The following is a 115,668-nucleotide window of genomic DNA, read 5'->3' as shown; positions in this document are numbered from 1 at the left end:
CTCTCTCATCAAAGTGAGATGATATAAAAAAAAAGCAACACTTCATGACCAAACAGGAGGGAGTGGAAATATAAACTTCCTATAATATATGAGAAAACGGTTCCTACACTAGCTTAAAATACAGTGGGGGCCCACATTGTTTGGGTGATCCAAGCCATCCATTTTAAAGGCCCTCACATAGATAGGGTGTCTACAAAAAATCAGATCCATAGGATCATCCCAACCCTACGATTTGTGGAGGTAAAATGGATGTCTTTAAACCTTTACAAATTAGTCCATTTTTTGCCTCCACGGTTCGAATGGTTAGGATGATCCTATGGATCTGATTTTTTGTGGACACCCTATCTATGTGAGGGCCTTAAAAATGAATGGTTTGGATCACCCAAATAATGTGGCCCCCACTATATTTTAAGCTAGTGTGTAGATAAGTTTTCATCATTGTCTGAAAAAAGAATGCTATGTGTAGAATCCCACCACTTGGACGAATACCCTTTCACACTCAATTCATATATTCTAAACTTGTGTGGCTAAAAGATAAAAGGTTGTTCCTCCTTTTCCACCCCACAAAACAGTAAAGGGCTAAGCAGAAAATAAGGTAACAGTTGCATATGCCACATGTGGATGCAACCTTCATTTAACTTTCTCCTTCCTTTTCCTCGCAAAAGTAATAATTGTTATTTGGGATTTACTAGGGACCATCGCAGAAAGGCATTTCGCACCCGGCTGTTGCATGTGAGAGCAGCCACACAGGCTCAATTTTCAGCAGATTTTGAACCTACATACCTCAAGGTTGAGATACAAAGCTTCAATTAATTGAGCTATAGGCCCAACCCCAATTATTAATAGTAGTAGTAATAATAATAATAATAATTAATTGATTACGGATTTGCTAAGGACCATCACAGAAAGACAATTTGCAGCTGGCTGTTGCATGTGAGAGAAGCCACACGGGCTCACTTTTCAGCAGATTTTGTCTTATTTAATTCATCTGAGATGGCTGCTCTCACATGCAACAGCCAGCCGCAAAATGCGTTTCTGCGATGGCCTTTAGCAAATCCCATAGAGATTTGCTTGGCCATTTCATTTTCTTCTTTATTTTCAGAACGGGTTCTGTTTTGGAAGTGTTCCTCAATCTCACAATTACCAAGATGTTCTTAGAAGCCAATAAGAAAAGATTTATGGGTGATTGAATGGCCACTGGTGTAGGTAGGGAAGCCTCTAGCTGTGCACCCTACACATTGGCTTGAGCCCACAACTTAAAATTGAATATTTTCAAGATTTTATTCATTCTTTTATATTCATGCTCAGTTTCACTGGCATTTTGGTAATTGAATGGGCTAAATATGAGTACATGAATAACCAGCTCCATTTAATTTGATACTCTTGAACATGGGTTTAACGAGGGTACCTGATTATGTTCTTTTCTTGGGTTGGGTTGGATACCTAAATGATTTATAAATATGGGTTTGGGTGGAAGCTTCAGCCTACTATTGTGTTTGTGGGATAAAGAAAAGACAACAAGAGCAACAAGGAAGCAAGGAAGTAGAGTTCTTCTTGTAAAGATATTTGCTTTTTCAATTGAGATTGGATGATTCTTCGATTATGATCAATAAAGAAGGACAAGTAAAGTTCTTCTTGAAAAGATATTTACCTTTTCAATTGAGACGGGACAATTCTTTGAATCAAAGAATGATCAATAGTATTTAGGTATATTGTCTCTTGCATAGACAGATAAATCCAAGGGTAATTGCTATCAAGGTTTAAAATTTCGGTTTCGGTGCCAGTTTCGGGCCCTAGAATTTCAAAATTTCGACAGAAATTTTGAAATTTCGGTCGAAATCCGGTACACAACCCGAAACCAATATTTTATTTAATATTAAATTTCGTTCGAAATTTCGGTAAAATATTAAATTAATATAAAAAAACAGTTTTTTTTACCGAAATTTCGACTGAAATTCCGAAATTTCGGCCGAAATAAATGACCGTTTCGGTTTTGGTCGATTTCGGTGTCGGTCTCCACCGAAATTTCAGATTTCGGTCGAAATTTAAAACCAATGTTGCTATATCCTCTAGTCGGATAGGAGAAATACACAATGTAATGTTTATTAAGAAGGATCTAACTCTCATCGAGTAAGCCCAGTTTTTACCTCTAAATATACCCTTATTTATGTACACATGACAATATTAGGAGGGCTGTTTGGGACTACCCTCAGATAAGCATGTCGTCATATGGTTTCCTTTTCAATAATGACAAGTCTATGTTATCTTACACTTCCCCGGTTAGCTATTTAAACGTTGTTACAGCACAGGAATTGGGATAATTTGATTAGTTTCACTGTCAAAAACAAACTCTATCAGAAAGTGATCACATACAAGGGAACATATACCATGTTCTCTCTATATACATAAGAAGACTTTTACTAACCAAAACAAAATTATCAGACCACAGCATTAGAGAAGAAGCTGATTCTTATCATAAAACATAATAGCAGAACGTGATAAACGCGGCAATGCCACTTAAGATACATAGTCTGTCCAAACGGGTTTCATTTCTCATCTTCTCCTCCTTCAATTCACTCTGGGCTTTTGAATACAAATGACAACACTCTAAAACCTTACTGTAATTTTTGCTCCTATGGCAGCTCAGAGCTTCTTTCAGAACAAGCAAACTGTTTCTCCCATTAACATGAGCACCTCCCATATCTTCCAATTGCATGCTTAGCTCTGTTAACTTTAGACTTGTCTGAGTACCAGTATGGATGACTCTAAACTTCATAACAATGATGCATTCTACTACTTGACATGGAAGGATATCTTTCGCGGGAAGAACAGACCCAAATCGTATCAAGAAATCCTTATCAGTTGGCCAATGCCTTTGGCCTCCAAGAGGACTCCAACTAGCAAGATTAGCCGCTTGTTTCATTTTTCTGTTCACTACAATCCAACTAAGCCTAATGCCTTCGCGAAGCTCCCTCCAAAGTTTCCCATCTTTCCTTTCCCTCTCTATAGACATGATTGGTGGTAGCCCATCGGCGACTGAGAGGGTAACGTTGGCTTCATGTTCATCGTCCCTCTCTGAATAGCCTAGTAGATCAATTCGAAATGGGCAGTTGTAGAACCACCCATGAAAGCCATCTGAACAAGGAATGCCCCAAATGACTTTTGAGTAAATTGCTTTATCATTGTACCTTACATCCACGATAGAAACAAAATCCGAAGGAGAAACACTGTCAAATTCACCAATGTCGCCATAGTATTCTGCCTCGGCCCATTCTTCGCAGTATTCAAGATCCGAGTCCCATTGAACTATCGGAACATCCTTGTTTACAATAAGTGGAAAGCAGTCTGCATAGAACTTCCGAAACCCGCCGATCGACGAGATCAAGTTGTTAACATCTTCCCTATTGGTTGAAGGCCATAAAGAATGGCAAACATTTTCCCATATTCTCTCTTCTCTTGATATAGAACAAAAATCGGCACAAGCACATCCAGCACTAGCCAGAGTTGAGCCATCGAGACGCCCTAATATATCATAGAAGATGTCGCTGCTCAATGATGTCATCCTCTCCACATGTGCCACTGACATTGCCATGGGCCTCTGGTCATCAATAGAACACCAAATCACGGAATTCAAAACACGAAATCAGTTAACATTAAGGCCCTGTTCGTTTAAGATTATTACAACCGATTGTGAGCCCAAAACCAATTGTTGGACTCAAAATTACGTTTGATTTTCAGTCCATTAATTGGTTTTGGACTCACAATAGGTTGTCATAATCTTAAACGAACAGGGCCTAAGAAACCAGTGGCTATGGATAGTAGATCCATTAGTTCTGGTAAATATGTCAAATTGAAGAACATCTACTTTGAAAATCACTAGAGAGATTTTCTCTAAATAAATCTCAGAAACTGAAGACTAGGAATATGTACTTACTGAGAATTATCAAGGATTCTCTATGGGAGTTGCTGGGCTATTTTTTGGTACAATAAATCACACCATTAATGTTTAGCACAACAGAGCATTTACTTCCATGTTTATCTGACATGTTAAGACATTAGGGAGTAAATGATCTTAGCTATTGGACCATGGAATCTGGTTATGTTTGATACTGGAATTTCTTTTGTAATCAGTTTGTATGCTTCTTAAGTTCTTAGTTTATTCTCTTGGGAGAATTTTATTCACAATAAACAGCTTAAGTCTAAACCTGATGCAGATTGTAGGCCCAATAAGCGGCATATTTGCCCATTAAAAGTTTTAGGATTTTATTTCCATGTCATTTAGTTTCTAGGATTATTATTTACATAGTTTAGTTTTCAAGGCTTTTATTTTCCATGAAATTTTTACTTTCATTGCTTATATATAGGCCACATGTATTAAAGATTTTCAGGTTTTGATGATGAATTAATGAATTGAGATAGAGTTTCTCCCCTATCCCTCTTCTTCTTCCCTTTCTCTTCTTCTCTTATTCTTCTTCTCATAATTCTCCCCTCTAATTTCTTGTCTTCCCTCTTCTTTCTTCGAATCTCTTCCCCTCCCCTTTTTCTATTCTTCTTCTCATCCTCTTATTCTTCTCTTTTCCCCTCTTTCTCCTCCTTTGGGCCACATCAAAACCATAAAGAGGTTTTAAACTCCCGAATCTACTCAAGACTGATGAGCGGTAGAGATGACATAACATCAAATTTTATGTGTTCTATGGTCTTTAGGCATTTACTTCTGTAGAAAATGTAGAACTGTCATTTCATGCATATTTTTTTAATTGGATAAAAGGGGAAGTTGACTGTGAACGCATCCCATTATCAATAAATTTGTTTCTTCTTTTTTCTTTTTCCCTATGATTTGGGCGACACTTTGAAGTGATTGCCGACACACGTATCGTGTCGTGTCCGACACGACACCCGTGCCCACACTCCTTTAGACACTTTAAGTGTACTGCTAGAAGTGTCAGTAACTTTATATGTATGTATGTGTATGGGTGTGACACTATTTCTAGATTTTTAGGGTTTGCCATGTTAGAGACCTCATATCCGTGTCGAAACTCGGAGCATGAATCCATGTCCACATATCATGATCATATGTACTTTCTATTTAGATGTGTCCCTGTTTCTAAATTTTGGGAGTTCACCGTGTCTGACACTCCGTGTCCGTGTCGACACGCGACACTCGTGCCCGTGTCCACAAATCAAGCTTTTTCTATTACTTGGTGTCAGAGATTTGATCCAAGATCTGCTCGTTGTTCTTCGAAATCCATAAGATCAAGACCAGCATTCTCCTTGTCAAGACTATCAATAGAGGATACTGATTGAAGAAAGATCTTGATTACGCAAGAAGGTCATAAGACTGAAATTAGCAGTGTATGGTAGATTCTTCCTCAATCAAAGGGAAACATGCCATTAAAAAGATCTTGATTCGTGAATATTTATCATCAATTTTTGCATAATTTTTAGGGATCATTCGAAAGGCATTCACAAAGGCTTTTTAAGATTTGAAAATCTGAAACTCGAGTCTAGATCTTGACATTTCTTTCCTATTCTCATCATGGAGTTTTTTCACAAGGGAATAAGGTTATGCTTGGTTGTTTTCTATGAGGGAAGTATTGGATGTGGCTTTACATCATGTAGATGGGATTGAGAGCTCAAAGCCCTTCTTTCTGCCGTCAAGTTTGCCTATTTTTGCAGTAATTTCTTAAGTAGTGACATAAGGATGTTCTAGAATGTTGAGTCCTTTTTGGAGTGTTGTGATGCATTTTAAGCGCACGCATATGGAAGCTAATTTAACTTCGAATTTGTGTTTGAGATTTTTTTTTTTTGGTGTGTGTGTGGAGGTTAATGTCTGAAGAAACGTCATCCAACAGCTCCATGACAACACAAAATACATACTAGACCCAAGAAAGTAGTCAAACTTCAGATGGACCACCTTGGAGTCCATATCACAACGGTCAAATTGGATGATCAAATCATCTTGAGTGGTCTCAGGCTGCCAAAATGATTTATCAGGGAGAGATCCAAGATGGAGTGAATAAACAGGAGAATAAAGGAACCTAAGAAGATGATCGCACTATCAAAGATGGGAACAGAAAAACCTTATTGTAATATGTAATCACTTTTCCCTTTCAAACAACAAAATCCTGGAAAAACCTCTCAAACCCACAATTTGTTTTTGAATGGTGGAAATTTATTATTATTTTTTTAAAAAGGTGAAAGCCAATGATGTCAAACCCATTTTCAAAACCCAAATCTTCTCTTGTGATCAAATCACTCTATTTTAACCTTGTGTGCCCTTTTCTTTCGATTCCTCTCCTAGCTCATCCTCTTCGTTTCCTATGTTTTCTAATCTCGTCGCCATTGAACTTTTCCATTACAACTTCCTCTTGTGGAATGGGGTCAAATCTCTCTCGTCCATGCCCAACGACTCCTTGATTTTATTTTTTTTAAATTGACAAATATATTCATACCAGCAAAATTACAATGGGGACCAGTAGTCCCACTAGATTTACATAGTATGAATTGCCCAGGAGCATTCTCCTTGGCCCAAAAGAAAAACCCATTACCCCTTACATTACCCAATAGCCTCAATTTAATCGAATCCAGCAAAAAGTGCCAAATTTGTGGGACCCCCAAGTCAAGATCGTGACCTGCCACGTCACACCGATTTCTCCACTGCAATCTGCTGGCAAACTCAATTTTCAAAAATCCCGCTCGAAGGCTCAGAGCTATTGTGCGCCACTAACCGTGCACGGTAGCCAACCACCCAGCATCATCATCCAATCTCCGGCAGCCTCCACCTCGAACCACCACCAAACACCGACGGCTCCCCATTAAAAATATATCAAATTCTTCTACCATCTTCTCTAAAAACCTACTTCCCCATTAAAAATATATCAAGTTCTTCCACCATCTTCTCTAAAACCTACTTCCACTAGCCCAAAAATCATCCCATCCAAAAGTATACTCATAACCCTAATCCTAAACCGTAACCCTAAAGACTATACTACTCCCCCACCTCCTTCCCCAATCAACCCTAACCCTAACAACCCTAAAACTCCCCTCATCTTCCTCCTCCTTCAAACGTTAACCCTACAAGGTTCATTGCCGCTATCCACAACCTCCCTCACCTCCATATCCAACCTCCTCATTTTCCCCTGAATTCAAACACCATTTTCCTTACATCGGCCCCTTCCACAGCCTCCCAACAACTCCCCCATCCATTTTCTCCATCAACCCTAACTAGATCCGGCCCTTTCACCATTAAATACGGCCTTCTCGAGCCTAGCTCCGACCATTCCGCCCTATATATGGCCCCCGGCTTTCCATGACCCCCGGATCCGATAATCCATGGCTGCTACGGCCTCACACCGCCTATAGCTGGCCTTCCACTGCTCCAGATCTAGCACCCCACGGTCTTTCACGGCCACCGGCAACCTTCGCGGTTTTTCCCGGCTCCAGGTCCAGCTTCACGGCCTCCATGGCTTCAGATCCGGCCTCCACGGCCCTAGATCTAGCCACCACGAAAAAGCTATGTTCCAGATCTGGCCTCCACGGTTCCCGATTCGGCCTCCGCGGCTATCTTTTGCCAACCATGGGAGAGACGGTAAAAAGAGGGTTAGCAATGAGGAGAGAGGGGGCAAACGAGCGAGAGAGAGGGAGAACGAGCAAGAGACAGAGGGAGAGAGAGCGAGAGAGAAAGGAAGAGAGAGCGAGACGAGAGAGATGAAGATGTGGGAGAGAGAGGGGACGAGAGAGAAGAAGACGAGAGGGAGAAACCGCCTCCCTCCCTAGGCCGACGCCTTAGCGAGGGAGATTTTTTATCGCCCTTTTTTTCAGATTGTAGTTGTGTATGCAATAAGAACATTAACGACTCCTCGATTGTCTAGAAGGTTTAGATTTTTCTCCCGATAAATTCATAAAGGTGGGCATTTGAAGGAAAGACTGGGGGAGTCTATAAACTTACAAAGTCTAATGATGATATGTGGGAGCGCAACCGAGCATATGATTCATGTTATGCAAAGGATCCATTTTTTATAGTATAGATTAGACTCCCTTTCAAATATTTGCCAAGCTTCGAGCATTTACTGTTTCAGCATGATAGCATGTTGTCTGTGACTAAACATCTAGGAGTTCATCGAAGCCTCCCACGTCTCCCCACAACCCTTCGAAAAAAAATTCTTTATTCATCTCACAATAATGGATAGGTATGTGGTCGAGGTCATGGTCGTAGTAATGGCGTAAAACAAGGTTATCCCCCTTATCACCAGTAGCAGTACTTTTATTATCCACAAACACCTCATGGCGATAATTAGAGTCCTTGTCTAGGACATGGTGCACATCCACAAGCTTGGAGTGGTCTTCCCCGACACCTCAGTCATCTATTGCTCACGCACAACATTATTCGTGTGTCGCTGGGTCCATTGCCTCCTACCACGCTGCACATCCCCAACCTCATCTTATGGTTGCTAGATCTATGGAAAATGGCAACCGCAACCATACATCTGTGGACTGCTACTATAATGGTCTTCTAATGTCTCTCATTCTGCCTCGACACATCACGTGGAAGACTTAGCACTCAACTCACCATCCAAAGCTTCGCTAGCTGGGGATATGAGTGCCACTCACTATAGATGATACAGGTAACATGAGTTCTTCGATTTCATATTGTGATTCTTCTCACATTATCATGGATGATGGATCCTCCTTTCCCACTACTCATTGGTAGGGTTTATATCTTGTATCTATTGGCTCGTTTCATATTACCTAACGTCTATGGTGTACCAAGTATTCAGTGTAAATTAGAATTGGTTTATCAGTTCAGTGTATTTTATCTTTACACTTACTTTTGTTCTTGTGAGGGAATTGTGGAGTGTGAACAAGGAAGCAACTCGCTAGAGGTATACTGTAAATGGCAACCTCTACTTTTTAATGGACCCCCTTACTTCGATGCCTTCAGAGTCTAGTTTAGGGGTTGAGATCTAGATTGCATCCACATCATCACCTTTGCTGTCCACATCATCAACTTATCTTTCGTGTAGGTGCCCAAGTGAGGATAGCAAGCACAGCCAAGGTCTGTAAGACAAATGTAATCCAGTTTTTCCCCAAACAATATTTCATGTGGTGAGACATTATTCAAGACCAGCAACCGGTTAATGAGAAAAATGACAGCCAGAAAGGCATCCATCTAGTATCACCGTGGGGTACTGCTAGTAAAAGAAGTGCCATGCAAGTCTCTCGAATATGATGGTGCTTACGCTTGGGAACTCTGTTTTGCTAAGGAGTATGCATACATAACACATGAGGAGCGATGCGTTTTTTTTTTTTAAAAGTAGTGATGCGATGAACAGTATTGATGAACCCGAGATAAGTTTGGAATGGAGTAGAGAATTCACCACCATTTCTCTGCACGAACATAATAGTGTGACCAAATTGGTGTTCAACCATGTTTTTGAAGTGAAATAAAACAAGTTAAACTTTCAAATTTTGTTCTTCACTAGATAAATCCACGAGTATCTACTGAAATCATCCACAAACAAGATGTAGTGTCAATAGACACAAAAAAAATGCAATAGGTGAAGGTCCTTGTAAATCAGTATGAATCAACTGTAGTTGACGTGGTGAACTAAAATCGATTAAAAAGCAATTTCTTACTCTTTCCTGACTGACATGCCTCACAAATAGAGAGGTTATTCTACTTATCTGAAATATCAAAGAAATATCTATTCATAAGAGAAAATATATGAGTTTATTGATGACCAAGATGTTTGTGACAAATGCTCGCAGGGGCCCGCTATCCAAAGAAATTTTGCACCTTATTCTCATTCACATTTTCCGTCGAGATGGGGTAGATAGCTCCTTTAATTGGTTCACCGAAGAGCACCCTTCCCCTTCGTAGATCCTTCACTTTAAACCCCATGGAGAGAATTGAAACATGCAATTGTTATCACGTTTGAAATTCCCAACCGATAGTATATTCTTCTGGATAATTGGAACATGCAAAACCATTGTTGTTTAAAAATAGGAGTGCATGATAGGGAGTTTCCAACTTGGGAGATGGGGGTATTATTATCATTTCCAACCATAACTTGGTCACAACCATAGTTACCAGGGTGGGAAATGAATTCGGGAAGCGAAACGTAAAACGGAAATGGGAAACGCCGAGAAAAAATAGAGGGGAAACGAGAAGCGGGAAAACGATAGAAAGTCGCATGAGAAATGCATTGAGAAATGTCTAAAGAAACACATTAGAAACAGTTCAGAAACAATAGAAAAAAGCAAATGAAATCACATGAAACACTCGGAAAACACGAAATATATGGTTTTGTATATTTAAAATTTGTTAATTTCAAATTTCTATCTGAATATTTCGTATTTTTATTTTTTATGACAATATATGCTATTGTTCAAGGAAGCAAGATTCTTACCTGGGAGTGGGAACCGTGATTCCCCGGTTCGCGAATCCGAAGCGAGAATCTTCTCGAATCTCCCGGTTCGGATTCGCCGGAAACCCGATTCCCACTTTTGGGAATCGCGATTTATGATTTGGTATGTTTTTTCCAAAACAATTTTTGTAAGTTTCCCACATGTTTCACATACATTTTCTACGAGTTTTCTATACGTTTCTCAAGGTTTTACACATGTTTCTCATGTGTTTCCCATTCGTTTTGAAAATGTTTCTCCAATTTTTTATATCATATTTTGGAAACGTATCCAAAAAGCGGTTTAGGGGAAACAAGTTTCCCACCTGCCCAAGAAGTTTGCTACTATGGTCACAACCACGATACTCAAATGTTTGATGCAAAACTAATGGATCATATGTCATATGACTGGTTGCTCCTATATTTGGATACCAATTGGAGTCGACGTGGTTTCCATCATGCATAATTGCAATGGGGTAATTACTCGTGGTTGAATGCTTAGAAGCACCAAGAGGGTGCAGGAGCGTCGGGTCGGGGGGGTCTAGAAGAGACTAAAGTTGGGAGCGCCATGGGAGCATTTATGGAATATTTCTTTATATGTCTTTCAAAATTAAAGTAAATGAAAAAAATAGTAATTTCCAACCATCTTCATTCTTCATATATATCTTTCAAACTTTAAGTACATCAAAAGTGGTAATTTCTATAATTATAAAAACTCCCACGCGTCATTATGGACTCTCCCGAGTCGACTCCCTTTTACCTTGGCCGCATTCTGCGTTTTGTTATGAATGATCTCGACTCCATTATTTCCTCGAGATTGAAGCTTCAAGGAATTCAACAGGTCTTTCTCTCACTCAGTCCAAGCATACGCTAGATTTATTATATCACACTTATTACCAGAGCTGAGCCTTGCTCTAAACCAGTTGATTATGGTTCCAAGGTCAATGCCAAGGATGGAGCTTTACTCTCGGACCCCACCGAATATTGTACCATTGTGGGGGCTATTCAATATCTCAAATGACACAACTAGATATTGTCAATGTCGTCAATCAGGTGCTCCAGCATATGCATGCCCTGACTTTTATCCATCTTGTTTCTGTAATGCAAATTCTTCGTTATCTCAAAGGCACATTGGGAGTGGGCATTCGATTCACTCCTAACTCCATTCATGATCTCTCAACATTTTTAAATGTCGTTTGCAAGGGATGCCCACCGGCCACGGCTCAACAAACAGCTTTTGTACCTACCTTGGTCCCAATCTCATTTCTTGGTCACATATCTTCTTAAAGATGTTGGCATCACTTACACTCGGCCATCACGGAACTAGAGTCTAGACAATATCAATTCCATGTACCTCAAGGTAAATCCAATCTATCATGCCCATACAAAACACAGTGCCATTGATTTCCACTTTGTGCGAGAACATGTTGGTGCGGGTGATATTCACATACAATATGTCTTGATTCATGATTGGTTTGCTGACATCTTCACAAAGGAATTGCCAACTCTAAAATTCAGTCTTCATTGCAAACTTTTGCCGTTAACATAGTTGAGGGGGATTATTAGGAGATGTAAATAGTTAATGTCATCAGTTTGAGAGGGATAATTACATGAAAATATTTGTATTTCTATCTACATACCCAAAGGGTTATATCTGTAAATTGTAAAATAGCCTGTATATAATACATCGATGCTACCCTAATGGTCAAGCAGCAACCATTCCAGATCATGGTTTAAAATTTCGACCGAAATCCGAAATTTCAACCATTCGGTCCGAAATTTCATTAAAATAGCCTTTATTTTCTTTATATGTATTTCAACCATTCGGTCCGAAATTTCGAAATTTAAGTCCGGAATTTGGAACCAAATTACCAAATTTCGGACCGAAATTTTAAACCTTATTCCAGATACCGTCTTCTATTGCGAGAATAGGAAGTTACAAATTAAGGCTCTTGAGAATTCAAAGTGTGTGTGAGCAGATAATTTGCAAACATTATTTGAAGTCAAAGGTGTTCGTAATCGAGCCGGAACAGTCAGCAATTTTACAAAAACTTCTTTCAAGACTCATTTGAAAGCAAATTGCAGGAATCTACTGGACAGTTTGGATACATGGATTTTATAATCCCGGATTGTAAAATCCTGAATTTTTAAGCTAAAATCTGGATTCTATATGCTAAAACCTAGATTTTACAACCCTGAAAATGCACAATCTAGGTTTTAGCTGATAAAATTCAGATTTGAGCGTATAAAATTCCGGTTTTAGAATGTAAAATCCAGGATTTTGCAGTTCTGGATTATAAAATTCTATAAGCTAAAACCGAGATTTTACAATCCTGAAAATGTAAAATCCAGGTTTTAGCTTATAAAATTCAGATTTGAGCGTATAAAATTCAGATTTTAGCCAGTAAAATCCAGGATTTTGCAGTTCCGGATTATAAGATTCTATAAGCTAAAACCTAGATTTTACAATCCTGAAAATGCACAATCTAGGTTTTAGCTGATAAAATTCAGATTTGAGCGTTTAAAATTCCGGTTTTAGAATGTAAAATCCACGATTTTGCAGTTCTGGATTATAAAATTCTATAAGCTAAAACCTAGATTTTACAATCCTGAAAATGTAAAATCCAGGTTTACCTTACAAAATTCAGATTTGAGCTTATAAAATTCAGGTTTTAGCCAGTAAAATCCAGAATTTTGCAGTTCTGGATTATAAGATTCTATAAGCTAAAACCTAGATTTTACAATCCTGAAAATGTAAAATCCAGGTTTACCTTATAAAATTCAGATTTGAGCTTATAAAATTCAGGTTTTAGCCAGTAAAATCCAGAATTTTGCAGTTCTGGATTATAAGATTCTATAAGCTAAAACCTAGATTTTACAATCCTGGAAATGTAAAATCCAGGTTTTAGCTTATAAAATCCAGATTTTAGCATATATAATTCAGGTTTTAGCATGTAAAATCCAGAATTTTGCAATTCTGGATTATAAAATCCTTGTATCCTTAGATCTAGTATGAAGAGAAACAACCTAAAAATCTTTCAGATTCGTTTAAATCCAAACGCATCCGAACACAAATTGAGCCATAAAAAACGAAAAATCAAACACTCATAGGTTAAAAAAAAAAGAAAAAGAAGAAGAAATCTAAATTTCAGACAATTAAAAACACGGAATTTTAAGAAAATTTCTCACCTCCTCCTTTGCCGTACGATCGTCTGTTCCCAAATCAGTCTCAGATCAGATAAAAACTGAGTAATGAAATTTCGAATTTAATGGAATTAGGGTTCAAGGGGTAGAAAACAAGGAAAAGAAGATTCGAGAAAATAAAATTCATCTGATTTTTATGAATGAAAGTAGAGAAAGGGATTGAAGAGGGATTTGAGGGGTTTTGATTTTGCCTTTTTCTCATTTCATCTCGTGACCCACATTAATTTTTTAATTATTTCTTCCTCTTTGTAAGGGATTTGCTAGGGAATTTCGCGGCTGAAAGCCAGAATGGCTTAATTTGCAGTAGGTTTTGTCTTATTGAATTGTTTTATCTGAGGTGGCTTTTTTCGATGCAAAGTCGTTCGTGAAATGAGTTTCAGCGAAATTTTATAACAGATCCTTAATTATCAACTCGTATAATGTGAAATGACTAAATTGCCCTCTTCCTTGTATTATCAATGTATTGTTTTTTCTTTGAGTTCTGCTAGAAAGAAGCTGATGAGTAAAATGCTCCCATTTTGTGCAATTATTAAAACACGGTTGTGCTGCTATCATTTCCCTATCATTATCTATTTTCTGTTTAATTTCTCTATTATTTTCTCTACAGTTTCCTGGGAACTAAACACGGATAATTTCTCTATGGTTTCCTGATCATGGTTTTAAATTTCGGTTTCGGTCTCAATTTCGGCCTTGGCCGAAATCCCGTAATAGAAAAAAAACCTGAAATTTAGACCGAAATTTGGTAAATCCGAAATCTCGGATTACATAAGTTTCAGTTTCGGTTTCAATCTCAGACGAAATTTAAAACCATGTTCCTGATAACGTTTCCATTTCCTATCTATTTACCACATCATTTCCATTTCTTTTCCCAATCAAAAGAACCACATGAACAGTAGCCATGTAGTGAATCTTAGGGAGGATGTTGAAGTTTGGAGAATGATAAGACTGAAGGGCATCCTTGCAAAAAACAAGTTACAAGGGCGTTCCCATTGGTCTATCTACGGAAAATGGCATTGACTCATATACAATTAGAGTAACTTTCATGAGATAGGCCAGTGGGGGTGCCCTTGTGGGCACCTTTCAGTCTATCATTCCTCTTCTGTTTCCGACGTGTGCTTAAACAAAAATAATAATTTTCTATCAATTCAACGGTTGACAAAAATTGTCTACAATTGGATCAATCAAATCTTGATATGGATACGGAATGGTTCGGGCTGATGAATCCATCCGTTTATATCAATGCGCAATAATGATAAAGAAAATGAAGAGAAAAGTTTACAAACAAATAGGTAAGAATTTTAGATATTTTTTTTCTACCACCGGTGTGTACACTTTTAGCTATGCTTCACCATTTATCGTTGAGATAGAGATCATTGTCATTGTAGAACAACTTTGGCACTTTTTGCTATGCTTAGCATTTATCGTTGATGTAGAGATCATTGTCATTAGAGTAAGTGTTTGAATTCTCCTCCCCTAAGACAAAAATGGGCATAGTTTTATTTTCTTTCCATGAGCTTCTATATTATTTTCATGGGTTTTTTAATAGTTAATTAGAGCGAGTTATTCAAATGACTAAACAATGATTTTTTAAAATATTACCATTTGAGGTCATTGTACCTGAAAAAGACGATAGTCCCTTTAAAAATTCCCTACCTGTTCCTCTCTCTTTCTCTGTATATTTTTTTTCTTTGCCTTAATGTCGTTGTCTACAACCCTCCATTTGTTTGCCTCTCTCTCTCTCTCTCTCTCTCTCTCTCTCTCTCTCTCTCCCTCTCCTTTCTTTGTTTTTCTCATTGACTTAACCATGGGAGAGTGAGGGTGAGCATGGGTGTAGGTAAATATGAGAGGGGTGAGGGTGCCCATTATTAGGTACCTAACCAATACGCCAAAAGCACTAGAGTTGATGGAATGTATTAGGCTAGCATGTTAAACCCATCCCATACCAGGCTGGGTCCCACCTTGTCCCCTACCTAGGTAGGGCCCCACTCAAGACCGTAACATTTCACCACGCTTCTGCATTTGCCATCCTCGGCAGCCCACTCTGTGACGGCTTCCACTCTTGCCTTTTTTCACAGGTAGCCCCTTCCGTGGCAGGCTACTCTGTGGCAACTTCACTCTAACGACTTTCACTCTGGCTTTTTACCAAGTAACCCTTTATAGGTAGTCCTCTCCCACAGCTGACCCCTTTCGTGACTTGAACATAGGACGTGATGGCTGCTTTGATACCAAATGTTAGGCACCTAACCAACACGCCAAAAGCTCCAGAGCTAATGGAAGGGCTAATGGAACGTGTTAGAGTGTGAGAGATCTCACCGTTGGATCATCTTGGTGGTAGATTAAGTTGGTTAGATGGGGCAACTAGATGGATTAGGCAAGTGGAGAAGAGGTAACCAAGAGAAATTAGAAAAGTAGATTGAATTAGGATTTTCACTCATTTTGGATGATTATAATTAGTCTCAAGGTCTGCTTATATAGAGCACATACATGATAAAAAAAATACTTTCCTAATCTCCCTTGGTTACCTGTTCTAGTCCACTTGCCAAATCTATCTAGTTGCCCCATCTAACCAACTTACTAAATCTTCCACCAAGATGATCCAACCGTGAATCTCAACTGAATCCAATGGTGAGATCTCTCACACTCTAACAAAACGCATTAGGCTAGGCACTTTTAACCTGTCCCATATCATGTTGGGTTCCACCTAGTCCCATAACTATTCAGGCCCTACTCAAGACCATGACACTTAACACCCACATGCATGCAACAAGAGGCTGTCCCAACCTGGTGCCTTCAAACCACTTTTCAAGGAATTAATAGCTAGTAATCAATAATAATTTCTTGGGATTTGCTAGGCCATTTCTTGGAAAACAATTTCGCGGCTGGCTTTTGCATGTGAGAAATGCCACACAGGTTGGTTTTGGCCGATTTTGTCTTATTCACAAAAGCCAGCCGCGAAATGGCTTTCCGCAAAATTGCCTAGGAAGTTCTTAATTTCTTATTAAATAAAAAATTAGTTATTTAATGTATAAAATCTCTTGCTAATTAAGTCAAGGAGATTTTATTAAATGTAAATTTGAGTCCAAAAATAAATTTTGGACTCACAATGGGTTGGTTCTCAATATCCTAAACAAACTGAGCCCTTAAGCATTTATTACTAGAATAGGCCTAGTGTACTAGCATTGTTGGAGTAGGGATTAGGGGTGTAAACGAGCTGAGCCGAGCCGAGCTTGGCCTAGCTCGGCTTGGCTAGTTAAGCTCAAGAGCTCGGCTCGGGCTCGAAGCAGGCTCGAGCTCGGCTCGGCTCGGCCAGGCTCGCAAGCCTTACCGAGCTCAGGTTATATTAACTATTAAGGGCAATGATATATTCACACCCCTCATCTTCCCTGGACAACCTATCTAGTGTAATTTGACTACTCTTTTTACACCACGGGGGGTGGTCCAAGTAACAAATGGGGTTCCAAAAAAGAAGTGACATATTTTGCCTCCCCCTTTCACTCTATGGACAACCCTTTTAGTGTATATTAATATAATAGATATATATTTAAATATATTAAATCCTTAACGAGCCGAGCTTGGGCTCAGCTCGTTAAGCTTAACGAGCCTGGCAAGCCGGCTCGGCTCTGCTCGTTAAGGATTCGAGCTGAGCTTTTACCGAGCCGAGCTCGAGTGAGCTTCCAAGCCCGAGCCAAAATTGACACCCTTTGTAGGGAAGATATTGATATCTATGCTTACACTGTAGTTACACAGCATTGTGGTTTGAGGAGTCAATGTCAGACCTCAAATTAGAGATGCATAATACCATAAGAAAGCAAGAGATGCAGGCCTCCATTTTAACGTCTACACAAACAACACTTAGTGCAAGATAATAGACCAACCACAACCAAATTTGTTTTGTGGCTTTCTTAATTTGATTGAACAGAGAAAACTGGATTTAAGTCTATCAACACAAAAACCATGTCATCATGATAGAGACCTATATATATACTATGCACTCTCTAATCTATACTATGCACAATAGGAAACTTGGGTGGCCATGAACAAGCCTCAAGATAATTTAAAATCTTAAAATAAAGAGAAGCCTTAATTTAAAATCTTAAAATAAAGAGAAGCCTTGACTGAAAGGGCATCTTTAGGATCGATTGATTTTTTTTTATCTGACAGATAGGACAGACATGGGACGTGGGACTAAGATCGTGTAGGTCACCTCACCAAATCGATGGCCTTGATTCCAATGGAAATGTCCACCCTACTAGAGCTGTGGAATTTAATTTTATGTGAGATTTTTCCCTTTGGTTGCACAATTTCTTGGGTTTACTAGGTGTTTTGGTTGGCTTTGTGGTTCCACCTCATCTATTAGTGGTGTTGGTTGAATGTTTTGACTCAAACTTCCAGGAGACAACGTTCCATGTTTCTTCCTTGTCTTCTCATGTGGCATGACTTTTGTCCCCCATCATTCCACTTTATAAAAGAAGTTCGCTATTAGAGTCTCAAGTTCATTCCTTACCGGACCTGACCGGAATAGGGTTATGTACATTCTCATTATGAGAAGGGGTCATTCGAATGTATGTAAATAGATACTATGTTTACATATGGATCCATACGTTGTTGTGTAAACTATAAAAAGGGGTAAGAGCAGATTGACCCACACTAGCACTTTCACCTAATAACTCTACCAAAGGCGATCCTATTACAAGAATAGTGTCTGGTACGCAATTTAAATCTATTCTCTCTTTCTTCTTTTCTCTCTCTTCTTTCTATATATTTGTAATAACACCCTTTGTTGTCCCTCATTTTAGAATTGATATTCGGCATTAGGAAACTAAGTACGTGTCACTACTCTACAAGGAGACTACTTCACTACTATTACACACGTTGACTACTTCAGTTCTACTTCACCAGTGCTCCCCAAGCCAACTAAGTGCAACTAAACAGCGCCTTAGGACATGCTTGGTTGTACCAAAATAGGGAAAATCAGGAAAATCAAAGTAATAGGACATATTTTCCTTTTCCTAATAGGGTTTGGTTTCCATTTACTATTCACATGTGGTGGTATTTCCAAATGCAAGCCATTTTTAACCGTTTGAGATTCCTCTCAGATCAAGAGGAAAAGGAAAGTAAAAAAAATTGGAATTTGTTCTCCTTTCCTTCTTCTTTAATATTACTTACATCCAAACACACCATTAAGGAACTATTAGGTTGTTTTCTTAGGAGTTGAAGTGAAGTGGATCCCACGTGGACGGACTGGTTTGGAAAAATGAGACTTTGGTCATAAAAAATCAAAGGAAAGTAGCGTGAACTTGGAGTGTCACGATTAAAACAACATGATATTTTCATGGAAGGAGTGTCTTTATCAGTAAAAAACATGGGAGTTTGCATGTTCCACTCTGCTGAGTTAACGGGCCGGTCTTTGGGACCTCCGAAAATCCGGGTCGTTACATCTGATACCAAATGTTAGGCACCTAACCAATACGCCAAAAGCTTCAAAGCTGATGGAACATGTTAGAGTGAGAGAGATCACACCGTTGGAATTAGTTGAGATTCACTGTTGGATCATCTTCGTGGTAGGTTAATTGGTTAGATGGGGCAACTAGATAGATTAGGCAAGTGGATTATAAGAGGTAACCAAGAGTGATTAGGATAGTAGATTGAATTAGGATTTTCACTAATTTTGAATGATTACAATCAATCTCAAGGTGTGCTTATATAGAGCACAGACATGATAAAAAATACTTTCCTAACCTTTCTTGGTTACCTCTTCTAATCCACTTGCGTAATCTATCTAGTTGGTACATCTAACCAACTTATTGAGTCTACCAACAAGATAATCCAACGATGAATCTCAACTCAATCCAACAGTGAGATCTCTCACACTCTAACAAAACGCATTAGGCTAGGCTCTTTCAACCTGTCCCATACCATGTTGGGACCCACCTAGTCCCATAAATATGCAGGCCCCAACTCAAGACCGTAACATTTAACACCCACATGCGCACAACCAGAGGCTGTCCCAACCTAGTGTCTTCAAACCACTTTTCAAGGAATTAGTAGCTTATGATCAATAATGATTTCTTGGGATTTGCTAGGCTATTTCTTGGAAAACAATTTCGCGGCTGGCTTTTAGATGTGAGAACAGCCAGGATTGACTTTTTGGCAGATTTTGTCTTATTCACAAAAGCCAGCCGCGAAATTGCCTAGCAAGTCCATAATTTCTTATTACATAACAAAATTAGTTAGTTATTGTATAAAATCTCTTGCTAATTAAGTCAAGGAGATTTTATTAAATGTAAATTTGAGTCCAAAAATCAATTTTGGACTCACAATGTGTTGGTTCTCAATATCCAAAACAAACTGAGCCCTTAAGTATTTATTATTAGAATAGGCCTAGTGTAGTAGCATTGTTGGAGTAGGGAATTTATATTGATATTTCTGTCTTCACAGCATTGTGGTTTGAGCAGTCAATGTCAGACCTCAAATTAGAGATGCATATTACCAGAAGAAAGCAAGAGATGCAGACCTCCATTTAAACGTGCATGCAACACTTAGAGCAAGATAATAGGCCAACCACAACCAATTTGTTTTGAGGCTTTCTTAATTTGATTGAATAGAGATAACTGGTTTTAAGTCTCTATCAAAAGAGAGACCTATATATATTTTTTAAAATGATGTTGGCACTCCCTAGTCTGTACTATGCATAATAGGAAACGTGGGTGGCCCGTGGCCATGAACAAGCGTCAAGGTTCTTTAAAACCTTATGAATATAAATAGAAACCTTGACTAAAGGTGAATCTTTAGAAGCCAACCAAAAGATTGATATTTTGATCTGAGATGGGATGTGGGACTAAAATCATGTAGTCCTTACCATGGTTTTAAATTTCGACCGAAATCCAAAATTTCCCTACCATGATTTTCCTTTCATAGCCCCTTTCTCAGATGACTTCTTTCCTTCCCGAGCTCCTTCATTTAGGCATGGTTCCATCTTGCCTTCATCTGATTGATTCTCTCCAATTGTTAGGCTTCTTGAAATTCTTGGAGATGGACATCAAAGGCAACTCTTTTCTTGGTAGCATTTCTAACATGTCTCTTTCACCGAGCGTTAAATCGGATGGGCCAACCGCTGAAGAAAGCTTTCCCATGGGGGCAGATGTAGATGCCGGGACGCCGCCTATGGAACGGATGTGGTCCCCGGCGTAGGCACGGATGTGTTGCCTAGAAGCCCCCCACAGAGTATTAGGGAATGCTTGGTTGTACCAAAATAGGGAAAATCAAAGTAAAAGGACATATTTTCCTTTTCCTAATATTGTTTGGTGTCTGGTTTCCATTTACTATTCACATGACACTCCTTCTTAACTGTATAATTTCCAAATAAAAGCCAATTTCAATCATTTGAGTTTCCTCCCAAATCAAGAGGAAAAGGAAAGTAAAAAAATGGGAATTTGTTTTCCTTTCCTCCTACTTTTATATTACGTTTATCCAAACGGAGCTTAAGGAACCATTTGGTTGTTTTCTATGTGAAGTGGACCCCATGTGGAGTGGAACAATTTAATAACCTTGTCTAGTTGTCTGTTTGTGAATGCACACTAGCTTCAGCCAATTGCAAGCACTTATGATGAATAGCTATGAATACACATAGTAATAATCTAGATCTAGAGGACAATTTGGTTAGTTGCTTAATTATATGCTGAGAGTTTGGAATTTTCAGCTTCAAATCGAAAATATATACTAAATGCACAACCAAATTTAAGATTATCCACTAAGTAAAACTTGGAAAAGTATTAACAGCTGATAGGCACGTATGGGACGACTATGTGACGGTATAATATCCTTACTGTAAAACTTAGAAGTATTTTTTTATGATATACATAATGACAGTATAGTTGATATTTATATAATTTCATATTTTTTGCAAGCTCATCCAGAGGCAAAATTTTCAGGAGAATTAGTGTCCCTAATTTTGACGAGATGTGTATAATTGTTGGTGATGATTTAGCTGAAGGTAGAAGGGCTAGAACTGCTGGGGAAGCGAATACAAAGGAAAATATGCAAGGTTTAGAAGACATCGACACTAATATGTATTTTATGAACGAAGGAAATGATGTTTTAGAAGATGATGGTGAGATGGAAGATATATAATCTTCACTGAGGGGTTGTTGTCGATCGTCTAGGGAGAGAAGAGCGCGTGATATATTGACAGTTCCCTCGACACAAGTAAAGAAGAAGAAGAAAAAGAACACTGATGATGTTATGGCTGAAACGTTAGTCGATCTGACCAATACCCTTGATAAGATAAACTCCTCTAATGATGAAAGCTTATTAGTAAAGAAGGTCGTGGAGGAGCTTCAAAAGATTGAGAATGACGTGGAGCCTTCATTTTATGTTAAAGCTTGACGATTATTGATGGCGAATAATAAGGATGTGTGATGGTTCAAACGAGTTCAATACATTTCCAGGAAAAAAGCTTTCTATTTTGGGTTTGTTGTACCAAACAACGGAAAGGATTTCATTGGAAAGGAAGGGAAAGGAAAAGGCTTTCCTTGAAAAGCCTTTCTAGGGTGGAAAGACCTTTTCATCAAACCAAACAGGCCCTTTATGGCAGTCCAGCAATGAATGATTTAGAACTTTGAAGGTGGACACCCCAAAGTGCATATAAAAAAAATCACTTGGATCCACCTGGTTTGAAGATCCAGACCGTTCATTTGCTGGGCCTCAACGTAAATAGCCCTTGCCCATAAAATCATCTCCATAGGATGATCCAAACCCTTCAATCAACCTCTATAGATCGAGTGTTAGGATCAGATCATCATTTGGATATGATTTTTGGCGAAAGGCCTATTTTCATTGATGCCCATCAAATGAACGGTTTAGATATTGGAATAACGTGGGCCGCAATGAATTTTCTAATAAATATTCGTTATTTGGTGTCTATACTGTGTCTATACAGCCCATCAGCAAAATTTATTATGCATTCAAACCTGCAACCTCAAGGATCAACAACAATAAGTTGATAGCTCTGAGACAGTATTTTCCTTTGGAGTCACTTACTTGGTGTAGCCTAATATGAACTTTCTAATCTCTTTGTTATGCTATATGTATAACTTTGCGAGGCGGAAACACATTGAACCTGCTGGTCACGCTAAATGAATGCTTTTGTGGTTATACAATCACTAAAGAAGCATGGTTCATGCACAATCATATATATTATATGCATTATGATGTGTGGAGTGTGGACATAATGCATGGAATAGCTGTGTGTGTGCCTAATTCATGGCAAGCTCTCTCTCTCTCTCTCTCTCTCTCTCTCTCTCTCATCTACTATATTTTTTGGTTTTGGGATTTTTTAAGCTTTACAGGTAAATGCTGTCAACACCAGCACCAGCCCATGGGAAACACAACAAAAGCATTGAATAAACAATAATAAAATGGATAGAATTCAAACCTAATATGAGCGGTCACAGAATGGATACATGATTTCATGCAAGTGAGGCTGCTAGATTTTCCATTTCCTTTCTTCATTTTTTATAAATTTATTGCAGGAATTAAGGACCCATTGGGCTACACCTTGGATTTGGAGTTTATTTTGGATTTTTAAATTCAAATCTGGCAATGGCAAGCGTTTTTTTAACGTTTGGATTGGATTTGGATTTGAGCCAAATCCACATTAATTCCAAATTATTCAAGTTAGTGTATTTAATATAAAAAAATTTATCTGTAAATTTTGTAAGAAATTATTTATAAATCTAAGTCAGACCTAGAAGGAGTGAAAATGACCAGAGTACCCCTAAATCATGAAAAAAATTACTAAAAGACTCATACGACATAAAAATATGAAAATATGTATATCGGGTAAAAATGACTAGAATATCTCTGTGTCGTAAAATTGACTAGAATACCCTAATGTAGGGTGAAAATGACTAGAATACTCTAATGTAGGGTGAAAATGACCAAAATAAGCGTAAGTCAAGGAAAATGACTAAACTACCCTAATGACATAAACAATGATCAAAATATCCCCATGTAGGGTAAAATGACTAGAATACTCGAGTCAAGTAAATAACTGAAATACCCCTAATAGAGTAAAAAATGACCAGAATACCACAGTCATGAAAATAACCAAAATACCCCTAAGTCGTACAAAATGACTAAAACACCTTTATGACTAAAAAGTGATCAAAATACCTCAAATAAGGGGAAATGACTAGAATACCCCTGAGTCATAAAATAACTGAAATACCCTTATATCAAGTAAAATGACCAGATTACCCATAAGTCGTGAAAAATGACCAAAATATGCTCCATTTTGAACATGCTTGATCTGAAAAATATATTCTATTATCATAGGGTGAAGGAATGAAATAAGAAAATAGGGTTTTTGGATATGATCAGTCTTTGCATAGAATTTTCCAAAATCGGTAGAAATTATAGGCTTAAAATTTCCGAGCAAGGAGGATAGTGCCTAACACCTTCCACCCTCTTAATTGGGCAACGTATCCAATCCTTTGGGAATGTAAGCCATGGTCATAGTCATCATAAGGTCTTAGGCCATTATCCTAGATGGAAATCCCAATAGTTTCAAGGTTAATCAACCTATGCTTTTGGATTGCCGACATTTGCCTACAATTATAAACATGAAAATTTGGGAAGGTGTTGAGAATAAGATATGCATTAGAGTACTAATGTCTACTATGCACCTTAATATACATATGGTAATTAATGTTTATCTGTTTCCCAAAATAAGTCATTTATGGATATTATTAGGGTCCGTATGGTATAATACATTTTTCGCTCCTAAGGATCAAGATCAAATAAATATTCATTCTCTTTCTGGAGAGAGAGAGAGAGAGAGAGAGAGAGAGAGAGAGTTCTGACCTCACAATGACTAATTATCGAGTGCGACTTAATTTGTTTTTTGCCTTTCAAAGGGAAACGAGATGAAGAGAAGAAGAATACTAAACTGAAGGGAGCCATAGCAAAATCCAAGGCGAAAGGGCATCCCATCATATCCACATCACCCAATTATATTTATGACGACAACGAAAAAATCAAAATTAAAAGTCATATAACTGCAGTTGGTTGACACGTATCCAATGTGGTGCACTTAGTTTTTGCTAGTGGGCTCTTCAATTTAGCATTCCTCCTCTTCTTGTCTTGTTTTTGTCTTCCCTTCTTCATGTAAGAGGTGTCAAACCTACAAATGAAAGATGATATAAATGCAGTTGGTTGACACGGATCCAATGGGGTCCCCTTATTGCAAGGGATCCCTTCAGCCTAACATTTTTTTTATGGCGTAGGGTGTCCCCACCCCACTTTGTAGAGTGGGACTAAATCACCCATAAACCGCGCGCAATCACCCGTAAACCACGCGCATCCGGCAAGCCCAGGGGGATTCGAACTCTCGTCTCTGGGTAGCATACCCAAGACTTAAGCCAAAGAGCCACACCTGTACGGCTGTACGAGTTGAATAAGAAAGAGGAATACGAAATTGTATGTGAGGGTTCGTAGACCATTTCCCAAAAAATATGTATTCTAAAGGCTCCGTTTCACATAAAGTGGGCATAAAATAAATTTTATGCCTATTTTAAACTATGATTTATGCCCATTTTACTTAGACGGAAACAGAGCCAAATTCTAAATTTCATGCCTATTTTAAAGTATGATTTATGTCCATCGTGGGTCCTAGTCCCGCCCCGCACACTATGGGGAAAAATCCCCACCCCATCCCCGCCATACTATAATAGTGACGTAGGGAGCGTGAGAGCGGCAACACCAAGATGGAGATCAACACAAGAAGCAACTAAAATAATCTCGTGGGAATTTGAAAAACCATGCTACGGTTTGGAGAAAAGCTCCAATATAAGAGATGACATGAGCGAAGCTCTTTCACCCACGTGAACAAGCCAATGCTCTTCACAAAAGATATCCTAAAAATAAATTTATTCACTCTATCTTTCTTTCCTCATGCCATGTTCATAGGGGAGCACCTCTTTAAACAGAACATTAGATATTGAATCGGGGAGGTGTGGGACGGGGTGGGGCGGGGCCAAAGCCATCCTCATCCTCGCCCTGTTCCTGCTTCGGGGAATTTTTTTAATCCCCGTCCCGGCTTAAATCGGGGAATTCCCACACCGCGCGGTTCGGATCCCCATTTTCGTGGGTTTAATTGTTGATTAAGCATCCCTAAGCATCCTCAATATAAAGGTCTCATTTAGAAGGTATGTAATGAAACATCCAGCAAATGATATTCTATAGATCTTTGGCCCACATGAGACCTTGGACCAGGTGTACAACATGTCACATTAGTCAAAACCAATAGCATGAAAGGATAAATGTTCCAAAGTATTGACCTCATTTTGACGTGGCATAGGTCTATAAAAGGAAAAAAAGTGATATTTTTTTTATATCGGAGAGATTTTTCCGGCACGCCTCTTCCCCCCTTTCATGGCTCACCTTGCCTATTTACAAGCCAAAAAATGGCTGAAACCCTCACAAGACAAAGAGCAAGCTCCATTCTCCCCCACAAGAGGTATATCATCATATGCTATATGTTGTTCATTCCAGTTCTTTGCCTTTGATTCTTAATATGAAGTTGATGAAGAAAAATGTTCATTTGTGTTTGTGGGTTAGGGTTTGCATTGTATGATTCTTTTGTATGCATGGAAGATTAGGTTAAAGTTACAAAACACATAATACTTGTTCCCTTTTTCTTATTCTTACTATTGGTGTTTTTATGGGCTAGCTATGGTTCTTGGACAAATTAACTAGTTTGTTGAATATTTTTCATGTGTTTTTTCTTTTTCTTTTAAGAAATGGGATTTGTTGATTTTTCTGGCTTAAGCCTGTCACTAGTAACACTGTTTAAAATCAAGTTCTTTTCCTATATATTCTCCCTTATTCAAGATTTATTGATTTTATAATAACTTTCTACGATGGTCCCTAGCAAATCCCTAATAAAAATGATAGTAACAAATTAACTAGTTTTTTTAGTATTTTTTTTTTCTTTTAAGAAATGGGTTTTGTTGATTTTGCTGGCTTAAGCTTGTCACTAGTAGCACTGTTTAAAATCAGGTTATTTTCCTATATATTCTCCCTTATTAAAGATTTGTTGATTTTATAATAACTTTCTACGATGGTCCCTAGCAAATCCCTAATAAAAATGATAGTAACAAATTAACTAGTTTTTTTAATATTTTTCATGTATTTTTTTTCTTTTAAGAAATGGGTTTTGTTGATTTTGCTGGCTTAATCTTGTCACTACTAGTAGAGTTTAAAATCAGGTTCTTTTCCTATATATTCTCCCTTATTCAAGATTTGTTGATTTTATAATAACTTTCTACGATGGTCCCTAGCAAATCCCTAATAAAAAATGATAGTAAGAATGATAATCATAGTAATATTAGTAAAAGTAGTTATCATAATAATGATTGTTTTCTCCCTAGATGTTTACCATTGTTAATATCATTCCCCTCACCACCCTCATTTGATTCATTATCTCTTTCCCCCTTTTTTATTTTTTATTTCCGTTATTTTTATTTGTGTCTTTGATGCAACAGTATTCCAACCCTATAGCTTTTATTTATTTATCTTAAATTTTCTGTGTTTTTAAATTGGTTCAGGCTAAGAAAACCCTTGATCAAATCAGTGAATAAATTGAAGTAAATGATCTCAATGTTTAGCATACTTATCTAGGATCATTAGGAGCTCAGCAACCATCTAATGTTCTAGACTCTCGATGGCAGCCGTTGTTTTAGGTTTTTATGGAATGTTTATCATGAATTTTAAGTTTCTGGAAATAATGGAAAAAAAAACACTTAAAGCAATTATTGCTAATCACATGTGTTTTCGATGTTCTGGCTGTGGGTTGTTGGATACAAATTAACTGGTTTGTTGAGTATGTTTCATGTATTCTTTTCTTTTAAGAATTGGGTTTCGTTGATTTCGGTGGCTTAAGCCTGTCACTATTTACAGAGCTTAAAATTAGGTTGGTTTGACGTATGGGATCAGAATAGCTGTTAGTTCTTTTCGTATATATTCCTTTTTTTTTTTCAGTATTTGTTAATAATAATCAGAGTACTAGTAATAGTAGTAGTAGTAGTAGTAGTAGTAGTAATCATAATAATGACAGTTGATTGCTTCCGTACCATTGTTACTATTGTTCCCCTTACCACTCTCCTCTGCTTCATTGCCTTTTTTTTCCCTTGCTGATTTTTTTATTTGCATTATTTCTATTTGTTTCAAGATGCAATAGTATTCCAACCCTATAGTTTTATTTTCTTGTATTTGTTTATTTTAAATTTTATGTATTTTAAATGGTTGATTAAGAGAACCCTTGACCAAATCAGTGAATAAGTTGAAGTGAATGGTCTCAATGTTGAGCATACTTATTTAGGAACATTAGGAGCTCAACTACTTCATAATGTTCTAGATGCTCTCGACAGTAGCTGTTTTTTCTAGGTTTTTATGAAATGTTTGTAATGATTTTTTACTTTTTTTTTGTAGATAATGGTAAAAATATTTAAGAAACTATTAATAGGTATGGCCCTATAATAACACAGAACATGTGATCTGTATTGCTCATCACAAGTCCCTTGATCTCCAGGGGCATTTCCTCCATGAGAATTTTTATCTCTGTTATCTCTCACACGCATTGCACACGTCTTCTTCTAGTTTGTTTGCACCCCATCTCTTCAAAAAAGTATGTTTTTACCAGCGCACTTTTACGGACGGTCTTAAATGAATGCCACTATATGTGTGTTTTCACTGGCGGTCCTAAACCAACCATCGGTATATGCTTAAAGAGATATGCCTGGCTAGGAAGACACTATTTTTTTCGGAGGTCTGGTAAAAACCGCCCCTAAAAATTTGTTTACACCGGCGGTCTTTTTGTGTGTTTGCACCCCATAGCAATTAAAAGCGGCATGCATTTAAACCGGTTCATTTTTGGAAACAAATCCTATTAACCATCTTCTCGCTCTCCATCTTACATCGCTGCGCTGCAGACATCCTTACATATCTAATATCTGGTAATTACTAGATATCCAATTGAACTCATAGGCCTTGCTAATTCATTTATTCAGATGTCAAGGTTTTGAATAACAATGCTAAAAAAACTATTATTAACATTGGCTGGTGTCGGAATGAAAATCATTTATTGAAAATTTTCTCTCTTTTACAGTTTTACTTTACCTTCTGAATTCACAACCTCATGTGTTTTGGTTTATACAGGGGATTTTACATGCATCATATTTTTCTTGTGTTTATTTAGAATTTTTTCCAATTTCAGTTTGATTTAATTTGTTCTTCTGTGAATTTTTATATGTCATGGGGATCTTCGCTAGTTGTGAATTTTGGAACATGAGTCGTGTTTATCTGTTTCGGTTGGTCTGGAATGTGTTGGGTTTTTCCTGAGTCTTTAGCCTTCTTTTGGAGGAATGTAATTGTTTTGTCTTTAGCCTTCTTTTGGAGGAATGTAATTGTTTTTATCTCCGGATATAGGGCAAGTTCTTTGGACTATAATTCTTCCATTGTTCTTTGGAAATAAAGAAATCAGTCTCTTATACGGAAAGAGTCATGGTTAAATAAGGACAATAGTGAGCGATGAGTTTCGTGGATTTATGATTCAAGATTTCTATAGCCAAAGTATATATAATAAGGTATACCTTGCTGCTATCTCCTGCCATTAAATTGAATTTTGATAGTTTTTCTTTAGGAATTCCCAGTCCAGTCAGGCAAGTTTAATTGAAGGAGATTGTAATACAACAGTATATGGTAATTAAATGGGAACTAAAATGGAACCACAACTTTCATTCATTTGATTTCATCATATTGCTGAAATTTCGTTTGATTTCATTATTTTGCTTGACTTTCAGTAATTATATTCTCATAATATTGACTGTTCAGTCCGTTTAAAACGGTAATTAAATTTTACTAAGAATGAAGCAGTAATGGACCGAGAACAAAGATTTCTATTTTTTTTCAATGGTGAAGAAATTCATTAAAAGGGGAATGCTTTTCACCACTATCATTATAATCTCCGTCTCATGTTTACTATGAATTATTTCCTAAATGTGCAACTAAAAAGTTCTTTTCTGCACTGAGCAGTTTAAATGCCTTTTATTGTTTTGCCATTAAAAAATGCCTTTTGTTGCCCTTCATCTACTAAAAATCTTGCTGCATTTTGCAGTTTAAAGAGCATATATTCAAATACAACATAGAAAACTCCAGGCTACAATCACGCACTAATGGCATCAGAGAAAGTTGAGTCTGCTATGCTCTTTTTTCATGAATCCCCTACAGTTGATGAGTGGAGTACCATTACAACTGTAGGCAACAAGAAAGCGATTTCACTAACTGGAACTGCAGTGAGGCCAACTGGTCCGCTAATAGGGTTGGTCGACATAGGTGTTTCTCAGAAGGCCTACTTATTCCGTATGTACTTGCCAGGAGTAAAAAGGGGTGAAGGTAAGTTTAATTCATTTTATAAAAATAGGTAGATTATTGAGCTTCTTTATTTTTCATGCGAACAACTATAATGCATTTTGTCTACTGAGACAAAAAATAGTATCTAAGTTCGTAAATGTTCTTTCACACTAGGAAATGTAAGGTCTTTTGAAATCTTAATTATACCTTTTATGAGAATTAAGAATCAATATGTTTTTGTTTCTTTTTTATTTGGAAATATCCAAAACAAAAAAAAGGTTTGGATTAGTATTCATGATGTTTCCATCGGTGAAGAGTTTTTATACTTAGAAACAGAAAACTTTCTCAAAGAATCTATTATGGTGATGCATCAGAGTGCCATTTGCGTAAGTAAAATTCTTAGCAAACGGATCATTTTTGACTGACCGATCCAGATGTTTTTCTTCTCTTTATTAACACATCCTTATGTATTTTGTAGTGGGCCTCTATAAGTTTTAGTTTTTGTTAATTTTCTGTAGTCTTGATCAATCCCATCCTTATATTTAGAAACAGAAAACTTCTGAAAGAATCTATTATGGTGATGCTTCAAAGTGCCATCTGTGTAATTCAAATTCTTAGCAAACGGGTCATTTTTGACTGAACGATCCAGATGTTTTTCTTCTCTTTATTGACACATCCTTATATATTTTGAAGTGGGCCTCTATAAGTTTTAGTTTTTGTTAATTTTCTGGAGTCTTGATCAATCCCATCTCATAAGACCACGTTCTTCTTATGATTATTATCTGCCTCTGGATTGTTGTTTGATCTCTTACAATTGTCACTGAGCTTCTGTGTTTTCTTATGGCAGATGAGTTCAGTATTGAAGTCGAGTCCAGTGGGCGAGTGACAATAAAAGGGGAATCGACGACTGGTGAAAAATTGGTAGTAAGAAACAATCAAGTGTTTGAGATGCAAACACAGACTCTTTGCCCTTCAGGGGAGTTCTCTGTATCATTTCAGCTACCAGGGCGGGTGGAATATCAAGAATTCCAAGGTAGTTTCGGGTTTGATGGGATTTTCGAGGGGATCGTGTTGAAGGAGCGTATGAAGGAAAAATGACCTTTTTTTTATATAGTAAAAGTGGATTTTTTTAGACCAAAACACAATCAGTAAGTTTTGGAATATTCACAGCACAGAACTCAGATATAACATCCTGAGCAAATGTAATAGGTTAAATTCTTTTACAGTTTTCCATCTTTATATACAAGCTCTTTATGCAATTGAATTTATATTTCAAGTTGGTATCTTTGCTTTCAGAGGAATGACATGTTCACATTTGTCAGGTTGGACAAAACTAAATAGTGATAGCAATTTTTGCAAATCCCACGAACCCTTCCACCTGATGTTAGCTGTTTTGATTGCATTCATGCAGGATCTGCTTGACATGGTAAAAAAGAGCTATCTTTTATGGGGGTTGGGCACATGATAGAGGCCATTTTTGGTAATTTTTCCTGCATTAAACATCACTTAATACAAAAATCTGGATTGAATCTTGCACCAAAGACCCCCCATAAAAGCGACATTTCTAGCATATAATATACTACAACAAAAAGGAAGGCTATCTTTATGTTTAAATGATGGGTTGTTCCAGCTAATGAGCTTGGTTTTTAAAAATACTGTTAGCATGTTGTAACTTGCAAGGATCTAAGATATACATATATGAGAGATTGAGAAAAAGAGATTGCAATTTTCTTTACGAGTAAAATCTTAGAGGTGGAGGGTGAATACCATTTTCATTAAATTTCTTTTCAAATTTAGCACCATTGAACATATATTGGGCAGAAAATGTTCTATCCAGACTCTGTAGGCTGTATTTGCTTATCATTTTTGAAGCGATTCTCTAATTCTAGTCCTAAAGAATGAAATATTAAAAAATGGCATTTAGTTAAACACTATTTTCTGGAGGCATTATTTGACCCGGAGTTCTTCAAGCACATTTCAATTTACATTTTTTGAGTGAAATGGAGTCGCTTTTGCTTCTTTTCTTTCAAATGATCCTGAACTTCGAATATGTAAGTTATCAAATGTGATTATGTTTTCAAAATCATTCAGAAAGAATGCCAAATGAAAATGGTTCTAAAGTTCCAAAATAGAAGCATGAAAAATGATTAACAAAATTAGTCAAAGAGTTCCGTAACATAGTTGCCAGAGTGGGAAGCAAATGCGGCGAAAGTGGAATGTGAGGGGTTTAGAAAAGAGAGAATGTGCGAAGCGAAAAACTCTAAGGCCACATTTGTATACCTCATGTTTTTGTATTCGGATTTAGATTTGAGTTTTGAAAAAAAATACATCAATCATTCCCAAGCTCATGCTGTGAGGGAGAGAGAGAGAGATGGAGAGACGTCTCGCTGCTTCTGCAGCAAGGGCGTTCCCATTGGTCTATCTACGGAAAATGGCATTGACTCATATACAATTAGAGTAACTTTCATAAGATAGGCCAGTGGGGGCGCCCTTGTAACTGTTTTTTTGCAAGGGCACCTTTAAGTCTATCATTCTTCTTCCGTTTCCGACGTGTGCCTAAAAAAAAAACGATGTTCTATCAATTCAACGGTTGAAAAAAAGTGTCTGCAATTGGATCAATCAAATCTTGATATGGATATGGAATGGTTCGGGCTGATGAATCCATCCGTTTATATTAATGCGCAATAATGATAAAGAAAACGAAGAAAAAAGTTTACAAACAAATAAGATTCAGGAAAAAGGTAGGAATTTTAGATATTTTTTTCTACCACTGGTGTGTACACCTTTTGCTATGCTTCACCATTTATCGTTGAGATAGAGATCATTGTCATTGTAGTACAACTTTGGCACTTTTTGCTATGCTTAGCATTTATCGTTGATGTAGAGATCATTGTCATTGGAGTAAGTGTTTGACTTCTTTGCCTTAATGTCGTTGTCTACAACCCTCCATTTGTTTGCCTCTCTCTCTCTCTCTCTCTCTCTCTCTCTCTCTCTCTCTCTCTCTCCCTCCTTTCTTTGTTTTTCTCATTGACTTAACCACGGGAGAGTGAGGGCGAGCATGGGCGTAGGTAAATATGAGAGGGGTGAGGGTGCCCAGGGGTGAGGGTGCCCACTGTTAGGTACCTAACCAATACGCCAAAAGCACTAGAGCTGATGGAATGTATTAGGCTAGCACGTTAAACCCATCCCATACCAGGATGGGTCCCACCTTGTCCCATACGTAGGTAGGCCCCCACTCAAGACCGTAACATTTCACCACGCTTACGCATTTGCCATCCTCAGCAGCCCACTCTGTGACGGCTTCCACTCTTGCCTTTTTTCACAAGTAGTCATTTCCAATTGTCGCCCCTTCCGTGGCAGGCTACTCTGTGGCAACTTCACTCTAACGACTTTCACTTTGGCTTTTTACCAAGTAACCCTTTATAGGTAGTCCTCTCCCACAGTTCACCCCTTTCGTGACTTGAACATAGGACGTGATGGCTGCTCTGATACCAAATGCTATGCTTAGCATTTATCGTTGATGTAGAGATCATTGTCATTGGAGTACGTGTTTGACTTCTCCTCCCCTAAGACAAAAATGGGCATAGTTTTATTTTCTTTGGATGAGCTTCTATATTATTTTCATGGGTTTTTTAATAAGTAATTAGAGCAAGTTATTCAAATGACTAAACAATGATTTTTTAAAATATTAATCATTTGGGGTCATTGTACCTGAAAAAGACGAAAGTCCCTCTAAAAAATCCCTATTCTATCCATTTCTCTCTTCCTCTCTCTCTATATTTTTTTCTTTGCCTTAATGTCGTTGTCTACAACCCTCCATTTGCTTCCCTCTCTCTCTCTCTCTCTCTCTCTCTCTCTCTCTCTCTCATTTCTTTGTTTTTCTCATTGAATTAACCATGGGAGAGTGAGGGTGAGCATGGGCGTAGGTAAATATGAGAGGGGTGAGGGTGCCCACTGTTAGGTACCTAACCAATACGCCAAAAGCACTAGAGCTGATGGAATATATTAGGCTAGCACGTTAAACCCATCCCATACCAGGCTGGGTCCCACCTTGTCCCCTACCTAGGTAGGCCCCCACTCACAATTCTTTCAAATGATCCTGAATTTTGAATATGTAAGTTATCAAATGTGATTATGTTTTCAAATTCATTTGGAAAGAATGCTAAACTCTTGAAAATGATTCTGAAGTTCCAAAATAGAAACAGGAAAAATGATTACCAAAATTAGCCAATGTGTTTCGTAGCATAGTTGCCAGAGTGGGAAGCAAATGAGGGGAAAGTGGAATGTGAGGGGTTTAGAAACGAGAGAATGTGCGAAGCGAAAAACTCTAAGGTCACATTTGTATACCTCATGTTTTTGTATTCGGATTTAGATTTGAGTTTTGGATAAAAAAATACATCAATCATTCCCATGCTCATGCATAGAGAGAGAGAGAGAGAGAGAGAGAGAGAGAGAGAGAGAGGGACGTCTCGCTGCTTCTGCAGCAAGGTCCAGCAGCAACGAGGATGAAGGTAATTGCCACAAATATTGATTTCCAAATAAAATTATGCAGAACAGATTTGAAAATCGGATTTTTCACTGTTTTAGCTGATTTGGAAATCTAAGGATCTGGATTCAGTTCCAAATCTCAACTGCAAATGTGAGAAATCCAAATCTAAATCTTGTGGTCATCCAAACGTGGCCTTAAGTAAAGAGAAAATGCGTGGAAAGCGTCATTAAAAGTCAATATGAAGCATGGAAGAACTAAGAAGCCACATTGGAAGTGAATAAGTACATAGAAAAAGTAGGTTTATCGTAGGTTAGGGAGGAAGGGTTCATATAGGTAAGGATTACTTGTAGAAAAGAAGATTAAAAATTTTATGAATTTACAATTTCATATGTTTTAAAAATCTGCGGGGCAATCCGATCTGATCGTGCACAAATATAACGGAAAAGTAAAATAAACAAGCAAATCAAGTCACAAGATGAACACCAAGATTTTACATGGTTCGGCAAAGCCTACTCCACGGGCGAGAAACACGATCTTCCACTATGAGAAAAAACAATATACAAGGATTACAATGGATTAATCACAAACCCACAAACCCGCAACCCTTTTCTTGCTCATGCTGTAAGAGAGAGAGAGAGAGAGAGAGAGAGAGAGAGAGAGAGAGAGAGAGAGAGAGAGAGAGATGTCTCGCTGCTTCTGCAGCAAGGGCGTTCCCATTGGTCTATCTACGGAAAATGGCATTGACTCATATACAATTTTTTTCTTTAAAAAAACCCTATCTGTTCCTCTCTATCCATTTCTCTCTTCCTCTCTCTCTCTCTCTCTCTCTCTCTCTCTCTCTCTATATATATATATATATATATATATATATATATATATATATATATATATATATATATATTTTTTTTTTCTTTGCATTAATGTCATTGTCTACAACCCTCCATTTGTTTGCCTCTCTCTCTCTCTCTCTCTCTCTCTCTCTCTCTCTCTCCTTTCTTTGTTTTTCTCATTGACTTAACCATGGGAGAGTGAGGGTGAACATGGGCGTAGGTAAATATGAGAGGGGTGAGGGTGCCCACTGTTAGGTACCTAACCAATACGCCAAAATCACTAGAGCTGATGGAATGTATTAGGTTAGCACGTTAAACCCATCCCATACCATGCTGGGTCCCACCTTGTCCCCTACCTAGGTAGGCCCCCACTCAAGACCGTAACATTTCACCAAGCTTCCGCATTTGCCATCCTTGGCAGCCCACTCTGTGACGGCTTCCACTCTTGCCTTTTTTCACAAGTAGTCCTTTCCAATTGTCGCCCCTTCCATGGCAGGCTACTCTGTGGCAACTTCACTCTAACGACTTTCACTCTGGCTTTTTACCAAGTAACCCTTTATAGGTAGTCCTCTCCCACATCTCACCCCTTTCGTGACTTGAACATAGGACGTGATGGCTGCTCTGATACCAAATGCTATGCTTAGCATTTATCGTTGATGTAGAGATCATTGTCAGTAGAGTAAGTGTTTGACTTCTCCTCCCCTAAGACAAAAATGGGCATAGTTTTATTTTCTTTGGATGAGCTTCTATATTATTTTCATGGGTTTTTTAATAAGTAATTAGAGCAAGTTATTCAAATGACTAAACAATGATTTTTTTTTAAATATTAATCATTTGGGGTCATTGTACCTGAAAAAGACAAAAGTCCCTCTAAAAAATCCCTATCTGTTCCTCTCTATCCATTTCTCTCTTCCTCTCTCTCCGAATATTTTTTTCTTTGCCTAATGTCGTTGTCTACATTTGTTTGCCTCTCTCTCTCTCTCTCTCTCTCTCTCTCTCTCTCTCTCCTTTCATTGAATTAACCATGGGAGAGTGAGGGTGAGCATGGGCGTAGGTAAATATGAGAGGGGTGAGGGTGCCCACTGTTAGGTACCTAACCAATACGCCAAAAGCACTAGAGCTGATGGAATGTATTAGGCTAGCACGTTAAACCCATCCCATACCAGGCTGGGTCCCACCTTGTCCCCTACCTAGGTAGGCCCCCACTCACAATTCTTTCAAATGATCCTGAACTTCGAATATGTAAGTTATCAAATGTGATTATGTTTTCAAATTCATTCAGAAAGAATGCTAAACTCTTGAAAATGATTCTGAAGTTCCAAAATAGAAACATGAAAAATGATTGCCAAAATTAGCCAAAGTGTTTCGTAACATAGTTGCCAGAGTGGGAAGCAAATGATGCGAAAGTGAAATGTGAGGGGTTTAGAAATGAGAGAATGTGCGAAGCGAAAAACTCTAAGGCCACATTTGTATACCTCATGTTTTTGTAATCGGATTTAGATTTGAGTTTTGGATAAAAAATACATCAATCATTCCCATGCTCATGCTGAGAGAGAGAGAGAGAGAGAGAGAGAGAGAGAGAGAGAGAGAGAGAGAGAGAGAGACATCTCGCTGCTTTTGCAGCAAGGTCGAGCAGTAGCGAGGGTGAAGGTAATTGCCACAAATATTGATTTCCAAATAATATTTTGCAGAACAGATTTGAAAATCGGATTTTTCACTGTTGTAGCTGATTTGGAAATCTAAGGATCTGATTCAGTTCCAAATCTCAACTGCAAATGTGAGAAATCCAAATTTAAATTTTGTGGTCATCCAAACGTGGCCTTAAGTAAAGAGAAAATGCGTGAAAAGCGTCATTAAAAGTCAATATGAAGCATGAAAGAACTAAGAAGCCACATTGGAAGTGAATAAGTACATAGAAAAAGTAGGTTTATCATAGGTTAGGGAGGAAGGGTTCATATAGGTAAGGATTACTTGTAGAAAAGAAGATTATAAATTTTATGAATTTACAATTTCATATGTTTTAAAAATCCGCGGGGCAATCTGATCCGATCGTGCACAAATATAACGGAAAAGTAAAATAAACAAACAAATCAAGTCACAAGATGAACACCAAGATTTTACGTGGTTCGGCAAAGCCTACTCCACGGGCGAGAAACACGATCTTCCATTATGAGAAAAAACAATATACAAGGATTACACTGGATTAATCACAAACCCACAAGCCCGCAACCATTTCCTTGCTTCTCAAACCTAAGATCATATCCAAGAGAAAACCCGAGAGAAAACCCCAAGAGAAACCCAAGAGAATACCCCAAATAGAAAACCCTCTATTCTTCTTCTCCTTCCTTTGTCTCTCTCTCTCTTCACTTTTCTTTTTCTTTTTCTCTCTTTCCCTCTCTTGATTTTTTCCACACCAGAAAACCCACTCTCCTTTTAGTATTTAGGTTTTCCCCCAAAACCTAAAAAGATGGCTTTCCTTTTTGCCTCAAACGAATCCTTCTCAAGGCTGGAATAAGGCAACTTTCCAACATTATTCATGTATATTTAATGTTTAGTTTTTGAAAACGATCTACATAATTTCATTAGAAACTCAAGTTTTCAAGTTGAAAATGCACTCCATCATATCAAAAAGAGAATACATTCTTTCATGTATAAATAATTGTGAGATGATTTTTTCACCCCTATAGGATAAGACACCCCCTTTTAACGTGAATTGTGGAACGCCTTTTGACGTCAAATCATGTTAACAGGGGTAAAATCATGTTAACAGGGGGCGCATTATACTAAAGGGGTGAAAATTTCATAGTCCAATCTCAATAGGAAATATACTCTTAATTAAGAGAAAACACGTAGGAAGGGTACTTGGAGTGAGCTTTCCCTAAACTTGGTAAACAGGAAGAACTTAGCTTCATAAGCGAGTTCTGGGGCTTCACATCTAAGTTTCTTGTAACTATGTTCCCTAGAATTCTCCAGCAAAAGAAAAAAAAAATAATGTAAAGCAAAAGGTACACAACAAAGCTTTCATAGTAAAACCACAAAGTTGACAGTGATATTACCACATTGCTCTCTCAAAGTCTTTTCAACTTCCCTATTCATCCATTGTGCTCTCATACTCCCGTCCTTTCAACAAATGAACGGGGGCAAAATGTCCTTATGCACACCCTTATGTTGATATTACCAGCCCTCTCTTTATCCTCCTCTCTTAATAGCCGTTCAAGTAGCAGTAGTAAGATAGAGAGGAATGGGTGAGAAAGGGGAGATGGGAAGAAAGGATTTCGGAGCATTCATTCAAAAGTTGATATTGCCACCTCTATCAGACTCTCCCCAACTCCCCTTACACGCTCTCACTTTTGCCGTTAAAGACATGTAAGTTTCTCCTTCTCATTTACTTACAATTCAATGCCCTTTCATTTTTTTTTCTCTTGTTTTCTGAATTTGAATTCACTATCCACTCTCATATCTCGTTTCCTTTTAAAGAGAAAATACCCATTTGATCAAATGGCTGGATGAGTTCAATCCAGTCTTCATCATCCTCATGATCCAATGAAACAAGTCTAACTACTTGAGACTTTTAAAATTATACCCTTTAGAATATTCCCATTTTAGGGTTTTTTGTATGGATAAATTTGGATTTTATGAACTCACTATCCACTCTCATATCTTATTTCCTTTAAATAGAAAATACCCATTTGATCAAATGGCTGGATGAGTTCAATCCAGTCTTCATCATCTTCATCTTCCAATGAAACAAGTCTAACTACTTGAGACTTTTAAAATTATACCCTTTAGGCCTTTAGAATATTCCCATTTTAGGGTTTTTTGTATGGATAAATTTGGATTTTATGAACTCACTATCCACTCTCATATCTTATTTCCTTTAAATAGAAAATACCCATTTGATCAAATGGCTGGATGAGTTCAATCCAGTCTTCATCATCTTCATGTTCCAATGAAACAAGTCTAACTACTTGAGACTTTTAAAATTATACCCTTTAGATCTTTACATAATATGCATATTGTATTTCTTGAATACATTCTCAAAAGCATAGTTTTCAGGGTTTTTTTTCTGGATAGATAAATTTGGATTTTATCGCGAAAAGATAGAAATACTAGGCTTCCCTAATATCATTTCTTATGATGTAACTCTATTAGAAAAAACCCTAATGGAACTTCCTATGATGGAAGCTCTGCTCTCCTATTAGAAAAATCATAATGGCATTTCCTATGATGGAAACTCAGCTCTGCTGTTAGACATACTGTCTTTTGGTAGAATTTGCTTCCCTAGAGGTGTCAATGACACAAACCTCCTTAAGTCTTCATTTTAGTTCAAGGTTTAGGCAGAATATTCCTCCATACACCTAGCTTTGTTATTCGCCATGTTATCCCAATCAATGATACTGAGAGAGTCTCTCTTCATTCCCACCAATTTATCCTTACAGTCAATGAACTAAGATCATTGCAGTCCCAAGCTAAGTTTCTTGGCATCAGAAACATTTAATCCGCATCTATAAGAAAACAACATACGTTAGGCTGAGGTTTGCTCTGTTGGGTGCCGTTAAAGTTCGTGTTAATTACTTTAACCAAGGGCAGAACCAAACGTGTCTGAGACTTTTGGGTTGACAGGGAACTCCGTGCACAATTAGCTATGTAGGATAGTCAAAGAGAAGCACAAAACTTTTTAGAATCACAGAAAAACAGAGTTCTAGATCTAACACAATCAAATGGAAGAACACAAGAACTAAGCAGAAAGTAGCATATCTAAATACCTGTAACCAGATAATTAAAAAAGACATGCTAGTCACACAAGCAAGTCCTAGGCATCTCACTTTGGTACAAGGCGCCTCACCTTGGAGAAGAAGGCATCACACCCCACATTTGCAAACATTTTTCAGAAAAGTCATTTTTTCATTCATTCAATCAGCATTCCATTTCGATGGTGCTAAGGCCTTACATAAATATACATCTCCCCAACACCTTAACATAAACTCCATTTCAAATTAAATGATTTGAAATCCATTTTGAAATAGTTCTAGTGAAACTAAACAACTATGACTCTCCTAACACCAGTCACTTATTCTTGGATGAGTGTGGACTTGGGCACTTAAAGGTGCAATCTAAGTGCGCATTTATAAGCAAAAATTCGCAAATAAAACTACTACCAACCCTTCATTTTGTCCTCTATGTTAGATTTCATATAATCTGTATTGACATCAGCAGTGTGGTCATACAATGCCTACAAAGGGCTATTCAACAATGAATCCACCAGCAGAAAGCTTTTGACATCTAGAATCTATAGTTTGATTGTGGAGAATGTAGAAGGCGAAAGCAAGATCGAGAAAAATGTTTTAATACCAAGTATATAATGAGGAGTGTGTGAAAGGAGGAGAAAAGGATGCACATCTTAGTGTAATAGGTTAATGAGGTTAATTATATCTCTCATTAACTTAGTCTTTATTAAGAACATCAAATGTACAAATTATGATAATACCCTACCAGTGAAAATTCAAATTACTTAATTAAATGCATCTTCTTTATCATTTGTTTTGATACTCCAAAATCCAAATACCTATTCCTATGAATCGACAACTCCTACTTTGATAGCATAAGGTTGTAATCTTGTTTTCTGCTCTAATTGATATTATGCAGAAAAATTGACAGGCTGATAGAGCTATCTGCTCAATAATGTTGAACATTTTTAGTGGCTTAGTTAATGCATGATTACTTCTGAGGTAAATTTGACATTAGGAAAAGTAAATTTATTGTTGGGAAAATAAATAAGACTATAAGAGTGCATAAATTGTTTTTTTTTTTTTTTAAATGATTAGAAGAGTGCGTAATTTTTTTTTTTTTTTTTTTGAATTATAAGAGTGCATAAATTGTTATGAGGAAATTTTGGCCTTCTATTTATGAAGTCTCATGCGCTGCTAACTGTTGTGTCTAGCCTGGTTTTACTTGAGCTGGTACAGTGGTTTAATTTCAATAATAAACATTGGACTTCTAATTTTGGTTTCATTTAAGGGAAATTTTCTATTTGTCTACATCCTAAATGTTGCTAATTTTGTTTTTGCAGATTTGACATCAAGGGGTATGTGACCGGATTTGGTAATCCAGACTGGGCAAGGACTCATGGAGCTGCCATGTCGACATCTCCCGCTGTTTTAGCCATCTTAGGAGGTGGAGCCACATGTGTTGGTAAAACTGTCATGGATGAGATGGCCTACAGGTTTGGATTAGAAACATTAGTAACTTAAAATTTCATTTATAGATGCTCTTGAGTGTTTCGCATCATATGTCTGAATCTATATAACGCTAAAGACTTTTTGTTTTCAGTATAAATGGGGAAAACAAGCATTATGGAACCCCTACTAATCCATCCGCTCCGGATCGGATACCTGGAGGATCATCTAGTGGTTCTGCTGTGGCAGTTTCTGCAAAGCTTGTAGATTTCTCTTTAGGTGAGATTTTTGTGCAGGTTGGTGATTGTTTCATATGTAGATGAGTTGGCAAATACTTTCTATAGAAACATAAAAACATAAAATATTTTCCATGGAACACGATAAGAAAGTATTGTCTAACTTGCCATGTCTACAACTTCCATATCAAAGTGATTGTTTTTTATGCGGATGCTTTGTCAAATACTTCCTATAGTAACATAAAAGATTTTCCATGGTATTATGTAACTTGCCATGTCTACAACTTTCATATCAAATTGACTACATTCTGTACCACTACATATTAATCTGGTCAGGTACTGACTCCACCTCCACACTATATCATCTCTATTTCCTGTCCTTTCTTTGCTTTTTCTTCCTATGTTGTCGCTAAATTGGCTGGTTTAGAAACATTGGAGTTGTGAAGTTAAGTGGTCAAATAAATAGTCTTTAAACACAATATTTTACTTGTTGAAGTCCAAAGAAATCATTCAAGAACACTTTGAATTGAAGAAGAGTAAGAATAGGAGAGAAACAGGAGAAGAAAAGAAGAAGAGAAGCCAAAGGAGTGAGGAGAGAAAAGAAAATTCATATAGGAGAGCCATCTCAAAAAAATTCCAAGTGGTCCAGGAAATCTGACCTTTTATAAAAAATTTGCTTGGAATTGACCTTTTTCCTAGATTGGAAAGTTTTGGCTGAAAATGCAGTTATTTTTTTTTCTAGATAAAGAAATGGTCCAGAAAGATTTTCCTTTCCAAGTGCTACCAAACACCAGAAAAGGAGGGGAAGTTGGAAACAATTTTCTTTTCCCAACTTTTCGCAACTTTTCTTGCCAACCCAAATAGGCCATTAGAGATCAAAATGCTTACGCTGTGTAATTTTGTACCTTTGTTTAGTGTTAATGTGTGCTATTGATATCTATGATGGAATGTGCTCATAAGATGACATTATATACGGACAGGGTGTTGGTGGAGGGAGACTCCCTCAATGTTTTTCGGTGGCTTAGAGGCTCTATCGTCCCCCCTTGGAGATTTGTTCACCTTTTTTATGAGATCCAAGATAGAGTGGAATGGTCGTCATTCATATTCGAGCATATAACAAGATCTGCCGATAATGAGGCGCGTAGACTAGCTGGGGATGGGGTGGGGAGGTTGGAGTTGGACTTGTTTGATTTCCTCCCTCCATGAGATGTTGTTTTACTGCTTGTATCTTTTTTCTTGTCTTCCTTTTAATTCTCTTTGTATGTTTTGGGTTGACTACCTTGGTCTTCCCTTTGTTTTTTAATGAAATATGCTACCATTAAAAAAAAAAATTGTCATTATATATTAGAAACTTTGAGGTTGTGAAATTCTGTGTTCAAATAAATATTGTGTCTTTAAGCACAATATTATACTTGTTGAAGTTCAAATAAAACATTCAAGAACACTCTGTATTGAAGAAAAGTAAGAATAGGAGAGAAAGTGAAGAGAACAAAGGAGAAAACTCACATAGGTTACCCCCAAACACACGAATTTTTATATTTGCAATAATCTGTTAAGCATAATTACAAAGAGTGCCACTGGGTATATTATAGTAATTATGTTAGCATAATTACGAAAAGTGCAACTATGTTCATCCTAATGATTAACCCTATCAAATATAAAACAAATAGTAATTTGCATGAAATACTAACTAATAAACATAATACACATCGCAAGAGTAGTGGGTTGGTATTCTTAAGTTCTTCAACAATACTTAAGTTTTTTCTCTTTTTTAAGCTCTTCACTTTGACTTCTAAATTATCTTTGATCCAGTTTGCACACTTATCTTTTCAAAGCCATAGTTGATGCATATTTGATATTCTTAAGTTCTATAAGAATACTAATGAGATTTCTCTCTTTTAAGCTCTTCACTTTGACTTCCAAATTATCTTTGATCCAGTTTGTACACATATCTTTTCAAAGCCGTAGTTGATGCATATCTGATATGCCACATTACCCATTCCTCTGTTTCGCAGCAACCTTAGGGGAGATTCTACCTTTTGTTGCTCTGTCCCTGTTTTTCGACCTTTCCTAGTTCTAAATCTGTCCTTGAATAAGCATTACTAGGGCGTTTAGTGCATTGTGTGTCTTGGAGAAAGTTATCAGTAAGGAGTTTGATAGTTGATCTGATGAGCTCTGGATTATATCTGCTCATCACCCCATAGTACCATTCATCCTTATAAGAGCAAGGGAAAATGAAGTCGAAAAAAAGAAGTTGGACAATGCACTTTTTTTTTTGAATGGCAAAGTCGGACAATGCACTTACATCGAACAATTTCTTACATTCTATACTACCATTAGAAAAAAAAATCTTACATTCTATACCGAGTTTTGGAGATTAGTTTGGATTATGAAATGTTCTTTTCTCTATTATATCTTTGTTCTTCTCCTATACTCTTGCATTAAGGCAGTGATAATTATCTACAAGGAAACATTGACATTATAGTTTTATTTGCTGCCTAATGATCCTTCCCAGTTATTGCTAAGAATCTACTCTTAATAAATACAAGGAATAGTCGTAATGTGATGGTTCATGTTTGTTCTTGACGCTATGTTATAGGTACTGATACGGGAGGAAGTGTACGGGTGCCTGGAGCTTTCTGTGGAATTTTTGGCTTTCGGCCTTCACATGCAGTTGTTTCTGCCAGTGGTGTTATTCCTATGGCTCAGAGCTTTGATACTGTTGGTAAGGAACTAGTATGAGTCTTCAATTCAATTAGTTTTGGGTGGATAACCTAGGAATAAAGCTTTTCTGTTACTTTACACCTTGACTTGTTGCGCTCCTGCATTTCAAACATACTCAAATTTATTGAATTAATGATCCAGTATGGCCACATTTTCTAGTTCAATAATTATTGTGGACAGTCTTATTGTATTATACTTTCCTTGTGTCAGATGCAGAAACAAAATTTTCAATTCCTTCAGCATATAAATAGCATTCCTTTTTTTTATACAATCTGAAACAACTTATTAATCACTGAAGCTTGTGTCTACATTTGTTGATTGGACTTAAATTGACTGTTCAATAATTAGCATGTATCTATTACCTATTAAGAAACCGAACTCTTCGATTTATTCATTGCTTCGAGATAGTAAATACTAAATTCCACTTGGTGAGTGTTAATTTCAGAAAATATTGCTAAAATTGCAGTGTGTGTGTGTGTGTGTGTGGAGAGAGAGAGAGAGAGAGAGAGAGAGAGAGAGAGAGAGAGAGAGAGAGAGAGAGAGAGAGATGTTCCTACTCGATTTAGTAGATACGTCATCTACTCGATCGGCCAAAAATACAGTGAGGGCCCACATTGTTTGGGTGATGCAAACCATTCATTTGATGGGCCATGACATAGATTTGGTGTGCCCAAAAAATCAGCTCCATAGGATCATCCCAACCCTTCAATTTGTGGAGGTTAAAATGGACGGGTATAAACCTCCACAAATCTGTCCATTTTTAACCTCCACAAATCGAAGGGTTAGGATGATCCTATGGAGCTGATTTTTTGGGCACACCCTATCTATGTCAGGACCCACCAAATGAATGCTTTGGATCATCCAAACAATGTGGGCCCACTGCGTTTCTACCTACGGAGTAGATAACTTTATCTACTACATCGAGTAGGAAATGTAAGCCCATTTTTACTTGTAGAAATTGTACTTTTTTTCATGATGAAAAGGAATCAATCGTCATCAACATTCACCAAATCTTGGTTAGAAAAGGTTAAAATTGCCTCATTATGGGCATTTTTGTAATTTGTACATGAGTATGTTTGTCATTGTAAACCCTCATATTTGATTCATTTTGAATGGAGCACATTACATCCTATCCTCCACTGTTTGTTTCGTATCTTCCTCTCCGTTTCATATATTCATACTTCACCTTGTATCATAGCATGTCAGCATCAAGATCTCACACTAACGGCTAGTATGTAATATTTCAAAGAGTTATTTAATCTCAATTTTTTTTTTATTCTTGCATCTCCGAAGCGGAGATGAGGTTGAGTGCACCTCTCAAGAGTTTTGATTTATTTTTTCCTCTCACATGGCATTCGTCAACAATTTTCATGTCCCCACACACCGTCGTGGAATGGTGTAGCCGAATGAAGGCATATGCATGCATATTTCAAGGCTATGTTGTTTATGCTATTTCACGTCGGGGCTCTCAAGCACCTTTGGACCTGATTTGAATTTTTTTTAAAGGTAATTCTTGAGGCCTTAGCTTATGCATAACCGAATATTCATTTATTTCATTTGTCACCATGGTTTTAAATTCCCCTGAAACGACCGAAATGTTTATGTTTTCATCCCTACCAAAACAAAATCTCAATGAATTCCTTCCACTTCATTATTTCCGACCAAAATTCTCGAAATTCGAACGAAATTCAACGGGAATTTCCGAAATTCAATCGAAATTCCTGAAATTGCCAAAATTCGACCAAAATGGTTGGGACGATAAAAAATGGAAAGGTGTTATGATTTACATCGTATAAAGCTATTTGCATCATATTAACATAGAGTTGGTGTCCTTAGAGGGGAGCCTGTTCATTGTACTTCTTATACTTCATTACATTGTACTTCTATATTGACTTTACAGTTCCAGACATGTGCAATGCAATACCACATGTCACTAGGTGTTCTATGTTATTAAGCCATTATGGATGGCTTTCTTTCTTATGTGATGCTTTCTAAGTATGGATTCTTGAAGGCCTTTGCTTATGCATAACCGAATATCACCATGGTTTTAAATTCCCCCAAAACAACCGAAATGTTTCTGTTTTCATCCCTACCGAAACCAAATCTCAATGAATTCCTTCCACGTCATTATTTCCGACCAAAATTCTCGAAATTCGACCGAAATTCAACAGGAATTTCCGAAATTCGATCGAAATTCCTGAAATTCCCAAAATTCGACCGAAATGGTTGGGACGACAAAAAATGGAAAGGTGTTATGATTTACCTCGTAGAAAGCTATTTGCATCATATTAACATAGAGTCGGTGTCCTTAAAGGGGAGCCTGTTCATTGTACTTTCTTATACTTCATTACAGTTCCAGCCATGTGCAATGCAATGCCGTCACTTGGTGTTCTATGTTATTAAGCCATTATGGATGGCTTTCTTTCTTATGTGATGCTTTCTAAGTATGGAATTATGCTTACTAGCATTTCCCAAAGTTTCATCTTAAAATTTCAACATTTGAATATGTTTCCACATGTTTCCGTGATTTTACAAGATTTCTAACAAAATTTCAACCGAAATCGAAATATTTCTATTTCAGTGCCAAACGAACCCGAACCCAAAATTTAAAACCTTATTTTTCGCCTTTGAACCTACATTATATGCCTTCCTTTATCTGCATTTCTTAGTATGGTTGTACTGCCCTTGGAGCTTGTCATGCATAAATTTAATTTGAAAAATATCAGCCTAGACTAGGGGTGCGTCTCGGGCGGGCTCAACCCGAAAAAAAGTCGGGTTGGGTTGAGTTCATGTCGGGTTCGGGTCGAGGGCTTGGGCAACCCGACCTGAGTGAAGCCCGACATTTTTAATAATTTTTTTTTAAGCTTAAAATCTTAGATTGGGTCGCGTCGAACCTCGTCGGTTGGAACTTGGGTCGGGTCAGGTTCGGGTTGAGTAAATGGTTGCTCGGGTGGGGTTCGGGTTGGCCTCAACCCGACCAGACCCGAGTTGCACCCCTAGCCTAGACAACATGTGTATCTTACTTATATGTCGCTCGAGGATCAAATGCCATACTTGCACTAGACTCTGTATCTTAGGAATTTTCTTATGCTCATGCTGAATTTTTATGCTAATGTAGGATTATCATGTCATAGCTTCCTACCCCCAATATTATTTCACATCTCCTTTGCCTTTTTTGACACATTTTCCATCTAGGATGGTTTGCTAGGGATCCCGTGATCTTGAATCGAGTAGGTCATGTGCTGTTACCAATACCTGATGTGGATCCTGTGCCACCTAGTCATATTATTATTGCAGATGACTGTTTCCAACTTCTGAGTATTCCAAGTGACCGAGTTGCTCAAGTTCTTATTAAGTCTGTAGAAAAGTTGTTTGGAAGTAAGTTCTCTCTCTTCCATTATTTATCTTTTATTATCATGTCACTATTGAAGCGTTTCAGTACATGATGATCTTTGTTATTGACGAAGTGATTGTAGTTTCTTATGATCTCCTATATTGCAGGTGAAATTGTTAACCATACAAACCTTGGGGACTATGTTAGTGATAAAGTTCCGAGTTTAAAGTATTTTATGGCGAAATGTGGTGAAAATCAAGAGTTTGCAGTGCCATCCTTGATGGCTCTCTCATCTGCCTTGCGATTGCTTCAAAGGTGGGAAGTGACAAAATTGACGGGCTTTTAAATGTTTAACTATTACTGTTTATTACTGTTTTTGTATTTGCGTATTCATGAGTAGTTTTTATCATTTAAGATTGAGTTGTTTGTTCCTGCTTAATTATGCTTTGACCCATTCTTTCCTCCATGGGTTTTTCTTTCTTCTTTCTTATATTTCTGTTTTTGTCATCGTCTTTTTCTTTTCTATTCTTTTCCATAAACTCTTCATTCAATTCTTTACGTCTTCTTCCCTTCTTGATCCTACCTTCATCATTATCTAGAATCCTAATACTCTTTTATCTTTCCACTTCTATTTCCCCTTTTCACTTGGGAGAAAACCGTTATATTTCACTCTTTTTCTTCTTTTTCTTCTTTTTGCCACTTTGTTTTGAAACCTTAGGTTCCCTCTTGTTGCTGTACAACCCTTTGAATTCCCTTTAATTTTTTAACTGGAAGTTCAAATTTTGACCTCTTTTCATTTTCTAACATGTAACTCCCTTTAAGGAGTTTTTTATATGGTGGATGGCCATGCAGGGAACGTGTAGCCAAAAAAGGTACAGTGGGGCCCACTGGAATGGATAATAAAACCCATTAGTTTTTTTGGTCCCTGCTGAATGTGCCCACCTGCACATAAACTCCACGTAAGGTCCCAATTTCTATTTCCCTTTCTCTCTTTCTTGCCCTTAACCTTATGTAGCCTCTACCTGCCTACTTCTCACTTTTTTTTTTTTTTTTCCTTTTTACTTCATTTTCACATTTTCTTTCTAGCTTACCGTTGTATCTTCTTTCCCATCTTATCACCTTCAAATTGTACCAAAACAATTTTCTTCTCTTGAAAATGGCATATTCTTCCATTACTCGTGATCAAGGCATCTCAGATCATCTTGATGATGGTTCACTGATTTTTCTGGTCTTGAGTTTATCAGTACTCACTAGTTTACAGTGTGAAGTTTGTCAGATAGCTAAACTTCATTGGGTTTTCTTTTCTCCTAGACTTGAGAAGAAGCAGTTCCTTTTTTCTATTTTTGATTATGATATTTGGGGTCCAGCATGAGTCTTTACTGTGTCACGTCATAAATATTTTGCTGTCTTTATTGATGATTATTCACATATGACTTGGTTATTATTTCCCACATTACCTTTCTTACTATGAGATTCTTCATCAAACCTATTGTTCACATATTCCACAGCAAAATGGAGTAGCTGAGCGTAAACATTAGCATCTTCTGGAAGTGGCTCAAACCTTATTACTTAATATGAACATAGCAAAACTTTCTTGGGTTGTTGCTGTCCTAACTACTTGCTTCTTAATCAATCAAATGCCATCCTCTATCTTGGGTGACCAATCATCCCACCCCACCCCCCCACAACACCCACCCACCCCCACACACAACACGCGCGCGAGCGCACAAACAGAACAGTGTTGCTTTGTTGCCCTTCAGAATATTTATCATCACTCCTTACTATACGAGTTTTATGGTTTTGATGCTGAGACGGCCTCTATTATGTAACGTAGGTATGAATTCAAAAAGAACCATGGGGAATGGGTTACGACTGTCAAACCTGATTTAGGTCCTGGAATATCAGAACGAGTTTGGGATGCCCTTAGGGCAACAGATGAAAACATTGACATCTGTGGCACAGCAAGGACTGAACTTCATGCTGCTCTAAGTGCTCTTCTGGAGGTATTTGTGAATCTCTTCTTCTTCTTTTTTGAATGAGGTATTTGTGAATCTTTCTTTAAATGTCTTCAAATCTAACATGTTTCTGTAATGTGGATGTGTTCCCATGAATTGAGATTATCTAAAATTTGAACATATCAACTATCTGATTAGTTGTAGTTGGCACAAATTGCAGAGGCTGTTGAGTTCCAACACCAACTACACCATATACAAGTGTTCCCTTACATACATTAGTTGTTAAACCAGACTATGGAACTTTAACCTAACTGTTGTTTATATGAAAGTCACATTTTGCTCGTAAGTCTTCTTAAGTGTAGAAGGAAAACCTGATACAAACCATGATATTTATCTGACACTTAAAACCATGATATTTTGAATAATGCTGGAGATCTTGAGCTCCTTGTAGGATTGTCATACAAATATGTCCCACATATAGGGAATTAATTATCTAGTGTGTTATCACATTGTTTCGCGAACTTATTCCCTATGCACGCTTACCATCTTATTTTATTAATGTCACACTCTGCGCAACCAGCAGCCCATGAATCGACTTTTCATAATACTAATATTGTCTGATGCTTCTTTTGAAGATGTTTTCATAATTCATGTAGGACTATGGTGTCCTTGCAATCCCTACAGTTCCTGGACCTCCGCCAAAACTACTGACAGAGGCGTCTATGTTGGAAACCTTCCGTGCCAGAGCCTTTAGTTTACTTGCGATAGCTGGAATGTCTGGATTTTGCCAGGTACTCTATTTGTTTATTGATTTCAGATCAAAGTAACCTAACTTACAAAATTAAAGAATCTTGATTGGCTCATTTGTCTAAATCACAGGTTACTATACCACTCGGAATGTATGATAACCTTCCAGTGGCAGTGTCTCTCTTAGCAAAACATGGGAAGGATCGGTTTCTACTTAATCTTGTACAGACCCTTTATGGCACCCTCAAAGAACAGGCCGACATTCCTGAGAAATCAAGCACTTGAAGTTGCCAAGCTGAAGGTAGTCTTTAATCGTTTCACTTGTTTCTCCTTTTCCTGTGTTTTTTTCTCTCTCTTGATACACAGTTACAAAGTTCTCTAAATTATTGAAACGTTATTGAAGAAATCCCAAATTTTTATCCCCTGTTTTAAATTTTGAAAATACTAAATAGTTCATAAATTCTCTTATTTTTCAAATTACATGCAATTTTCTGAATTAAAGTGAATTAGACAAATAATACATCAATTTCTCATAAATTATTTGTAGCTATTGCAAGAAATCCGAAATGAAAACTGAACTCATCCTAATCTATTAAACAATTGCACTTACCAATCCTTCCGTGCCTTTTGTTGTCTTTTTTAGAAGAATAAGCAAGGTATATAGTAGATACGCATATAGTAAATAGAAAGAAGAAGAAGAATGGGTTCGTTCTCCGAAGTATTCCAAACATTTCCCGAATTTAACTTTGTAACTATGCTTTGATAGGTGGTGATCATTGTCCTGATGGCGTGTCCAAACTATATGCACAATCAACTTTTGCTGAAGCATGTACTTCGCGGTATATTGTGTGGAATATTTTATCTGACTGTAAGATATGAGAATAGTACATCAATTTCTCATAAATTATTTGTAAATATAGCGAGATTCTAATCTATTAAACACGTGCACTTAACAATCCTTCAATGCTTATTACTGTCATTTTTAGAAGAGTAAGATATATATTATTACCATTAAAAAAAAAAAGATATATAAGATACGTGTATGGTAAATAGAAAAAAGAAAAATGGATTCGTTCTCCGAAGTTTTCCAAACATTTTCCGATTTTATTTTTTGAACATTTTCCTCGCCAATTTATTCCTGAAACCAAACTTTGGAAATTATTTGCATGATGATTTTGCAGTATATTATGTAGAATGATTTTAGCTGAAGGTGTGTTTCCTTCGACGTAGAATGGGCATAAAAACAAATTTTACATCCATTTTTACACTAAAATGAGCATAAAATTTGTTTTACGTCCATTTTATATTGAAAGAAACGGAGCCGACTGTAAAATATGTTTTGCCCAAATCAGTCCACTAAATTTTGGTCTTACGTCAGTCCTTTTTTTATAACAATTTTAGAATCATAATAAGCTACAATTACAAGCTCTAAGCTCTAAGCCCAATTCAGTAATGATCCACATTCAATTGGTAAAAAGTCTCTATTAGATTGTTGCTAGTTTCCAGCCATTGTCTGCTATGGTCCATCTGCATATCAACTATATGAAATCCTTATAATTAAAAAATTCTCATATTTTTCAAATCAATTTTGAATTAAATAAGAAGTTGACAAATAATTTGCCATTTTTTTTTAAATTTTGTTGTTTATTTAGAAAAATAAGTAATACATATAGTAAGGGAAGTGATATATCCGCCCTACGTGGCAATCAGCCCCATTGAATCCTTCTGACCTGAAGTACATCAGCCCCTCCGGTAGTCATTGATACACTGCTGTTGGGTGTCCCAAGTAATCAAAAGGGGCGGATATATCACTTCCCTATAGTAAAAGGCATAAGAAGATTCTGCCGTATAGGTTGCTTCAATAACAATTTGGTTTTCATATCATAAAAATCATTTTATCCATGATTCATTGTAACAAAAGGAATGGTTTGGCTAGGTACTGTGGTAGCCAGGCCGGGGGAATAAAAGAACCTTTTGGACGAAATCAAAGAAATCTGTTTCCAATTGTTATCCAAATAGAATTGCGGATAAAATTAGTCTATATATATATATATATATATATATATATATATATATATATATACTTACATGAGATTTGCTAGGGTCCATCGCCAAAGGCATTTAGCGGCTGGTCTGTCGCATGTCAGACCAGCCGCCTCATGGATGGAGACAAGCTGTTGTCTTCATCCACAAGGTGGCTGGTCTGTCGCATGTCAGACCAGCCCGCTCATGGATGGAGACAAGCTGTTGTCTTCATCAACAAGGTGGCTGGTCTGACATGCAACATATCAGCCTTGAAATGCATTTTGCGATGGACGCTAGCAATTCCCTACTTACTTACAGTATAAATAAATTATAAATAAATAAAGATAAAGAAAGACTTTGATCAATCTTTATGTTAGGCATCGCATATGAATTATCTTTTTGTTGTAAGTCGGAGAGGCGGCTGAGTGGACTAAAGTTACAGATTGCTAATCAGTAATGAAATAATGCTCCTGTTTCTCCCAAAGTCGCAATAAAAGGAGATGGAAATGCAGTCATCTTTAAGAAAAGACAAACGAGGGTGGTGGAAATGCTGGAAAAAAGAGGTGAAAATATCATTTCCCTCTCATATTCTAATGAAAAATTACTGCATGTCTAACTCCATTTATTTCTCTTTTCATAAAAGGCAAAACAAAAGCGTTGGAAATGCTGAAAAAAGCAGTGAAAATGCCATCTCCCTTTCTCATATTTACATGTGGGAAAAATATAATTTAGATATTTGCCACCATTTAAGGCTATACTACTTCCAATATAATTTTGTGAATGCCCTACAAGGCATGCTTCAGACCCAATGGAGGCTTTCTTGGCATTGAAACAAATTTAGATAAGCTCGAGAGGAGAAAGAAAATTTTAAAACAAGCAAATTGGTGATGGGAGCTTGCTCCGTGATGAGCATTTAATCCCTGATGAAGCGACGAGGATTTAGGAGTTGTTCAAACCCCTTCCCGTTGGATTGTGGTGCTACCATGCTTCCCAAAACCAATTGGTGATGGGAAAGGCACACCCGTTATCTTTATTGAGTAGCACCCTAGCGGGACGGGACGGGTTGGCTGGCTCCCATAAGCCAACACTCACAAGTCACAATCCCCATTAGTCATGTGCTAAGCAAGAAAAAGGGAAAATTTCTGATAATCATAGTAATATTAGTAAATGTAGTTGTCATAATAATGATTGTTTTCTCCTTAGATGTTTACCATTGTCAATATCATTCCCCTCACCACCCTCATTTGATTCATTATCTCTTTCCCACTTTTTTATTTTTTATTTCCGTTATTTTTAATAGTCAAAAAATAGTATCTAAGTTCGTAAATGTTCTTTCACAGTGCCATCTGCGTAAGTCTTCTTAGCAAACGGGTCATTTTTAACTGAACGATCCAGATGTTTTTCTTCTCTTTATTAACACATCCTTATATATTTTGAAGTGGGCCTCTATAAGTTTTAGTTTTTGTTAATTTTCTGGAGTCTTGATCAATCCCATCTCGTAAGACCACGTTCTTCTTATGATTATTATCTGCCTCTGGATTGTTGTTTGATCTCTTACAATTGTCACTGAGCTTCTTCTGTGTTTTCTTATGGCAGATGAGTTCAGTATTGAAGTCGAGTCCAGTGGGCGAGTGACAATAAAAGGGGAATCGACGACGGGTGAAAAATTGGTAGTAAGAAACAATCTAGTGTTTGAGATGCAAACACAGACTCTTTGCCCTTCAGGGGTGATGGGGTACGAAAAACAGCAACTAATGAGCTGTCGACACGTGGCCCCGGAAGGGCCCACCACGAAATCAACACTTGCCCAGGGGTAATCCGATAATTACCTGAGAGTAGGTAAACCTAAACCCACAGAAAGGCCGACACCTGTCCTGGGATAGGTAATTCAACCACCCCAGGCCTCCCTCTATAAAAAGCCTCTCTAGGCTCAAAGTGAAGGATAATGAATTCTAATCTACCATTCTTAAATTTTTGGCTCTGCACTCCTGCTCATATTAACTTGAGTGTCGAAGGGCCCGTCCGGAGCAACGACTCCGGGTTGGTCTTCTGACCTCGTGCGCTCTTGTGCAGGACTCAGTTCCTTTACTTCAGCTCCTCAGGTCCTCCAGCTCAGCTCTTACGTCATTGCCGTATCTGTTACCGATTTTAGGCCTAACAAGGGGAGTTCTCTGTCTCATTTCAGCTACCAGGGCGGGTGGAATATCAAGAATTCCAAGGTAGTTTTGATTGCATTCATGCAGGATCTGCTTGACATGGTAAAAAAGAGCTATCTTTGATGGGGGTTGGGCACATGATAGAGGCCATTTTTGGTAATTTTTCGTGCATTAAACATCACTTAATACAAAAATCTGGATTGAATCTTGCACCAAGGACCTCCCATAAAAACGACATTTCTAGCATATAATAAACAACAAAAGGAAGGCTATCTTTATGTTTAAATGATGGGCTGTTCCAGCTAATGAGCTTGGTTTTTAAAAATACCGTTAGCATGTTGCAACTTGCAAGGATCTAAGATATATATATATATATATATATATATATATATATATATATATATATATAGGAAAATGATTGTACGCTCGACTGTACCTAAAGTTAGGTACGGTAGAGTGCCAAATCACATGGGTCCCCCATTTTTGGTGGGCATCTAAACCATTCATTTGCAAGGCCCCATCATAGATAGGGTGCATACCAAAAATCAGCACAATTGAATCATCCTAACCCCTCCAAAACTGGAGGCCAAAATGGGCAGATTTGTGGACAAACACTGTCTGTCCATTTTGGCCTCCACAAATGGATGGGTTAGGATGATCCTATGGAGCTGATTTTTGGTATGCACCCTATCTATGATGGGGCCTTGCAAATGAATGGTTTAGATGCTCACCAAAAATGTGGGACCCATGTGATTTGGCACTCTACCGTACCTAACTTTAGGTACGGTCGAGCGTACAATCTTATTCCTCACATATATATATATATATATATATATATATATATATATATATATATATATATATATATATATATATATATATATATATGAGAGATTGAGAAAAAGAGATTGCAATTTTCTTTACGAGTAAAATCTTAAAGGTGGAGGGTGAATACCATTTTCATTAAATTTCTTATCAAATTTAGCACCATTGAACATATATTGGGCAGAAAATGTTCTATCCAGACTCTGTAGGCTGTATTTGGTAATCATTTTTGAAGCGATTCTCTAATTCTAGTCCTAAAGAATGAAATATTAAAAAATGGCATTTAGTTAAACACTATTTTCTGGAGGCATTATTTGGCCTGGAGTTCTTCAAGCACATTTCAATTTACATTTTTGGAGTGAAATGGAGTCGCTTTTGCTCTTTTTCTTTCAAATGATCCTGAACTTCGAATATGTAAGTTATCTAATGTGGTTATGTTTTCAAATTCATTCAGAAAGAATGCTAAACTCTTGAAAATGATTCTGAAGTTCCAAAAATAGGAACATGAAAAATGATTATCAAAATTAGCCAAAGTGTTCCATCACATAGTTGCCAGAGTGGGATGCAAATGCGGCGAAAGTGGAATGTGAGGGGTTTAGAAAAGAGAGAATGTGCGAAGCGAAAAACGAAAACTCTAAGGCCACATTTGTATACCTCGTGTTTTTGTATTCGGATTTAGATTTGAGTTTTCGATAAAAAATACATCAATCATTCCCATGCTCATGCTGTAAGAGAGAGAGAGAGAGAGAGAGAGAGAGAGAGAGAGAGAGAGAGAGAGACGTCTTGCTGCTTCTGCAGCAAGTTCGAGCAGCAGCGAGGGTGAAGGTAATTGCCACAAATATTGATTTCCAAATAATATTTTGCAGAACAGATTTGAAAATCGGATTTTCATTGTTGTAGCTGATTTGGAAATCTAAGGATCTGATCCAGTTCAAAATCTCAACTCCAAATGTGAGAAATCTAAATCTAAATCTTGTGGCCATCCAAACGTGGCCGTAAGTAAAGAGAAAATGTGTGGAAAGCGTCATTAAAAGTCAATATGAAGCATGGAAGAACTAAGAAGCCACATTGGAAGTGAATAAGTACATAGAAAAAGTAGGTTTATCCTAGGTTAGGGAGGAAGGGTTCATATAGGTTAGGATTACTTGTAGAAAAGAAGATTATAAATTTTATGAATTTACAATTTCATATGTTTTATTCATGTATATTTAATGTTGAGTTTTTGAAAAACGATCTACATAATTTCAGTAGAAACTTGAGTTTTCAAGTTTAAAATGCACTCCATCACTATCAAAAAGAGAATACATTCTTTCACGTATAAATAATTGTGAGATGCTTTTTTCACGCCTATAGGATAACACAACCCCTTTTAACATGAATTGTGGAACGCCTTTTGACGTCAAATCATGTTAACAGTGGGCGCATTATCCTACAGGGGCGAAAATTTCATCGTCTAATCTCAACAGGAAATGTACTCTTAATTAAGAGAAAACACGTCGGAAGGTTACTTGGAGTGAGCTTTCCCTAAACTTGGTAAACAGGAAGAACTTAGCTTCATAAGCGAGTTTTTGGGGCTTCCCATCTAAGTTTCTTGTAACTATGTTCCCTAGAATTCTCCAGCAAAAGAAGAAAAAAAAATATAATGTAAAGCAGAAGGTACACAACAAGCTTTCATAGTATAACCACCAAGTTGACTAGTAAAATTACCACATTGGTCTCTCAAAGTCTTTTCACCTTCCCGATTCATCCATTGAGCTATCATACTCCCGTCCTTTCAACAGATGAAGGGCGGCAAAATCGTCCTTATGCACACCCTTATGTTGATATTACCCGCCCTCTCTTTATCCTCCTCTCTTATTAGCCGTTCAAGTAGCAGTAGAAAGATAGAGAGGAATGGGTGAGAAAGGGGAGATGGGAAGACAGGATTTCGGAGCATTCATTCAAAAGTTGATATTGCCACCTCCATCAGACTCTCCCCAACTCCCCTTACACGCTCTCACTTTTGCCGTTAAAGACATGTAAGTTTCTCCTTCTCATTTACTTACAATTCAATTCCCTTTCATTTTTTTTTTCTCTTGTTTTCTGAATTTGAATTCACTATCCACTCTCATATCTCATTTCCTTTTAAATAGAAAATACCCATTTGATGAAATGGCTGGATGAGTTCAATCCAGTCTTCATCATCTTCATGTTCCAATGAAACAAGTCTAACTACTTGAGACTTTTAAAATTATACCCTTTAGAATATTCCCATTTTAGGGTTTTTTGTATGGATAAATTTGGATTTTATGAACTCACTATCCACTCTCATATCTTATTTCCTTTAAATAGAAAATACCCATTTGATGAAATGGCTGGATGAGTTCAATCCAGTCTTCATCATCTTCATGTTCGAATGAAACAAGTCTAACTACTTGAGTCCAGTCTTCATCATCTTCATGTTCGAATGAAACAAGTCTAACTACTTGAGACTTTTAAAATTATACCCTTTAGAATATTCCCATTTTAGGGTTTTTTGTATGGATTGTTGGGTATATAATATAACCCATGTATGTTCTAATATAAGCCCAATAAGATAATGGACCGGTGTAGTGGGCCTATTTGGGCTAGAGCCCACTAACCTATTAAAACCCTAGTGTATCTAATATATATAGGGGCTGGAGGCAACAACTTGGTATTCCAAATTAGATACCTTGGGTGTAATGCTTCAAGCAAACTCTTGCTTGACCTATTTACTCTAACAATCTTGAAGCATTATGAACCCTAATTTTTATTCGTTTGATTAGAAGCCTCTATCTCTCGTATTGGATTCACGTTTGACACAGAAACAAAATCGAATTGACATGGGTTTCTTCCATTGGTTTTTGGCGTGAGTTTCTCCCCTCTTTCGGCTTTGGACGTGGGTTTCAAGATTGGCCGTGGGTTTTCTTCCCTCCAAGTTTGGATCGTGGGTTATTTCACTCGTTGGAATCAAGACCAAGAAGAGGTCGATAGCCTCTTTCTCTCTCGTATACCCCATCACGTATTCACACTGTTTTGGGAATTGAATTTTAAAGGGGGTTACTCTCTTTCAGATGGTCGGTGCAATTGGACACAGGCCATAGCCGAATTCAGTTTTTCGTTTATTAGAGGGGACCAACAAATTAGATTCACGTTTCTGGGTTCAAGAAAGATAACCAAACGTGGGTTTTGCAACGTGCTTTTCACTCAACAGAGAAGGCAAAAAGGTAATCGATTGTTTTGAATTGGGAAACCCTTGCTATTGTTTGGTGGTGGATCTCTGCAAAAGCACCGTTGGAATTCTTGGTCTCTTTGAACATAAAAAGAGGACATCTGTTGCTCTATTTTTTTCCTTTTGAAGCCTGGTAGAATTCAGCCATAGTTGGGCAGATCATGGTGGAAATAAAGACACGACAATTTCAAGGGTCTTTTGGGGGTCGATTTGAGCGTGGGTGTATTCTTCCACAGATCCAATTTGGCCGTGGTTTTGCCTTCCTCAAACCTTGTTTGGACGAACTCTTTTTTCGGTAAAAGTTGTGGCCGAGTACTCTTGTTGGGGGGATCCTTTGATTCCTAGTCCCTTGTGGCCAAAACACTTGTAGCTTTGCCGAATCTTGGAGTTCCAATACTTGGTGTCGAATCTGTTTGGTGCAAAATATTGTGGCCAAATTCTTGTGGAGCGAAATTTCATGGACAAATTCTCATTGGTCCTCATTGGTCGAATTCTTCGCGGTTCGATTCGGTTCTCGGATTGGGTTCTTGTGATTCGCCAATCAGGTGCACTCTTTCTAAAGAATTTAATTTCTATTAGTCTGTTTGACTATGCTGGCATATGTACTTCATTTATGTGTGGTAGAGTAACTTTGATTGTTAACTCATCCTATTTTGATTGTGCATATTTGATAGATGGTATGTTTGATTTGAGTTTAGATAATGAGACTGTTAGTTAGAATAGTTCATCGCTAATTGCTCCTAAGTTGTTACACAACCGATTGAGACATGTGCACTATCAGAAAATGGTCTAACTTATTAATACTCATAAGATACCATTATATATGTCAATTACATTTGACAAGTGTGAGAGTTAGGAGTGATAGAGAAGGAGAAGATACACATTGACAGGGTTCAAGGAATTCTGTGCCTCTCAGGGCGTAATCCTTGAAACTACTGCTCCTCTCACGCCTCAATCAAATGGCATACCTGAGTGTAAGAACATGACGTTAACTTAAGTGTTAAACTCCATGTTAATGTCAGCTGGTATGCCTAGTTGCATTTGGGGAGAGGCAGCTTTGACTGCAAATCACATCCTAAATCTCCATATGCTCCTCCATGTGATAGAGTACCAAAGAATTTGGTGAGGACTTTGTGACCTACCAATTGGAGAATGATCCATCATCCTATCAGGAAGTGATGAGATCTAGGGACTCTATGTTGTGGGCAGAAGCCATTCATGATGAAATGAGCTCTCTGTTAGAAAATCTAACTTGACAGCTAGTCGATTTGCCAAAAGAGACTAAGACTATGGGCTGTAAGTAGATATTTGTATGTGCTTATACAAAGTTTGTTATGGTCTTAAACAAGTAACTAAATTGTGGCATAAAAAAAAAATTTGACAAAGTAGTAAAGAGCTTTGGGTTTCTGACAAATTACTCGAATAAATGCCTATACTATCGTTTTGTGTCGAATACGGTCATGATTATTTGCTTGTATGTAGATGTTGATTCTTGTTTCCAATCTCTCTCTGTGATGAGTAATGTGAATCTAACCTTGGGTAAAGAATTCGACATGAAAAGATCTGGGTGTTGTTAACACCATTCTTGGTATGAAAGTAAGTTTTGAAAGGCAAGGAATCACCCTTGGCCTAGCCCATTATATGAAAAACTACTTTCCTTTTGAGGATGCAGTGAGTGCCAACCGATTGAGACACCATTTTGATTATATCAAGAAGCTGATCTCTAAGGAAGAGACAGAGTGAGTCGGTTAGATTATTCTAAACTGATTGGTAGTCTCATGTATGTTTTGTGTTGCACTAAGCTAGACATAGCCTTTACAGTTGGCATGCTGAGTTGTTTCACTAGTAATCCTGGCCATGAGCACTGGGATGCCTTTACGAGGCTGATGAGATACCTTAAGGGTACTCAAGATTATGCTCTTTGTTATGGTGGCCATCCTATCCTATAAGGATATTCTGATGAATCATGGGGATCAGAATTAGGGGACAACAAATCTACTGCTGTTGTGTGGAAGTCGAATTGGAACTTTATGCTCTCACTTCAGTTGCAAATGAAGTAGAAGAGAAAAAGAATCTAATTATGGTTATGGACATTCCACTGCCCCGTTAAGGATTAGATCCTTCAGTGTGTTCTGTGATATTCAAGCTACAACTATGGTTGTGACGAACTCACTCTTTCATGGTAAGAGGAGATATCTTGGGCTGAACATACCATGCTGAATTATCTCAAGAACACGAGATTATCACTTTGATTGATACGAAATCGAATGATACTATGACCGATGCTCTCATATAGGGGCTGACCAAAGATCGAATATTCAAAACTGTGGGGGAGATGGGGTTAAAGTCTATATAGACAGGACTTAACCTACATCCATGTTATTTTGAATCTTCGAATCTCCATTTTGGCCAAGATAGACACTTGATATATTTCGACTATGTTTCCAGTTGTTGTGTGTCATTCCACATTTGATTACATGTCCTTTTTGGGAAAGGTTGTACATTCCAAACTTGATGATACATCTTAACTCAAATATGGATAAGATGACTGTAACATTCCAAAAAGAAACATGAAATGGTTCTTTGCAAAAGAAACTATTTGGTCTTGTTCTTTAATGAAACTTGACAATTAGGAATGGTTATTTGCAAAAGAAGCTGTTTAGGTCTTGTTCTTTATTGAAACTTGACAATGATGCTTATGGTGAGAGTGATACTGATACTTTTTCAGTCATTTTGGAATTGTACAAAGTTCTTCTTCAGGTAGAACTAGATACTTTCGTGAATTATGGAATTGTACTAAGTTCTTCTTTAGGTAGAACTAGATACTTTAGTATTTTACACAAATGATTGGATTCATTTTTATGAAATCCATATTTGGTAATTCACAGGGATTGGCGAAAAAGGAGGAGCTTGTCTTGATTTGGACTTTGATGAAGATGACTTACTTAAATCTTCTAAAGTCATAAAGACTATGCTTTTATTTCAGTATGTATAGAGTTCACTTTTTTGTGGAACTTTATTTTGGATCTTGATGAGAATCATACCCCATGAATGAATTCCTCTAAGATCAGTGGGGTTCACTTATATGTGAAACTACCTTTTGGTTGAGTTTAGCTTGTTGTATATCTAAAACTCTTGGTTTGTCATAAAAGGATTCGTGTTTTCAGTTGGATTACAGATCTTTTATGATATAAACCATATGGTGATGTGGATGATTCAATAATTTGTTGTGAACATTACACTATCTATCTATTGGATTGTGCTATATGTAGAACATAGGAGGAGATTGTTGGGTATATAATATAACCCATGTATGTTCTAATATAAGCCCAATAAAATAATGGACCGGTGTAGTGGGCCTATTTGGGCTAGAGCCCACTAACCTATTAAAACCCTAGTGTATCTAATATATATAGGGGCTGAAGGCAACAAACTTGGTATTCCAAATTAGATACCTTGGGTGTAATGCTTCAAGCAAACTCTTGCTTGACCTATTTACTCTAACATGGATAAATTTGGATTTTATGAACTCACTATCCACTCTCATATCTTATTCCTCTTTAAATAGAAAATACCCATTTGATCAAATGGCTGGATGAGTTCAATCCAGTCTTCATCATCTTCATGTTCCAATGAAACAAGTCTAACTACTTGAGACTTTTAAAATTATACCCTTTAGATCTTTACATAATATGCATATTGTATTTCTTGAATACATTCTCAAAAGCATAGTTTTAAGGGGTTTTTTTTTGGATGGATAAATTTGGATTTTATCGCGAAAAGATAGAAATACTAGGCTTCCCTATTATCATTTCTTATGATGTAACCCTATTAGAAAAAACCCTAATGGAACTTCCTATGATGGAAGCTCTGCTCTCCTATTAGAAAAATCCTAATGGCATTTCCTATGATGGAAACTCAGCTCTGCTGTTAGACAGACCGTCTTTTGGTAGAATTTGCTTCCCTAGAGGTGTCAATGACACAAACCTCCTCTAAGTCTTCATTTTAGTTCAAGGTTTAGGCAGAATATTCCTCCATACACCTAGCTTTGTTATTCGCCATGTTATCCCAATCAATGATACTGAGAGAGTCTCTCTTCATTCCCACCAATTTATCCTCACAGTCAATGAACTAAGATCATTGCAGTCCCAAGCTAAGTTTCTTGGCATCAGAAACATTTAATCCGCTTCTATTGGCATCAGAAACATTTATTCCGCATCTATAAGAAAACAACATACGTTAGGTTGAGGTTTGCTCTGTTGGGTGCCGTTGAAGTTCGTGTTAATTACTTTAACCAAGGGCACAATCAAACGTGTCTGAGACTTTTGGGTTGACAGGGAACTCCATGCACAATTAGCTACGTAGGATAGTCAAAGAGAAGCACAAAACTTTTTAGAATCACAGAAAAAACAGAGTTCTAGATCTAACACAATCAAATGGAAGAACACAAGAACTAAGCAGAAAGTAGCATATCTAAATACCTGTAACCAGATAATTAAAAAAGACATGCTAGTCACACAAGCAAGTCCTAGGCATCTCACTTTGGTACAAGGCGTCTCACCTTGGAGAAGAAGGCATCAGACCCCACATTTGCAAACATGTTTCAGAAAAGTCATTTTTTCATTCATTCAATCAGCATTCCATTTCGATGGTGCTAAGGCCTTACATAAATATACATCTCCCCTACACCTTAACATAAACTCCATTTCAAATTAAATGATTTGAACTCCATTTTGAAATAGTTCTAGTGAAACTAAACAACTATAACTCTCCTAACACCAGTCACTTATTCTTGGATGAGTGTGGACTTGGGCACTTAAAGGTGCAATCTAAGTGCGCATTTATAAGCAAAAATTCGCAAATAAAACTACTACCAACCCTTCATTATGTCCTCTATGTTAGATTTCATATAATCTGTATTGAGATCAGCAGTGTGGTCATACAATGCCAACAAAGGGCTATTCAACAATGAATCCACCAGCAGAAAGCTTTTGACATCTAGAATCTATAGTTTGATTGTGGAGAATGTAGAAGGCAAAAGCAAGATCGAGAAAAATGTTTTAATACCAAGTATATAATGAGGAGTGTGTGAAAGGAGGAGAAAAGGATGCACGTCTTAGTGTAATAGGTTAATGAGGTTAATTATATCTCTCATTAACTTAGTCTTTATTAAGAACATCAAATGTACAAATTATGATAATACCCTACCAGTGAAAATTCAAATTACTTAATTAAATGCGTCTACTTTATCATTTGTTTTGATACTCCAAAATCCAAATACCTATTTCTATGAATCAACAACTCTTACTTTGATAGCATAAGGTTGTAATCTTGTTTTCTGCTCTAATTGATATTATGCAGAAAAATTGACAGGCTGATAGAGCTAATCTGCTCAATAATGTTGAACATTTTTGGTGGCTTAGTTAATGCATGATTACTTCTGAGGTGAATTTGACATTAGGAAAAGTAAATTTATTGTTGGAAAAATAAATAAGACAATAAGAGTGAATAAATTTTTTTTTTTTAATGATTAGAAGAGTGCAAATAAAACTACTACCAACCCTTCATTATGTCCTCTATGTTAGATTTCATATAATCTGTATTCAGATCAGCAGTGTGGTCATACAATGCCAACAAAGGGCTATTCAACAATGAATCCACCAGCAGAAAGCTTTTGACATCTAGAATCTATAGTTTGATTGTGGAGAATGTAGAAGGCAAAAGCAAGATTGAGAAAAATGTTTTAATACCAAGTATATAATGAGGAGTGTGTGAAAGGAGGTGAAAAGGATGCACGTCTTAGTGTAATACGTTAATGAGGTTAATTATATCTCTCATTAACTCAGTCTTTATTAAGAACATCAAATGTACAAATTATGATAATACCCTACCAATGAAAATTCAAATTACTTAATTAAATGCATCTTCTTTATCATTTTTTTTGATACTCCAAACTCCAAATACCTATTTATATGAATCAACAACTCTTACTTTGATAGCATAAGGTTGTAATCTTGGTTTCTGCTCTAATTGATATTATGCAGAAAAATTGACAGGCTGATAGAGCTAATCTGCTCAATAATGTTGAACATTTTTAGTGGCTTAGTTAATGCATGATTACTTCTGAGGTAAATTTGACATGAGGAAAAGTAAATTTATTGTTGGAAAAATAAATAAGACTATAAGAGTGAATGAATTGTTTTTTTTTTTTTTTTGAATTATAAGAGTGCATAAATTGTTATGAGGAAATTTGGCCTTCTATTTATGAAGTCTCATGCGCTGCTAACTGTTGTGTCTAGCCTGGTTTTACTTGAGCTGGTACAGTGGTTTAATTTCAATAATAAATGTTGGACTCCTAATTTTGGTTTCATTTCAGGGAAATTTTCTATTTGTCTACATCCTAAATGTTGCTAATTTTGTTTTTGCAGATTTGACATCAAGGGGTATGTGACTGGATTTGGTAATCCAGACTGGGCAAGGACTCATGAAGCTGCCATGTCGACATCTCCCGCTGTTTTAGCCATCTTAGGAGGTGGGGCCACATGTGTTGGTAAAACTGTCATGGATGAGATGGCCTACAGGTTTGGATTAGAAACATTAGTAACTTAAAATTTCATTTATAGATGCTCTTGAGTGTTTCGCATCATATGTCTGAATCTATATAACCCTAAAGACTTTTTGTTTTCAGTATGGATGGCGAAAACAAGCATTATGGAACCCCTACTAATCCATCCGCTCCGGATCGGATACCTGGAGGATCATCTAGTGGTTCTGCTGTGGCAGTTTCTGCAAAGCTTGTAGATTTCTCTTTAGGTGAGATTTTTGTGCAGGTTGGTGATTGTTTTTTATGTAGATGAGTTGGCAAATACTTTCTATAAAAACATAAAAACATAAAATATTTTCCATGGAACACAATAAGAAAGTATTGTCTAACTTGCCATGTCTACTACAACTTCCATATCAAAGTGATTGTTTTTTATGTGGGTGCTTTGTCAAATACTTCCTATAGTAACATAAAAGATTTTCCATGGTATTATGTAACTTGCCATGTCTATAACTTTCATATCAAATTGACTACATTCTGTACCGCTACATATTAATCTGGTCAGGTACTGACTCCACCTCCACACTATATCATCTCTATTTGCTGTCCTTTCTCTGCTTTTTCTTCCTATTTTATCGCTAAATTGGCTGGTTTAGAAACATTGGAGTAGTGAAGTTAAGTGTTCAAATAAATAGTCTTTAAACACAATATTATACTTGTTGAAGTCCAAAGAAATCATTCAAGAACACTTTGAATTGAAGAAGAGTAAGAATAGGAGAGAAACAGGAGAAGAAAGGAAGAAGAGAGGCCAAAGGAGTGAGGAGAGAAGAGAAAATTCATATAGGAGAGTGATCCCAAAAAATTTCCAAGTGGTCCTGGAAATCTGACCTTTTATAAAAATTTTGCTTGGAATTGACCTTTTTCCTAGATTGGAAAGTTTTGGCTGAAAATGCAGTTATTTTTATTTTTTCTAGATAAAGAAATGGTCTAGTCCTTTCCAAGTGCTACCAAACACCAAAAAAGGAGGGGAAGTTGGAAACAATTTTCTTTTCCCAACTTTTCGTAACTTTTCTTGCCAACCCAAATAGGTCATTAGAGATCCAAATGCTTACGCTGTGTAATTTTGTAACTTTGTTTAGTGTTAAACTGTTAATGTGTGCTATTGATATCTATGATGGAATGTGCTCATAGGATGACATTATATACGGACAGGGTGTTCGTGGAATGAGACTCCCTCAATGTTATTTGGTGGCTTAGAGGCTCTATCGTCCCCCCTCGGAGATTTACTCACCTTTTTTATGAGATCCAAGATAGAGTGGAATGGTCGTCAATCATATTCGAGCATATAAGAAGATCTTCCGATAATGAGGCGGGTAGACTAGCTGGGGATGGGGTGGGGAGGTTGGGGTTGGAGCTGTTTGATTTCCTCCCTTCATGAGATGTTGTTTTATTGCTTGTATCTTTTTCCTTGTCTTCCTTTTAATTCTCTTTGTATGTTTTGGGTTAACTACGATGGTCTTCCCTTTTTCTTTTAATGAAATATGCTACCATTTAAAAAAAAATTGACATTATATATTAGAAACTTTGAGGTTGTGAAATTCTGTGTTCAAATAAATATTGTGTCTTTAAGCACAATATTATAGTTGTTGAAGTTCAGATAAAACATTCAAGAACACTCTGTATTGAAGAAAAGTAAGAACAGGAGAGAAAGTGAAGAGAACAAAGGAGAAAATTCACATAGGTTACCCCCAAACACAGGAATTTGTATATTTGCAATAATCTGTTAAGTATAATTACAAAGAGTGCCACTGGGTATATTATAGTAATTATGTTAGTATAATTACGAAAAGTGCAACTAGGTTCATCCTAATGATTAACCCTATCAAATATAAAACAAATAGTAATTTGCATGAAATACTAACTAATAAACATAATACACTTCGCAAGAGTAGTGGGTTGGTATTCTCAAGTTCTTCAACAATACTTGAGTTTTTTTTCTTTTTTAAGCTCTTCACTTTGACTTCTAAATTATCTTTGATCCAGTTTGCACACTTATCTTTTCAAAGCCATAGTTGATGCATATTTGATATTCTTAAGTTCTATAAGAATACTTATGAGATGTCTCTCTTTTAAGCTCTCCACTTTGACTTGCAAATTATCTTTGATCCAGTTTGTACACTTATCTTTTCAAAGCCGTAGTTGATGCATATCTGATATGCCACATTACCCATTCCTCTGTTTCTCAGCAAGCCTTAGGGGAGATTCTACCTTTTGTTGCTCTGTCCCTGTTTTTCGACCTTTCCTAGTTGTAAATCTGTCCTTGAATAAGCATTACTGGGGTGTTTAGTGCATTGTGTGTATTGGAGAAAGTTATCAGTTAGGAGTTTGATTGTTGATCTGATGAGCTCTGGATTATGTCTGCTCATCACCCCATAGTACCATTCATCCTTATAAGAGCATGGGAAAATGAAGTCGAAAAAAAGTTGGATAATGCACTTTTTTTTTTAATGGCAAAGTCGGACAATGCACTTACATCGAACAATTTCTTACATTCTATACTACCATTAGAAAAACAAATCTTACATTCTATACTGAGTTTTGGAGATTAGTTTGGATTATGAAATGTTCTTTTCTCTATTATATCTTTGTTCTTCTCCTATACTCTTGCATTAAGGCAGTGATAATTATCTACAAGGAAACATTGACATTATAGTTTTATTTGCTGCCTAATGATCCTTCCCAATTATTGCTAAGAATCCACTCTTAATAAATACAAGGAATAGTCGTAATGTGATGGTTCATGTTTGTTCTTTCGCTATGTTCTTGACGCTATATTACAGGTACTGATACGGGAGCAAGTGTACGGGTGCCTGCAGCTTTCTGTGGAATTTTTGGATTTCGGCCTTCACATGCAGTTGTTTCTACCAGTGGTGTTATTCCTATGGCTCAGAGCTTTGATACTGTTGGTAAGGAACTAGTATGAGTCTTCAATTCAATTAGTTTTGGGTGGATAACCTAGGAATAAAGCTTTTCTGTAACTTTACACCTTGACTTCCAGCGCTCCTGCATTTCAAACATACTCAAATTTATTGAATTAATGATCCAGTATGGCCACATTTTCTAGTTCAATAATTATTGTGGACAGTCTTATTGTATTATACTTTCCTTGTGTCAAATCCAGAAACAAAATTTTCAATTCCTTCAGCATATAAATAGCATTCCCTTTTTTTTAATACAATCTGAAACAACTTATTAATCACTGAAGCTAGTGTCTACATTTGTTGATTGAACTTAAATTGACTGTTCAATAATTAGCATGTATCTATTACCTATTAAGAAACCAAACTCTTCGATTTATTCATTGCTTCGAGATAGTAAATACTAAATACCACTTGGTGAGTGTTAATTTCAGAAAATATTGCTAAAATTACAGTGTGTGTGTGTGTATATATCTATAGAGAGAGATGTTCCTACTCGATTGAGTAGATACGTTATCTACTCGACCGGCCAAAAATATAGTGAGGGCCCACATTGTTTGGGTGATGCAAACCATTCATTTGATTGGGCCATGAAATAGATTGGGTGTGCCCAAAAAATCAGCTCCATAGGATCATCCCAACCCTTCAATTTGTGGAGGTTAAAACAGACGGGTATAAACCTCCACAATTCTGTCCATTTTTAACCTCTACAAATCGAAGGGTTAGGATGATCCTATGGAGCTGATTTTTGGGCACACCCTATCTATGTCAGGGCCCACCAAATGAATGCTTTGGATCATCCAAACAATGTGGGTCCACTGTGTTTCTACCGACGGAGTAGATAACTTTATCTACTTCATCGAGTAGGAAGTGTAAGCCCATTTTTACTTGTAGAAATTTTACTTTTTTTCATGATGAAAAAGAATCAATTGTCATCAACATTCACCAAATCTTGGTTAGAAAAGGTTAAAATTGCCTCATTGTGGGCATTTTTGTAATTTGTACATGAGTATGTTTGTCATTGTAAACCCTTATATTTGATTCATTTTGAATGGGCACATTACATCCTATCCTCCACTGTTTGTTTCGTATCTTCCTCTCCGTCTCATATATTCATATTTCACCTGGTATCATAGCATGTCAGCATCAAGATCTCACACTAACGGCTAGTATGTAATATTTCAAAGAGTTATTTAATCTCAATTTTTTTATATTTATTCTTGCATCTATGAAGCAAAGATGGGGTTGAGTGCACCTCTCAAGAGTTTTGATTTATTTTTGCCTCTCAAATGGCATTCGTCAACAATTTTCATGTCCCCACACACCGTCGTGGAATGTTGTAGCCGAATGAAGGCATATGCATGCATATTTCAAGGCTATGTTGTTTATGCTATTTCACTCCGGGGCTCTGAAGCAACTTTGGACCTGATTTGAATTTTTTTTTAAAGTAATTCTTGAAGGCCTTAGCTTATGCATAACCGAATATTCATTTATTTCATTTGTCACCATGGTTTTAAATTCCCCTGAAACGACCGAAATGTTTATGTTTTCATCCCTACCGAAACAAAATCTCAATGAATTCCTTCCACGTCATTATTTCCGACCAAAATTCTCGAAATTCGACCGAAATTCAATCGAAATTCCTGAAATTCCCAAAATTCGACCGAAATTGTTGGGACGACAAAAAATGGAAAGGTGTTATGATTTACATCGCATAAAGCTATTTGCATCATATTAACATAGAGTTGGTGTGCTTAGAGGGGAGCCTGTTCATTGTACTTGCTTATACTTCATTACATTGTACTTCTATATTGACTTTACAGTTCCGGACATGTGCAATGCAGTACTGCATGTCACTAGGTGTTCTATGTTATTAAGCCATTATGGATGGCTTTCTTTCTTATGTGATGCTTTCTAAGTATGGATTCTTGAAGGCCTTTGCTTATGCACCACCAAATATTCATTCATTTCATTTGTCACCATGGTTTTAAATTCCCCCGAAACAACCGAAATGTTTCTGTTTTCATCCCTACCGAAACGGAATCTCAATGAATTCCTTCCATGTCATTATTTCCGACCAAAATTCTCGAAATTTGACCGAAATTCAACCGGAATTTCCGAAATTCGATCGAAGTTCCTGAAATTCCCAAAATTCGACTGAAATGGTTGGGACGACAAAAAATGGAAAGGTGTTATGATTTACATCGTAGAAAGCTATTTGCATAATATTAACAAAGAGTCGGTGTCCTTAGAGGGGAGCCTGTTCATTGTACTTTCTTATACTTCATTACAGTTCCAGACATGTGCAATGCAATGCCGTCCCTTGGTGTTCTATGTTATTAAGCCATTATGGATGGCTTTCCTTCTTGTGTGATGCTTTCTAAGTATGGATTTATGCTTACTAGCGTTTTCCAAAGTTTCATCTTAAAATTTCAACATTTGAATATGTTTCTACATGTTTCCGTGATTTTACAAGATTTCTAACAAAATTTCAATCGAAATGGAAATATTTCTATTTTTGTGCCAAACGAAACCGAACCCAAAATTTAAAACCTTATTTTTCGCCTTTGAACCAACATTATATGCTTTCCTTTATCTGCATTTTTTAGTATAGTTGTACTGCCCTTGGAGCTTGTCATGCATAAATTTAATTTGAAAAATATCAGCCTAGACTAGGGGTGCGACTCGGGCGGGCACAACCCGAACCCGTCGGGTTCAACCCGAAAAAAAGTCGGGTTGGGTTGAGTTCATGTCGGGTTCGGGTTCGGGCTGAGTTTTCTCAACCGGGGTTGAGATCGGGTTCGGGTCGAGGGCTTGGACAACCCGACCCGAGTGAAATCCCACATTTTTAATAATTTTTTTATTTTTTAAGCTTAAAATCTTGGATTGGGTCGGGTCGGGTCAGGTTCGGGTTGGCTTCAACCCGACCCAACCCGACCCGAGTTGCACCCCTAGCCTAGTCAACATGTGTATCTTACTTATATGTCGCTCGAGGATAAAATGCCATACTTGCACTAGGCTCTTTATCTTAGGAATTTTCTTATGCTCATGCTGAATTTTTATGCTAATGTAGGATTATCATGTCATAGCTCCCTACCCCCAATATTATTTCGCATCTCCTTTGCCTTTTTTGACACATTTTCCATCTAGGATGGTTTGCTAGGGATCCCGTGATCTTGAATCGAGTAGGTCATGTGCTGTTGCCAATACCTGATGTGGATCCTGTGCCACCTAGTCATATTATTATCGCAGATGACTGTTTCCAACTTCTGAGTATTCCAAGTGACCGAGTTGCTCAAGTTCTTATTAAGTCTGTAGAAAAGTTGTTTGGAAGTAAGTTCTCTCTCTTCCACTATTTATCTTTTATTATCATGTCACTATTGAAGCGTTTCAGTACCTGATGATCTTTGTTTGTGACGAAGTGAATGTAGTTTCTTATGATCTCCTGTATTGCAGGCGAAATTGTTAACCATACAAACCTTGGGGACTATGTTAGTGATAAAGTTCCGAGTTTAAAGTATTTTATGGCGAACTGTGGTGAAAATCAAGAGTTTGCAGTGCCATCCTTGATGGCGCTCTCATCTGCCTTTGTATTGCTTCAAAGGTGGGAAGTGACAAAATTGACGGCTTTTAAATGTTTAACTGTTTTTGTATTTGAGTATTCAAGAGTAGTTTTTATCATTTAAGATTGAGTTGTTTGTACCTGCTTAATTATGCTTTGACCCATTCTTTCCTCCCTGGGTTTTTATTTCTTCTTTCTTATATTTCTGTTTTTGTCATCGTCTTTTTCTTTTCTATTCTTTTCCATAAAATCTTCATTCAATTCTTTACGTCTTCTTCCCTTCTTGATCCTACCTTCATCATTATCTAGAACCCTAATACTCTTGCTTCTTTCCACTTCTATTTCCCCTTTTCACTTGGGAGAAAGCCTTATATTTCACTCTGCCTTCTTTTTCTTCTTTTTGCCTCTTTGTTTTGAAACCTTAGGTTCCCCCTTGTTGTTGTACAACCCTTTGAATTCCCTTTAATTTTTTAACTGGGAGTTCAAATTTTGACCTCTTTTCATTTTCTGACTTGTAACTCCCTTTAAGGAGTTTTTTATACGCTGGATGGCCATGCAGCGAACGTGTAGCCAAAAAAAGTACAGTGGGGCCCACTGGAATGGATAATAAAAACCATTAATTTTTTTGGTCCCTATGCAGCGAACGTGTAGCCAAAAAAGTACAGTGGGGCCCACTGGAATGGATAATAAAGACCATTAATTTTTTTGGTCCCTGCTGAATGTGCCCACTTGCACGTAAACTCCACGTAAGGTCCCAATTTCTATCTCCCTTTCTCTCTTCCTTGCCCTTAACCTTATGTAGCCTCTACCTGCCTACTTCTCACTTTTTCTTTTTCTTTTTCTTTTTTTTTCCTTTTTACTTCATCTTCACCTTTTCTTTCTAGCTTACCGTTGTATCTTCTTTCCCATCTTATCACCTTCAAATTGTACCAAAACAATTTTCTTCTCTTGAAAATGGCATATTCTTCCATTACCCGTGATCAAGGCATCTCAGATCATCTTGATGATGGTTCATCCGGTCTTGAGTTTATCACTCCTCGCTAGTTTACAGCGGGAAGTTTGTCAGATAGGTAAACTTCATTGGGTTTTCTTTTCTCCTAGACTTGAGAAGAAGCAGTTCCTTTTTTCTATTTTTGATTATGATATTTGGGGTCGAACATGAGTCTTTACTGTGTCACGTCATAAATATTTTGCTGTCTTTATTGATGATTATTCACATATGCCTTGGTTATTATTTCCCACATTACCTTTCTTAGTATGAGATTCTTCATCAAACCTATTCTTCACATATTCCACAGCAAAATGGAGTAGCTGAGCGTAAACATTAGCATCTTCTGGAAGTGGCTCAAACCTTATTACTTAATATGAACATAGCAAAACTTTCTTGGGTTGTTGCTGTCCTAACTACTTGCTTCTTAATCAATCAAATGGCATCCTCTATCTCCCCCCCACCACCCAACACCCACACACACCCACACACAACACACGCGCGCGCACACAAATTGAACAGTGTTGCTTTGTTGCCTTCCAGAATATTTATCATCACTCCTTACTATACGAGTTTGATGGTTTTGATGCTGAGACGGCCTCTATTATGAAACATAGGTATGAATTCAAAAAGAACCATGGGGAATGGGTTACGACTGTCAAACCTGATTTAGGTCCTGGAATATCAGAACGAGTTTGGGATGCCCTTAGGGTAACCGATGAAAACATTGACATCTGTGGCACAGCAAGGACTGAACATCATGCTGCTCTAAGTGCTCTTCTGGAGGTATTTGTGAATCTCTCTCTCTCTCTGTTTTTTTTTGAATGAGGTATTTGTCAATCTTTCTTTAAATGTCTTCAAATCTAACATGTTTCTGTAATGTGGATGTGTTCCCATGAATTGAGATTATCTAAAATTTGAACATATCAACGATCTGATTAGTTGTAGTTGGCACAAATTGCCGAGGCTGTTGAGTTCCAACACCAACTACACCATATACAAGTGTTCCCTTACATACATTAGTTGTTAAACCAGACTATGGAACTTTAACCTAACTGTTGTATATATGAAAGTCACATTTTGCTCGTAAGTCTTCTTAAGTGTAGAAGGAAAACCTGATACAAACCATGATATTTATCCGACACTTTTTTTCTGAAAGATATTTATCCGACACTTAAAACCATGATATTTTGAATAATGCTGGAGATCATGAGCTTCGTGTAGGATTGTCATACAAATATGTCCCACATGTAGAGAATTAATTATCTAGTGTGTTATCACATTGTTTAGCGAACTTATTCCCTATGATCACGCTTACCATCTTATTTTATTAATGTCACCCTCTGCACAACCAGCAGCCCATGAATCGACTTTTCATAATACTAATATTGTCTGATGCTTCTTTTGAAGATGTTTTCATAATTCATGTAGGACTATGGTGTCCTTGCAATCCCTACAGTTCCTGGACCTCCGCCAAAATTACTGACAGAGGCGTTTATGTTGGAAACCTTCAGTGCCAGAGGCTTAAGTTTACTGGCAATAGCTGGAATGTCTGGATTTTGCCAGGTACTCTATTTGTTTATTGATTTCAGATCAAAGTAACCTAACTTACAAAATTAAAGAATCTTGATTGGCTCATTTGTCTAAATTACAGGTTACTATACCACTCGGAATGTATGATAACCTTCCAGTGGCAGTGTCTCTCTTAGCAAAACATGGGAAGGATCGGTTTCTACTTAATCTTGTACAGACCCTTTATGGCACCCTCAAAGAGCAGGTTGACATTGCTGAGAAATCGAGCACTTGAAGTTGCCAAGCTGAAGGTAGTCTTTAATCGTTTCACTTGTTTCTCCTTTTGCTGTGTTTTTCTCTCTCTCTTGATACACAGTTACAAAGTCTAAATTATTGAAAAGTTATTGAAGAAATCCCAAATTTTAATCCCCTGTTTTAAATTTTGAAAATACTAAATAGTTCATAAATTCTCATATTTTTCAAATTACATGCAATTTTCTGAATTAAAGTGAATTAGACAAATAATACATCAATTTCTCATAAATTATTTGTAGCTATAGCAAGAAATCCGAAATGAAAACTGAACTCATCCTAATCTATTAAACGTGTGCACTTACCAATCCTTCTGTGCTTTTTGTTGTCTTTTTTAGAAGAATAAGCAAGGTATATGGTAGATGCGCATATAGTAAATAGAAAGAAGAATGGGTTCGTTCTGCGAAGTTTTCCAAACATTTCCCGAATTTAACTTTGTAACTATGCTTTGATGGGTGGTGATCATTGTCCTGAAGGGGTGTCCAAACTCCAAACTATATGCACAATCAACAGTTGCTGAAGCATGGACTTCGCAGTATATTGTGTAGAATATTTTATCTGACTGTAAAAAATGAGAATAGTACATCAATTTCTCATAAATTATTTGTAAATATAGCGAGAAATCTGAAATGAAAACTGAAATGTCATTCTAGTCTATTAAACAATCCTTCAATGCTTATAACATGCACTTAACAAGCATGCTTATAACATGCTTATTACTGTCATTTTTAGAAGAATAAGATATATATTATTACCATTAAAAATATGGTAAATAGAAAAAAGAAAAATGGTTTCGTTCTCCGAAGTTTTCCAGATATTCCCCGATTTTATTTTTTGAACATTTTCCTCGCCAATTTATTCCTGAAACCAAACTTTGTTACTATGCTTTGATAGGTGGGGATCATTGTCCTGAAGGGATTTGGAAACTATTTGCATGATGATTTTGAAGTATATTATGTAGAATGATTTTAGCTGAAGCTGTGTTTCCTTCGACGTAAAATGGGCAAAAAAACAAATTTTACATCCATTTTTACACTAAAATGAGCATAAAATTTGTTTTACGTCCATTTTATATTGAAATAAACGGAGCCGACTGTAAAATATGTTTTGCCCAAATCAGTCCGCTAACTTTGATCGTAGTTGGTCTTACGTCAGTCCTTTTTTATAACAATTTTAGAATCATAATAAGCTATAATTACAAGCTCTAAGCTCTGAGCCCAATTCAGTAATGATCCACATTCAATTGGTAAAAAGTCTGTATTAGATTGTTGCTAGTTTCCAGCCATCATCTGCTATGGTCCATCTGCATATCAACTATATGAAATCCTTATAATTAAAAAATTCTCATATTTTTCAAATCAATTTTGAATTAAATCAGAATTTGACAAATAATTTGCCATTTTTTTTAAAATTTTGTTGTTTATTTAGAAAAATAAGTAATACATATAGTAAGGGAAGTGATATATCCGCCCCTTGTCATTACTTAGGACACCCAGTAGCAGTGTACGTGGCAATCGGCCCCATTGAATCCTTCTGACGTGAAGCACATCAGCGCCTCTAGTAGTCATTGATACACTGCTGTTGGGTGTCCCAAGTAATCAAAAGGGGCGGATATATCACTTCCCTATAGTAAATGTCTAATAAATAGAAAAAATAAGCATAAGCAATTTTTTAGTTTTTTAACACTAGCTTCGCCAAGTTATTCTCGAACCCGAACTTATAACTATGTATGTGACGGTAGTATGACACACAGACTATTTTCTCCAACAAATGAGGCTTCAGCCTGCGGCGAAGGGCTTTGTTCTTGGCTATCCTCCCAGTTGACGATGTTCTCAATCGATGAGGCCGCCAATCTGAAGGAATGGTTGGGCTAGGTATTGTGCTAGCCAGGCCGGGGGAATAAAGCCGGGGAATAAGAGAACCTTATGGACGAAATCAAAGAAATCTGTTTCGAATTGTTATCCATAGAATTGTGGATAAAATTAGTATATAACAATATATACTTACATGGGATTTGCTAGGGTCCATCACAAAAGGCATTTTGCGGCTGGTCTGTCGCATGTTAGACCAGCCGCCTCATGGATGGAGACAAGCTGTTGTCTTCATCCACAAGGTAGTTGGTCTGTCGCATGTCAGACCAGCCCCCTCATGGATGGAGACAAGCTGTTGTCTTCATCCACAAGGTGGCAGGTCTGTCGCATGTCAGACCAGCCCCCTCATGGATGGAGGAGACAAGCTGTTGTCTTCATCCACAAGGTGGCTGGTCTGACATGTGACATGCAACAGATCAGCCGTGAAATGTATTTTGCGATGGATGCTAGCAATTCCCTACTTACTTGCGTGGAAATGCTGGAAAAAAGAGGTGAAAATATCATTTCCCTCTCATATTCTAATGAAAAATTACTGCATGCCTAACTCTATTTATTTCTCTTTTCATAAAAGTAACTTCATTTTTTAGGAAAAAAGGCAAAACAAAAGTGGGATCATTTCCCCCTCATTTTTTTAGGAAAAAAGGCAAAACAAAAGCGTTGGAAATGCTGAAAAAAAAGAAGGGAAATGCTAGCATCCATCGCAAAAGGGTTTTCGTGGCTGGTCTGTCGCACATCATACCAGCCACCTCGTTAGTGAAGACAACAGCTTTTGTCTCCATTCATGAGGTGGCTGGTCTGATGTCCAACAGACCAGCAGCGAACAGCCTTTTCCGATGGAGCCTAGCAAATCCCTTTAGAGAAAAATGTCATTATGTTTAAATAATAGGAATGTCCTCTAAGAAAATCCCTCTACTTTAAGCAAACCCTGGCCTAACTGATCATCAACACAAAAGGTGGTGACGGTGACGAATGTCCGGCACTGTTGAAGCCATGACAATGTCAGAAAAATGACTTCACCATAATATATTCTGATCTCCAAAACATCAGTGCCGTTTCTGCCCAAGAAACAAAATTATCATCGAGCAAGAAGAAGATATTGTGAGCTTTCAGCAATACTTTAGTTCATGATGGCCTTCAACTTTAGGAGTTGTTCAAACCCCTCCCTGTAGGATCGTGGTGCTACCAAGTTTCCCAAAACCAATTGGTGATGGGAAAGGCACACCTGTTATCTTTATTGAGTAGCACCCTAGCGGGACAGGTTCGCTGGTTCCCATAAGCCACTCACAATCCCCATTAATCATGTGCTAAGCAAGAAAAGGGAAAATTTCTGAGTCGGAATCCATGAATCCAAGATTCAGGACTAGTTGCTAATCGAGATTTATTACAATCAAGGGGATTTAACATTCAGACCATAGGTGGGGCACTTGTACTAAGGTTGAATTGCCGGAGTTCAATGAACATCAATATCAATTTCTCTGTTGGCTTATAGCATTGATGAAAAGTTCTTCAAATATATGGAGGTACCTAAGGGCAAGAAAGACAAGCTTATGACTCAAATTAAGAGTAGAGACAAGTTAACCTCTTGTTGAGGGCATCAAAACCTTGATGAACCAGTGGGAGTGTAGGAGTTACGCAAAACCCTCCTTTTTTTGAATGGCAACGCAAAACCCTCCTAATCCCCACTATCCATGTGTTTAAGAAGGTAAACGAACACCAAATTCAGGACAATGTTATATGAGGGGTTTATCACAATCTTCAAGATGGAGCTCACGAGCCTTGGCGAAAGGGTAAGGTTGCTCCATTGTGACCTGGTGGTCACGGGTTCGAGTCACGGAAACAGCCTCTCTGCAAAGCAAGGGTAAGGCTGTGTACATCTAGCCCTCCTCAGTCCCCGCAATGGCGGGAGCCTGGTACACTGGGCTGCCCTTTTTTCAAGATGGAGCTCAACAAAGATTCAACTAACAGACCATAGGAGGGCCATTTTAAGTACAAAGTCGAATTTCTGGAGTTCCATGGAAAACAGCATTGGGAGCAATTTCTCTATTAGCTTAGCACTGTATGGAAATTCTTCAAATATATGGAGGTTCCAGAGAACAAAAAAGTCAAACTTATGCCTCTCAAGTCTCGAATTGAAGTCCTACACAGTCCAATGGTGGGACCAACACAAAGCCATTAGATGGTGATGTATGGAAGGAGAAAATTACTCTTTGGAAGAAAATGGAAAAGAGACTATAATAAAGGATTTTAGTGAGTTGAGTACAGCAATTTGAAGCATGGAGATCAAGTAGCGAACACGTACAAAAAAAAAGTTTTACCATTTATCTACACAAAATTACTTGCATAAAATGAAAAATCAATTGATCAACAATTACTTGATGAACTATGATTGCTGAAGCAGGATGTTTTGGCTTGTTAAACCATGCTATGAAAGTGAGCAAAGAGATGAAAGTTTCCAATTTGGATTTCTTAATTTACAGTAGCAGATGTGGGCAAGGAATGAAAATAGGAAGTTAAACGCGACTTTCAGCTTGGAAACTCTTGGGAGTAAACATAGAATCTTAAACTTAGAGTTGAAATTAAAAAGTGGGTTAGTTTTCAAAAAATAAAAAAGAAATTAAAAAGTGGGTTTTATCGCTGAGATTCCATCCCCCACCAAAAAAAATGAGACTAAATATACTTTGTAGGCGGATGATTCTAGAAAGAATATATTAGTAGGATGAAACTATGGCAAGGAAAATCGTTTTGGAAAGATTTGAGGGCTTTCAAAAACGTTTCCCCAGAGCGAAATGACTTCAGTCCAACATTTGGATTGTACATACAGCTACTTATCTATAAAATATGCCAACCATGTATCTTTCCTTTATCATTCTCTTTTTTTCTGGTAAACATTTTTATTGGAAAAAAATTTCCCCTTGAACTTTGGGTTTGCCACTTTTTCTTATTTTCCCCCGCTAACGTTTAAGTTTTTCTACCCGCAAATTTCTGTTTCCCCCCACCCAACAAATATAGGGTTTTCGCTAACCTTCTTTTTCACGTGTCTATCTATCCATCCCTAGTGTCTATTTGGTTGCACGGCATAGAGTTAGAGAGTAGTGGAATAAGTAGTAAACAGGGAGGAGACAAGGTTTTAAATTTCGGTTTCGGTGGAAATCTTGTAAGATCACAGAAACGTATGTAAACATATGCAAATGATGAAATTTTAAGATGAAACTTTGAAAAATGCTAGAAAAAGCACGAATACATACTTAGAAACCATCAGCAAGAAAGCCATCCATAATGGCTTAATCACATCAAACACCTAGTAACATGCGTTGTCACACATGTTTGGAATAGTAAAGTCAATAAAGAAGTATAATGTAATTAGGTATAAGAAAGTATAATGACCAGCCTTGCCTCCAAGGACTCCAACTCTACGTCAATACCGCATAGAGTTACAAGGTATTATTGGTCTCGTGTCGATCTGACATACCAAGCACAAGATATGGTTATTTTGCTGTGGAATTCAATGATATTGCCTACTAATTATCATTCTATAGATTGATGAAATTAAATGCATTGCAAATCATAACCTCTTTCCATTTTTTTTATCGTTCTTACCATTCCGGTTGAATTTCAGAAAATTTGGTCGAATTTCGAGAATTTTGGACAGAAATAATGGCATAGAAGGAATTCATTAAGATTTTGTTTTAGTGGGGATGGAAATGGAAACATTTTGGTCGTTTCAGAGAAATATCAGGAAATTTTCAAACGATTGGAGGAGACAAACATTGGATTTGCCTGGAACTTACCTCAGAGAATAGTGGTAGAAGTGTTTGGTTGTCAACCTCATATAGTGGTAGGGGTGTCATTGCCAATATATATATATATATATATGAGAAAAGGGTTCCTGCGCTCTAGTGCAGAAACAGGGGTGGGCCACATTTGGGGGGGGGGGGGATCCAAAGCATTCCTTTGATGGGCCCTTTCATGGATAGGGTGTCCACCAAAAATCAGCTCCATTGGATCACCATAGGGTGTCCATTTGTGGGGCCAAAAATGGGAAGATTCGTGGACAAACAGTATCTGTCCATTTTTTGCCCCACAAATGGACGCCCTAAGATGGTCCAATGGAGCTGATATTTTGTACGCCCCCCATCCATGATGGGGCCTGTCAAATGAATGCTTAGGATCACCCCCCCCCCCCCCCCCCAATGTGGCACCACCCCGCTTTCCAGCACTCGAGCACAGATAAGCTATCTGCGCTCGAGCGCAGGAACCCTTCTCTCTCGCTCTCTCTCTCTCTCTCTCTTGAGAGAGAGAGAGAGAGAGAGAGAGAGAGAGAGAGAGAGAGCATCATTTCCATGAAATCCAAGCAAAATCTGACCTTTTTTTGTGGTTTGGGGACTTGGATATTATAGGGAGGGGACAAGGGTGACACATCAATAGACCTCCAATGATTAATCAATAGACATGAGTCTCCGAGGATTTCAATGCTAGATTGGCAACCAAAAATAGAGTTTTGCTGACGTGGTACCCAAATGCCAAAAAAAACCCTTAAGCCATCCTGACTTTTGTGCAACCAAACACACTAATTCGGTTTTGCCCTTGAAATTCGAGAGAGAGAGAGAGAGAGAGAGAGAGAGAGAGAGAGAGAGAGAGAGAGAGAGAGAGAGAGAGCATCATTTCCATGAAATCCAAGCAAAATCTGACCTTTTTTTGTGGTTTGGGGACTTGGATATTATAGGGAGGGGACAAGGGTGACACATCAATAGACCTCCAATGATTAATCAATAGACATGAGTCTCCGAGGATTTCAATGCTAGATTGGCAACCAAAAATAGAGTTTTGCTGACGTGGTACCCAAATGCCAAAAAAAACCCTTAAGCCATCCTGACTTTTGTGCAACCAAACACACTAATTCGGTTTTGCCCTTGAAATTCGATTTTGCCACTTTCATTCCCGTTTTCCAGCAATTCTATTGCGGTTGCCAAGGGAGAAGGTGGTTTTAGAGAGAGAGAGATGGTGTGCGCGGAATGCTTTTGAAAGAGGCTTTAGAGAGAGAGAGAGAGAGAGAGAGAGAGAGAGAGAGCCTAAAGTGGTGGGGCCTTCCCTTTTACACCATATTGTGATGGGGTGGGCCCCACCACCTCCACTTAAACCCATGCATAGGAAAAGTTGTTTCCATTTGTAATGAGTTAGGGTTTGTATTGTACTAAAGTAGAAATTTCATGACTAATATCTAGAGGCTTACGGTTTCACAAGTTCCTGATAACTCAACTCAACTCAACTAGCCTTTGTCCCAAACTAGTTGGGGTCGGCTAATGAATCCTTTTGAAAATTTATTATGCTAGTGAGTATGCTAGAAAATTTATTATCCTGATAATTGGAATAAAATTCATGTGCTCGTTCTGGTGCATTTCTCGAGTTTGTGGTTCTTATTTTCTTCTAACTTGCTTCTTTCAACTTTTTTTTTTTTTGAAATGGAACTTGCTTCTTTCAACTTAAATCTCTTAGGTTTTCAATTTATGAAACTTAACCATCTTCTAGTAATATTATGCTAGTGAGTATGCAGAAGATTTAAACTATGCAACATCAACCAAAGAGAGTCAAAGTTAGCCAATTACGGTCCCTTTACAAAAATCAGCAGAATATCATCGTTGAAACATGGGGACATTGAAAGTTCCAGCTGAAGATTTTGCATCGGTTTTTCTAAGTAATTAATTCTTAACGCATTAAATTTACTAATTAAAATAAAAAATCCCTTCAAATAACATAGAGAAGTGATAATCAACTAACCGAGAATATCCAAAGAGAGACCATGAAAGCTGGAATAGACAACTGGAAAATAAACTGAATAATAACAGAAATTTTATTAGAGGCAAACGAGAGAGGGTCGAGCTGACTAGCTGAGGCAATGAAAGAAATTCAGTCCATGGAAAATAGCAAGAGTGTGAATTTGCAAGGTAGGAGTTTTGGACATGCACCTTAGCAACTCCAAGATGACCTTTAGGAGAGGATTCTGGGTTCCCCTCAACAGCATTGGAAACGAAACAAAAACCTCTATTTCTCTTTAAGCAATGATCGAGGCGTTCCATCATTTGAGAAACACGTGCAATACTTGCTGTCACGTCACGGTGGGCTCCTTTGACGACTATCTTGATTGCGTGATTGTGTATATCTTTGAAACCCTTGGTACCTTTTGAGATCGATTCCTTATATCTGTTACAAATATGCATGCATGTCACAAAGGTGAATGTATTAAAATACAGAGCTCCAACAAGGGGGAAAATGCATTTATTTACCTGGAAGAGGCTGCAGACAATCTAGACTTCAAAGACTTTGAGAATGAAAGTAGCTTTGATTGTCGTGATCTCTGTGGACCTGGTGTTGTTTGGATAGAAAGTATTCTGAACAAAAAACCAAAGGATCATTAAGATAGTGAATGCTGTGATAAAGAGGAAAAAGAATCTCTAGGAACAGAAGAACAGTAGGAAGTGATTCCATATTGCAAACGGTAGATGAGATTAAAGTCTAATTCATCAGACATCACCATAATATATGGTTATCAGAGAAGAGGTCAGGTCGTAAAAAAATTGAATAAAAAAAGCAAAAAAGAAATGATGACTTTGACTATCTAAACTCAGCTTAATAAGATGACATTAACGTTTAATTCATCAGACATCACCATAATATATGGTTATCAGAGAAGAGATCAGGTCGTAAAAAAAAATTGAAGAACAAAAATATTGATGGTACCATGGTCATCTTGTTCCTGCATTCCATACCCATAAATTTCAGTATCGGGATAAATATCAATGTGGTATATACAAGAACACTGTACTATATACAAGAACACTGTACTGTGGTATGACATGCTAACCTGGGGAACTCATCAAGCTCACATATCCATAAAAAACATGTAAATATTAAAGAACATATAAATCTTGCATTCGAAGAATCTAAGTATGTAAAATTATTATTTTTAGTCCACAAGAGCAACTTAAAAACATAACAAATAAGAAATACAGAAAATTAAGATTACTTCCTGTTACAGTCAAAACATGTCTGACTAGATAATCCTTAACAAATGGGTGTCCCTTGTCACACAAGCTTAAATCAATAATCACTGGAGATTTTCAATACAAAAAAAAAAATAATGTACAGAGATTTAGGTAGACAGTGTTAAGTATGGCAACAAACCAATACTTGAAAGTTAGATACCTGGGCTTAACGGGGCCATCCTTGTCATCCACAATACCAGGACCATGAGACAAAGGAACAGATGCCTGAGGTTGGATTTCCATAGCAGGCGATAATGTAGCTGTTGTAGAATTACCCTCAGGAGATGGAAAATTGCCCGAACTATTACTTTCTACTGGATCAACAACAGGCGTTTGGGAATGAGTCCTATTCCTATCAATGGACGGAACCTAAGAATTCCACTTTTCAACACATAAAACAAATTCAGCATAAATATACAAGAACTTAAGCTTCTAACAAAACCAATCAAACTAAATAAATGACACTGAAATTCAAAGTAAATGTTGATACATTGGAACATATGTGCCTTGATCGTAAGCTTCTTTCCATCTCCACTGCAGCAAGAAGCTCTTGGCTATGGATAAAAACCAAAAAATATATTAAAAATGAAAAATTACAAATATATCCACTCAAAGAAACATCTAATGATTAAGAAAATTGAGCATAATTGGGAACTATAAAGCTACTTGATCACGCCAACTTGAAAAAATCTACACAAATATCTAAAGAAACCATGGGAAACAGATCACAGTTTCCAAACTTTTGTAAGGAAAGCTTCAAATAGTAAATTTTTTTTCCTTTTTTAAAAAGAAGGAAAGAAGGAAGTTACCTGACAGGATCCTTCAAAACAAGTAACTGCCAAATATCGGGCACTCTTTGCTTCTTTGTGACCTGTAGGATGAATTTTACTTCCATTTAAGCTCTCAATTCAGATACCAACCAATACCCACATAAGTTTGCCAAAAAATAAATATGCATGTGAACTAAGAATAATCATATCATGGTGAGATATAATCTGAATCTGATGGTAATTTGGCCTATCATTCAAGGATGCACTGAAGATGATATTCGCGCTTACAATTAGTAACCTGAAACCATCAACCAGATAAAAAAAAATCAATCAGGATATCTTTTTGTAATGTGAAATTTCCACTAGAGGTTCCCCATTAGCCCTAGTATGGATGACCATCGCGTTGTAACCTTGAGTTCATCATGAGCACACCATGAACAGCTGGAGATGATGTTGCTCACTGCTTGGATCAATATTTTAATATTAACAGCTTTAATAATTGACGCAATGATAAAACATTATGTTTTCGTTAACAATCCTATGAATAACCAAACATCAGTAGCAATAATCCAATTGTCGGCAATCAGAAGCTCAAAATCATCAATCAAAGAACAAGGATAGATAAGTACATCGTTTTAAATTCGTCCAGCCGAAATATTTCGATATCGGCTGCTGCTACCTAATCTAATTCTACTTGGATTAAAAAAATTACAAGATTTCACTGAAATTTCGATATTTCTTTAATGTTTTGGTTGAAATATGAAAAAAAAAATGCAACTTTTCATAATTAAAAAGAAAAGAAAAAAAGAGGCAAAGTTTCTGTCGAAATGAAATGCAAGTTTTCATATTAAAAAGGAAGCAAAGTTTCCCACAAAAATCAACTCCGCTCGCAGTAAAAAGAAGAACAATGAGATCACTTTAAGATATTTCTAAAAAATGACAAAAAATAAAAAGAAAAACCAAGAACTAAGAATCTGACATAGATTTCAGCCGTGAATTATTACATAAATGTTTCCGCGATTTTACAAGATTTTGATCAAAATTTCGTTTGCTGAGACCAAAACCAAAATTTAAAACCTTGGATAAGAACCAAAAGAGAAATCAAAACTCGGAAACATGAGGATCACGAAATAATACAAAAATCAAAACCCTAATTTAGTCAGACTCAATTTCAACTCGAACAAATCTCATGAGTACCAGAGCTCAATCCCCCACTTCCGTTCAAATTGCAAACCCTAGATTTTACAAAGTCTCGAACACAGAGACAGCAGAATTAGAAAAGTCCTCTTCACACAACATACACAAAAGATCTCGAATTATTGCAATCAAGATCAAAATAAAAGATTGGAATATAGGGCAAAAAAAATCGTACGGTTGCCGGATCCTCGACGGAGAACGGTTCGAGACAGATGCTACATTCGTCATCGCAGTTAGCCGGAATCCCTGCCGGAAAAGTGAAACCTTCCATTTTCGATTCTAGAGAGAGAGAGAGAGAGAGAGCGAGAGAGAGAGAGAGAGAGTAATGAGGTGGTAGTTATAATCGGATTTGATTTTATCAGAGAGAGAAAGAGAGAGAGAGAGAGAGAGACGGTTATTGAGTGTGTATCATCTCCCGCGCATTTTAGAGTGAACTATGAACCGCAAGATATTTATATTTTTGAGGAATGATAGAATGAAGGGCGCAGTTGCAAAAAATCAGTTTCAAGGGTGCTCCATTTTCCTGCCCTAGAAGAAAATCAACCAATAAGGGCGCCCTCGAAGGTGGCACCCTTCATTCATTCTATTATTCTATTTTTCTAGAGATTATATGATTGTGGAGGTTATAATGGACGGCACAGAATAAAAACCTCCATGGATCGGAGGGTTAGGATCATCCTATAGAGAAGATCTTCTGGACACACCCTATCTACTACATCAGGGTCCAATAGATGAACGGTTTGGATCACCCAAACAATGTGGGCCCTACGTTTTGTTTGGCCTAGGCGTGCATTCCACATACTTCTATTTTCAACTCCAGCTTATAAATCCTTATCCTTATACTGTATATAAAGCGTGAATCATGGGTTGAATTCTTCCTCACTTTTTCGTTATTTCCATTCATGTCCCACAGCCCAGCACAATACCTTTTTCATTGATATTTCTGAGTTTCCTTAGGGGTATTCTCGGCATTCATGTTGGGCAATAAATACCCTAGCGCCGTCATGCCACCTTCGTTCCAAAGGGTTCACCAATTTTGGGATTTTCTGCCTAGCCCTCTCATGTATAAATAATTGTGAGATGATTTTTTCACCCCTATAGGATAACGCACCCCCTTTTAACGTGAATTGTGGAACGCCTTTTGACGTCAAATCATGTTAACTGCGGGCGCATTATCCTACAGGGGGCGAAAATTTCATCGTCCAAGCTGGTTAAACAGGAAGAACTTAGCTTCATACGCGAGTTTTGGGGCTTCCCATCTAATGTACACATCAAGCGCTCATAGTATAACCACAAAGTTGACAAGTGAAATTACCGCATTGCCCTCTCAAAGTCTTTTCACTTTCCCAATCCATACGTCGTGCTCTCACACTCCCGTCCTTCCAACAAATGAAGAGTGCAAAATCGTCCTCATGCACACCCTTATATTGATATTACCAGCCCTCTCTTTATCGTCCTCTCTTATTAGCCGTTCAAGTAGCAGTAGTAAGATAGAGAGGAATGGGTGAGAAAGGGAAGATGGGAAGACAGGATTTCGGAGCATTCATTCAAAAGTTGATATTGCCACCTCCATCAGACTCTCCCCAACTCCCCTTACACGCTCTCACTTTTGCCGTCAAAGACATGTAAGTTTCTCCTTCTCATTTACTTACAATTCAATTGCCCTTTTTTTTTTCTCTTGTTTTCTAAATTTGAATTCACTATCCCCTCTCATATCTCATTTCCTTTTAAATAGAAAATACCCATTTGATCAAATGGTTGGATGAGTTCAATCCAGTCTTTATCATCTTCATGTTCCAATGAAACAAGTCTAACTACTTCAGACTTTTAAAATTATACCCTTTAGAATATTCCCATTTTAGAGTTTTTTGTATGGATAAATTTGGATTTTATGAACTCACTCTCCACTCTCATATCTTATTTCCTTTAAATAGAAAATACCCATTTGATCAAATGGCTGGATGAGTTCAATCCAGTCTTCATCATCTTCATGTTCCAATGAAACAAGTCTAACTACTTGAGACTTTTTAAAATTATACCCTTTAGATCTTTACATAATATGCATATTGTATTTCTTGAATACATTCTCAAAAGCATAATTTAAGGGGTTTTTTTTTTGGATGGATAAATTTGGATTTTATCGCGAAAAGATAGGAATACTAGGCTTCCCTAATATCATGTCAATGACACAAACCTCCTCTAAGACTTCATTTTAGTTCAAGGTTTAGGCTGAATATTCTTCCATACACCTAGCTTTGTTATTCGCCATGTTATCCCAATCAATGATACTGAGGGAGTCTCTCTTCATTCCCACCAATTTATCCTTACAGTCAATGAACTAAGATCATTGCAGTCCCAAGCTAAGTTTCTTGGCATCAGAAACATTTAATTCGCATCTATAAGAAAACAACATACGTTAGGTTGAGGTTTGCTCTGTTGGGTGCCGTTGAAGTTCGTGTTAATTACTTTAACCAAGGGCACAACCAAACGTGTCTGAGACTTTTGGGTTGACAGGGAACTCCGTGCAAAATTAGCTATGTAGGATAGTCAAAGAGAAGCACAAAACTTTTTAGAATCACAGAAAAACAGAGTTCTAGATCTAACACAATCAAATGGAAGAACACAAGAACTAAGCAGAAAGTAGCATATCTAAATACCTGTAACCAGATAATTAAAAAAGACATGCTAGTCACACAAGCAAGTCCTAGGCATCTAACTTTGGTACAAGGCGCCTCACCTTGGAGAAGAAGGCATCACACCCCACATTTGCAAACATGTTTCAGAAAAGTCATTTTTACATTCATTCAATCAGCATTCCATTTCGATGGTGCTAAGGCCTTACATAAATATACATCTCCCCGACACCTTAACATAAACTCCATTTCAAATTAAATGATCTGAACTCCATTTTGAAATAGTTCTAGTGAAACTAAACAACTATGACTCTCCTAACACCAGTCACTTATTCTTGGATGAGTGTGGACTTGGGCACTTAAAGGTGCAATCTAAGTTCGCATTTATAAGCAAAAATTCGCAAATAAAACTACTACCAACCCTTCATTATGTCCTCTATGTTAGATTTCATATAATCTGTATTGACATCAGCAGTGTGGTCATACAATGCCAACAAACGGCTATTCAACAATGAATCCACCAGCAGAAAGCTTTTGACATCTAGAATCTATAGTTTGATTGTGGAGAATGTAGAAGGCAAAAGCAAGATTGAGAAAAATGTTTTAATACCAAGTATATAATGAGGAGTGTGTGAAAGGAGGAGAAAAGGATGCACGTCTTAGTGTAATACGTTAATGAGGTTAATTATATCTCTCATTAACTCAGTCTTTATTAAGAACATCAAATGTACAAATTATGATAATACCCTACCAATGAAAATTTAAATTACTTAATTAAATGCATCTTCTTTATCATTTTTGTTGATACTCCAAACTCCAAATACCTATTTATATGAATCAACAACTCTTACTTTGATAGCATAAGGTTGTAATCTTGGTTTCTGCTCTAATTGATATTATGCAGAAAAATTGACAGGCTGATAGAGGTAATCTGCTCAATAATGTTGAACATTTTTAGTGGCTTAGTTAATGCATGATTACTTCTGAGGTAAATTTGACATGAGGAAAAGTAAATTTATTGTTGGAAAAATAAATAAGACTATAAGAGTGAATAAATTGTTTTTTTTTTTTTGTTGAATTATAAGAGTGCATAAATTGTTATGAGGAAATTTTGGCCTTCTATTTATGAAGTCTCATGCGCTGCTAACTGTTGTGTCTAGCCTGGTTTTACTTGAGCTGGACAGTGGTTTAATTTCAATAATAAATGTTGGACTTCTAATTTTGGTTTCATTTCAGGGAAATTTTCTATTTGTCTACATCCTAAATGTTGCTAATTTTGTTTTTGCAGATTTGACATCAAGGGGTATGTGACTGGATTTGGTAATCCAGACTGGGCAAGGACTCATGAAGCTGCCATGTCGACATCTCCCGCTGTTTTAGCCATCTTAGGAGGTGGGGCCACATGTGTTGGTAAAACTGTCATGGATGAGATGGCCTACAGGTTTGGATTAGAAACATTAGTAACTTAAAATTTCATTTATAGATGCTCTTGAGTGTTTCGCATCATATGTCTGAATCTATATAACCCTAAAGACTTTTTGTTTTCAGTATGGATGGCGAAAACAAGCATTATGGAACCCCTACTAATCCATCCGCTCCGGATCGGATACCTGGAGGATCATCTAGTGGTTCTGCTGTGGCAGTTTCTGCAAAGCTTGTAGATTTCTCTTTAGGTGAGATTTTTGTGCCTGTTGGTGATTGTTTTTTATGTAGATGAGTTGGCAAATACTTTCTATAAAAACATAAAAACATAAAATATTTTCCATGGAACACAATAAGAAAGTATTGTCTAACTTGCCATGTCTACTACAACTTCCATATCAAAGTGATTGTTTTTTATGTGGGTGCTTTGTCAAATACTTCCTATAGTAACATAAAAGATTTTCCATGGTATTATGTAACTTGCCATGTCTATAACTTTCATATCAAATTGACTACATTCTGTACCGCTACATATTAATCTGGTCAGGTACTGACTCCTCCTCCACACTATATCATCTCTATTTCCTGTCCTTTCTCTGCTTTTTCTTCCTATTTTATCGCTAAATTGGCTGGTTTAGAAACATTGGAGTAGTAAAGTTAAGTGTTCAAATAAATAGTCTTTAAACACAATATTATACTTGTTGAAGTCCAAAGAAATCATTCAAGAACACTTTGAATTAAAGAAGAGTAAGAATAGGAGAGAAACAGGAGAAGAAAGGAAGAAGAGAGGCCAAAGGAGTGAGGAGAGAAGAGAAAATTCATATAGGAGAGTGATCCCAAAAAATTTCCAAGTGGTCCTGGAAATCTGACCTTTTATAAAAATTTTGCTTGGAATTGACCTTTTTCCTAGATTGGAAAGTTTTGGCTGAAAATGCAGTTATTTTTATTTTTTCTAGATAAAGAAATGGTCTAGTCCTTTCCAAGTGCTACCAAACATCAAAAAAGGAGGGGAAGTTGGAAACAATTTTCTTTTCCCAACTTTTCGTAACGTTTCGTAACTTTTCTTGCCAACCCAAATAGGTCATTAGAGATCCAAATGCTTACGCTGTGTAATTTTGTAACTTTGTTTAGTGTTAAACTGTTAATGTGTGCTATTGATATCTATGATGGAATGTGCTCATAGGATGACATTATATACGGACAGGGTGTTCGTGGAATGAGACTCCCTCAATGTTATTTGGTGGCTTAGAGGCTCTATCGTCCCCCCTCGGAGATTTGCTCACCTTTTTTATGAGATCCAAGATAGAGTGGAATGGTCGTCAATCATATTCGAGCATATAAGAAGATCTTCCGATAATGAGGCGGGTAGACTAGCTGGGGATGGGGTGGGGAGGTTGGGGTTGGAGCTGTTTGATTTCCTCCCTTCATGAGATGTTGTTTTATTGCTTGTATCTTTTTCCTTGCCTTCCTTTTAATTCTCTTTGTATGTTTTGGGTTGACTACGATGGTCTTCCCTGTGTTTTTTAATGAAATATGCTACCATTTAAAAAAAAATTGACATTATATATTAGAAACTTTGAGGTTGTGAAATTCTGTGTTCAAATAAATATTGTGTCTTTAAGCAGAATATTATAGTTGTTGAAGTTCAGATAAAACATTCAAGAACACTCTGTATTGAAGAAAATTAAGAATAGGAGAGAAAGTGAAGAGAACAAAGGAGAAAATTCACATAGGTTACCCCCAAACACAGGAATTTGTATATTTGCAATAATCTGTTAAGCATAATTACAAAGAGTGCCACTGGGTATATTATAGTAATTATGTTAGTATAATTACGAAAAGTGCAACTAGGTTCATCCTAATGATTAACCCTATCAAATATAAAACAAATAGTAATTTGCATGAAATACTAACTAATAAACATAATACACTTCGCAAGAGTAGTGGGTTGGTATTCTCAAGTTCTTCAACAATACTTGAGTTTTTTTTCTTTTTTAAGCTCTTCACTTTGACTTCTAAATTATCTTTGATCCAGTTTGCACACTTATCTTTTCAAAGCCATAGTTGATGCATATTTGATATTCTTAAGTTCTATAAGAATACTTATGAGATGTCTCTCTTTTAAGCTCTCCACTTTGACTTGCAAATTATCTTTGATCCAGTTTGTACACTTATCTTTTCAAAGCCGTAGTTGATGCATATCTGATATGCCACATTGCCCATTCCTCTGTTTCTCAGCAAGCCTTAGGGGAGATTCTACCTTTTGTTGCTCTGTCCCTGTTTTTCGACCTTTCCTAGTTGTAAATCTGTCCTTGAATAAGCATTACTGGGGTGTTTAGTGCATTGTGTGTCTTGGAGAAAGTTATCAGTTAGGAGTTTGATTGTTGATCTGATGAGCTCTGGATTATGTCTGCTCATCACCCCATAGTACCATTCATCCTTATAAGAGCATGGGAAAATGAAGTCGAAAAAAAGTTGGATAATGCACTTTTTTTTTTAATGGCAAAGTCGGACAATGCACTTACATCGAACAATTTCTTACATTCTATACTACCTTTAGAAAAACAAATCTTACATTCTATACTGAGTTTTGGAGATTAGTTTTGATTATGAAATGTTCTTTTCTCTATTATATCTTTGTTCTTCTCCTATACTCTTGCATTAAGGCAGTGATAATTATCTACAAGGAAACATTGACATTATAGTTTTATTTGCTGCCTAATGATCCTTCCCAATTATTGCTAAGAATCCACTCTTAATAAATACAAGGAATAGTCGTAATGTATTGGTTCATGTTATTTCTTTCGCTATGTTCTTGACGTTATGTTACAGGTACTGATACGGGAGCAAGTGTACGGGTGCCTGCAGCTTTCTGTGGAATTTTTGGATTTCGGCCTTCACATGCAGTTGTTTCTACCAGTGGTGTTATTCCTATGGCTCAGAGCTTTGATACTGTTGGTAAGGAACTAGTATGAGTCTTCAATTCAATTAGTTTTGGGTGGATAACCTAGGAATAAAGCTTTTCTGTAACTTTACACCTTGACTTCCAGCGCTCCTGCATTTCAAACATACTCAAATTTATTGAATTAATGATCCAGTATGGCCACATTTTCTAGTTCAATAATTATTGTGGACAGTCTTATTGTATTATACTTTCCTTGTGTCAAATCCAGAAACAAAATTTTCAATTCCTTCAGCATATAAATAGCATTCCTTTTTTTTTTAATACAATCTGAAACAACTTATTAATCACTGAAGCTAGTGTCTACATTTGTTGATTGAACTTAAATTGACTGTTCAATAATTAGCATGTATCTATTACCTATTAAGAAACCAAACTCTTCGATTTATTCATTGCTTCAAGATAGTAAATACTAAATACCACTTGGTGAGTGTTAATTTCAGAAAATATTGCTAAAATTACAGTGTGTGTGTGTGTAGAGAGAGAGAGAGAGAGAGAGAGAGAGATGTTCCTACTCGATTGAGTAGATACGTTATCTACTCGACCGGCCAAAAATATAGTGAGGGCCCACATTGTTTGGGTGATGCAAACCATTCATTTGATTGGGCCATGAAATAGATTGGGTGTGCCCAAAAAATCAGCTCCATAGGATCATCCCAACCCTTCGATTTGTGGAGGTTAAAACAGACGGGTATAAACCTCCACAAATCTGTCCATTTTTAACCTCCACAAATCGAAGGGTTAGGATGATCGTATGGAGCTGATTTTTGGGCACACCCTATCTATGTCAGGGCCCACCAAATGAATGCTTTGGATCATCCAAACAATGTGGGCCCACTGTGTTTCTACCGACGGAGTAGATAACTTTATCTACTTCATCGAGTAGGAATTGTAAGCCCATTTTTACTTGTAGAAATTTTACTTTTTTTCATGATGAAAAAGAATCAATTGTCATCAACATTCACCAAATCTTGGTTAGAAAAGGTTAAAATTGCCTCATTGTGGGCATTTTTGTAATTTGTACATGAGTATGTTTGTCATTGTAAACCCTCATATTTGATTCATTTTGAATGGAGCACATTACATCCTATCCTCCACTGTTTGTTTCGTCTCTTCCTCTCCGTCTCATATATTCATATTTCACCTGGTATCATAGCATGTTAGCGTCAAGATCTCACACTAACGGCTAGTATGTAATATTTCAAAGAGTTATTTAATCTCAATTTTTTATATTTATTCTTGCATCTACGAAGCAAAGATGGGGTTGAGTGCACCTCTCAAGAGTTTTGATTTATTTTTGCCTCTCAAATGGCATTCGTCAACAATTTTCATGTCCCCACTCACCGTCGTGGAATGATGTAGCCGAACGAAGGCATATGCATGCATATTTCAAGGCTATGTTGTTTATGCTATTTCACTCCGGGGCTCTCAAGCAACTTTGGACCTGATTTGAATTTTTTTAAAAGTAATTCTTGAAGGCCTTAGCTTATGCATAACTGAATATTCATTTATTTCATTGGTCACCATGGTTTTAAATTCCCTTGAAACGACCGAAATGTTTATGTTTTCATCCCTACCGAAACAAAATCTCAATGAATTCCTTCCACGTCATTATTTCCGACCAAAATTCTCGAAATTCGACCGAAATTCAATCGAAATTCCTAAAATTCCCAAAATTCGACCGAAATTGTTGGGACGACAAAAAATGGAAAGGTGTTATGATTTACATTGTATAAAGCTATTTGCATCATATTAACATAGAGTTGGTGTGCTTAGAGGGAAGCCTGTTCATTGTACTTGCTTATACTTCATTACATTGTACTTCTATATTGACTTTACAGTTCCGGACATGTGCAATGCAGTACTGCATGTCACTAGGTGTTCTATGTTATTAAGCCATTATGGATGGCTTTCTTTCTTATGTGATGCTTTCTAAGTATGGATTCTTGAAGGCCTTTGCTTATGCATAACCGAATATTCATTCATTTCATTTGTCACCATGGTTTTAAATTCCCCCGAAACAACCGAAATGTTTCTGTTTTCATCCCTACCGAAACGGAATCTCAATGAATTCCTTCCATGTCATTATTTCCGACCAAAATTCTCGAAATTTGACCGAAATTCAACCGGAATTTCCGAAATTCGATCGAAATTCCTGAAATTCCCAAAATTCGACTGAAATGGTTGGGATGACAAAAAATGGAAAGGTGTTATGATTTACATCGTAGAAAGCTATTTGCATAATAGTAACAAAGAGTCGGTGTCCTTAGAGGGGAGCCTGTTCATTGTACTTTCTTATACTTCATTACAGTTCCAGACATGTGCAATGCAATGCCGTCACTTGGTGTTCTATGTTATTAAGCCATTATGGATGGCTTTCCTTCTTGTGTGATGCTTTCTAAGTATGGATTTATGCTTACTAGCATTTTCCAAAGTTTCATCTTAAAATTTCAACATTTGAATATGTTTCCACATGTTTCCGTGATTTTACAAGATTTCTAACAAAATTTCAATCGAAATGGAAATATTTCTATTTCTGTGCCAAACGAAACCGAACCCAAAATTTAAAACCTTATTTTTCGCCTTTGAACCAACATTATATGCTTTCCTTTATCTGCATTTCTTAGTATAGTTGTACTGCTCTTGGAGCTTGTCATGCATAAATTTAATTTGAAAAATATCAGCCTAGACTAAGGGTGCGACTCGGGCGGGCACAACTCGAACCCGTCGGGTTCAACCCGAAAAAAAGTCGGGTTGGGTTGAGTTCATGTCGGGTTCGGGTTCGGGCTGAGTTTTCTCAACCCGGGTTGAGTTCAGGTTCGGGTTCGGGTCGAGGGCTTGGGCAACCCGACCCGAGTGAAGCCCGACATTTTTAATAATTTTTTTTTTTTTTAAGCTTAAAATCTCGGATTGGGTCGGGTCGGGTTAAACCTCGTAGGTTGGAACTCGGGTCGGGTCGGGTTCGGGTTGAGTAAATGGTTGCTCGGGTGGGGTTCGGGTTGGCCTCAACCCGACCCTACCCGACCAGAGTTGCACCCCTAGCCTAGACAACATGTGTATCTTACTTATATGTCGCTCGAGGATCAAATGCCATACTTGCACTAGACTCTTTATCATAGGAATTTTCTTATGCTCATGCTGAATTTTTATGCTAATGTAGGATTATCATGTCATAGCTCCCTACCCCCAATATTAATTCGCATCTCCTTTGCATTTTTTGACACATTTTCCATCTAGGATGGTTTGCTAGGGATCCCGTGATCTTGAATCGAGTAGGTCATGTGCTGTTGCCAACACCTGATGTGGATCCTGTGCCACCTAGTCATATTATTATCGCAGATGACTGTTTCCAACTTCTGAGTATTCCAAGTGACCGAGTTGCTCAAGTTCTTATTAAGTCTGTAGAAAAGTTGTTTGGAAGTAAGTTCTCTCTCTTCCACTATTTATCTTTTATTATCATGTCACTATTGATGCGTTTCAGTACATGATGATCTTTGTTTGTGACGAAGTGAATGTAGTTTCTTATGATCTCCTATATTGCAGGCGAAATTGTTAACCATACAAACCTTGGGGACTATGTTAGTGATAAAGTTCCGAGTTTAAAGTATTTTATGGCGAAATGTGGTGAAAATCAGGAGTTTGCAGTGCCATCCTTGATGGCACTCTCATCTGCCTTGCTATTGCTTCAAAGGTGGGAAGTGACAAAATTGACGGGCTTTTAAATGTTTAACTATTACTGTTTTTGTATTTGAGTATTCAGGAGTAGTTTTTATCATTAAAGATTGAGTTGTTTGTACCTGCTTAATTATGCTTTGACCCATTCTTTCCTCCCTGGGTTTTTATTTCTTCTTTCTTATATTTCTGTTTTTGTCATCGTCTTTTTCTTTTCTATTCTTTTCCATAAAATCTTCATTCAATTCTTTACGTCTTCTTCCCTTCTTGATCCTACCTTCATCATTATCGAGAACCCTAATACTCTTGCTTCTTTCCACATCTATTTCTCCTTTTCACTTGGGAGAAAACCGTTATATTTCACTCTGCCTTCTTTTTCTTCTTTTTGCCACTTTGTTTTGAAACCTTAGGTTCCCCTTTGTTGTTGTACAACCCTTTGAATTCCCTTTAATTTTTAACTGGGTGTTCAAATTTTGACCTCTTTTCATTTTCTGACTTGTAACTCCCTTTAAGGAGTTTTTTATATGGTGGATGGCCATGCAGGGAATGTGTAGCCAAAAAAAGTAGAGTGGGGCCCACTGGAATGGATAATAAAAACCATTAGTTGTTTTGGTCCCTGCTGAATGTGCCCACTTGCATGTAAACTCCACGTAAGGTCCCAATTTCTATCTCTCTTCCTTGCCCTTAACCTTATGTAGCCTCTACCTGCCTACTTCTCACTTTTTTTTTCCCTTTTTCCTTCATCTTCACCTTTTCTTTCTAGCTTACCGTTGTATCTTCTTTCCCATCTTATCACCTTCAAATTGTACCAAAACAATTTTCTTCTCTTGAAAATGGCATGTTCTTCCATTACCTGTGATCAAGACATCTCAGATCATCTTGATGATGGTTCACTGATTTTTCCGGTCTTGAGTTTATCACTCCTCACTAGTTTACAGTGTGAAGTTTGTCAGATAGGTAAAATTCATTGGGTTTTCTTTTCTCCTAGACTTGAGAAGAAGCAGTTCCTTTTTTCTATTTTTTATTATGATATTTGGGGTCCAGCATGAGTCTTTACTGTGTCACGTCCTAAATATTTTGCTGTCTTTATTGATGATTATTCACATATGACTTGGTTATTATTTCCCGCATTACCTTTCTTACTATGAGATTCTTCATCAAACCTATTGTTCACATATTCCACAGCAAAATGGAGTAGCTGAGCGTAAACATTAGCATCTTCTGGAAGTGGCTCAAACCTTATTACTTAATATGAACATAGCAAAACTTTCTTGGGTTGTTGCTGTCCTAACTACTTGCTTCTTAATCAATCAAATGCCATCCTCTATCCCCCCCCCGCGCCCAACACCCACCCACACCCACACACAACACGCGCGCGTGCGCACAAACTGAACAGTGTTGCTTTGTTGCCTTTCAGAATATTTATCGTCACTCCTTACTATACGAGTTTTATGGTTTTGATGCTGAGACGGCCTCTATTATGAAACATAGGTATGAAGTCAAAAAGAACCATGGGGAATGGGTTACGGCTGTCAAACCTGATTTAGGTCCTGGAATATCAGAACGAGTTTGGGGTGCCCTTAGGGCAACAGATGAAAACATTGACATCTGTGGCACAGCAAGGACTGAACATCATGCTGCTCTAAGTGCTCTTCTGGAGGTATTTGTGAATCTCTCTCTCTCTCTCTCTCTCTCTCTCTCTCTCTCTCTCTCTCTCTCTCTCTTTTGAATGAGGTATTTGTCAATCTTTCTTTAAATGTCTTCTAATCTAACATGTTTCTGTAATGTGGATGTGTTCCCATGAATTGAGATTATCTAAAATTTGAACATATCAACAATCTGATTAGTTGTAGTTGGCACAAATTGCAGAGGCTGTTGAGTTCCAACACCAACTACACCATATACAAGTTTCCCTTACATACATTAGTTGTTAAACCAGACTATGGAACTTTAACCTAACTGTTGTATATATGAAAGTCACATTTTGCTCGTAAGTCTTCTTAAGTGTAGAAGGAAAACCTGATACAAACCATGATATTTATCCGACACTTTTTTTTTTAAAGATATTTATCCGACACTTAAAACCATGATATTTTGAATAATGCTGGAGATCATGAGCTCCTTGTAGGATTGTCATACAAATATGTCCCACATATAGAGAATTAATTATCTAGTGTGTTATCACATTGTTTCGCGAACTTATTCCCTATGATCACGCTTACCATCTTATTTTATTAATGTCACACTCTGCGCAACCAGCAGCCCATGAATCGACTTTTCATAATACTAATATTGTCTGATGCTTCTTTTGAAGATGTTTTCATAATTCATGTAGGACTATGGTGTCCTTGCAATCCCTACAGTTCCTGGACCTCCGCCAAAACTACTGACAGAGGCGTCTATGTTGGAAACCTTCGGTGCCAGAGCCTTTAGTTTACTGTCGATAGCTGGAATGTCTGGATTTTGCCAGGTACTCTATTTGTTTGTTGATTTCAGATCAAAGTAACCTAACTTACAAAATTAAAGAATCTTGATTGGCTCATTTGTGTAAATTACAGGTTACTATACCACTCGGAATGTATGATAACCTTCCAGTGGCAGTGTCTCTCTTAGCAAAACATGGGCAGGATCGGTTTCTACTTAATCTTGTACAGACCCTTTATGGCACCCTCAAAGAACAGGTTGACATTGCTGAGAAATCGAGCACTTGAAGTTGCCAAGCTGAAGGTAGTCTTTAATCGTTTCACTTGTTTCTCCTTTTCCTGTGTTTCTCTCTCTCTCTCTCTCTCTCTCTCTCTCTCTCTCTCTCTCTCTTTATACACAGTTACAAAGTTCTCTAAATTATTGAAAAGTTATTGAAGAAATCCCAAATTTTTATCCCCTGTTTTAAAATTTGAAAGTACTAAATAGTTCATAAATTCTCTTATTTTTCAAATTACATGCATTTTTCTGAATTAAAGTGAATTAGACAAATAATACATCAATTTCTCATAAATTATTTGTTGCTATAGCAAGAAATCCGAAATGAAAACTGAACTCATCCTAATCTATTAAACATGTGCACTTACCAATCCTTCCGTGCTTTTTGTTGTCTTTTTTAGAAGAATAAGCAAGGTATATAGTAGATGCGCATATAGTAAATAGAAAGAAGAATGGGTTCGTTCTCCGAAGTTTTCCAAACATTTCCCGAATTTAACTTTGTAACTATGCTCTGATAGGTGGTGATCATTGTCCTGAAGGGGTGTCCAAACTCCAAACTATATGCACAATCAACAGTTGCTGAAGCATGGACTTCACAGTATATTGTGTAGAATATTTTATCTGACTGTAAAATATGAGAATAGTACATCAATTTCTGATAAATTATCTGTAAATATAGCGAGAAATCTGAAATGAAAACTGAAATGTCATTCTAGTCTATTAAACAATCCTTCAATGCTTATAACATGCACTTAACAATCCTTCAATGCCTGTTGCTGTCATTTTTAGAAGAATAAGATATATATTATTACCATTAAAAAAATACGATATATATTAGATACGTGTATGGTAAATAGAAAAAAGAAAAATGGATTCGTTCTCCGAAGTTTTCCAGACATTTCCCGATTTTATTTTTTGAACATTTTCCTCGCCAATTTATTCCTGAAACCAAACTTTGTTACTATGCTTTGATAGGTGGGGATCATTGTCCTGAAGAGATTTGGAAACTATTTGCATGATGATTTTGCAGTATTTTATGTAGAATGATTTTAGCTGAAGCTGTGTTTCCTTCGACGTAACATGGGCATAAAAACAAATTTTACATCCATTTTTACACTAAAATGAGCATAAAATTTGTTTTACGTCCATTTTATAAAATATGTTTTGCCCAAATCAGTCCGCTAAATTTTGGTCTTACGTCAGTCCTTTTTTTATAACAATTTTAGAATCATAATAAGCTACAATTACAAGCTCTAAGCTCTAAGCCCAATTCAGTAATGATCCACATTCAATTGGTAAAAAGTCTGTATTAGATTGTTGCTAGTTTCCAGCCATCATCTGCTATGGTCCATCTGCATATGAACTATATGAAATCCTTATAATTAAAAAATTCTCATATTTTTCAAATCAATTTTGAATTAAATCAGAATTTGACAAATAATTTGCCATTTTTATTTTATTTTGTTGTTTATTTAGAAAAATAAGTAATACATATAGTAAGGGAAGTGATATATCCGCCCCTTTTCATTACTTAGGACACCCAGTAGCAGTGTACGTGGCAATCGGCCCCATTGAATCCTTCTGACGTGAAGTACATCAGCCCCTCTAGTAGTCATTGATACACTGCTGTTGGGTGTCCCAAGTAATCAAAAGGGGCGGATATATCACTTCCCTATAGTTAATGTCTAATAAATAGAAAAAATACGCATATGCAATTTTTTAGCTTTTTAACACCAGCTTCGCCAAGTTATTCTCGAACCCCGAACTTATAACTGTGTATGTGACGCTAGTATGATACAAAGGCGTATTTTCTCCAACAAATGAGGCTTCACCCTGCGGTGAAGGGCTCTGTTCTTGGCTATCGATGAGGCGGCCAATCTAAAGGAAGACTTGTATATAGTAGATACATGGTTGCTTCAATAAGAATTAGGTATTCATATCATAAAAATCATTTGATCCATGATTCATTGTAACAAAAGGAAGAAATCAAAGAAATCTGTTTCGAATTGTTATCCAAATAGAATTGCGGATAAAATTCGTATATAACTTACATGGGATTTGCTAGGGTACATCGCAAAAGGGCATTTTGCCGGGGGGTCTGTCGCATGTAAGCCACCTCATGGATGGAGACAAAAGCTGTTGTCTTCATCCACGAGGTGGCTGGTCTGACATGCAACAGATCAGCCGTGAAATGCCTTCTGCGATGGACGCTAGCAAATTCCGGAAACAAAATATAATTTTCAAGTTTATTCTTACATCACTCAAGGCAAATATCACTAAATTAGAAAAAAGTCATTGAGTTTAATAATAGGAATGTCCTCTAAGAAAACCCCTCTACTTTAAGCAAACCCTGACCTAACTGATCATCAACACAAACGGTGGTGATGGTGACGAATGTCCGGGCACTGTTGAAGCCATGAACTTTGGACCAAGTTAGTCAGCCAACTTGCAGAAAAGTGGGGGCGAAGGTTGATTAGGGTTTTGAGAGGCCTTTGTTGTCCTTATATATTTTTGTCATAATTGTAATGGGATTCATTGGGATTTAATTCTAGTTTGAATGATACAAAAACCCAAAATATAGGTTAGATAATTGCCACCATTTAAGGCTATACTACTTCCAATATAATTTTGTGAATGCCCTACAAGGCATGCTTCAGACCCAATGGAGGCTTTCAAGGCATTGAAACAAATTTAGATAACCTCAAAAGAGGAGAAAGAAAGTTTTAAAAAAAGCAACACTAGAACAAGGCAGATGCAGCTATTACCAAGTTTAACTGTAACTTCTACTGAGAGCAAAACAATAAATAAATTAACAAATAAACTATAACTTCTCAGAGCAATAGAGGTAAAACATAAGAAGAATAGGTAGTGGATTGGCATCTCCCTGAGACTGTAACTGAAAGGCATATTCAGTGACAATGTCAGAAAAATAACTTCACTATAATATATTTATGTATGTATTATTTATATGCCTTCCCCCTCCAAGAAACTGCAGTTATATGCTTGATTCTGATCTCCAAAACATCAGTGCCGTTTCTGCCCAGGAAACAAAATTATTATCAGAGCAACAAGAAGATATTGTGAGCTTTCAGCAATAATTTAGTTCATGATGGCCTTCAACCCTTTCAATTATATCAGATAAGCTACTCTATAATTTGATCCTTCTGTGAAATGAGTCGAAGGAATGTAAGACAAAAGAACACACTCTCCCAAAGACAAGTTGACCACTTGATGAGGAGCTTGCGTCGTGATGAGCATTTAATCCCTGATGAAGCGACGAGGATTTAGGAGTTGTTCAAACCCCTCCCCGTAGGATTGTGGTGCTACCATGCTTCCCAAAATCAATTGGGGATGGGAAAGGCACACCCGTTATCTTTATTGAGTAGCACCCTAGCGAGACGGGACGGGTTGGCTGGCTCCCATAAGCCAACACTCACAAGTCACAATCCCCATTAGTCATGTGGTAAGCAAGAAAAGGGAAAATTTCTGAGTCGGGATCAATGAATCAAAGATTCAGGACGAGGTGCTAATCGAGATTTATTTCAATCAAGGGGATTTAACATTCAGGCTATAGGTGGGGCACTTATACTAAGGTTGAATTGCCGGAGTTCAATGGACATCAATATCAATTTCTCTGTTGGCTTATAGCATCGATGAAAAGTTCTTCAAATATATGGAGGTACCTACGGGCAAGAAAGACAAGCTTATGACTCAAATTAAGAGTCGAGACAAGTTAACCTCTTGTTGAGGGCATCAAAACCTTGATGAACCAATGGGCGTGTAGGAGTTACGCAAAACCCTCCTTTTTTTTAATGGCAACGCAAAACCCTCCTAATCCCCACTATTCATGTGTTTACGAAGGTAAACAAACACCAAATTCAGGACAATGTTATATGAGGGGTTTATCACAATCTTCAAGATGGAGCTCACGAGCCTTGGCGAAAGGGTAAGGTTGCTCCATTGTGACCTGGTGGTCACGGATTCGAGTCACGGAAACAGCTTCTCTGCAAAGCAAGGGTAAAGCTGCGTACATCTAGCCCTCCTCAGACCCCGCAATGGAGGGAGCCTGGTACACTGGGCCGCCCTTTTTTCAAGATGGAGCTCAACAAAGATTCAACTAACAGACCATAGGAGGGCCATTTTAAGTACAAAGTCGAATTTCTAGAGTTCCATGGAAAACAGCATTGGGAGCAATTTCTCTATTAGCTTAGCACTGTATGGAAATTCTTCAAATATATGGAGGTTCCAGAGAACAAAAAAGTCAAACTTATGCCTCTCAAGTCTCGAATTGAAGTCCTACACAGTCCAATGGTGGGACCAACACAAAGCCATTAGATGGTGATGTATGGAAGGAGAAAATTACTCTTTGGAAGAAAATGGAAAAGAGACTATAATAAAGGATTTTAGTGAGTTGAGTACAGCAATTTGAAGCATGGAGATCAAGTAGCGAACACGTACAAAAAAAAAGTTTTACCATTTATCTACTTAAAATTACTTGCATAAAATGAAAAATCAATTGATCAACAATTACTTGATGAACTATGATTGCTGAAGCAGGATGTTTTGGCTTGTTAAACCATGCTATGAAAGTGAGCAAAGAGATGAAAGTTTCCAATTTGGATTTCTTAATTTACAGTAGCAGATGTGGGCAAGGAATGAAAATAGAAAGTAAAACGCGACTTTCAGCTTGTAAACTCTTGGGAGTAAACATAGAATCTTAAACTTAGAGTTGAAATTAAAAAGTGGGTTAGTTTTCAAAAAAGAAAAAAGAAATTAAAAAGTGGGTTTTATCGCTGAGATTCCATCCCCCACCAAAAAAAATGAGACTAAATATACTTTGTAGGTGGACGATTCTAGAAAGAATATAATATTAGGATGAAACTATGGCAAGGAAAATCATTTTGGAAAGATGTGAGGGCTTTCAAAAACGTTTCCCCAGAGCGAAATGACTTCAGTCCAACATTTGGATTGTACATACAGCTACTTATCTATAAAATATGCTAACCATGTATCTTTCCTTTATCATTCTCTTTTTTTATGGTAAACATTTTTATTGGAAAAAAATTTCCCCTTGAACTTTGGGTTTGCCACTTTTTCTTAATTTTCCCCGCTAACGTTTAAGTTTTTCTACCCGCAAATTTCTGGTTCCCCCCACCCAACAAATTTAGGGTTTTTGCTAACCTTCTTTTTCTCATGTCTATCTATCCATCCCTAGTGTCTATTTGGTTGCACGGCATAGAGTTAGAGAGTAGTGGAATAAGTAGTAAACAAGGAGGAGACAAGGTTTTAAATTTCGGTTTTGGTGGAAATCTTGTAAGATCACAGAAACGTATGTAAACATATGCAAATGATGAAATTTTAAGATGAAACTTTGAAAAATGCTAAAAAAAGCACAAATACATACTTAGAAACCGTCAGCAAGAAAGCCATCTATAATGGCTTAATCACATCGAACACCTAGTAACATGCGTTGTCACACATGTCTGGAATAGTAAAGTCAATAAAGAAGTATAATGTAATTAGGTATAAGAAAGTATAATGACCAGTCTCGCCTCCAAGGACACCAACTCTACGTCAATACCGCATAGAGTTACAAGGTATTATTGGTCTCCTGTCGATCTGACATACCAAGCACAAGATATGGTTATTTTGCTGTGGAATTCAATGATACTGCCTACTAATTATCATTCTATAGATTAATGAAATTAAATGCATTGCAAATCATAACCTCTTTCCATTTTTTTTTATCGTTCTTACCATTCCGGTTGAATTTCAGAAGATTTGGTTGAATTTCGAGAATTTTGGACAGAAATAATGGCATAGAAGGAATTCATTAAGATTTTGTTTTGGTGGGGATGGAAATGGAAACATTTTGGTCGTTTCAGAGAACTATCAGGAAATTTTCAAATGATTGGAGGAGACAAACATTGGATTTGCCTGGAACTTACCTCAGAGAATAGTGGTAGAAGTGTTTGGTAGTCAACCTCGTATAGTGGTAGGGGTGTCATTGCCAACTCGAGCGCAGATAAGCTATCTGCGCTCGAGCGCAGGAACCCTTCTCTCTCTCTCTCTCTCTCTATCTCTCTCTCTAGAGAGAGAGAGAGAGAGAGAGAGAGAGCATCATTTCCATGAAATCCAAGCAAAATCTGACCCTTTTTTGTGGTTTGGGGACTTGGATATTATAGGGAGGGGACAAGGGTGACACATCAATAGACCTCCAATGATTAATCAACAAACATGAGTCTCCGAGGATTTCAATGCTAGATTGGCAACCAAAAATAGAGTTTTGCTGATGTGGTATCCAAATGCCAAGCAAAACCCCTAAGCCATCCCGACTTTTGTGCAACCAAACCTATGATTTGTGGACATGGACACGAGTGTCGCGTGTCGACACGGACACGGAGTGTCGGACACGGCAAACCCTCAAACTTTAGAAACGGGGACACGGCAAAAATAGAAAGTATATGTGATCATGATTTGTGGATATGGATTCGTGTGTCCAGTTTCGACATAGATACGAGTTGTCTAAATGAGGTAAACACAATATTCAATAAAAAACAGAATGCCACACTTGACACTGTACAAAAACATGTCCACACACCCACATTAAGTCTAACACTTCCAGCAATACAAGCAAAAGTGTCCAAAGGAGTGTCGACATGTGTGGACACGGGTGTCGGCAGTAAATTCGAAGTGCCGGCCAAATCATAGAACCAAACACACTAATTCGGTTTTGCCACTTTCATTCCCATTTTCTAGCAATTCTATTGTGGTTGCCAAGGGAGAGGGTGGTTTTAGAGAGAGAGAGAGAGATGGTGTGCGCAGAATGCTTTTGAAAGAGGTTTTAGAGAGAGAGAGAGAGAGAGGTGAACCTAAAGTGGTGGGGCCTTTCCTTTTACACCATATTGTGATGGGGTGGGCCCCACCACCTCCACTTAAACCCATGCATAGGAAAAGTTGTTTCCATTTGTAATGAGTTAGGGTTTGTATTGTACTAAAGTAGAAATTTCATGACTAATATCTAGAGTCTTACGGTTTCACAAGTTCTTGATAACTCAACTCAACTGAACTAGCCTTTGTCCAAAACTAGTTGGGGTCGGCTAATGAATCCTTTAGACAATTTATATTCCTGATAATTGGAATAAAATTCATGTGCTCGTTCTGGTGCATTTCTCGAGTTTGTGGTTCTTATTTTCTTCTAACTTGCTTCTTTCAACTTTTTTTTTTTTTTTTAAATGGAACTTGCTTCTTTCAACTTAAATCTCTTTAGGTTTTCAATTTATGAAACTTAACCATCTTCTAGTAATATTATGCTAGTGAGCATGCAGAAGATTTAAACTATGCAACATCAACCAAAGAGAGTCAAAGTTAGCCAATTACGGTCCCTTTACAGAAATCAGCAGAATATCATAGTTGAAACATGGCGACATTGAAAGTTCCAGCTGAAGATTTTGCATCGGTTTTTTTAAGTAATTAATTCTCAACGCATTAAATTTACTAATTAAAATAAAAAATCCCTTCAAATAACATAGAAAAGTGATAATCAACTAACCGAGAATATCCAAAGAGAGACCATGAAAGCTGGAATAGACAACTGGAAAATAAACTGAATAATAACAGAAATTTTATTAGAGGCAAACGAGAGAGGATCGAGCTGACTAGCTGAGGCAATGAAAGAAATTCAGTCCATGGAAAATAGCAAGAGTGTGAATTTGCAAGGTAGGAGTTTTGGACATGCACCTTAGCAACTCCAACATGACCTTGAGGAGAGGATTCTGGGTTCCCCTCAATAGCATTGGAAACGAAACAAAAACCTCTATTTCTCTTTAAGCAATGATCTAGGCGTTCCATCATTTGCGAAACACGTGCAATACTTGCTGTCACGTCACGGTGGGCTCCTTTGACGACTATCTTGATTGCGTGATTGTGTATCTCTTTGAAACCCTTAGTACCTTTTGAGATCGATTCCTTATATCTGTTACAAATATGCATGCATGTCACAAAGGTGAATGTATTAAAATACAGAGCTCCAACAAGGGGAAAAATGCATTTATTTACCTGGAAGAGGCTGCAGACAATCTAGACTTCAAAGACTTTGAGAATGAAAGTAGCTCTGATTGTCGTGATCTCTGTGGACCTGGTGTTGTTTGGATAGGAAGTATTCTGAACAAAAAACCAAAGGATCATTGAGATAGTGAATGCTGTGATAAAGAGGAAAAAGAATATCTAGGAACAGAAGAACAGTAGCAAGTGATTCCATATTGCAAACGGTAGATGAGATTAAAGTCTAATTCATCAGACATCACCATAATATATGGTTATCAGAGAAGAGGTCAGGTCGTAAAAAAATTGAATAAAAAAAGCAAAAAAGAAATGATGACTTTGACTATCTAAACTCAGCTTAATAAGATGACATTAACGTTTAATTCATCAGACATCACCATAATATATGGTTATCAGAGAAGAGATCAGGTCGTAAAAAAAAATTGAAGAACAAAAAAATTGATGGTACCATGGTCATCTTGTTCCTGCATTCCATACCCATAAATTTCAGTATCGGGATAAATATCAATGTGGTACATACAAGAACACTGTACTGTGGTATGACATGCTAACCTGGAGAACTCATCAAGCTCACATATCCATAAAAAACATGTAAATATTAAAGAACATATAAAAGTTGCATTCGAAGAATCTAAGTATGTAAAATTATTTATTTTTAGTCCACAAGAGCAACTTAAAAACATAACAAATAAGAAATACAGAAAATTAAGATTACTTCCTGTTACAGTCAAAACATGTCTGACTAGATAATCCTTAAAAAATGGGTGTCCCTTCTCACACAAGCTTAAATCAATAATCACTGGAGATTTTCAATACAAGAAAAAAAATAATGTACAGAGATTTAGGTAGACGGTGTTAAGTATGGCAACAAACCAATACTTGAAAGTTAGATACCTGGGCTTAACGGGGCCATCCTTGTCATCCACAATACCAGGACCATGACACAAAGGAACAGATGCCTGAGGTTGGATTTCCATAGCAGGCGATAATGTAGCTGTTGAAGAATTACCCTCAGGAGATGGAAAATTGCCCGAATTATTACTTTCTACTGGATCAACAACAGGCGTTTGGGAATGAGTCCTATTCCAATCAATGGACGGAACCTAAGAATTCCAATTTTCAACACATAAAACAAATTCAGCATAAATATACAAGAACTTGAGCTTCTAACAAAACCAATCAAACTAAATAAATGACACTGAAATTCAAAGTAAATGTTGATACATTGGAACATATGTGTCTTGATCGTAAGCTTCTTTCCATCTCCACTGCAGCAAGAAGCTCTTGGCTTCGGATAAAAACCAAAAAATATATTAAAAATGAAAAATTACAAATATATCCACTCAAAGAAACATCTAATGATTAAGAAAATTGAGCATAATTGGGAACTATAAAGCTACTTGATCACGCCAACTTGAAAAAATCTACACAAATATCTAAAGAAACCATGGGGAACAGATCACAGTTTCCAAACTTTTGTAAGGAAAGCTTCAAATAGGAATTTTTTTTTCCTTTTTTAAAAAGAAGGAAAGAAGGAAGTTACCTGACAGGGTCCTTCAAAACAAGTAACTGCCAACATATCGGGCACTCTTTGCTTCTTTGTGACCTGTAGGATGAATTTTACTTCCATTTAAGCTCTCAATTCAGATACCAACCAATACCCACATAAGTTTGCCAAAAAATAAATATGCATGTCAGCACGTGAACTAAGAATAATCATATCATGGTGAGATATAATCTGAATCTGATGGTAATTTGGCCTACCATTCAAGGATGCACTGAAGATGATATTCGTGCTTACAATTAGTAACCTGAGACAATCAACCAGATTAAAAAACAATCAATCAGGATATCTTTTTGTAATGTGAAATTTCCACTAGAGGTTCCCTATTAGCCCTAGTATGGATGACCGTCGCATTGTAACCTTGAGTTCATCATGAGCACACCATGAACAGCTGGAGATGATGTTGCTCACTGCTTCGATCAATATTTTAATATTAACAGCTTTAATAATTGACGCAATGATAAAACATTATATCTTCGTTAACAATCCTATGAATAACCAAACATCAGTAGCAATAATCCAATTGTCGGCAATCAGAAGCTCAAAATCATCAATCAAAGAACAAGGATAGATAAGTACATCGTTTTAAATTCGTCCAGCCGAAATATTTCGATTTCGGCTGCTGCTACCTAAACTAATTCTACTTGGATTAAAAAAATTACAAGATTTCACCTGAAATTTCGGTATTTCTTTAATGTTTTGGTTGAAATATGAAAAAAAATGCAACTTTTCATAATTAAAAAGGAAGCAAAGTTTCCGACAAAAATCAACTCCGCTGGCAGTAAAAAGAAGAACAATGAGATCACTTTAAGATATTTCTAAAAAATGACAAAAAATAAAAAGAAAAACCAAGAGCTAAGAATCTGACATAGATTTCAGCCGTGATTTCTTACATAAATGTTTCCGCGATTTTACAAGATTTTGATCAAATTTTCGTTTGCTGAGACCAAAACCAAAATTTAAAACCTTGGATAAGAACCAAAAGAGAAATCAAAACTCGGAAACATGAGGATCGCGAAATAATACAAAAATCAAAACCCTAATTTAGTCAGACTCAATTTCAACTCGAACAAATCTCATGAGTACCAGAGCTCAATCCCCCACTTCCGTTCAAATTGCAAACCCTAGATTTTACAAAGTCTCGAACACAGAGACAGCAGAATTAGAAAAGTCCTCTTCACACAACATACACAAAAGATCTCGAATTATTGCAATCAAGATCAAAATAAAAGATTGGAATATAGGGCAAAAAAAATCGTACGGTTGCCGGATCCTCGACGGAGAACGGTTCGAGACAGATGCTACATTCGTCATCGCAGTTAGCCGGAATCCCTGGAAAAGTGAAACCTTCCATTTCTGATGAGAGAGAGAGAGAGAGAGAGAGAGAGAGAGAGGGTTATTGGGTGTGTATCATCTCCCGCGCATTTTAGAGTGAACTATGAACCGCAAAATATTTATATTTTTGAGGAATGATAGAATGAAGGGCGCAGTTGCAAAAAATCAGTTTCAAGGGTGCTCCATTTTCCTGCCCTAGAAGAAAATCAACCAATAGGGGCGCCCTCGAAGGTGGCACCCTTCATTCATTCTATTATTCTATTTTTCTAGAGATTATATGATTGTGGAGGTTATAATGGACGGCACAGAATAAAAACCTCCATGGATCGGAGGGTTAGGATCATCCTATAGAGAAGATCTTCTGGACACCCCCTATCTACTACATCAGGGTCCAATAGATGAACGGTTTGGATCACCCAAACAATGTGGGCCCTACGTTTTGTTTGGCCTAGGCCTGCATTCCACATACTTCTATTTTCAACTCCAGCCTATAAATACAAAAGAAGCATAAAAAGAAGGCTACTGATATTCACACTACCATGTTTTTATAATGAGACAAACTGACATTGTCTTTTATTAGTTAAATAGCTGTCAGTAGTGCAAATATCACTAGCCAAAAAGAAGGCATTAGAAGTCGTCCCATTGTCATTTGTGGAGTCGGCCGTTTAAGTTACATGTATTTTCTAATCCAGGATTCTATAATCCAAGATTTTACAAGCTAAGACTACATGGATTTTACTATCCTCAAAATGTACAATCCAGGTTTTAGCTTATAAAATCCAGGTTTTAACTTGTAAAATCCTAGATTTTAAAATCTCTATATCCAAACGGCCCCTTACTGTGGTGCCCCATTTGCTCTTGAAAGGGGGACCCAGTGCGCCAACCAACTTGAATGAGCTGATTTTATTCCATTTCCTTTTTCTTCATTTTTGGTAGGTAGGAGCATGGTTTTAAATTTCAATTTCGGTAAAATTTCGGTCCTGGATGAAACCGAAATTTTGGCTGAAATCCCAAAAATTTGGCCAAAATTTGGTATAAAGTGCCGAAATTTCAATTTTTTGGGCCAAAATTACCGAAATTCTGTAAAGAAATAAAAATGGGCATTTTTTTTTCAAAATTTCAGCAGGGACCGAAATTTGGTAAGTTTCGGGAATGTCAGTTTCGGTACCTTTCGGTTTCGGACTTGACCGAAATCCGAAATTTCGGTCGTTTACATGTGTGGGAAAGTTTTATTGGGAATTTTTTCCATAGAAAAAAAAATTCAGTGTTCGACGAGCTCATTTTTTATGAAATTTTTGTTTAAAAATTGAAAATTTTCCCTGTTTCTAAGAAAAATTGCAAACCTAGAACCCAATTTGGATCGGATCCACCACAACCCATTTGAATCCATCTCAGCAGAACCTTAGATCTTATTTTCAATAGTGCCATGATACCATTAAGAATCAGAGCATCTGTCAAAGTGACATACATCCTATTGCTTTTGCTGTTAAGATTGTGTACAATGTTTGAATTTCAATGTGTTTTAAGTTTCCTACAAGGATAATGTCCTCTTTGTACAAAGTTTAAGTTCCCTACAAAGTTAATATCTTCTTTGTACAAATTTGTTGGGATTTTCAGGCAAGCTGAAATTCAACTTTGATGGATCTAGTTTGGGCAACTTTGATGGATCCGTATTAGAGAATAAAATCAAATCGTAGATTGATTGGGGTGGATTTTAGATTGATTGGGTTGGATTTTAGATTGATTTGATTGGGTGGTAGATTAAGGAAGAAGGCTAGATTAAGTAACAAGATTAGATTAGGATTATCCCCCAAATCATGTCATATCTCTTTCTATGTTTATCTTATTTAGTGTTCTCTATATAAACACTCATTGGGCTTTATTGTAATGCATCCAAGAATAATAGAAAATTTCTATTCTCTAAATTTAACATGGTATCAGAGCCAACGACCTTGGCTTGACCTCTCCACAAGTGCTTCCGTTCTCTGGTGGACGGCCGATCGGCCGTCCGTCCGAACCAACATTGATCCCCTTAGCCTAGATCTTGCTCATCTTTCTTTTTTTCCCCTCGTCTTGCATACATCCAACATATCCCTCTTTCCTTATTCCCTGTCATTTTAGTTTTGCTTCCTCCACTCACGCAGAAACAACAAGAAGATCCAAAGTTGAAGAAGGTTTATCTTTTGATGCTGCCCAACTCATCTTATGCAAAAAAAAGGTGTATCCCCAATGTGATATTTTCACACCCCTTCCTCTTGTTCAAAGTGAAATCACCCCCAATATTTGATATCCGCCTCATCATTTTCCTTCCACTGGAATAATTGTCAATGTCATTTTTGTTCTACAATTGCTATTTGCTATCAAAAGCGACTAGTTGTATCTTCTCTTTATCTTCTCTTTATTTTCATTCTCTTTATCTTTCAACTTCTATTTTCAATCTTTGATTTTCTATTTCAGTTGAGGTGCCTTTCTTCGAGGTGCGTGCCTGAAATAGTCGCTCTACTTAGTTGAGGGGCCTCGATTCCTTGAGGTTCGTACTTGAGAGAGTCAATTTCCATGAGTATCGGTACTTGCCGACCCGTGATGCCTTGCCCATCGAGGCCCATCGAGGCCCATCTAGGCATCCTTTTGCCTATCGAGGCTTTGGTCCATTGTGACCAATTTCCAGAAGGTCCGGTATTCAAAACCGGCCTAAAGACTAGCCCATTCCGGCTTGAGTCCAATTCAGTTCTTTGAGGCTCTGCACGCCCCATCTTTCATGCGACATATTCTTCAACAACAGGCGGCAATTCATCTTCAGCAATATCAACAACAGGAGGACATCAATCGTAACAGTGTGCATAAAAAAAATTTACATTTCTTTTTGGGGATATCTATTGTAATCAAACGTATATCGATTTCCAATCTATATACGTTTGAGGGGGCATATTAGAGAATAAAATCAAATCGTAGATTGATTGGGGTGGATTTTAGATTGATTGGGTTGGATTTTAGATTGATTTGATTAGGTGGTAGATTAAGGAAGAAGGCTAGATTAAGTAACAAGATTAGATTAGGATTATCTCCCAAATCATGTCATATCTCTTTCTATGTTTATCTTCTTTAGTGTTCTCTATATAAACACTCATTGGGCTTGATTGTAATGCATCCAAGAATAATAGAAATTTTCTATTATCTAAATTTAACATATTAGGTAGATTTGATTAGAGATTATTTCCTTATAGAATTATCTTGATTCCATTCCATGTTTATCATGTAAGTGCTCTATATAAGCACACATTGATCCTCTTGTAAATGCATCCAAGTTTAGTGAAATCTCTAGAATTTATCATGGTATCAAAGCATTAGATCCTACTAGGGTCTGATCACAACATACGTGAGTCCCCGTCCTCCGGCGGGCAGGTGTTCTAACCGTCCGCCAGTGGCCATCACTCTCTGTCACGATCACCACGGCAAGCCTACCTATGAATCCAGCCAAATCCGTCTGTACTGATGGATGGTCTATCACTATTTGCTATTCACCATGCTTGTCTATGCCCCTTCTTTCTTACACTTTTTTCTGCCAGTTATCATCACATCTAATGAGAGATTTTAGTCATATACCTTGCCTCTTTAATGCAAAGGTCTTCTTTGGTGAATTGTTGTTGAGAATAGAAAAGCAGGGTAGTCTTATTCCTTGCCTTTATCTGTGTCTTTTCTTATGCCTCAAATTTGATAACGGCACACCTTTTCATTCATGCCTCAAAAACACTCCCATATTTGATATTTTTACCCCATTATTCTCTTCGAAACCACCACCTCGCCTTATCTAGACCTCCAGATTTGATGCTTACACCCGCAGTTTCTAAATCCGTAACATTACCAGGCTTGTTAGAATGCTACTAATTTTTGCCGCCATCATCTATCGTTCGTTGTCGCTCATCTTATTTTCTTTTTCTTTCAAACCCTATCTCTCAAATCTTCTCCTATTTTAGTTGAGGTACCTTTCTTTAGGTGCATGCCTGAAATATTGACTCATTTCAGTTGAGGTGCTTCATTCATTTTGAAGTGCGTGCCTGAAGGAGGATTTTTAGTTCCAAGAGGATCGGTATTCAAAGCCGACCCATGCTATCTTGCCCATCGAGGCTCATTCTTGCCAATTCCGGCATTGGTCCATTGTGACCAATTTCTTGCCCATTCCGGCATTGGTCCATAGTGACCCATTTCTACTCGTCCATCGAGGCTTGAGTTTCATCTAGCCTCATTGAGGCTATGATCTATTGGCTTTTAAGCCCTCTTCGTGACACATCAACAAGCGGCATTTTCTTCGCAACCAACATCAATGATCATTGGCGGCAACATCAGTCTTCATCAGAGGATCTTCATCATAGACTTTTGGACGTGGAAAATCCTAAATTCTTCATGGTATCAAAGCAGGTCGATTGGACCTAGCCTGAGTACAACACAAGAAGCTTCCTTCTCCGACGGGCAGCCGATCTAGCCGTCCGCCCGGCCATTACTCTCTTTTATTTCTTTGTGTTCTTTTCCTTCGTTCCTGTCTTAGATCTTTATATATTGTTGGTATTTTGATTTTTTTTTGCAGCCCGCCTCATCACGCTTCCCCACTCTTCATAAACTGGAGCCTCTCTGTTCCATAAATTTCCATTGGCCTCGCCCTTCTCTGCACCCTTGCCCCCTTCGGTGCAGTCTCCCGCTGTGATTTTTGTTGAACCAGACATGTTGCCGGTATAATACGTCACTTCTATTTGACCACTTTCGCAGTGTCTCTTTCTCCCACTTGGTATCCCCACTTCTTTAGCTTCTCACTGTACCCAAGTAATGGTGATTCTCTGCCTGAAGGATGTCTCGGTCTCCACATGATGCCTCTGGATGGTAACAAAGGCAAAGCACAAATTAAAAAATGAAAAGAGGTTATGTCCATCAAAGGAAAATTAATGTGCTAAACAGCACCTTCCAGCTTTGATCCACACATGTGCTTCCTTTTGTCCTTACCTTAACCCCAACTATCAAAATTGATAAAGTCAGTCACCCCATTCTCTCATACTTTTTTACCAGTTTTTTTCCCAATAGGTGCTGCCCTCATTTTTCTACAAACATCCCCTTTATTGTCGTTTGTGAAAGATCCCCATATTTGATATTTGCACCCCTATTTTTATGTCCAAGGATCTTTGTTGTTTGCCATCAATGTCCTTAGCCATTGTTTTTGTCGTGCCTCTCAATTTCTTAATTTCTCTATTCTTTTCTAAATCTTAAGTTCCTTTCTCATTTGATGTATTTCAGTTGAGGTACCTCATTTAGGTGCGTGCCTGGAATATTATCTCCTTTCAGTTGAGGTGCTTCATTTCTGTTGAAGTGTGTGCCTGAAAGAGAGTTTTCAATACCATGAGGATCGGTAAAACCGACCCCTGCTGTCTTGCCCATCGAAGCCATTTCTTGCCTATTCCGGCATTGGTCCATAGTGACCAAATTCTTGCTCATTCCGGCATTGGTCCATAGTGACCCATTCTTGCCCTTTCCGGCATCGGTCCATAGTGATCCAATCTTACTCGCCCATCGAGGCTTGAGTCTTGTCAAGCCCATTGAGATTGTGATTTATTGATCCATCGGTTTTTTTTTTAAACCCTCTTTGCACCACATCAACAAGCGGCGTCTTCTTCGGCAACCATCGTTGGTGATCATTGGCAGCAACATCAGTCTTCACCATCAACTTTCGGAAGTGTGCATCAAATTGGTGGATTTTGATTAAATTTGTAATTTGGGAATTCTATTTTCCATATTTGGCAATTTTATTGTAAT

General features: G+C 37.2%; 7 protein-coding genes across 10 annotated transcripts; 4 read left to right on the top strand and 3 right to left on the bottom strand.

Annotated features, from left to right (window-relative positions):
• Positions 1-2,370: 2,370 nt before the first annotated feature.
• LOC143863416 (putative F-box protein At2g36090) lies at positions 2,371-13,823 on the bottom strand. The gene is made up of 2 exons (XM_077374104.1): positions 13,593-13,823; positions 2,371-3,598 (listed from the first exon to the last, which is right to left on the bottom strand). The coding sequence occupies exon 2, from the start codon at positions 3,590-3,592 to the stop codon at positions 2,474-2,476; it is 1,119 nt and encodes a 372-aa protein (XP_077230219.1). The 5' UTR covers positions 3,593-3,598; positions 13,593-13,823; the 3' UTR covers positions 2,371-2,473.
• A 12,153-nt stretch (positions 13,824-25,976) lies between these two features.
• LOC143883940 (alpha-crystallin domain-containing protein 22.3-like) lies at positions 25,977-31,300 on the top strand. Its single transcript, XM_077387268.1, has 3 exons — positions 25,977-26,124; positions 29,782-30,059; positions 30,865-31,300. The coding sequence occupies exons 2-3, from the start codon at positions 29,840-29,842 to the stop codon at positions 31,113-31,115; spliced, it is 471 nt and encodes a 156-aa protein (XP_077243383.1). The 5' UTR covers positions 25,977-26,124; positions 29,782-29,839; the 3' UTR covers positions 31,116-31,300.
• A 7,228-nt stretch (positions 31,301-38,528) lies between these two features.
• LOC143863352 (amidase 1-like) lies at positions 38,529-51,466 on the top strand. The gene is made up of 10 exons (XM_077374048.1): positions 38,529-38,702; positions 41,407-41,559; positions 41,667-41,791; positions 44,348-44,473; positions 47,668-47,850; positions 47,974-48,121; positions 49,641-49,809; positions 50,418-50,552; positions 50,641-50,809; positions 51,275-51,466. Exons 1-9 carry the CDS (start codon positions 38,578-38,580, stop codon positions 50,791-50,793), a joined length of 1,317 nt encoding a protein of 438 aa, XP_077230163.1. The 5' UTR covers positions 38,529-38,577; the 3' UTR covers positions 50,794-50,809; positions 51,275-51,466.
• A 5,844-nt stretch (positions 51,467-57,310) lies between these two features.
• Positions 57,311-75,307, top strand: LOC143863231 (amidase 1-like). 2 transcript variants are annotated; one of them, XM_077373998.1, is made up of 10 exons: positions 57,311-57,532; positions 65,175-65,327; positions 65,435-65,559; positions 68,131-68,256; positions 71,419-71,601; positions 71,725-71,872; positions 73,436-73,604; positions 74,250-74,384; positions 74,473-74,643; positions 75,100-75,307. In XM_077373998.1, exons 1-9 carry the CDS (start codon positions 57,408-57,410, stop codon positions 74,623-74,625), a joined length of 1,317 nt encoding a protein of 438 aa, XP_077230113.1. In that variant the 5' UTR covers positions 57,311-57,407; the 3' UTR covers positions 74,626-74,643; positions 75,100-75,307. The 2 variants fall into 2 exon arrangements, with proteins under 2 accessions (XP_077230113.1, XP_077230049.1); XM_077373934.1 differs by having other exon boundaries at positions 57,313-57,532; positions 74,473-74,641; positions 74,981-75,307.
• A 2,700-nt stretch (positions 75,308-78,007) lies between these two features.
• Positions 78,008-85,872, bottom strand: LOC143862789 (E3 ubiquitin-protein ligase RHF1A-like). Its single transcript, XM_077373823.1, has 7 exons — positions 85,696-85,872; positions 84,363-84,424; positions 84,044-84,107; positions 83,714-83,922; positions 82,795-82,899; positions 82,289-82,711; positions 78,008-78,650 (listed from the first exon to the last, which is right to left on the bottom strand). The coding sequence occupies exons 1-7, from the start codon at positions 85,789-85,791 to the stop codon at positions 78,557-78,559; spliced, it is 1,053 nt and encodes a 350-aa protein (XP_077229938.1). The 5' UTR covers positions 85,792-85,872; the 3' UTR covers positions 78,008-78,556.
• A 1,029-nt stretch (positions 85,873-86,901) lies between these two features.
• Positions 86,902-99,637, top strand: LOC143862680 (amidase 1-like). Its single transcript, XM_077373784.1, has 10 exons — positions 86,902-87,145; positions 89,442-89,594; positions 89,702-89,826; positions 92,408-92,533; positions 95,775-95,957; positions 96,081-96,228; positions 97,701-97,869; positions 98,545-98,679; positions 98,768-98,936; positions 99,428-99,637. Exons 1-9 carry the CDS (start codon positions 87,021-87,023, stop codon positions 98,918-98,920), a joined length of 1,317 nt encoding a protein of 438 aa, XP_077229899.1. The 5' UTR covers positions 86,902-87,020; the 3' UTR covers positions 98,921-98,936; positions 99,428-99,637.
• Positions 99,638-101,584: 1,947 nt separating this feature from the next.
• On the bottom strand, positions 101,585-110,085 carry LOC143862933 (E3 ubiquitin-protein ligase RHF1A-like). 3 transcript variants are annotated; one of them, XM_077373872.1, is made up of 9 exons: positions 109,799-110,083; positions 108,738-108,784; positions 108,517-108,579; positions 108,198-108,261; positions 107,868-108,076; positions 106,968-107,072; positions 106,650-106,884; positions 106,462-106,515; positions 101,585-101,945 (listed from the first exon to the last, which is right to left on the bottom strand). In XM_077373872.1, the coding sequence occupies exons 1-9, from the start codon at positions 109,889-109,891 to the stop codon at positions 101,934-101,936; spliced, it is 882 nt and encodes a 293-aa protein (XP_077229987.1). In that variant the 5' UTR covers positions 109,892-110,083; the 3' UTR covers positions 101,585-101,933. The 3 variants fall into 3 exon arrangements, with proteins under 3 accessions (XP_077229987.1, XP_077229992.1, XP_077229971.1); XM_077373856.1 differs by lacking the exon at positions 101,585-101,945 and adding an exon at positions 101,984-104,528 and having other exon boundaries at positions 109,799-110,085; XM_077373877.1 differs by lacking the exon at positions 106,462-106,515 and having other exon boundaries at positions 109,799-110,079.
• Positions 110,086-115,668: the final 5,583 nt, after the last annotated feature.

This window comes from Tasmannia lanceolata, unplaced genomic scaffold, assembly GCF_043159265.1.
Source record: "Tasmannia lanceolata isolate RefF3 unplaced genomic scaffold, GAP_Taslan_0.1 ptg000002l, whole genome shotgun sequence".
Classification (NCBI taxonomy): Eukaryota; Viridiplantae; Streptophyta; class Magnoliopsida; order Canellales; family Winteraceae; genus Tasmannia; species Tasmannia lanceolata.
Note: the sequence above shows the minus strand (reverse complement) of the source record. Positions and strands in the feature narration are given on the sequence as shown.

Excerpts from the sequence above, each read along its gene's own strand:
- LOC143863416 (XM_077374104.1), bottom strand. The coding sequence starts at position 3,592 with ATGGCAATGTCAGTGGCACATGTGGAGAGGATGACATCATTGAGCAGC.
- LOC143883940 (XM_077387268.1), top strand. The coding sequence starts at position 29,840 with ATGGCATCAGAGAAAGTTGAGTCTGCTATGCTCTTTTTTCATGAATCC. Across the intron at positions 30,060-30,864 it reads AGGAGTAAAAAGGGGTGAAG|ATGAGTTCAGTATTGAAGTC; the intron begins GTAAGTTTAATT and ends TTCTTATGGCAG.
- LOC143863352 (XM_077374048.1), top strand. The coding sequence starts at position 38,578 with ATGGGTGAGAAAGGGGAGATGGGAAGAAAGGATTTCGGAGCATTCATT. Across the intron at positions 38,703-41,406 it reads ACTTTTGCCGTTAAAGACAT|ATTTGACATCAAGGGGTATG; the intron begins GTAAGTTTCTCC and ends TTGTTTTTGCAG. Across the intron at positions 48,122-49,640 it reads GCCTTGCGATTGCTTCAAAG|GTATGAATTCAAAAAGAACC; the intron begins GTGGGAAGTGAC and ends TATGTAACGTAG.
- LOC143863231 (XM_077373998.1), top strand. The coding sequence starts at position 57,408 with ATGGGTGAGAAAGGGGAGATGGGAAGACAGGATTTCGGAGCATTCATT. Across the intron at positions 65,328-65,434 it reads ATGGATGAGATGGCCTACAG|TATGGATGGCGAAAACAAGC; the intron begins GTTTGGATTAGA and ends TTTTGTTTTCAG. Across the intron at positions 71,602-71,724 it reads TGTAGAAAAGTTGTTTGGAA|GCGAAATTGTTAACCATACA; the intron begins GTAAGTTCTCTC and ends CCTGTATTGCAG.
- LOC143862789 (XM_077373823.1), bottom strand. The coding sequence starts at position 85,791 with ATGGAAGGTTTCACTTTTCCGGCAGGGATTCCGGCTAACTGCGATGAC. Across the intron at positions 84,108-84,362 it reads GTTTTGAAGGATCCTGTCAG|CCAAGAGCTTCTTGCTGCAG; the intron begins GTAACTTCCTTC and ends TTTTATCCATAG. Across the intron at positions 82,712-82,794 it reads TTGTCTGCAGCCTCTTCCAG|ATATAAGGAATCGATCTCAA; the intron begins GTAAATAAATGC and ends TATTTGTAACAG.
- LOC143862680 (XM_077373784.1), top strand. The coding sequence starts at position 87,021 with ATGGGTGAGAAAGGGAAGATGGGAAGACAGGATTTCGGAGCATTCATT. Across the intron at positions 92,534-95,774 it reads TCAGAGCTTTGATACTGTTG|GATGGTTTGCTAGGGATCCC; the intron begins GTAAGGAACTAG and ends TTTTCCATCTAG. Across the intron at positions 97,870-98,544 it reads CTCTAAGTGCTCTTCTGGAG|GACTATGGTGTCCTTGCAAT; the intron begins GTATTTGTGAAT and ends TAATTCATGTAG.
- LOC143862933 (XM_077373856.1), bottom strand. The coding sequence starts at position 109,891 with ATGGAAGGTTTCACTTTTCCAGGGATTCCGGCTAACTGCGATGACGAA. Across the intron at positions 108,262-108,516 it reads GTTTTGAAGGACCCTGTCAG|CCAAGAGCTTCTTGCTGCAG; the intron begins GTAACTTCCTTC and ends TTTTATCCGAAG. Across the intron at positions 104,529-106,461 it reads TCTCTCTTTGGATATTCTCG|ATCGACAGGAGACCAATAAT; the intron begins GTTAGTTGATTA and ends TTGGTATGTCAG.